Source organism: Triturus cristatus, chromosome 11 (assembly GCF_964204655.1).
Source record: "Triturus cristatus chromosome 11, aTriCri1.1, whole genome shotgun sequence".
Classification (NCBI taxonomy): Eukaryota; Metazoa; Chordata; class Amphibia; order Caudata; family Salamandridae; genus Triturus; species Triturus cristatus.
In genome coordinates this window covers 926,147,149-926,291,327 of record NC_140594.1, presented here as the reverse complement: position 1 = coordinate 926,291,327, position 144,179 = coordinate 926,147,149, and the positions used below count along the sequence as shown (strand labels likewise).

The following is a 144,179-nucleotide window of genomic DNA, read 5'->3' as shown; positions in this document are numbered from 1 at the left end:
TGCATTTGGGCATGGGACAGGGTACCCCACTGATGGCGAACAGAGAAAGAAGATTAGTGGTCTGTTCTGCACCATCGCCACACTAACAAGATAACTAACGAGGGATAAAGTAGAGCAGAGTGTTCTCACACACTTTCCATACATGTGGGGACCTTGAATTTCACCTGAGGTTGGTGCTTAAGTTTACAAATTCTGAGAATAGAAATACTTGTTTTTTTCAGTCTGTAAGCCAGATTTTGATGATGAGTTTGAACAGGAAAGAATGAAACCACTCTTTTCTCACATATGACAACTTGTTATTTCCTGCAGTCATGATAGGTTTTGTCTGCAGGTTTAAAAGAGGAGAAATTTGTCACACTCAAGGAAGTGCATAAAACAGTTTCTTCATAATGTTTGTATCATAGCATGAACATTTCCGCTTTTAAAGATATAACCTATATTGACTGCAGACATCAGTCTTCGCGTTTATAGTATGCTAATATGAAGCTTATCACATAAATATGCTGGTTTTCATATTTTTAAAATCTTAAAACACATGCTCTTGTTTGCAGCAACATTATATTTTTTATTGGATCACAATTTCCTCTACAGAATTGTTATCAAATGTTAACACCTACAAAAAGATAACGCAATTTCCCAAAACGTATTTAAAGAATGTTTGCGTAGATTCAATATCAATGGGCCTGCCTTTCACACAATAGCTCAGTGTGAATCTGGTAAAGCGACAATCCAAAAGCATATGATGTGACCTTTGCGTACAGTAAAAAATATTTTCTCACTTCTAGGAATCTGAAGTTATTTTTCCAGTACCACAAAAAGTGGCGAGTTGTGTCAGAAATTCTTATGCTGTCTGGAACCTGAAAGAAATCTTGAGCACGACGTACAAGGGGCAGTGTGCAAACCAGCTTGTGAACTGGGGCCATATGTATGAAGCCAATTTGCGATCGCAAATGCTGAAATTCGCAGAATTTAAGCGTTTGTGATCACAAATTAGCAGTTTGTAATGTATCACACAAAAACCCCCTCGCAAATTAAGGAATCTCAAATTTTGCGATTCCCTATTTTGTGGTTGCATTTAAGGAATCGCAAATTGCGATTCCTTAAATGCAATGTAGGAAGCTCAAAAGAAAGTGCGATTTGGCTTTAAGGAATCGCAAATTATCACCAACTCCAAGTTGGTGGTAAATTGCGATTTTACTTAAAATGCACTATTTTGCATTTTTTTAAATGCCATGTGGCGCACATACATGCCCTTAGGGCATGTATGTGTGCCACATGTGCACACATGCACATTTCAGGGGTGCAACAGGGTGTCATTTTGACACCCTGGCACCCTTGAAATTGCAATATCAATTTGTGATTCTCTAATTGGTAATCGCAAATTAAGAATGACTTCCCATTCATTCCTACGGGCCTCCTAGCCCATAAGAATTATTAGGAAGGTATTCCTTATTTGCGAATCTCAATTTACGATTCGCAAATAAGGAATATGTGGGATTCGCTAACTTATTAGGAAATCCCACATACACTGCATTTTGCGATTCTCAAATTGCGATTCGCTGAAAATCGCAATTTGAGAATCGTAAAACTCTATTTTGATAGATATGGCCCCTGGTCTTTATTTTCTGCTGTGGTTGATGTACAAATCTGTTACTTCACAAAAGCGGCATTTGAAGGAGGTTGTAAAACAGAATGCGACTTGCAATATCCACCCCTGCACCACACCCCCCCAAATGAATGGGAGCAAATGCAGAGATAGAAGCCTTTGAGAGACAGCGAACCTCTGTCCCCTGTATTCATATTCCCAAGATGTCAATTATTTACTCTTAAAAAAGAGGCAAAACATTAAAAAACAGTCCCTGTCACTAAAACGTAGAGGTACAGCTTTACAGTTTTAAATACATTTTATATCCAGTGAAGGCATCAGGGAAATACACAGTGGTCCCTTGGACTGTCAGCTTCCCTGAGGTCACCCGCAGTGGATCTCTAAAGAAAGCTGTCTAGCAGAGACTAACCTGTAACCCTCCAAACTCGATTAACATAAGTAACGCTGAATTATATCTATCTTACCTCAAAATTGCCCAAGTTCTTAAAAACTTTAACATATTTAGTGGGATATGCACAAGGAAGTGGCGTAGTGTGTCGTTAGCCTCCTTGGCTTAACGACACGCTCTGCCACTTCTGAAACGCAAGGCTGAACCATATTTATAAGAATGTGGTGCAGCCATGCGTTTCCCCCTGCGATGGCGCTAAGTTTAGCAACTTAGCGCCAATGCGGGCACCCTTGCACCAGAGTGCAAGGGTGTCTGTGTGCAGGGGAGGATTGGTTATGTGTAGGAAGGTGTCCCTTCCTGCACATAAACAATCCTAAAATGCCATTCTGTCACTTTCATGTGTGCTGCTTCATGCAGCACACATGAAAGTGACAAAATGGAATTTTTGTTAAAGGTTTGTTTATGTACAGGAAGGGACACCTTCCTGTACATAAACAAACCGTGGCATTTTTCTTTTTCCATGTGTATTGCACAAGGTAGCACACATGGAAAAAGTAACAAGCATTTGCAATGCAATAGGTCTCGCAACTGCGAGTTTTGGAGCTATTGGTATTGTAAATGGTATTGTAAATGAAATGCCTTTAATTTATGTTGTAAAAAACCAAAACATAAATAAAAGGTATTGTGATGTACAGTGCCAATAGTTTAAACTTGCGTAAATGCGAGACCTATTGCATTGCAAATGCTTGTTGTTTTACTTTCAACGATGCTGCACAGCAGCCACGCCACTGTATAACATACCTAAAAACATTGACAAAGCCAACAGAACTACCTTGGGCGAGACCGATTGGCTATGCCAATGCTTGTTTAAACATGTTGCACAGCAGCACAGGCTGCTGTGTGACATGCGTTAAAGCACGGGCGCTCACAAACATTTGCTCGGGGTAAAAAAGGACAATCTGGGGTATGATGAAGGGTCGCACTGATAGTCGGGTTGTGAGACGTGGGGTCATTCAGCAAAAGAGAGGAATATAATACAATAAACACACAAAGACTGACTTCATTGTATACAACTTTGGAGTTCTGAGGGCATGCCACCTCAAGAACCTTTTTTTAAAGGGACTACAAAATACAGAATTTTTCAAAAAAGAAAAATATGAATACACTTGAAGTACAATTATATGTGAGTGCGTTCGGGGTATCCTCGATAAAATTTCCTAATTAATTCATGGATTTTTTTGTGTTATGAAGTACAAATCACCCATCACATTGCTAGAAGGTCCAGGGAGCTAAGGCGGGTCGGATTTGTTAATTTTTTTAATGTGTTAAAGTGCAGTTGGAGTTTAAGAAATCAAGTGCGGCAAATAACTAAGGTGGTGAACTTAATGTTTGCTTGATGCGATTTGACAGCATGTATTTGAGGTATCTCTATACAGAACTGGTAGCTCAGATTCTGCAACTGTGCGTGTGCCTGTGTCAGCGGATGCTCCAGTTCAAGTTCACTGTTGCACTTGTAGTTATAGTCAGACCCATTCATTATGCAAACCTTTACATACCAGGAAGCAGCATAAATCCCAAGACTGGATACTTACTTGACAAGGGGCCCCAATAAAGAGCATCTTTCCCTCCCCTCAGCTCTTTCCTTCCCACATCTTACTTTTCACCGGACAATGAGGCTACTGTACAAGCCCACTGGCAAGTTCTTTATCGTTCCAAGACTGCTTTCGGTAAGTCAGTAAAGTAGTTTCATTATCTGTTACTATCCTCAGGTAGCGCAGATGGCAGAAGGTTTTGGACACTCTTTAAAGATAAGCGTTGAGATATAAGGAGGGGAAGTAAAAGGTAGCAAGACACCTGGCTAGTATTTTACTGGCATAACTGAAATGAAAATTGGGAATATCAGTGAAAGGCTAAAAGCTAGAATTTTTTTCCCTTTGAAAATATACATTTAAAACATCACGTACAGGAAGAAAAATCACTTTTAAGTTACTTTACAGTCTTCTAAGTTACTCTTAAATAATTGTTAAAGCAAACATAATCAAAATTGCCAAGTTAGAGAACAGTGGGTTTTACACCTGCTGATATTCAAGTACCAGTTACAGACCCTTCCATAGTCTCATAATATGAACAAATGGCTATTGTTTTTCGAATAAAGATGGCAAATGTAGTCATTCCAGTCTGCTTAGGGGTCACATTTCCATGTGTGACATTTGAAGTTCTTGTATGTGACATTTTATCACAAGCATAGTCACCCATCCAAGCAGAGAAATGTCATTCAACAACAGCAGTATTTCTTTCAGGTAATATAATCAATTAAATTAACGAGTGTAAATGCCCTAAAACCAATGGCCATCCCCAGCGGCACAAACTGCCTACACTGTTGCCTTTGATCTGATCACAATTCATCTGTTTGCAATAATTCCCATAAGGTCACCTAGCGCCACCGTCTGCCTAATTAAAACTTGTGCATTTTACCACCCATCCCCCAAACCCCAGAGACCCCTAGGCCCTGCATGCTTGGATGTCCCTGGCCGAATCATAGTACTTCAGTTGGAAACCCTATTTGTGAACCACCAAAGACTCCAATAACAAATAGGTCTGTATATTTATGTTTTGGGAGAGCTACCAATATGAAAAGAGAAATATACCCAATGGATGCATTGAAGAAGGATCCTGGGCCACTTAAGTGAACAATAAAATCATTCATTACACCTCTAGATTGACCTTGCATTGTTTGGTGAGGCTAGCTAATCATTAAGTGTTGCATTATGGGACTTGTAGTTGTGCATCTACAATAGGAAAAGCAAAACTACAAACACCGGATACAAACAGGACTCACATCTGTCATGGGACAACTAGAGGTTGCTGCTTTACAATCCAAAGGGGATAATTTATGGGCATACATATGCATGATCTGTGAACCATAACCAAATTCCTTTTTTTTTACTAAACTTCAGTGGTGGAAGAAAAAGAGGCATGCGTCCACATAATTATGCTAAACTGCTCGCTGGTACAGCTACTGCCACTAGTATTGATTGCCTTGAATACCTGGCACATATTTCTAGGGCTAAGAAAGTAAGAGCAGGAAAATGATTAAACCATGAAGACCTGTGCACCACGTGATCTCGCTGAGCATCTACAAAGCAGGCTAATTTGTGTGCCAATTGCCCAGATTCACCGGATGTTGAGCTGACGCCAGAATTCGCAGCAAAGCTGGTTCCCCGATTGCAAAGTTGGCAGTTCTGACCTTTAGGCCACATCTCCTCCCGAGCTCTTCTAACAAATATGACAACACTATCAAGGTTTGTGAGCAGATGAGGAGGACAGGAGAAGTCTGAAGTGAAGGGATGCCCAGACAACTCGTGCCAGGAGTCTTGTGTTTTGTTTTTTTCACTGCATGACGTGTTTTCTTATTGCTGCGCCTGTAACGTTTTCACTTTATTATATTTAAGCGACACCGCGTTTTAATAGAGAGGCGTTTTCTGCAGTCGTTGCAACTTGTTTTATGATCAGCAACAGCCTTGTTTCTCAAAGAAGCCGAACTGACTATAGAGGAAATCGTGAGAAAGAAAACTCTGCGGCTTGTACACTTCTGAAAAACAGTAACGTTACAGCAATACAAACATCCCTTTTAAAATTTTAAACAAACACTGGACCCTTCAAAAGAGGAGATTGGACACCCCTGCCTTCTCGCCTACAGACTTCTCTGATGCTATCTGTGAAAGTAAAGCTGCCTTGGAGGAAGCACGACAGTGGCCAGATGAGCTCAGAAGCTGCAGCGCTGTAGGAATTACGATGCACACAGCACACTTTCCTACCTTCTCACTGAAGAGAAGTCACTGTGAGAGTGGCCAGCAGCAGCGAGTGTGCACAACACTGACTACATTACGCATGAGCAGCTGGCACTCACCTATTGAGTGCAGCTCCGGTGCGCACGCGGCCCCGTGGCAAACATCAGTGCACGGTAATCATCGAGCCGAGTGGACACAAAGGAGCTGTACAAGGAGTCGCATTTACGATTAAGGTCTTAGGTTCGACACCTCCTCACTATGTGTGATATTTAGCATCTGTCAGTGAGAGAAAGACAACCTCCGTTTTTTTTAGTCCCATTCACTATTAGTGAGACTTGGTGCCTCTGACATTCGTAAGTGCAATGCATTGGAAATATATGGAATTAGGTTCTCATGACACAACATTGCTTATTAACTTGTAACGCAGGCAGATGTCCTCCGTGTTCCTGGTTAAGAATACAAATATATAGAAAGCAGAATGAGGAGCGAAAGGGAAACGAAGAGACAACAAGAAGGGCTGGGCGAGAAGGGAGGGGGGAATGCCAGCAACAGAGGAGCCCGCGAAAGTGAAAGTGATCGTGATTACGATCGCTACGGAGGAAAGACACATGGCGCTGCGCGCGTGCACTGTAGCTTTAGGCCATGGCAGCACTTTGAAAAGCCCAGATATAAAATGTCTCTTCGAGCCTTTGGCTCACGAGACCTAAAAACAAGAAGAAATAATGCATTTCTCCTCATTTTGCCAACTTAAGACCAGGGTTTTTCTGGTCTTAATGTTGGTGCTGCCTCCTATGTACGACACCCTTGTACATAGGGGGCAGCGACAAATACAATGGGTTTTGTGGTGGAACGCCCACCACAACACCCACTGCACGCCCCTTTCACGCTAACCATAGTGTGAAAGGGGGCCTTATGTACAAGGCAGCGTTCAGACATGTTAAGTGGCTTAACACTTCCTTGTTCATATAACGCAGCCCCTATCACCATCACAACTTCGTAAAAGTGACGTTTTGGTGGCGATAGGGGCTTGTACATATGCCCCCTAGGTTCACAATAGGTGTGTGAACGTTCGTATTTGTGAGGTCAAACTCTCATTAATAATTCACAGAATCAGGAATAATTGGATTATGCCATAACACAGTGAGGGTGCTGGTATGGAAATTTCACCAGTGTGGTGAAAAAGTTCTTGTGAGCAAATCTATGATTAGGGGTGGACGGTCTTCTGGGTGTGCCCAGCAGCAACAGTTTGTGAACCCTCACAAACTCACATATTTGTTGACATTCAGCAGCACTTTGTAGATAGTTTCCCTCCTCAAATACGTTTGAAGATTGTTACTGACAAGTGCGGTGGTGAATGTGTGTTAATGGTGAAAGTGGGAAGGTACCCATAAAATCACTGTGACTGTAAGGGAAGACGTTTCTCTAACAGGAAAACGTATTTTAGTCACGGAATTTTTCTTAACACATTAGACATGATTTTTTCTCAAAGTTCGTCATGCTTGAGTGATCCTCCCAGAAAGTAATTCAGATATTTGCATATTAGAAAAGCATGTTCTGCTTTCGGCTTGTATTTACAAAATCATCCAGGGCCATTAAAGCAAAGATTTGCAAAGTCACAATTCACCAGCACACATGCTTTGCAGCTCCAACAAAGCCATGTCACAATTACAAAAGTTACTTTGTGGGTTAGAAAAGTATTTCTTACTTGCAAGGTAACATTTATGATGCATAGAATATAGCAGTTATCAGAGAGCGTGTAAAGAGCACCCCCTTTGTTTTTGTGAAAAGCAATGCAATGTATGATTGTTTTGAGGCAGCAAGTCATAACTTGTGATAGTAACTGATTTTCAAAGGGGAAGCTGTCCCACAGGATGAGTGGCCTTGGGTCGAGATGCTAGTGGTCCAAAGGCCCACTCCTTGCTTCCCTTGATGTCATTTATTTCGGGACAAGTGTTTTGTTTCATCAGCCCTTATACATTTAGAGGACATTGGATGCTTTTGAAATTTATTTATTTATTTATTTATTTAATGCGTTTTTATATAGCGCGGACTTTACCCGAAGGTGTCAGAGCGCTTCACAATAGGAGCAGAAATGATACATAAGGAGAAAATTACAAGTGACATGTTACAAAATCAAACGTTACGGTTCATGAGGCAATAGTGACATTAGTGCAAGTATCAGGAGCAAACAACATACAAGAGGTAGCAAACGATACGTTACAAAAAAAAAAAAGTGACGTGTGCAGGTTACAAGAGCATACAAAGTACACAGAGGTCAATAAATGGCAGACACTCAAAACACTAAAACAAAAGTTACGTTACATGAGGCAGTGGTGGCCGTTGTGCAAGTATCAAAAGCAAACAAAATACAAGAGGTAGCAAACGATACGTTACAAAAGGAAAAGTGACGTCTGCATGTTATACAAGAGTGCAAAGTACAAGTAGAGGTATAATACTGCACTAAATGGCAGACACTCAACACATAAAAACACACTGGGAAGGCACTTCTATAGGCATGGAGAACAGAATTTCCGAAAGCGGAAGGACTTCCTTCAGAAGATAGAGGACGTAGATTAAATTTGGAAGTGTCTTTGAAGGAGGAGAGCTTTGAGGTCAGTTTTGAAGGCCTGGAAAGAGGTGGTGGTCCGGAGATGAGGCGGAAGCGAGTTCCAGATTCTCACCGCGTTGCCTGAAAAGGATTGGGCCATCGATCTTTCCTTCTTGAAAGTGGGAGGTTCATGCAATAAATTTTCTGCATTACGTGAAGGTCTGGAGCCTCCAGAGAGATTCAGTTTATTCGCCAGGTAGCGAGGGGAGGAGGAGTGCAAGGCTTTGTGAGTGATACAGGCAGTCTTGTAGATAGATCTTGCCTCTATGGGAAGCCAACGGAGGGTGGATAAAATGGGTGTGATGTGGTCGCTTCTTTTTGCCCCATAAATGAAACGAGCTGCTGAATGGAGAACAGACTTCAGAGGGGACAGGTGGGTTTTGGGGAGGCCAGTAAGAAGAGAATTGCAGTAGTCCAATCTGGAGAGAACCAGCGATTGGACCAGGATTTTAAGGTCGTGCTCCGGGAAGAAGCGACGAATCCCCCAAAGAAGGCGCAGTTGGTATCGAGCAGACTTTGCAATGGAATCGATGTGGGAGAGTAGATTGAGTTTTTTGTCAAATATGACACCAAGGGATTTTGCGCTCTCGACAATGATGGGTTTATTGTTCAGTAGATTAGTCTGATCCATCCATGATTACACTGGGGGAGGAGAAAGTGAGGAGGAGAGGAGGAGGAATTCAGTTTTGGAGGGATTCAGGATCAGTTGATGAGTTAACATCCAGTTTTGAATGGAGTCCAGAGTAGAGCTTAGGAAGGAGAGATCGTGAGTGGAGGCCACCTTAAGGTAGATTTGAGTGTCATCCGCATATAGATGATATTGGATCCCGGATTTACTCAGGAGATTTCCCAACGGCTCTAAATAGGGATTGATCAATTGGAAAACATGCAAATGCAATGAGGGAATTCTACTGTACCGCACAGGCCTCCATTCCTCTGCTTGCAAAACTCACATAGGGATACAAATGCCATCTGCCTTATTAATCTCAGTTTCTGGTCCCTGGGAAACAGGTTCCACAATGTGGTGGCATAGAAAGAACATGGCCATTCCAGATGATTTCCCCCAAATTAATCAATATGAGCAGATCTATAAGGACATGATGGTTGATGGGGTCAAACATTGGTGTCTCCAATAAAATCACTGAACTTGCACAACTGCTTTACACCACCCTTTATTGATCATCAATCACTGACCTTTTTGTAGAAGCAACCAGAGAGCATTATGTCAGTGGTTTGCTACTTTTGTTTTTAATTAGACAAGCAGATTAATCTATTAAAAAATTATTTACGTGTACTACTTAGTCTATTTTAAACTACCCTACGCACATTGCACATCAACACATCCATCTACACCTCATGGCCCTACACCCGCACTTCACATTACAGCTTTGGAATAAAAGATCTCAGAAAATGAGCCTCTCTTAGGGTGCCCGTTGGGCATTGCAGTGCCGGCCCGACGAGGAGCAAGCCCAATATTGAAGCATGACACCCAATCGGGTGTGTGGGGGGCCCCAGTTCCAAAAGGAGCAGACTTCTCTACCACCCTTTGGATACTAGACCGACCAGTCCTATATTCTCTTGAGTTCACTCTCTCTACAGGAAATGCAAACCTGGTTGATACTACATCAATAACTGAGACCAAAAACAAACGTTGTGCCCCTTGCAGAATGGTAGTCTTGTTAGGAATCAAGCATTTAGTGGCTCATGACAAGGCTAGAATTGCTCCACTCACTGCTGATGCTGGAAGTACATCAGTGAATAGTAAGCTAGTTAGATATTGGACAAATGCTTACCAAATCAGTTAGGACTGAAATGGGTGAATTTTGAGCAAAGACAGCATCACCCCATACATAATAAGATTTCCAGAACATAAAAGGCAAAAATATTTGAAAAGTAAATTAGGCGGTCATTGGTACTCAATGGATCAAAACACATCTGCTGGTATTTCCCATATCGTGAGCAGTGCGGTTCAAAACATTAGCCATTAGAGGCCATCAAAGAATAACATGACGGCTTTGAAGGCTGAATGGTCAATGATTCACTTGTCAAAAGACTCATTAAAATTGACATATGAATAACAGGGAGTTTGTTTTAGAAAACAAACCTTGCCATACTTACAGGGTTCCAAACTTTGAACAGTCGAGTGATATTTGACATTGGTCAAATTGTTGAATACTTGAAAATCCTCCACAGCAACGTTTTGGCGGCAGACATCTGAACCAAATAATATGATGCTTTAGCAAGCTACGGCTTGGATTAATCAATGGATGTCTTCTCAATTCTCAATTAATTTTCCTCACTATTAGGCAGGAAACACAATGCTGGGATTCTATAGATCCAGACTGCTTTGTTTTAGTTCTGTAAACACTAAGGTTCAAGTTTCACCTTGGGTGCAGGGTGCATTTCACAAGTCCTGCATATCTACTTTGTGAAATCTAATTGTTGAAGGTATTTGCTGCAGGCCTGGAAATTGTCTCTTTTTCTGCCTACACAAAGTGTTGCTTTATTTCCTTACATTGTTCATTAATGCACAATGCCCAGGATTGATAGCTGCTTTAATGCTACAGATGTGGGAGAAGAAATCCTTCTAACAGCAAGTCAAGATAGCCATTTGGAGATAAGCAACTTCAGGCCAGATGTACAAAAGTTTTATTGGCAGAAAACTCTCTGATTCACAAGCTAAAAATGTTGTGACAGCCAAAAAGTTATTTTGCATGAACTAAACACCTTTTAGAAGTAGGTAGAGTTTTATTAATTCCAATATTGGGATTAGAAATGGACACTGAATTGTAATTTGTGAGGAGTGCATTGTGGGCATCCCTTTGAAATTGCGGGTTGGTCCCCTATTATTAATGGTTTCTGGTCAAAAAATATTGCTCAGTTATTGACTTCCTAGTTGGGGTGGTAACTTATTCGCAATTAGGGTGCCAACACATTTGTAAATTTAGGTTGCAACTTCCAATGCCAACTCTCACTGACGTTTTTCAAAACTGAAACCTTTTTTATTTTAAAAGCCGCCTAGTGTCCTTTAAGAAAGTCGCTGCACTTTAAAAAAAAAAAGGGTTTCAGTTTACAAATGCAAAGACAGGCATGGTGGTCCGCTATCTCTTACAGGCCACCATCCCTGAGTTGGCAGCCAATCGGAGGGACTGCCAATTTGGGACCTGCCTACTGAATATTCATGAGGCAGTTCATTTTGCAACTGTCTCTGCCTTTTTATTCTACAATCTGACCTATTTGTACATAGGTTGGTTCACAAAATAATTTAGTGATTGCAAAAAGTTGGTCCGCAAATTGCGGACCCTTTTTGTGGCTACAGTATTAGAACATATGGCTCTGTGTATGGAAGAGGTGTGGCGCCGTGGCCAGGGCGACTGACTCCAGAATCTGGGGATCATGGTTCGATCGCCGGCGGCAGATAAGCCCAGCACCATGAGACTCTGGGCAATAGCTTGCTTAATCTTCTCGACGGCCCCCAGCGCCTAGAGACCCTTACGGGTGATTGTTTGCACTTTACAAATGTGGATATTATTATTTATTATTTTTTGTATCAGGTCACCAGCACAGGGATTTGAATGAATTTGTTTTAAGGTAACAGTGTTGCCCTCTGGCTGAGGTTGATAACGAGAAACTTGTATGAATTACATGTTTGTATAAACAAAACTAGTGTTTACCAAGTTCCAATTTTCTATATTTGAGAGGTCAATATTCTAAGTTAGGGACAGCACAGACAATGGAGGGATTTTTACAAATTAGGAGATTTGCAGGTGAAAAAACCCAAACAGTTTTGCCGGTGTATAGGGAAGGGAAAAGGATGCTTCTAAAATACCCAAATGCACTGCTTAATGGGCCATACCACGCTGTATGTTGAACCAACTTCAAATCTGTTTAGTTATCATGAAGGTCAGTTGGCAAGAAAGGGAAACCAACACTAGAGATCAAAGGGCTTATTTACAAGCCTCTTGCGACACTTTTGCGTCATTTTTAACATGGGAAAAGTGACGTACGAGTGGGGCATGGGGCTTGTAAATAAGCCCCCAAGTTTTTAGGTGCTGCTACCCAGGATTACACTAGGGGGAGGTCAGAAGCATTTAGCAGCTGTAGAAACTATGCAATCATTCAGTGGTATCACCCTGAGAGATATTTCTTTGAAATATGTGAGTTGAAGGATGACAAGCAAGAGGAAGACCATAAGAAAGCTCTCAAATGTCTGGCCACCACATGTATGTTTGGAAAGCAACCTCATGAGCGCATTAGGGATTGTAGGAGAGTGGAATCTGACTAATGGTTGCCCCCAACTTTTTGCCTGGTATTTAAGTGGTTTTTGACTAGTCTGGCTGGGATCCTGCTATCCAGGACCCCAGCCTATCTGCTTTCTCCCTAAAACTGATGTAAAGTACTCTAGGTACAAACCTAATTGGATGCTGGGCATGCCCTGCCAGTCCCTTGTAGATGGTACCCTAGGTACCCAGGGCATGGGTCCCCCAGTAGGCCTACCAGGGCTGCAGCACTTATTGTGCCACCCTGGGACAGCCACCCAAACTGACACCACCAGACCACTACTGTAGTCTGGGTAAGGTGGTGCTAGCACCCCTTACAGGGATGTAGGTACCCTATATCCCATACCATTACAACACATATACTCTCATAGGTCACCCCTATGGCAGGCCCTGGTAATCCTACAGGGCTGGGTGCTGAGGTATGTGTGAGGGGGGACCCCTACGTGAGTAGGACCTCTCTGCAACCTTCGTAAAACCGTTACTGGGTTGTTTGTAGTGTAGCCATACCATATACTCTTAACCGCATTATAAGTTATTGCGTCATCGCTGTAACTTGGGAATGGCTACACAGAACCATATCGTGTTTGGTGTCAAACATGAAGGAATCATACCCCCAGACCAGCCATGGGCATGAGGGTACGATTCCCCCTTGCTAGGAGGGTGATATGGGAAAAGCGGTAGAATTTAGACACCAATTTAAAAGTGCACATGTACCACAAAATGGCTACTGTCCGCCACCTACACGACTCTGGCTGGCTGTTGCTGGGGAAAACCCCTGCCTCGCCATCTGGACAATAGGGCTCCTGTGGCAGGGAGGTGCCAGCACCTCCCCAGACAGGATATGTGGATTGGAACAGGGTGGGTGCACCAAATGTAAGCGCGAACAGGATTTTACCTGTACAATTTATGATCACAATTAATTCGTATTTGTGTTTGTAGAGTGTTTATACCCCGTGTTTTTAAATTGCTTTCACTGCCCACACACTCGCACTTAAAATGGATAAACTCACCGCTCTTTTAGCGGGTAGAAACGATTGCTTTCATCCGTGAACTGACGCCACCTTGGGTTCCCTCGTGGCACCATCGCGCTGAGCGCACTAGTGCTCAGGCGGAGGGAGGGGAGATACTATTTAAGGCGAGCATTGACTAGCGTGGCCGAGGAAAAGCTGTACTGAATGACCGCGGCACTGTATTATTTAACCTGCGCTTAAGTAAGCGCGAACAGGATTTTACCTGTACAATTTATGATCGCAATTAATTCGTATTTGTGTTTGTAGAGTGTTTATACCCCGTGTTTTTAAATTGCTTTCACTGCCCACACACTCACACTTAAAATTGATAAACTCACCGCTCTTTTAGCGGGTAGAAACGATTGCTTTCATCCGTGAACTGACGCCATCTTGGGTTCCCTCGTGGCACCATCGCGCTGAGCGCACTAGTGCTCAGGCGGAGGGAGGGGAGATACTATTTAAGGCGAGCATTGACTAGCGTGGCCGAGGAAAAGCTGTACTGAATGACCGCGGCACTGTATTTTTTAACCTGCGCTTAAGTAAGCGCGAACAGGATTTTACCAGTACAATTTATGATCGCAATTAATTCGTATTTGTGTTTGTAGAGTGTTTATACCCCGTGTTTTTAAATTGCTTTCACTGCCCACACACTCGCACTTAAAATTGATAAACTCACCGCTCTTTTAGCGGGTAGAAACGATTGCTTTCATCCGTGAACTGACGCCATCTTGGGTTCCCTCGTGGCACCATCGCGCTGAGCGCACTAGTGCTCAGGCGGAGGGAGGGGAGATACTATTTAAAGCTCGCACGGCACCGCGCAGCGGTGACGCGCAGCGGTAGTGCCTGGCTCGTGCCTGAGTCGGGCCAGAGTCTTGCCCGTCTGCGCCCGTCAGCGCTAAGGAGGCGCGGAGGCGTGAGACTCACCCTTGGCTAGACCCAAACGACACCTTTGCATAAATGGCATCCACGATCGGCCATCCCGGTATGGTTCCTATTGTTGTCCGTCACAAAGCTGTAGACTCTGTCCATGCCCCACGTATACAAGATATTGCCCTGTCATTGCCTGTGTGTCCCGCGGAAATGTTACCTATCTCTCCCATCTTACGAGGCGGCCTTATCAATGCCCGTTCGTTGTGTAAAAATTCCCAAAATATATATGAACTCATTTCTGAAAAAGACCTCGACTGGCTTTTAATCACGGAGACATGGCTTAAACTTTGGTGTAATCCTGACTTGGCTATAGCTCTCCCGGAAAACTATACCATTCAGCGGCTAGATAGAAAGGAAAAACGGGGAGGAAGCCTTGCTATTATATACCGCAACTCGTTAAAATGCTCCTCACACGAACTGGTCGAAATAAAGGGAGCTGAAGCGTTAGCATTCTCCTTGGGAATACATGACTCATTCACCTTTTCTGGTGTACTGATTTATCGCCCCCCAGGCCCCCCTAAGGAATTCCTGGATACCGTAGGTGAAGCACTCGGCAATCTGGTACTCAGATTCTCGAACTTTACAATTTTGGGTGACCTAAACCTGCATCTTGACTCTCCTGATGCTCCTGGAGTCGATTGCTTTATGGATATTATCAACATTCTAGGTCTTACTCTTATGACCCATCAATATACACATTCGGGAGGTCATGTATTAGATTGTATCTGCTCCAATCTCAGCAGGCTGACAGTCCAACCTCCTTGCCCCCAGATTTGGTCTGACCATTTCTTTATCCCGTTCCATTTTCCTGTAACTCATAAAATTCTGGACAGAACTATAAACACTATTAGTGTTCCTAATTCGATGGGTAAACCCAACTGGAAACAACTATCCAGCAGACTGGATGTGTTGAACGGTCCTGGAATTGGTACCCCGGTACCAACAGGTAACACCTTTGTAGACAACCAAAAGCTACGAGATTGGATAGCTATGATAGGCCATCAACTTGGCTCTTCCAGTGCTAAAAACTCCATCAAAAAGAAAAAGAAGGCTCCTTGGTTTACACCATCTCTGAGAGTAGAACTGGGAAAACTAAGAATGTTAGAACGACGGTGGCGTAGGCGCTATGAGGTCACTGCCCGTGACACTTATAAATTGGCCAGAAGACAGTACCACGCAGATATAAAATCTGCAAAGAAAGCTCACTATCTTCAGGCCATTGAAAGGGCAGCCCAGGAGCAAAGGGAAATCTTTAACATAGTCAAAGATTTTAGGAATCCTTCCGCCCTGTCGCAAGAGATCCCTCCATCCCAAAGCCTATGCAACGATATTTCGGATTACTTCGAAAATAAAATTCTAAATATCGTGAGAACCTTTCCCCCAGCTCCTTCCATCCTAGGAGCAGACGAAAGAGTGGAGAGGGGACAATCCCCAATTAGTCTGGTTACTTTTGCCCCTGTCTCTCTTGAGGACTCCTTTAATGCCATTGCTGCGAGCAAATCTGGATCCCCCTTTGATCCCTGCCCTCCTTTTGTTCTACAAACATTGGCAGAAACCATTAATCCCATCATAAACAGTATCATAAACTCATCCATGGCGACGGCAGATGTCCCTTGTGATTGGAAACTTGCAGCGGTTAAACCACTTCAGAAAAAGACTCTCACTGACCCTACCATCCTTTCCAACCTTCGCCCAATCTCCCTGCTCCCGGTGATGTCCAAACTGACGGAAAAATTTGTGAACATTCAACTCACAAACTTTTTGGAAACAAATGATATCTTACATCCTAATCAGTCAGGTTTTCGGTCACAACATTCTACCGAGTCTGCCTTATTGTTCACAAATGAGACTCTCCGTATGGCCATTGACCAGGGAAAGAAGGCGGTCCTAATTCTACTCGACCTGTCGGCAGCCTTCGATACGGTCTCACATCACATCTTAGTGGACCGTCTAGCTGCCGCAGGGGTAGATGGGATAGCCCTGTCTTGGCTGAGAAACTTTCTTAGTGACAGACACCAAATTACAGTATTGGGCCAGTATCAATCTGAAGCAAAGACCCTCAGTTCTGGAGTTCCTCAGGGGTCAAGCTTAAGTCCCATACTCTTTAATCTGTACTTGGCTCCCCTGATAAAACTGATTGCTTCTTTCCAGATCAGTACCATCTCATATGCTGACGATACCCAGCTTATTTTGGTATTGGATGAGGACCAAGCTGATGCCGAAGAAAATCTCAGAGAGTGCCTAGCAGCAACATTTAAATGGATGACAGACAATCATCTTAAATGTAATGCCGATAAGACGGAAATTCTGCCGGTTGGAAAGGTAAATCTATTCTCTCCGAGAGTCTGCTGGCCTGACGGTGAGGCAACTCCTCCCAACATCATCACATCCGTCAGGAACCTAGGCATTAAATTTGACAATCAGCTGTCCTTCAAACAACAGGCTGTTGCAGTAGCTGGCACCTGTTTCCACCTATCCAAGACCTTGAGAAAGTTTTTCGATCTCCTGCCGTTGTCAGCAAGGAAGACTGTTGCGGTAGCCCTAATCACCTCTAGGCTGGACTACTGCAACAGCCTATACGCGGGCACCAGCAGATCAGTCCTTCACAGACTGCAAATGGTCCAAAATGCAGCAGCCCGCTTGGTTTTGGGCTGGCCCCGCAGATCCTCAGCCTCTGCAGCAATGGATATTTTAAACTGGCTGTCAATTGCAAAGAGAATTCTCTTTAAGGTTCTCTTGATTACCTTTAGGGCCTTCCATCATCGAGGCCCTAAATATCTAATCCAAGGCTTTAAACGATACTTCCCGGCACGCTGCCTAAGATCTGTGGCCCAGAATCTGCTGGTTATTCCTAAATTTAGGCTGACAACCAAAGGTGGCAAATCTCTCTTCGTGTTGGGCGCCAAGGCATGGAACAAGCTCCCTCTCCCCTTGCGTTCCATGTCGGATGAAACCCAATATAGGAAAGCATTAAAAACCTGGGTATACTCTATGACTGAGTCAGCTTGCATAGCTATGGTTTGAGATGTGGTGTTCTGTGCAAATGAAGTCTACTTTCTCCCCCTGTCTCGTACATCTGAGCTGGGTGAGCGCCAAGATACTCCTTGGAGTGATAGTTGCGCTATAAAAGTGGATTTTACATTTACATTTACATTTACATGTCCTTTCAGAGTTGCACGTAGGCAGCTGCAGAGCCCCAATTCTGCATACACCGCCTGGAACCGGTTCAGGGGCATCCTGCCCCTCGCCCAGGCGGGAAACACACAAAGGGGAGTGGGTGTAGCCACCCTTTCCCGCCTCTACTCTGATTGGTAGGCTCTATTTGGGACCATCCCCTAATCTTGGGGATATATGGGAATAACTTTGCCCTAGAGCCTTAGATTCGTACAGGACTTCACAGAACTGACCTTCGGCGAGCTGCTGCCCAGCTGACTGAAGAAATCTCCCTTGGGATAAAGGAGTTATCCCCCTGCTTGGCAGGCACCTAAAAGACTGCAAGATACCCGGTTGGAACTTCGCTGCTCTCACGAACTTTGACGCCTTCCATCAACCTTGAGGTGGGTCTCCAGTGCATCCCAGAGTCCTGTGAGCGTGCCCAGCAAGTCTGAGCACCGTGGACCACGTGGGTGCCGAGATCCCTGCATACCCCGAGACCCCAGCCACCTCTTGCATAGCACACGACCCCGACCAGTGGGGAAGTTGTGCTTTGGCCCATTTTTGAGCCAACCTTCAAGCAGCATCCGTGCCAAAGCTCAGCCCCCTAGTCCACTCCGGTGGCCCGTGGGAGCCCTTTTACGCACTCCATTTGCTGCCCTCCGCGGTCCCTTGTCTCTCGACTTGTGGGCCCTGGCGGAGGACAATCTACTTTTCCAGGAGTTCCCCTGGTTGCTCCAGGCCTGCTCTACGCTCCCTGCGAAGGAGAGAACCCTCAGACCTCGTGGGTCTGCACCAGCAGCTGCTTTGTACATCTCGCGTGGGTTGAGGTTGCCAATGCTTAGTGGATCCAATCGGGACACTAACACCGCAGCGACCCTCATCCAACGTGGGACAGTTGCCCTCCCGAAGCTGGCCTTCCTTGAAGCCTCCCGGAGCCCGTGACTGCAGAGCCCAGCTGTACCTTCCTCACCTGAAGCACCCGACATCCACGAGCTCCTTCCTGTGAGCTCCCTGGTCACTGTGCTGTGACCCAGACTCTGTCCCCTCTGCTTTCAGGTTCATCTTTATCTTCTCTTCAACTTTAATCTTCACGACTTCAACGACGCTTTCAGCTAGCAGCAGTTTGGACTACTTTTCCATAGAAAATCAGCCCGCGACCCGACACCAGAATCGACCTATGCACCCGGCTTCCCTGGGGCAGGTAACAGTGGTACTTCGGTACTCCCGTGGGGGTGGGCTCTCCAAAGCCTTAAGTCTCAAGCCTTAACTTTGTACTGTTGCTAGAAGTGTCCTTAACCTTTAATTATTCAACCGCGACATTCTCCATAGGCTAACATTGCGATCCCGATAGCAGCTTCTCGCACTGCACACGCCTCCCGTGGGTCCCCTTCCTCTTAACTGTGGGTAGATTCTGAAGGGGCAAGCGATCCTGAATGCCCTAGGCATTGCCTGTAGAATTGTCGTGGTTCTTATACCACTATTTTAGTATATGGTTTGGTCCCCCCCTGGGGCCCATTGATTTCTGTGCTATTTATTGTGTTTATAAATGCTTGTTTGAAATGTAACTTTGCCACTAGCCACATAAAGTGACTGTGGGATTCTGTCTAGAATAAATACATATATTTTATATATATACCTGTGTGGGCTACTCTTTCATTTGGATATTCAAGAGGTTATTATGGTTAAACAATAAGCTTAACACTCCTTCAAGACTTAGCCTGAAGGCTGCTCTCCACAGCTACCACTAGGATAGCTTTCTTTAAAGGTTGTCTTAAACCTATCATCAATAAGAGTCGAATTGGACCGGTGCAAGGTGTCCCTATAACTAGGAACAGCATATGCCAGGCCAACTTCTCACATTGGTGTGCAGCGGTGGGATTCAAGCTTGCCATTGTTTTACCAGATAACAAATTGAATTTCTAAAGTGAAAGCCACAAGGTACCAAAGGTACATATAAATTCAAGCTAGAATACAATAAGTTCTACTGAACTTAGAGTTGTGTGTAGAGGGTTTAGCACACCTTGACTACAACTCAAGAGAGGGTTCAGTAGGCCACACTTAGTGTAGGTAGATACACCACTATCACTACACTAAACATGTCTTCAGATAAAGGTGCCACTAAGGCTATGGAAGGACCCCAAAGGGTCCCAGTTGATAAGTATGATCATCTCTCCTTTGCAGAGCTCAGGGAGATGTGCACCCTTAGAAAACTGAAGACAAACAAAGGTGCCAACACCCAACGTCTCAGGGAAATCCTGCTCATAGCAGACTTTATGGAGTCCATAGGGTCCAGAGGGACAGACAGAGTGGGTGGGCATCCATCAGAAGAGGACACTCCCAGAGTGGACTCTGATGAGGACCAGGAAGAGGATGAAAGTCCTGACCTGGAAGAAACAAACCACTCACAAACTGGAGGTGATGGCCCAAGAGGCACTCCCTCCATCCTTAAAAGGAGAGTGGTGGATCCCAGAAGGAACAGATCCCCCTCAGTGGGATCCAACCATTCTGAGAGATCCAAAGGGTCCTCTGCCTCTTCTCAGAGAAGAGAATCCTCTCATGAGAGGAAATGCAGACTGATCAAATTTGAGCAGGCTAAGCTTCAGCTTAAAAGAGAACAGTTAGATTTGGACAGGGAAGCCCTGGAGCTTCAGAAAGCTTCAAAGAAGTGGGGTCTAGAGACCCCTGGTGGCAGTGATGAAACCCCTAGAGTTAGAGAGAAAGTCCCTGACAATAGGAACCTCCATAATATTGTGCCCCCCTATCAGAATGGGGATGATATCCACAAATGGATATCTGCTCTTGAAAGGGCCTGTAGAGTACAGAGGGTCCCAGTAGAGCAGTGGGCAGCAATCCTGTGGCTCTCCTTTTCAGATAAAGGTAGAGACAAGCTCCTCTCTGTAAGAGAAGAGGATGCTGATGATTATTATATCTTGAAAGCTGCTTTAATAGATGGGTTTGGCTTAACCACTGATCAATACAGACTTAAGTTCAGGGACACCCAGAAAGCACAGAATCAAGATTGGGTAGACTTTGTGGATTGTGCAACCAAGGCACTGGAAGGTTGGTTAAATGGCAGTAAAGTTAATGATTATCAAGGATTGTATAATCTCATAATGAGGGAGCAGATTCTTTAATAATTGTCAAAACCAACTTTTACACCAGCACCTGGTGGACTCTGATCTGACCTCTCCCCAAGAATTGGGAAAGAAGGCAGACAAATGGGTCAGAACCAGGATTAGGCCTAAGAACCAAGTTGGTGACCAGAAAAAGGATTCCACTAAGCCCAAAGAGAAAGGTGGGGATGATAAACAAGAAAAGTCCTCTGAAGGGCCCCAAAAATCCAGTGCTGGGGGTGGGTCCCAAAATACTTCCTCTAATAACAAGAAACCATATTGCCATGTGTGTAAGCAACCTGGCCACTGGAAAACTGACTCCAGCTGTCCAAAGAATGGCAATAAAGAAAATGTTCCTCCAAAAGCAGCTCCAACACCTCCTGTTGCTACTAGTAGTAATCCCCCAGGTGGTGGGAGTGCACCCAAAAATTTAGTTGGGATTTCTTGGGGAACTCAGGGGGACTCTGGCCTATCCAGGTCCCCTACTCAAGCAACTATGGTCTGTGATGGTGGCATGGGGTTTGCCAACTTTACCATGAGCCCCAATATTTTGGGCAGGTACAGACAAGAACCAATAATCAATGGTCAGAAGGCGGTGGCCTATAAGGACACAGGGGCCAGTGTCACCATGGTGACCAAGAGGCTAGTGCCCCTAGATCAGCTTTTACCTGGGTTTAGCTACCAGGTGACCAACATAGATGGAATCAGGACAGACCATCCCATGGCAGTAGTAAATCTCAGCTGGGGAGGGGTCACTGGCCCAAAGAGAGTGGCAGTGTCCCCAAACTTGCCTGTAGATTGTCTACTGGGGAATGATCTGGAAATCTCAGCCTGGGCTGAGGTTGACCACAAGGCCCATTTGAAAATGGTAGGAATCCCTGAGAGAGTGGATGAGACCCTGAGGGCCTCACCTCCACCCCAGAAAAAAATAGAAAGAGTGAAGCCTGAAACTATGGATCACTCTACCCAAACAGAGAGCATAGGGGAAGAGGAACAGTCCTCCCCCCACCAGACTACAGGTAAGGGTCAAGTTTCTCAGGGAACTGATCCTGCCCCTTGTGAAGTCACTGCCCCAGAAGTGGACAGGCCTGGCCTGCCCACCTCTCTGATGGCAGGGGACCCTTCCAAGGTGGTACCCAGTCTGGAGCAGGTATCCTGCCCCTCTCTACCCTGCCTCAGTCAGCCCAGGGCTGCAGAGGTCAGGGAGGTCAGTGGACCCTTACTGGGCCCCTGTCCAGAGGAATCCCCTCATCAACAGATTAGGGACACCCAGCAGAGTAGTTTCAGCCAGGTGAACATTCCTCTACAAACTGAGGGATCCCCCTTACCTTTAGGTATAGGCACCCCTCAAATGGATGTTGTTGGGAACAGGGAAACCTGGGGCCTAGTTGCCCCAAACCTTCCAGGACCCTCCACTATTCCAGCCAAAGGGATCCAACCCCCAGCTGTAGGCAGCCAGAGGTTGACCCTTAGGGCCAGATATGACACAGTCATGGGCAGAAAGGCTTCCATAGTGGCCAGTGATCTGAGGAGGTTGAGACCAACCCAAGTAGGGCCTCACTTCCAGACTCAGACACCCCACCAGCCCACCTCTGACCCAAAAACCAATACAGGTGATTTCCCTAGACTTTGGAGAAACTCTAGAACCCCTTGGGGTAGAATTTCCCAAGTGGACCATGACACAGGGAGCAACCATGTTAGTACAGGTTCTTCCTTATATGGCCACTCAGGAAATAAAGGCTTATCTGGACAAGGTTAGCCTTATCTCCTTTCGTTTGGGGGGGGGGGGGTTATGTAGGAGAGTGGAATCTGACTAATGGTTGCCCCCAACTTTTTGCCTGGTATTTAAGTGGTTTTTGACTAGTCTGGCTGGGATCCTGCTATCCTGGACCCCAGCCTATCTGCTTTCTCCCTAAAACTGATGTAAAGTACTCTAGGTACAAACCTAATTGGATGCTGGGCATGCCCTACCAGTCCCTTGTAGATGGTACCCTAGGTACCCAGGGCATGGGTCCCCCAGTAGGCCTACCAGGGCTGCAGCACTTATTGTGCCACCCTGGGACAGCCACCCAAACTGACACCACCAGACCACTACTGTAGTCTGGGTAAGGTGGTGCTAGCACCCCTTACAGGGATGTAGGTACCCTATATCCCATACCATTACAACACATATACTCTCATAGGTCACCCCTATGGCATGCCCTGGTAATCCTACAGGGCTGGGTGCTGAGGTATGTGTGAGGGGGGACCCCTACGTGAGTAGGACCTCTCTGCAACCTTCGTAAAACCGTTACTGGGTTGTTTGTAGTGTAGCCATACCATATACTCTTAACCGCATTATAAGTTATTGCGTCATCGCTGTAACTTGGGAATGGCTACACAGAACCATATCGTGTTTGGTGTCAAACATGAAGGAATCATACCCCCAGACCAGCCATGGGCATGAGGGTACGATTCCCCCTTGCTAGGAGGGTGATATGGGAAAAGCGGTAGAATTTAGACACCAATTTAAAAGTGCACATGTACCACAAAATGGCTACTGTCCGCCACCTACACGACTCTGGCTGGCTGTTGCTGGGGAAAACCCCGGCCTCGCCATCTGGACAATAGGGCTCCTGTGGCAGGGAGGTGCCAGCACCTCCCCAGACAGGATATGTGGATTGGAACAGGGTGGGTGCACCAAATGTCCTTTCAGAGTTGCACGTAGGCAGCTGCAGAGCCCCAATTCTGCATACACCGCCTGGAACCGGTTCAGGGGCATCCTGCCCCTCGCCCAGGCGGGAAACACACAAAGGGGAGTGGGTGTAGCCACCCTTTCCCGCCTCTACTCTGATTGGTAGGCTCTATTTGGGACCATCCCCTAATCTTGGGGATATATGGGAATAACTTTGCCCTAGAGCCTTAGATTCCGTACAGGACTTCACAGAACTGACCTTCGATGAGCTGCTGCCCAGCTGACTGAAGAAATCTCCCTTGGGATAAAGGAGTTATCCCCCTGCTTGGCAGGCACCTAAAAGACTGCAAGATACCCGGTTGGAACTTCGCTGCTCTCACGAACTTCGACGCCTTCCATCAACCTTGAGGTGGGTCTCCAGTGCATCCCAGAGTCCTGTGAGCGTGCCCAGCAAGTCTGAGCACCGTTGACCACGTGGGTGCCAAGATCCCTGCATACCCCAAGACCCCGGCCACCTCTTGCATAGCACACGACCCCGACCAGTGGGGAAGTTGTGCTTTGGCCCATTTCTGAGCCAACCTTCAAGCAGCATCTGTGCCAAAGCTCAGCCCCCTAGTCCACTCCGGTGGCCCATGGGAGCCCTTTACGCACTCCATTTGCTGCCCTCCGCGGTCCCTTGTCTCTCGACTTGTGGACCCTGGCGGAGGACAATCTACTTTTCCAGGAGTTCCCCTGGTTGCTCCAGGCCTGCTCTACGCTCCCTGCGAAGGAGAGAACCCTCAGACCTCGTGGGTCTGCACCAGCAGCTGCTTTGTACATCTCGCGTGGGTTGAGGTTGCCAATGCTTAGTGGATCCAATCGGGACACTAACACCGCAGCGACCCTCATCCAACGTGGGACAGTTGCCCTCCCGAAGCTGGCCTTCCTTGAAGCCTCCCGGAGCCCGTGACTGCAGAGCCCAGCTGTACCTTCCTCACCTGAAGCACCCGACATCCACGAGCTCCTTCCTGTGAGCTCCCTGGTCACTGTGCTGTGACCCAGACTCTGTCCCCTCTGCTTTCAGGTTCATCTTTATCTTCTCTTCAACTTTAATCTTCACGACTTCAACGACGCTTTCAGCTAGCAGCAGTTTGGACTACTTTTCCATAGAAAATCAGCCCGCGACCCGACACCAGAATCGACCTATGCACCCGGCTTCCCTGGGGCAGGTAACAGTGGTACTTCGGTACTCCCGTGGGGGTGGGCTCTCCAAAGCCTTAAGTCTCAAGCCTTAACTTTGTACTGTTGCTAGAAGTGTCCTTAACCTTTAATTATTCAACCGCGACATTCTCCATAGGCTAACATTGCGATCCCGATAGCAGCTTCTCGCACTGCACACGCCTCCCGTGGGTCCCCTTCCTCTTAACTGTGGGTAGATTCTGAAGGGGCAAGCGATCCTGAATGCCCTAGGCATTGCCTGTAGAATTGTCGTGGTTCTTATACCACTATTTTAGTATATGGTTTGGTCCCCCCCTGGGGCCCATTGATTTCTGTGCTATTTATTGTGTTTATAAATGCTTGTTTGAAATGTAACTTTGCCACTAGCCACATAAAGTGACTGTGGGATTCTGTCTAGAATAAATACATATATTTTATATATATACCTGTGTGGGCTACTCTTTCATTTGGATATTCAAGAGGTTATTATGGTAAAACAATAAGCTTAACACTCCTTCAAGACTTAGCCTGAAGGCTGCTCTCCACAGCTACCACTAGGATAGCTTTCTTTAAAGGTTGTCTTAAACCTATCATCAATAAGAGTCGAATTGGACCGGTGCAAGGTGTCCCTATAACTAGGAACAGCATATGCCAGGCCAACGTCTCACAGGGATGCTTAGATAAATGCTCAGTAGAATAATAGTGGAAGTGGGGCTCAAGGTCTGGTGACATGATGGTGTACACAAGGATAGAGTAAACCTTTGAGTGTGTGAAGGAGATTGGCAGACGACGATAGAAGGTGAAACAGAGCAGGATATAAAGCAGACAATAGCCATCAGTAAAGATTGGGGTGCAGGTGTATCAGTTTCTATTAGTTGTTTGTATTATAGCTCTATTGGCATTATCCCTGCTCGGTGCTTCGTCTGGTTTAGGCGTTTTGGAAATGTAAGATGTTAAACAATTTGGATGTTCAGCAGTTAATTAGCCCTGTGCTGAGATGAACCAATGTATGTACATGCAATAAAGCTGTTACACCTGCATCTTGGGTACATTGCATACTTCAAATTCTAATGAGGCTATAATACTGGTATGAATGGGTCCTCAATTCATTACTAACTTTAATACAAACAAACATCTACAGAAGCAGCTTACAGATCGTAATTTTAAGGAGGTGGGGGTGTGAGGCCACCCTGTAAATCCTCCTTTCCTTAGCTTTGCTTGTATGAACTCCAGGGCCCAGATTTACTAACATTTTGCACTGGGTTTGCATAACAAAAGTGAGGCAAACCTAGAGCAAAGTGTTGTGATGGGATTTACTTTCTAACACAAATCATAATTTGCGTTGGAAAGTTGCCTAAAGTAAGGCAACATAGTGCTTTTATTGTGCTTCACTTGATGCCTTAGTCTTTTCCTGTCCATTTCATATCAATGCAGATGCTTTGCCTTCCAAAGAAGCAAGTCAGAGGTTAGATGATACCCACAAACAACTTCAAAATATACAAAGTCACCTGTTTACCTTGTACAATCAGTAAAAACATCATGAATATGTTTATGTCTAGGGGTCTGATCTGGAGCTTGGCAGATGGGTTACTCTGTCATAAACATACAAGGTGTCCGGTTGGCCTTATTACAAGTGCCATAGGATGTAATGCACTTGTAATAAGGGAACAGGACATCGGTCCCATTTGTGGTGGAGTAACGCATCAGTCAAGCTCTAAATCAGGACCCAAGTGTGACTGGGAACCATGAACCTCTCTAAACTCAATTATTTATGTTAGAATGGAACACTGAAACCTGTAACTTAATTAAATTCTATCCATACTGGGAAATGAGATGGCGCATTTATTAGATTTAAATAAACTTTCCTTACAGATTCAAATGCATCAGTGTGTCTTTGAGACAAGCTTCAATAAAAGGTTTTATGTAAAGACCACTAGCTTCAAATAATACCTTTCTCATAGAAGAGTGTGAGGAAAATGTGTAGGGTCTATACCCTTCCCCATCCCAGCTTTCCAATCCTTTTCAGAGTCCACAGTCTTATATCCTTCATATTGAGCTCTCTAACTTTCCTTACAAGCCAGTTTGTTTCTAGCTGCTAAACGGGAAGGTCTATAATGTTTAATGTCATTGTCCTTAAGACACTTCTCCTTCTTTCATGAGTCTAAGCTGTGTGTCTGTGAAAATGAACAGTACAACTAAAAACCTAAAGCTGATCTGCAACCAGCCTCCTACTCGAGGCAATAATAGATGTGCAAATTCATCACTTTACCAAGGAACTACTCACAGTCCACTTTATAACGATTAAAGAGGAAATTAGTTTTAGACCTCATTGTGCACAGCAACGTGTGCTGTGGCGGAGTCCTGCAGGAGACAGAAGAGCTCTGTCCCCACATTCACAGAACTCTATCATTGCAACCTCTCTCCATAAAGAGTGCAAGCATCACAATGTAATACATAATAGCAATTGTGGAAGGAGCACTGGGAGAGCTTGATGGATCCTTGAAAACTACTGCCTGCCAGTTCCAGGAGCCGTGAGCTGTACGGTGGAAGCGGCGTCTAATGGACTGTTTCCTCATTGCGTTTGATTACCACCTACCCTTCCCTGTTGATGATCATTCAAGTGGAGTGAGGCTTCATGCTACTCTAGAGGGGGGTCAATGGGCAAGACTGGTGTGTTATTTATAGCTTGTCGCATGCTCTGTTCATCCTGTTCAAAGTGTATACATAGGTCTGAACTCTATATAGGGCACACAAGACATTGGCCAATTTTTGGAAGCTGTCCCACATCCACCAAACTGTAAATAATCCCGCTAGACCTGACCCTTTCAGCCCATGACATGAGACTTACCTTGTCCATGACAGGCCTCACAAATGCAACACATTGTTGTTAATATTGAACGCAGCAGTGGTGTTTTCCAAGTAAAATATTCTAACTTTTATTTTAAATGTCATGCTGCACTTCAAAGTGTCAGAAGTAACAGAGGACACTATTGCCTATTTAATGAAAATGCTAAACAATTTTAGGTAAAACACATATATAGAACAAATCTACTTTAATAAGGAGAACCTGCACAAAAGCTTGTAAATGAAGGGAATTTAGTTTATATTTGTTTCTTCTGAGTTGAGAAAAGTGCTACACTTAGATAACTATTAATGAATAGTTTGTAAACTGGTAACAATAGTTATGTATGGGGATAATGGTGAAGTAGGATTTTCATCTACATTATAGGTAGAGGGAATGTGAAAGTCAATAGCATGCATAGGGGGAAGGGCTGAACTTCTGAGTTCATGGAGAAGGGTCCTGAACCCAGTGAGGTATTCTTTGAACAGTGGAACAAAATGAGATTGAAATGGATGAATGACTATTAATGTGGTCTGGCACAGGGATGGTTTAGAGGTTGGACACTGAACAATTGCCATGTTTTTCCAGGAAAGCTGAAGATTGATTGATATTATGTCTACTTCTGTGGATAAAAGCTGCCAAATCAGTATCAGATGGAATTCTTCTTTTTTTACTGACTGTCTTTCTAGGGACGGATTTCATGCTTTTTCCGGATATCACTTTTTTACAGTTTTGAAAGGTTTACCTCCTTCCCTAACATCATAAAGTTTCAAGAGTAATAATTTTTATTTCCAATTAATTTGTCAACACTTACAGTCCTCCCAGTAATAGAGACACATTTTTTGCGGGTGAGTGAAAATTAAAGTTTAATCAGTAGGTATATTTAAGGAGGCCTTCCATTGGCTGTGGTATAATGCAGGTGCTGGTGTTCCCCTTCATTTATTTGTGCCACTGTCAAACCCATCTATCAGAGATCAACGCCCATTACAGACAGACTTTAAATCTATATTCATTTGCCAAGACAAGACAGTCATTCTCTGCTTACATGTCCTCTATGGAACTATAGACTACTAATTTCAGCGACACGTCATGTTCTTGAACAAGGGCTACCAAACCGAGGTCGTCAAGGAATATTTATCATATAAAAGTTGGAATGAAAGGTGCAGAGTGGAAACATTTTCAGTTTTCAGGATGGGTGAAAGGATGAGAAAAATGATGAGTTGCTGTTGGGATACCTGAGGGTACGATGCTGGTGTTGGCCGCTATCCTATTGGTGGTTTGAAGTTGCTCTCCATTCTTCAATCACTCACCAATCTATATGCATACTCCTCATTCTCTCACCCATGCACTCAGGCATATAACCATTCATCCACCCATGCACTCACTCAAACTCTCACTGTCTCATCTTCAGTTTCACCCCTCACCTATCCATACTCCCAAACACTCAAGCGTGATAACCCATGAAGAACCCATTTGTCATTCAAATATTAAACCTATTGCCTTTGTCAGTGACAATTTTCATTGTATTAAGTAAATGTAATAGTGCAAAGTCTTGCATTAAAGCGACAGTAGCCAGCTGTTGCATTATTTTATAAACGGTTATTCTGACTGAGAATGGACGCACAATAAGGGATTAAACTCTGCTCTCCGTTTCATTTTTATCTAGAAAGCCCATATATGTGTGGTACCAGTTCCCATATACCATGCCAGGTATTGTTTCAAATCGAACACACACATTGCTACTTCATTAACCTTTAACCAGGCATTTCAAAGCAGCTAATTTAGTTTAATTATGCTCTGTTGGCAACGTTTCCAAGGCAGCTCTATTGAGCTGTGCAATCTGTTTAGCTTTAATGAAGGAAGTTACTGCAAAGTAAACACAAAGTAATAATGTTATTTGCTCTACTTTAAGCAATATTTCTTTTTTAGGGCCTGTGCTTCACTTTGATTTACATAAATTATACTATAGAGACTATGTACAGAGAAAACTGACACATTTCTAAGTTACTCAGTATGACCTTTCCTTCCAATATAGGCCAAGTTTTACGTTGAAATAAATACCGTTGTTTATGTCATCAATCAAGGCTCTTTTGCAATCTTTACAAGGCATGTAATTGTTTATAATGGAGAATAATTAAAAACTGTAGTGGTTCGTTTAGGGCCACAAGTTCTTACTTTAATTACTTGGACTTGTTTTTACAGTTTTGACATTCTTTTGAAAGTCATTGGAACAATGCTAGGCTTTGATACCGATCCAAAATGGCACTCATCTTCAATCTCCCGGAAGTGTTTGTTGAACTTCTTAATCCAAGTACATAAAACTGGATAAAATCTGTGGTGAAGCGGAATGTGGGCGCCTATGAAGTAAATAAGGAATAAATGAACTGGACGAGTCGGTGTATCAGAAATAAAACAACTGTATATGAGGGGAAACATGAAACATTATTGCTTAATAATGACTGCCACAGTGGTGCTGTAAGTGGTCAGGGACAGTGAGAGTCACTCCCACCATACCTGCGCGCAGCCACTGCCTGAATTATGAATCAAAATGTGAAACTTGTGCAAAGGTTGGTCGCACACTGCTCGTCACACCAGCAAGTTGCCCCAAGGAACTGTGGTAGATGTAGTGGCGACGGCGAGTACGCCTATGCCACGATGTATAAAGAACAGTATGTGTTGCGTTAGCCATCCCTGGACACGTGTTTCGAGGTAGTTGCCTCTCGTCAGCAAGGAGCAGGTCAGTGTAAAGGGGTGCCGCGTGGACTGCCAAAATTTAATTAAAACAGGTCAAGTACCTCTCATGGCGCGCAGGTGCAGATCCAAGGCTCGTCAGCCCGTTGGCTCAAGGGAGCCGTAATAAATTGTGCAAAGGTTGGTCGCACACTGCTCGTCACACCAGCAAGTTGCCCCAAGGAACTTAGCATACCCAGCCCTTTTAAGAACCTTTGCTGGCTCGTTGCACAACTTTCAAGGGTATGAAGTTGTTTGGGTCTTTCTTTAGTGGCTACCCTATGATAGTGTGCTTGACAAGTTGGAGTTGCCATAGAATTGCCAATAAGTCTGCAGATACTTTAAGAAAGAGCTTGATGCCAATATATCTCTCCCCACAGACACACTGCAGCTCAAGAATATGGGTCAAATTTACAAAGAAATAACACAAGACAGTGCAGCAAACAAAGTTGTGGCACTGTGATGTTTGAAAGGGAAAGAGCAGAAAAACAACATATCTAGGTGGGAAATGGGAGTTTAATGTAGCGCGAACTCGACCCGAAGGTACCAAAGAGCTTTACATGAGTACCAGTTGCATTACAGATGGACACATTAATTTTGTTAGGCACTGGGAGGTTAAGTGATTCACCCAGAAGCACGGAATGCTGAGCGTCCCTACTGCTACTCGAAACTGGTTCCCCAGCATTGACGTCCACCGCTCTATCCGTTAGGGGACATCCCCATCTAGATATGGCACTGTTTTTCTCATTCTCTACGCTGGTGCTCTTTAGGCTGTCATGCATCCAAAACACGCACACCGTTACACTATAGTGCAAAGATGTGTGAGTGATGTTAAGCAAAGGTTTTTGTACTGCAAGGCGATCTGTCCTGTGCAAAATACTATGCTCACTTTGTGTGTGTGGTATACATTACAGCCCACATGCAAACATAGAACCGTTACGAGAGAAAAAAACTTTTCTTGAGGAGGAATAATGTTTTATGTGAATCCCTATCTAACTTTTTTAGTAACTAGGGATTTGTATAAAAAAAACTTGGGTGGTTAAATAGGAATACCCATGTACCTCAAATGGTACACCTCCAGGATCACAAGGAAGAACAAAACGCTAATGTGCATTACTTTTGGTCTACTACTTGTGACAGGTATCCTGCCAGTCTTCTGTGCTATGTGCTAATCTTGCTTCTTCACTGGAAGTGTGTGGTTTATCATTCCTTTTCTTAGATTTAGTGATTAGCAGCCAATTTTTCAAAACAGTTCTAAATCTAGAAGATAATCTATCAGCGGAATTTCCTTTCATACACTGCAAGAGGATTCCCCATCAAACCTTGCCCTTTCTCCAGAAATTGGAGAACTGTCCATTTATCAGGCAACTCTAAATCAGTACCCAATCCACATACTGCAGTAATACCTAATTGGGAGCAAAATAGGACTTTGGGCTCTAATCTTTAAGTACACGCACAGTGAAATTACTCTACTTTTTTCCATGCATGAATTTCAACAGATAAAATCTGGCAGAATATTTGAAGAGATAAAAATGCACTTCTCATACCCCTTGTATTGACTCAAAAAGATAATTACAGGGTTTGGGCACTTGAACTTTTGGGAAATGTGTAATCCCATTAATAAAACTTATTAGAAACGTAATTCCTGACACAACCATCTATCATTTAAATTACAACCAGAAAACCTTACTAACTATTCTACAGTGTCCTTGGCTGAATGCCTTGCACCTGTACCTAACATACAGGAATAACTACAGCTAAGCAAACAAGCACCCTCAACTATTATGTACAGCACAGGTAAAAACACAAAACTTGCAGACAGTAAGTGACACCAGTACATCATATGTTCTTGCTTATCCAGTTGAATCCCCTGCGTTTGGCTCAATCATTTCTTTCATAAACTGTCTGCCTTGCATATTTGACATCTTCAGGGGTTGGGTGAAGGCAAAGCTGCAACTATTCCCCCTCTCTAGTCCACAAGGACAATTGCTAGTAGGAAGTCATGTCTTTCTCCTTTTCATCATATGTGACTTGAAGTCATCAACGCACCGAGGTATCTATCATGGTTGTTGTGCTCATATAGGTTCAGTTCAGAAAATTGTGAATAACCCATTTGCCCACTGGAGTCTCATCAGTGCTTAGTTTCTAAATCACTAGAAGTGCTGGTGGCCTAAGTTTTTTTTACTGAGCCCACCACCATCTTGCACCACTCGTGCAACCCACTTCCACCAAGGGAATGGCCCACCTCTAAAGCTGGTGCCACACCGCCATGGCTAGGTAGTGAGAGAAGGGTTGTTCTTATTCATAGTTTTGTAGCTTAGGTTCAAATGCTAAGAACTGTCAGACATGATGGGTTGTGACCATGTAGGGGTATAGGAGGGTATGGCATCAGGAAAGATACACCTGGAAATGGCTTCTGGAGGGCCTTACCCTGCAGGTCTATCAGGAGGGGAATCCCTAAGTTGAGAAGTTGAGGCTACAGAAGGTGACATGCACATGAATGGGCATTAAGAAAAGAAACAAACATAGCAGGATAAGGCTCTTCATCCGATCAGAGCATCTCCTGGGAGAGGAACAAACCAAGATGGGAGTTATCTAAAGTAATGCATCCCAGGGACAACAAGAAAGAGCAATTTTGGGAAGAGAGACAACCATGTTACCGGTTCCAGAAGGGAGCATATACCAGAGAAGGCATTAGCAGGGCCAGGGACGAGTGCTCACATGCCATTTACTGCACATTTGTCAGAAGTGGGAGTCATGGCTGAGGGACAAGATTGAGTGACATGCCACTGTTGACCAGACATCACAGAATCTACTTTTTTTCTGTTTCTATTTAGTCACGTGAGGTCCAACGAGCTGTGCTGCAGATGTCTTCTTAGTCCAGACATCCATCTGTCGACTGTACGGGATCAGTCAAGTGTTTAAAGTCATCTTCCCAGGAGCAGTGTGGTGGTTAATCCTTGCCAACACATGGTTGGGTCTTTTGCCAGATCTGGCCTTTGCCATACTTCACACAGATGTAACAGTAACTCTTTGACCAAGCACTTTCCTTAAAGTAGTGGGTGCGGAGTACAGCACCGTGTCGGGGAACTGTGGGTAGCACAGTTAAACAAAGTCTTTGAACACAGTATAACAATATTAACAATTTCCAATAAAAAAATACAGTAAACGAAATATATTGCAACCCTGCAAACGGAGTCACAGGGGCTTGTTAAAATGATGAGGTGCATGTAGGTCTGTTACAACTCTAACGAGGACATCCCGAAATCAATGTGGCATCAACATTTTGCATTAATGGTAAATGTTCACTTTTTTTTCAATTCGCTGGCCTCTTGGAGTCTTTTTTTTTCATTTTTAACTAATACCACAGTTAGTTCAGAGTCTTCTTATCTGGGTCGTACGTTCCCATTTCTGATCCTGGCGCACTGACGCTCATACTGGTGATGTGATACATGCCTGTCGCTTGCTGTGCATATCTGCTGCCGCTGTGCATGCCACTATTCTTTCTCTAAGTGGAAACAGATTAAATCAGGGATGTTCTGTGAATGTCCGGAGCCTAGCCCTCCGGTACTGGCTCAAGCATTAAGTCATGTGGTCGGTGGGACTCTCTTGCGCTATGAGGGCAGTGTTGAGCCTATTGGACAGCAGCAGTCAGTAGGAAAGTAAGAAAGCTGCAGATTGGCAGCACAGCACACATAGGCCGTGGCAATCACAGCCAGATCCGATGAAGGTTGGTTGCAAGGTCACTGGTGCTATTTTTCGTTGGCTTTTTTATTCCTCTCACTGACATTCCCTCCTTTCTCTGAATACAAACTCACTCTCCACTTATTCTCACATTTGTACTCTACTCATGCTTCTCTCATATGCCCACTGTGAAAGGTAGCCTAGACAGCACATCTACTCCCAAAACAAGAGAACCATGGGTTCAGCACAGAAAGCAACAGTCTCACTACTCATGAGGGCAAAACTAAGAGAATAGCTCAGTAACTCCACTGTACAGTAGGAAGCACCACATCACATTCAAACCTGCCTCCCCATCACTGCCACCTCACTTGGGTAGCCTAGAATATCCCAGGAGGCAGGTACCTACGGCTTTGGGGCTGAGAGAGAGTCAGGAGTTGGGAATTGGCAAAGAGTAGGGATATCTGCTGAGTAATTCAGTTTGGAAAGAGAGAAAGAAATGCATCATACCTTGCTCATGGGCCAGTATGAGGCTTGTCTGCTTCTCAGGGTCATCATGATGCAAAACCCGCTACAAGCATGCCTGGACCTCTACGGACCATCCTGCAGGCCCAGGGCAACCAGTCACTCTTCTACTGATGGTGAATAGAACTGAGTCCAATGGGTGGGACTCAAGAATCCTTATCTCCACAGTTAAGCACCAGAGGTGCCCATGGGAACCACCGGCACTAATTAAGCACTGAGAAATACACTGAAAATACTATCTCAGAGTGAAACAGCGCACACACCACCCATCTGTACTAATTCAGTGTTTAGATATTTTAGTGTGCAACCAAGACATGCATTAAATTACTTCCATCTCATCGGTATGCATAGCCATAATACCTTTAACTTCTGTATTGGTAACTTAGGGCCAGATGTACGACCCTTTTTTGCAGCTGCAAACGGGAGATCCTCCCGTTTGCAGCCTCAAAAAAGGGTAATAGCATGCACAAATGCTATTTTGCGAGTCACTGTATCGCAAAATAGCATTTGCGACTCCCGCCATTATGAAGGGGCGTCCCTTCCTAATAGTGAGTCAACATGCTATGTACTATGTTTTGCGACCGCAAAACTCTCGCAATTTACCACCTACTTCACGTAGGTGGTAAACAACTCGCAAAGATAAATGGGTCCCGAGGGGCCCCTTCACCTTTGTGAGTATGTGGGAAAATATTTTTTAAGAGCAGCAGAGACTACTGGCTGCCCTTACAAAATGAAACTGAAAAGTTTCATTTTCCTTTTTTAAATACATTCCGTTTTCCTTTAAGGAAAACGGGCTGCATTTAAAAAAAAAAAGAACTACCTTATTAAAAAAGCAGTCCCAGACATGTTGGTCTGCTGAGCCCAGCAGGCCACCATACCTGGGAGGGCTGGCATTCCCAATGGGCTCGCAAATTGTGGGAGGCTCATTAATATTAATGAGCCTCGCAATTTGCGACCCCATTGGGAATCGCGAAACAGTGTAATAACACTGTTGTACATTTCATGTAGCGCCTCGCAATTAGCGACTCACAATGACTCGCAAATTGTGAGCCGCTAAATGAAAGGGTCGTACACCTAGCCCATAGTTTCTAAGCACAGTTTTGAGTGCCAGTCACCACTTTCCGGATTTAAATATATTGCTATTGGCTAAACATAGATTCCATCTTTATTTGTGTGCACAACTTAAAAACATGTACTGTACATTAGCCAGATGTGTTTTCAAATGAAAAAATGACAAGGTGTGGCATACCTTGAGAAGCTTTATGACTTTTTTCCAACTGAACAGTCAAATCTCCAAAGTTTCATTATCTGAAATGGAGTTTAGCATGTCTTCTTTAAGGAGACAACACTCATCACCTCCCCCCTTTCGCATCCTCTAAGCAGCAAGGCACATTTATGAAGTCTGTGCACTTTACAAAGAAAGCAAAGATATTTTTTCTGTCAGATTCTGTCAGGTCTGATATCCTTTGCATTGCATTCCCCCCACACTTTTGCCTTCATCTCTCTTGTTTTGCTGAATTTGTTTCTGTTGGATTTGAGACTCTGTACACTTTACCACTGCTAACCTGTGCTAAAATGTGTGGGCTCTCTCCCTAAAACATAGTAACATTAGCCTACACCTAACTGACACATTTAATGTACTTGTAAGTCCCTAGAAGATGGTACTCCTTGTACCTAGGGACTGTAAAGTAAATGCTAACAGTGGGCTTGCAGCACTCATTGTGCCATCCACTAAAGTATCCCTTTAAACAAGTCTCAGACCTGCCACTGCAGTCTGTAGAAACTGCCATTTCCACCTGGCAAAATAAATAAATATTTCGTCAGGCCTAAACCTTCCTTTTTAATATTTATAAGTCACCCCCTAAGGCAGACGCTAATTGCTCATAAGGGCAGGATGCATTGCATTTTAAAAGTAGGACATTTGTATTTACGTTTTACATGTTCTGACAGTGAAAAACTCCCAAAGTTTTTTTTACTGTTGCCCATCACTCTCATTGATTAACACTGGGTTACCCTATTACATTTAATTAGTGATAACCTTTGGGAACAGATGGAGCTATGCTGTTTACACTCAAATGAATTGTAATTTAAAAACCTCTTTAAAGGTAAAACATTTTAAGCTAGAATTCTGAAAATACCACTAAAAAGTTGGCATTTTCCTGTCCCAAACATATGTGCCTACTGTCAGTGTCCTGAGTCACATGACTGTGAATGGCTCTATTGGTGGGGTTTGTGTATTGCCTTCAGACAGTAACACAAAATAGACTTAGGAGTGGACAGGATTGGCCATCCTGGCAGGACTACTGGGGATGGGTTACGCCCCACTTACACTTCAAAGGGATTTGCCTCCTGCAGAAACAAAAGAACCTGACACCAGACCTTCCCTGCCGTTTGTCACCACCAGACAGTTAGTAGCCTTAACAGGGTAAGAACTTTCCAGAATCAGATGTGGGGGTAGGACAAGGAGTTCCCTTACACAATGGCTGGTGCACAGTAAAAATACTGGACCACTAGAGTCACTCATCAGAGCTCTCCTGAACCTGTTGAAGTTGCATAAGAAGAACTGCCCGGCTGCTTTAAGGAGTGCCTTTCTGTCTGAGAAGAAAGATTGGGCCTGCACTTGCCTTCATCCCAGGCCACCCAAAGTGGCGCCAAGGGCCAGTTAGCTGACATCTTGTGTGAGCTACAGGCGATACAACAAGCTTCAGTGGCCTGCCTAAAACTGCCCAGCCGACATCCTGCAACTGGACCTGCCTGAGCCCTACTGCTGGTCTCAGGTGGAGGGAGTCCTGATCCTCTAGAGGCAAGTCCCATGTCCTGGACTCTAGGCTGTGGTCAGAGTGTACTCCTCCTGGTGCAACTGAAGGTTTCCGCAGAACCAACGCAGCACCAAGAAACCGGATGCAGGACCTCTCATTGCAATACTGGGCAGCCTGATCGGAGGCTTCACCAGAACAAATGGAACGCAGCAAAGACAGACGCAGGACCTCTCATTGCAACACCAGGATACTGAGGTATAACTTTCAGTGGGCTAATACCCAGCTTGTGCTCCATTTCGGTTGACCTGAACTAGTGTCTTTGTCCTAGTCCAATGCAATCATTTAACCACAGTTGGCACTTTCTGCTTCTTGGTGCTACCTTCACTTCAATTTATTCAATCAATACCTCCATATCTACTGATTGGATTTTTGACATTCTGGTACCATAAGATTAGTCTATTTTTCTAAATTGGTTTGGGATTTTTCTTATACTGTGTTTTCACTTTATTGCTCATGTGCCCCATAAATACTTTACATATTGCCTCTAAATTAAGTCTGACTGCTTTGTGACAAGCTACCAGATGGAGGGCTAAGGACAGGCTAATCTAGTGACTTTTTGTGGTTCAGCCTGACAAGGATTGTGGTCATTGCCTGAGTGGGTCTTCCACACTCATACCAATAACCCAATTTCTTGCAGGTTCTTTTTAATCTCAGTTTTCCCTTTTCCACCTTACTTTTCCACAACACCTAAAGCTTTGTTGGCACTTTATAGCTCACAAGTCACTGAAATGTCTCACTTTTCAATTAAGTGATTTCAAGGGCCTGTTTTGAACAGATTTCATTACATTTAAAGCTTTCTAACAGCCCATACTTTTCAATGTCTGAGATTCATTTCTTAGCATGTCTAAATATTCTTAGATTCCCATAAATCCCCAGACCTGTCAAAAATATAAATTAATGTGCAGCAGCTAAAAGTGGCAACATAACAGCATATTCTTTAAAGGAAATCGATAGATTCATCATTTAATTTTCTAATGTATTTTTTCTTTTCCATCTTTTCCATTATCATTTATAATAATTCCTAATAGTAGGAAGTGTAACAATGCAAAAACATTGACATTGATCCTGGATGTGTTTGTTCCTTTCTTGGACCTTGTAACACTAATAAACACATTCAATCTACTGCAGTTTGATACCCTGTTACTTCTAGTTCACTTCCACTGGCTGGACTATAATGCAATATGTATGACCGATTTGATCGGTATATCTCTTTTTCTCTTTGTGTCATACTTATCTTGCTGTTTGAAAATGTGCCAGTAATCGTAGATCTAAAGGATTTAGAGAGGTGAAAATACAAGACAGGGTCAAAACACAGGTTTGATATTGATAACAACAAGGTAAATTCCTTAGCTTTGAAAAGAGATTTTTTGACATTGCAGTCTGCTACAATGGCATCACTCTGGCTTAGGGTGTATGGAATTCGGACAATATGGTAGGGAAGAAAACATATTATATACCCCACAGTAACAAGCAGAATATTGATGAGTTCTTTCTTTACGCTTTGGTAATCATCAGTGCCTTGGTGTTTGCAAAGTTGCTTAATGGCAAGGAAATTAGACATCATAATCATTACTGTGCAATTTATGAATATTGCAATACTTATGAAGTTAGATAGCACATGCCAGTTTCTTCCAACCTTCTGCTTTATTTCCATGCACCCCAAAGTAGGCTTTTCTTGGATAGTCTTAATTGGTATCAGCATGTTGGGCACCATGATGAGTAGAACCAACGCCCACACTACTGCAGATATCATTTTGGCAAATCCACGTTTCCGGATTTGATAGAATTTGAAGCTGTTGAGTATTTGAAGAGAGCGGTCCATACTTAAGAATCCTAGAAATATGATTGATATATACATGTTAATATAGATGATGCATGCTGTGACTTGACAGTGAAAAATTTTCAGTTTCCAAGGAGCAATTCCCAAGTCAATTGCAATCTTAAAAGGAAGTGCCAGAGTCAATAGAAAGTCAGCCGTCAGCAGGTTAATAAGGTACACACTGGTGCTCTTTTCATTGAATGCTTTTTGGGTGAATGCCCAAAGTGCAAAAGAACTGCCAATGAATCCAACCAAGAATATCAAGTAGTAGAAGTAGGTGAAAGGTTCCAGATCACTGTAGATTGAACAATATGAAGTCCTATTAGACCATATTTGAGCCATCTTCTTGTAAAGAAAGACGAGTCTCTGATGCAAACGTTCAGGACCTGAAAAAAGACACATTGAAGAAAAACAAATTAGCTAAACTAGATTATGGCAAAATACAGTAGCAATACAAAAACTATTAGGACATAGTTGATGAAAATGCAGGGTGATATTCACAAAAGTAAATTTACAATTGGAATGGTTTACTCTTACACTTTGTAGCAACTTTGCTACATTTGGCTTTTCACCACTTCCAAGTGCTAAGTTACTTGTAAGGGCCCGATTCCATCGGTTTGGAACTGGAACTGAACATCGGTTCCAGCCCAGGAAGTAGGATGCGACTGAACCCTGTTTGGTCGCAATCCTATACTTTACAATGGGAGCATGCATTCCTAATGGAATGCATGCTCTCATTGCAAAGAGCAGAGGTGCAGTTCATCCCTGCACCCGGTGGCAGGCAGCTCAAGATGCCTGCCACCGGGTGCAGGGATCAACATGGGAGCACCACATGTGCCCCCGAGGCCGCCATTAGGTGGCTTTACACCTATGCGGGCCCTGCTGGTTGCCCCCAAAGACACATTCCTAATGCCTTCCTGTGTTGGAAAGGCTGGCAGAGAAAGGCAGTGAGAATCTGCCATTGTAATCCTCGGCCGGAAAGAGCCGGCCGATGGATTACCGCAGGGTTTCTGAATTGCTGACGGGCTCTCCGAGCCATCGGAGGCCATTCGGAAAACTGATTCAGATTCACTTTCCACCAACCCCTTTGAAATGGGTCAGTCGGAAAAAAGGAATCCGACCAGCCGATTATGATGCAGGCTGGAGGGCTCCAAACGATGGTTGGAGCCATTCCAGTCTGCATTTTAATTGGGCCCTTGGTGTAGGTTTACATATCGCCATCTTCTGAAATCAGGCGTGGAGCCAAAATTGCAAGTATAACATTACTCCTAGTAACTTTTTATAGGGAGATGGGGGTCTCTAACGCCAATGTGGATATGTCATTATAGTAAAGTAAAGGGAAAAGTAAAAAAGATTATTAATCTTTACAAAAAATTAGCAAAAATATTTTAATGTTCAAAATTTAAGTAAAATAACTGTACATATGTTTTACACCGAGAAAAAATAAATTTTTCTTTTACATCAATATCATTTTTAAAGTGTTTTGAAACATTCATTCATTTAAATATAGTTAATTAATGTATAAATATATGTTTAAAATTTATAAAAAATCCCATCTACAGTAAAATGTTTATTTTTATGTGATATGTATTAAGACGTGTTTAAATGTGAATTTATACACATTTCTATAAAATAATAAAATGTAAATGTAGTTTACATCTTAAACAGTTTATTAAAATTATAATAACATTTTTTACTTTGTAATTATTTTTAACATTAAATAACATTGTTAGATTTTTCTTAAAAGTCAAAATAAGTGAATTTATTTTAACATTTTTTTCCCAGGAGGTTTTATTTTAAGTCCCTGCAACCATTAATTTCTATACAAGGCTGTTGCAGTTCTAATGGTAGGCCATGTGTGATGATGGACTTAATCAAGCTCTGAGCTGGAGTACATTTATGATTGTTTTGGGAGCTTTTTGGCTACAGAAAATTTGGGAGTGCAGTTTATGAATAGCAGTGGGCTTACTCTTTGTGGGTCCCTCCAAAATCCCGTCCTTAACATTCCTTTAACCCCTTTTTACCCCTAAAAAGACCTCTCTCATTTTGTTGTAAGCCCTCCCCATTTTCAGACGCTTTACTGCAGATGATCTGGCGTTGAGATCTCCGAAACTGGGGCTGAGATCTCTGCATGGAAAAGATACGAGAGGCAAAGGTATAGGTTTCCAGACATAGGTTAGTGAATAGCATTTTGTAGTACAGCAGTCATACTTTTGTAATATTACTAAATGTACTACAAAGTGCAGGTTGTGAATGGGACCTGCAGTGTCAGGTTTGTAATGGGCATATTGCTCCTTGAAAATGTGTGCGTTATTTTTTACTGCACCTGTATGTCTTTCGAAAAAATACTTGAGCGCAAATTAAAATGCAATGTGGCCATGAATGCAGCAAATATAGTAATCTGTAAATTCAGCATTATTTTCTGATTGTGAGCATTTTGATTATCCTTTTCTGAACTTCAGCGTTGCAATAAGGAATTAGAGTTCTTCCGACTGGACTAGTCGAGCCAATCAGTGATCAGTTTTGTAATTCTCGGTATACTGTATAGTGATGTATTCTCAATAGTAAAGTACCTTAAACCTGTCCACAACTCACCAGTCGATATTTTAACACATAGCACAAGAACTCAGTGAATAAAATTACCTTGGAGTTCTATGTAACTATTTTTGGATCACATTCACATCATTCCACTTCTACTCATGACACAGAAGCCCTCTCATAGCACCTACAGCTTCACTAAGGCAACCAGAGAAGAACTCCGACAAATATCCCCCTCATGGAACCCATTGGGCATCGCAGCGCCAGCCCAATAAGGAACTGTCCAATGATGAAGAATGACACCTCTCTGGGTGTGTGAGGGCTCTTGCTCCTTATTGAAGCTATCCCAGTTCTAGTACACACTCTCTTTCTAACGCCTGATGTACACACATTTCCCTCTTCCCATCTCTCTTCTCTCCCTTCTCCCATGGGAACAGCGTACTCCTTTGTTTTGCATAAACGTTTAGTAAGCAATGAAGGATCAGCTACAATAGCAGGAGGTTTAGTCAAATGTTATAGGGGACTACCAAATCTTCATTCCACCAATGGCTGGAGCAATACGTTTATGTTTTAACCCTGGACCATGAGCAAAGCTTTCAAATCTAAAAACAGTGAATTATAGTCAATAATCAAAAATAAATCAACCATTGTAGTGATCTATCATTCATGTCTTGATTATTGAAAAAAATCTCATCCTCTACAGTTGTCAACCAAAACATAAACGTTTGTGTGGCCACAATCCCTCTCAAAAGTAGTGTGGCCTCTGTAGGAAAATAACTATGTTCATATAGTACTTCATTGTAGTAATTAATGACATATTACAACAGTAAATAGAAAGGAGAAAGATATTTAAGTTCCAATTACATTTTGTGTGAAGTGTCATTCCCAAATGTGATACTGCTGTGCCTGGCCCAGTATTCATGCACCCATATTTTCCATGTGTGGGAACATCAGGCCTGATGTAATCAATGGGTAGATTCACAAGTGGATCAGGCAGGGGCTGCATGCCATCCCCTACAGACTCATAAATAGGGCATGGGGAGAGCATGGAACGTTACCCTTTGTCAGCCCATGACCTGCTGTAGTACCTGACACTTACCCCTTCACCCTCCTGCCCTGCAGAGACTAATTACTACCTGCTCAGAGCTGGTGGCAAAAGACAACATTAATTTCCAAGGAATTGTGAATTTTATGTGCAATTTGACCCCCAAAAAATTGGTCCATTTAGTTATTATCCATTCCAAAGGGATTAATGTATATTTTCACCATACTAGCATGGTGTTTCTGCATGAAACTGATGTTTACCAGTGGAAATTCTGCATCCTTCCAGCTCTTATTAAGGCCATAACAATTAGGGGGCGATGTACAAAGCATTTTATTGATCTCAAATGCTCCAGTTTGGTCTCTGCAGCCATTAAAATGTGTTTTTCTAAGCACTGATCCCATTGTAAGAGTCAGAAAATGTTTTCCAACTACTAAAATGGGATTCCGAAGGGATAATGAGTAGGAATCTGAAGAAGATTGTTGTAGGTATCCCTTCCAAATACTGAATTGTTACCGTATGTATCAATCTTTTGGTACCAAAATCCAGTTGCAAAATATTAACATTTTGCAAACTTTCTGCTTTGGGTAGTAATCATTCACAAAAGGTTAGTAGGACAAATTCCCCTTTGTAAAATAATAAGAAGTTTGGTGAGAAGTAGGCAGTTGTCTGGAAGTAATTTAAGGAAAATGGGGTGTATTTAAATCCAAAGCTTACTTTATTGAAAGACAATCACAGTTATGGTGGTCTGCTAGCCCAAGCAGGCACCATCCCTGTGATGGCCTCCAATAGGAGTGAGTTGGAATTTGCGACCTACCTCATAATTAAATAGTAAGGTTGTTCATATTGCACCCAATGTTTTATGAGCAGTAGCAGTAAATAGTGCATCTGGTCATAGAACCATAACAAATGCTATTAAACTAGTTGACACAGGTCATAGAAATTAAATCATACAAAGTATGTTATAAACTTTTAGCAAGCAATGAAGGACCAGTTACAATGGCAGGTTGGTTCGTCAAATATAAAAGGAACTAATAAATCTTCAACCTTTGAATTACCTATTGAATGATTTAGTACATTGAAGAGAAGGATATTGCTCCTCCTATCATGTCTCACAACTGAGTCCATGGAAGCTCATCCAAAATCTGTTTTAGATAACTTATTGCTATGCCCAGCTTCAAAAGGAATTATTAATAAAGGGTTTGGACCTATTTATTGTCAGGAAGGCTAGGCCATGCTAAGTAAAAATGAAATAAGAAAACGTCAATACTGACACCACTAAATGAAAACTTATTAGTTAACTGGTTACAACTAGCAATCAAATCAAATCTCATTTCTTCAATACCTTATTGGAATACATTTAAGACACTTAATTGAATCAATGTTTAAGTATCTGTCGACTACATCACAACACAAAACACATGGCATACATCTTTTTGGAACATTTTTTGCAAAAAACTATACGTAAATGACGCAGATTTCAATACAAACACCAACATTCACATCACAAACTAACAGTAAAACTAATCTCAGTTCTCATATATTTTTAACAAACCAAAAGGACCCCTAAAATTCCCTAAATTGGCATGGGCCAACAAATGCTGAAGTGAAGCACCAGGGGTATTGCTACATCACTCTGTTTTACTGAGCTATTCAAATGCAGGGGCTTACCACAGGCCACTGCTGTCCCTGCAGTGCGGGGGGGGGGGGGGGGGGTGAGCTGCTGGGGGCCCCCTCAGCAAGTACTCAGGCCTGAGAGCTCCGGATTAAATCCGATTAAATCCAGAGCGGAGCCCCCTGTGTACCTTGCAGGGAAGCCCCTTAAACTTTCGTTACACCACTTTTCAAAGGGACCTGAAGTCAAGAGTCAGTCAAGATGTCCATGAAACAAGGCTCCCTACAAAGCCAAGATGTCACTATTAGCCTAAAGACCTCTCTAGTAGTTCCAAAACTTGTTGGCACGTTTCAAACCCTACATTTGTTGGGGGTCGTCTTCAGGACTTCAAACTGGGGAATCGCTGAAAATAAAAAGGAGAAAAAAAACGCCTGCAATGCTTTTTACTTTTTAAGTGAAAAAACTAAACACTCTACCCAAATGGTTTCAAAAGATTAATTTCTCTGACTGGTTTTAGGCCATGATGAAATTGCGAAGGTCAGATTTCTCTTTTGTGGTTGGAAACCTACAAGAATCAAAAAGGTGCCGAGTAAAATTAAATGTTGGACACAGCAAAATTTGACAAAGTTTGCATGGTTCTAGTGAAAAGCACTTAAGTTGTTATTTGAGAAAATGCTGAAATTGTTTCACTTCCCTCATCAACTTTAGGCAACTTGGGGGAAGATTTACAACAAACTAACGCAGCACGGTGCAGCAAGTAATTTTGCTGCGCCGTGCTGCGTTAGTTTGGAAAGCACAGAGATGCGACATATTTACAAGAATATGTCGCATCTCTGTGCTTCCCCTGCGCTGGCGCACAAACTGCAGCCATGCGCCGGCGCAGGCACCCTTGCACCATGGTGCAAGGATGCCTGCGTCGTGGGGAGATTGTTTTTGTGCAGGAAGGGACACCTTCCTGCACAAAAACAATCACAAGAGGCTTTTTCCTCTTTCAATGCGTGCTGTAGAAAGAGGAAAAAACGTGGAGAAATGAAAACATTTCTCCTCGTTGCGCCTCGCTACGCCACCTCTAGGGTGGCGTAGCATACACACGCATCTCCAGATTTACGATTTCTCGTAAATCTGGAGATGTGTCTAGTTCCATGGGTGTTGCGTGGGAACACCCACAGCAACACCCATGGAACGCCCCTTTAACGCACAGTGCTGCATGTGAAGGGGCCATGTTTACGAGGAGAGGAAAAGTCACGCATGGTGGCTTTTCCTCTCCTTGTAAATGTGGAGGAGCACCCTGCGCCACCAGTACATCACAAAAAGTGATGTAGTGGTGGCGCAGGGGGCTTGTAAATCTGCCCCTTGATTTCTATAATCCGATATATGATTAATCTAGAAAAACGAGCATTTGTTTGAAAGAAGGAGAAGTTGTTTAAAAAGTGAGCAGTTGTTTGAAACAAACAGGTAAACGATCATTTGTTTTGAAAAAACCGAGTGGAATTCAAACGCAATACTTATTATGAGAATTTTTCAAAGCATTCAGAACGTTTTTCGAACAGGTGGAAAAAGAGCTGATGTATATTTTTTAACATAGAAGGCTAATGTTACGAGCTATGTTTATCTTTTCTTAATCAAAGGGTGCTTCGCTGGAAAAGCAGTGTAGTATTGACTTGTAATCCACATGCATTCGCTGATTTAGAGCATGCTGATACTCAAAGAATTCATTCTAAATGCTTAAATCCCAGTACAGTGTGTGTGTGTAGGCTTCTAAAACCCAAACACTCATAAGCTCTAGAAATCCTTTAGCCACAACTTACCATATCGTCTGCTCAATGTACATGCAATTATTCCATTCTGCTTCAAGGCAACACCATCTGTAAGCCGGAGGTTTCAACTCTGTAGGTATTCAAGTTTTTATTTAAAAAAAACAAGATACATTAAAGCTTCCCTTATTGGTCTAAATTCTTTCCAACGGACTCATGTGGAATTCCAAAGAGTCAATTGAATGCATCCTTTTGGACCTCTCCGCCGCCTTCGACACCGTCTGCCACCGCACTGCCACAGCACACTACGCACACGACTCCACGATGCAGGGATCCGAGACAAGGCCATGGACTGGACCTCCTCCTTCCTCTCCAGCAGAACCCAGAGAGTCCACCTCCCCTGTTCCGATCCGAAGCCTCCAAGATCATCTGCGGCGTCCCGCAGGGATCCTCCCTCAGCCCGACGCTGTTCAACGTCTACATGGCGTCTCTCGCACGCATCGCCCAACATCACGACCTCAACATAATCTCCTAAGCAGACGACACGCAACTGATCCTCTCCCTCACCAAGGACCCCCTCACTGCCAAATCCAACCTCCACCAGGGAATGAAGGCCGTCGCAGGCTGGATGGAGGATAGCCGCCTTAAGCTGAACACAGACAAGACAGAGATCCTCATCCTCTGGCCCAACCCCTCAGCATAGGACGACTCCTGGTGGCCCGTGTCGCTGGGGACACCCCCCGCACCCACCAACCACGCACGCAAACTGGGAGTCATCCTCGACTCGAAACTCACCATGACCAAACAAGTCAACGCTGTCTCCTCCACCTGCTTCAACACCCTACATATGCTCTGCAAGATCTACAGATAGATCCCGACAGGCACAAGGAAAACTGTCACCCAGGCCCAAGTCAGCAGCAGACTCGACTACGGAAACACCCTCTACGCCGGAGTGTAAAGAATCCAGAATGCCTCTGCACGCCTGATCCTCGATGTCCCGCGCCGCGACCACACCGCCCCCAACCTGAAGAACCTGCACTGGCTCCCTATCGAGAAAAGAATTTCCTTCAAGCTCCTGATCCATGCACACAAGGCACTCCACAAGACCGGCCCAGCCTATCTCAACAGTCGACTTTCCTTCTATGTACCCAACAGGAAACTCCGCTCTGCAGACCTCTCCCTGGCTACTGTCCCATGCATCCGTAGAACCACAGCCGGAGGCAAATCCTTCTCCCACCACGCCGCTAAGACCTGGAACACCCTCCCCCTCATCCTACAACAACAAACCGAAGACCTTCTAGCCTTCAGGAGACAGCTCAAGACCTGGCTGTTCAACCAGTAGCAACAGCACCCCCCCCTCTCCCCACCCTCAGCGCCTTGAAACCCTTGCGGGTATGTATTGCGCTTTACAAATTTTTTGATTAATTGATTGATTGATTGCATTGTGGGACTTGTGGTTCCAAAGTTGGATTTATCAGCAACTAATCCCTGAGTGCAGCATGATAGGTCTCAGCATGAAGCAATTAATTACAGGTTTTGAAGTTCATTCATTTAGTTTTGACCAAATCCTCACTGTGTCAAAACAAAGTATTAGATAAGCTACTCTCCGGACTAATCTACTTTCTAAGTCGCATCCTCGGATTTTGTAGATCCCAAAACCATCCACTTAAAGTCCTCTTTGGAGTGTTTTTTTTATGAAATAGCTCACAGGAAGTGCTGAAAGAACTTTTTTTGCAGAAGCGTGATTTATACTTTATGATTCCGTTGCGAATTTCCTGGTTAGTCTTTCCTATATATAATTTTTGTTTTGTAAATTGCAACTGCGATGTGTTGCCACTTTACATTGTTGTGTTCAAAAAACGTTCCCTCAATAGCTTGAGCACATGCCACACAAGTGCCGTATTTGTAATGGACCTTCAGTGGCAGAAGTTTCCAGATGTGTCTCAGGTCAGTTTTCTGTGTAGGTTGAGGAGTTGAGGCTCACACTGTCTGCCTCCCAATGCTTTGATCTTTTTTAAGAGCAAATAGAGGAATCCATGTTAGAAAGTAGATGCCAATTCTGAAGAATTGTATTTTTGAACTACTTTGTGCGTGAACAGTAAGTTGAACCACAGACTAGACCTTCCAAACCTGTTTTTGCTTCTTTTTCCAAAAGAGTTTAATGAGGAGTAAACTATGCATGTTTCACAGAAAGTTTTAACAGTTTCTAGGGATATCCTCAGCACACTTAATTTATGAAATAAGTTATTGGCATGAAAGAAGTAATCCTCCTTACTTGATCAGCTACGCCCATCCTTAGAAATAGCCCATAGGGCAAACTGTCTCTCACGCCTCTCAAATTAAAGCTGGAATGGTGGACAGCCTTGCTTCGGTCCGTGAGCTTCTGATATAATGTTGTTAGAAGATTTTCGCCTTCAGTGAACACTTCCACATCTAAGAAATTAATTCGCTTCTTGTTTTGAGTCATGCAAAACTTGCTGTCTGGGGTCTAGAGTTTAGCCACATGAAGAAACTATCCAAGTCTTCTTCTTCTCCAATCCAGATGCAAAAGATGGCATCGATAAAGCTGAGCCAACTTTTTATAGCAATTCCGAAATGATTGTTGTGATAAATAAATATTTCCTCAAATTGTCCCATGAACAAAACCGCAAGCTCTGGGGTGAAGGGGCAACCCATTGTGGTCCCCTGATTTGATAAAAGAATTCCTCACCAAATTTGAAGCAGTTCCTCTGTAACGCAATACTTGCTAATTTAATCAAAAAATCAGTGGGCACACGGTGTGGTTTTGGTCTCTGTTCCAAGTATGCTTCAATTGCTTGTAAACCTTCCTCTTGGGGGATCTCGGTATACAAAAAGGAAGCACATGTTGCACACATAGATTAAGAGTGGAGTATGTTGATAATAAGAAAGCAATCTGTTCAAAGTGTGAACCCTATTTTTAATGATATTATGACCAAATTATAGATTGTTTTCATTTTTTCTGAGTATTATTTGAGACTGTCATTAAGGTGCTAGTGAAACTGAGTAGGCATCTGTCATTCTTACAGATCATTAGATCCAAAACGTTTTTTAAATCTTGAAGAAAAACACTTTATCATAGTCTTAGTTTATAGGTTGGTTCACAAGAGTCTATTCATACACATTGGTGGACATCTGGGGGATAAATTAAGATATGTTATACATCACTCACTTGTCTCTAATGTCGGGTGCAGACATATTAGTATGTTTTATAGAGCTCAATACTGCATTTCTTGCTTTTGTAATCACTATAAAATATTTGTGTTATTGAAACCCAATTTAATGGTGCTCTGTATGACATTCAAATGTGAGGCTAAGGGTGGCAAAAATCTAAGCTTTGCTTATGAACTGAGGAAAGTTAGACCTGTGCACATTTGTACAAAGTTTCCGAGCTTCAATCAGGGAAAAGCTCAACCTTGACGGTCCCCCAGCGGTAACAGTCTCCTGCTGCAGGATGTACACCATTGAAGTACACTGACGTAAATGATGTTGGGATGAGAAGATGAGGTATGCAAATAAAGAACAGGCAGTCCATCCAGTGTCCATGCACGCACAGGCATCCACATAAATGGGCGGCCTTCATGGAATGTGTTTGTTATACTTTAACCAAATTCAAAGGCAACTAAAGTCAGTACTATAAACTTTGCCAGTTATGTAGTGACTTGCATCAAGCAAGGAATAACAAAGTCCCAGAGAAGCCAGCAATTCTGAATAGGGGAACCTCTCCTAATTTCAATTTCTATAGACCTTGAGGGGTTCAGAAGGTCTTGTGTAGTAGCATACATTTGGTCTGTGCTAGGGATGGGAGAGTTTACATTTAAATAGTGAACTTCATACCATCATCCAGATGATCTGGAAGTCTACTGATGAGCAGTCTACTTCCCATTTGAGCTGTAGTTGATGTAAAAGATTTGTGGTTTTTGGACATATGAAAGAGCAGATTTTGGAGATGCTGTCCACGTTTATATAGTTTAGGAACAAGTGGAAAGATAGAAGGATATTTGTTTAAAGCTGGCATTTTGTTCAAGGAGGCTTTTATTTAAAAACAACATGTATAGAACTCAGTGTTATTAAGGTTGAATGTATGTAGGAAGTTGCAAAAATTACAGAATCTTTACAGGACCCAAGGTGTGTAAACCATAGATTGCCTTGGAAGCCCATTTGCGACAGTCAAGAGTGTTATCCTCCGGTATGATTTTTTTTTTGTTATGCCAAATTGAACCTAGGTTGGAGCTACTTAGATTGGCTTAAATGTTTTAGTCTATTCTCAGAATAGCTTTTCTATCTCAGGAATGATGTATTTTGATTGAGCTGGAAGCATTTTGTTGGATGTAGGATATGAGATTAAGTTGAAATTTGTATAATTGAGTTGTCTTCTGCTAAACGTGGTGGGTAATGAGTCAAGAGGGATAATTCTTCTAGTACTGTGTTTAAAAAGAAATCATGATCGATAGTCCTTAAAGTTTGCCACATTAATACCCTTTTTCTTCATAGTGAGCTTTAGTGGTTTGAAAGATATTTTAGGATGTTTATGTTTCCATAGGAATAGATGTACACCTTAATGTATACTTGACCTGCCATTACACTTTTTCGCACATTATGCACTCATTATATCTTTCCGTTTCCACATGAGCGCACCACACCTCACCAAACATTCTTGGCTACTCCAGCTTCACTCATCCCACTCCATATCACCAGTGTGTGTATCACAGCACACCGTTTGGTGTGGTGTGATACACACACTTCACAGGCAGATCATTTAAGCAGAAGAGCAAGCCTCCCTCAAACTTACTACTGATACAGCTTCGGCAGCAGTTGTTAACAGGTCTTGCACACACTCAACAGGCAACTTACAGGCAGAAGGTGGAAAAGCTTCTCTTGCCCAAAGCATATACATTGTGAATGCTTATCTCACAAAGAACAAGAATGACACACCCTGCAGCTGTTAAAACTTTACTTACCCATGTAACAGATACAGCAAATGCAGGAGTATTGAACACCCCTCACACATTAAGCAGCTACAAGATGAGCTGCAGCTGTGCATGATTCCCTCACACATGCAAAAGGAACAGCTTGTGAAGCAGCAGTGGAAATGTTCTTGACACAAAACCGTTGGCTAGTTTGGTCAGACAACATGGCTTCATGCTGGTGTCCTATGCGGATGATTCACAGTTAGTAATATCAACTGTGGATCACCCTGACAAATAGCGGCCAAGTTTCACGCCTGTCTTGTTGACGTGATGAATTGGATGCGCCTGAGCTTTTTAAAAATTAATACTGAAAAGACTGAAGTGATGGAGTTTGGGAAAGGCCCCTCAATCTGGAATTCTCTCTGGTGGCCTTCGGAGGCTGGGCAATGCCCTCTCCCGGTCACTAAGGTAAGGAACCTGGGGATGATTTTTGATGATAAACTAGATATGTCTGCCCAGGTCAACAGCCTAACTTCATCATGCTTCTTTCTCTTAAAAACCCTGCGGAAAATTCTCCTGTACATTCCTCTGGCGCTCCAGAAGACTGTAATGGCCGCTTTTTTCATGCCCAGATTGGACTACTGCAATGCCATGTTTTTAGGGATGGACAAGTTTCAGGTGGGAAAAATCCAGTTCTTGCAGAATGCTGCGGTTTGGGTTATTCTGAACCTGCCCAAACGCTGTCCCACCTCTGAAGGTAGGAAATCCTTGCACTGGCTTCCGGTCCAACAAAGGATCGAGTTTAAGGCTCTCTGTTTGGTTCACCGGGCCCATTTTGGGGGTGGCGCAAATGATGGAAGTGATAGATTTAGACCCTATCTTCCGCCTCGCGCTTTGCGGTCTGCCAACCTAGGCTTTATCTGTACTTCCAGATTTAAATTTGCGAGATGGGGTGGTCGCTCTTTTGGCACGTGTGCAGCAAGACTATGGAATCAACTGCCTGTGGAGATGCGACTGCAACCCAATTATGCCCTTTTCAGAAAAATGTTGAAACATCGCCTATTTCAGGTTCAGTAATAATCTCACTCTCCCGCCGATCCTACACACCATAGCGCCAAGACACCTTTCGGTATTCGAGCGCTCTACAAGCTTCTTTTATACTTATACTTGTACTTATACTTATACAAAACAGATACAGATAGGGGTGCAGACAAGAACAGGGCAAGTGTCCTAACAACACACAACAGGTAAAGCATGTAAGCTAGTAATGCTAGCCTCCTCATAAAGAGAACAGTTAGAGCAAGGCAGAAACCCTGCTAGGTTCAGACACATATTTGGCCACACACACTCACAATATGTGATGTTTGGCCCATTAGCCATGAAGATTTGCCTTACATACATTGAACAGTGACAACTCTGGCAGTAGAAGTGCAAACTTCCCTCACACAGTTATTGCAGCATGACCAGCAGAACTGATAGCTTCTCAATAAACGTGGTAAGAGGCCTTTACAGGAAGCAAACAAATTAATGACTGGATGACGAAAATGTCAGAATTCTAAGACAAGTTAGTTACTTAGAGAAAAGTTTCACCTGTTTAAATCACACTGGGGTGTGGTAGTGAAGTGACTTGGTCAAAGGGCCCTGTTTGGAGAAATATTGTATTACTCAACAGTTGCCATTCAACAGTGCAGATAGCGCAAGGTCAAATAAAGTGCTCTGTGTATGACTGTATTTACATATGTACACAATTACACGAAAACAACAAGGTATCACAAAGCAGCACAACAATCAGTACAATGTCCACAAAGAATCATCATTTGAGGTTGGTGTAGAAGACAAACCTGTTAGTGTGTCGACATTTCAACTCAGACCTAATAATCCAACAGGTCTGGTTAGGGTCAGCTTCAGCGTTGGAGGCGACCGGTGCTACAATTCTTTTTGGTTCCCCCCATGACCCCCTTCTCGTATTCTCTCACTACCACCCTGCAAAAGAATGTTTACGTTTTTATTTTTTTATTTGATATATTTAGTGAATATTTGCTAAAATCGTTGGACTCCAGAGGGGTAAAATTTGCTATTCCCTATCCAGTCTGTGCAACATTAGGGAAAGTTGATACGCCCTGAACTCTAAGCTTAAATAGCCTTAGCAATCAGAACACTACCCCTAAGCCCTAAGACCAATAGGAGAACATGCGCTTACGTTTAATCACAGCCCTAGTCCTAGCAGCCTATTCTGTACCAAACCCTAAGTCCAATAGAAGCCCTAGCCCCAGGAACCAATCAGAACATCAGACCTAGCAGCTAATCAGAAGCCTAAGCCCAATAAAAATACCAGATACATGAACCAATCAGAGCACACAGCACAGATGTAAGATCCAATGGCTAACTCATAAAAGGAGCGTGTGACCTCAAGCACAAGCACAAGCACCTCAAGCACAGGGAGCAGTGAGTTTCTCCTGAAGAACAGAATCTCCTTGGAGACGGACAGATATAATCCACCCTTTGCTGGTCCTGGTTCACCATGCAGATAGGCCCAAAAATAAACCACTTATGTACAGCTTTTCGCGCACAAGTCCCTTTTTTAGCCAAAAACAAGGGAAAATGCACTTTCCAAATGCAGTTTAAACCTTAAGGCAGATTCAGAAGTCTCTTAAACACACTCTGATTAGCCTCTGAGGGTGAAGTTTACCTTTTTAACTATCACATAACCCGAAAAGGAGGTGGGGCCCTAGACAGTTGACCCTGCAGCCTAAGTGCAGTACAGAGGAAACTAGGACAACATTTTAGACAGTCAGAGGCAGACAAACAGTACCATTTGCACAGAAATCAAGAGTTCAATTCAAATGGTCACAAGCAAAATCAGCACTTTTAACAGTACCAATTCCACAGAGGATATGAGAATAAATGTAAACAGTCATGGGTAGAAAATAAACAGCCATTTTAATGTTTCAAAAACACAGGACAAGTCTGTGTTCTTACCGCATTCTCGTATGTTACAGATATGTATATATAAACATATACACACATATATTTTTTGTGTGTATGTTTACATAAGTAATTATTTATTATTATTATTAAAGTTTACTTAATTGTATTATATTATAGTTATGCATTAAAATGCAACACCAGGATAACTACCTCTTACTATTCTAAAAGATCCACTCCCACATTCCCCCACTTTCGGATGCTAAAAAGGAAACGTGCCTCCACTCCACTGCAATGGTCAGTATACTTTATTTCTTCATCAAACAATGGCAGACATAAGCCCAATGCGTTTCAGAGTCCGCACCGGGCTAATGTCTGTGATTGTTTGAGGAAGAATTTCAGCATGTTGACAATTGATTGAATATATGTCTTTACTACGCATGCTTTAGATCGCATGCCATTACAACGCGGTCATTACAATGACCGCGTTGTTACAACGCAAACCATTACATTGCAAGTCGTTACAACGACTTGCTGTAGGGGGCGTGCTGGACTTAGGAATAGTATAATTTACTACTCCTACTCCAGTTTGTGCAACAGCAGGGAAAGTGTTGGATTGTAAATCCAACACCTTCTGCCCCCTACAGCAAGTCATTATAACGACTTGCGAAGTAATGGTTTGCGTGGTTACAACGCAGTCGTTGCAATGACCGCGCTGTCATGGCATGCGATCTAAAGCCTGGGTTGTAAACGCTGTTTCCCCAATTGAATTGGAATGGCAGCCCATTTCCTTTTACCCTGCAAAAGTGGTGGTTTGTAGGGTGGATGGTTTGGAATTATGTATTAAAATGGTTAGGTGTTACCATTTTAAGTTGTGTATGTATGCAAAAAAAAAAAATGTTGTCATATCTTAAGCAATATTTGTGTAAACGATATTTTTTATTTGATGTTTTTCTACTTACCTATATAGGTTAAGAAAAACAATATTTATGCCAACTATATTTTGGACACAATATCAGTGTGTCATAATATTTGTGTTCTCGATATCCTGTCCCTGATCCTTCTCTGTAGCAGGAACATTAATCACAAGAGTTATTTTTATGGCTGTCTGAAAACAGGATGCACAAGGAACACTACAGCAGGTGCTTTTCAATCATAAGTTATTGCTAAAGCGCACCCCCTGAGGTAATTCACACCCCTCCAGGTCAGTGCCACGTGCGGCCGCACCTCTGGCACCACTCTAAAGACAGCCCTGGGTCTTCTCAAGGTTGCACCAACTGTCTTATCCATAGACACTTTGGGGCAGATTTACAAGAAACTGATGCATCTGTACAGATGCGCCAGTTTCCCTGCGCCTCCATACGAAACCCTTGCACCACCATGGATGCGCCGTATTTACTATACAGCTCACCCTGGTGCATGGATTGAAAGATGTGTCAGAAATTCTGACGCATCTGTTGGCCCAAAAGTGACCATTTCTAGAGTTGCCTAAGAAAGTGACGCAACTCCAGCAATGCGCCACAACAGATGGGTGAGTACCACTTAAAAAGCCTTGAGTCATTCCTTACTTCTGGTCTGAGCAGGCATAGGGATTTTGACGCAGTGAAGGCGTTGAGTGACGCAGTAAAATGTGTCAGTTCTACAAGGCTTTTTGCGTGGGAACACCGATCCTGCATACATTAAACCTGACGCATGTATAATGTGACGCAGGGCTTTACAATAAGATGCATCTCCCTAGATGCGTCAGGTTTTAAATGGGCCGAATGTGGCATATTGTTTACATCACTGCTGCGTCACAAAAAGTGACGCAATGGCGGCGCAAAAGTGTCGCAAGGGGCTTGTAAATCTGCCCCTTTGTATTGGAGGTAATCTTCCCTATAATTCTTAATCTTCTGGCAGTATGCACAAAACCTGTGGGTTCTCACGGGCCAGTGTGGAATTGTCTGTAGTGGGTCTCCAGAGCTCCTGCAATGGGATGCACGGAAAAATAACAATAAAAGCTGATAGATGGGTGGAAAATTAACAATAAAACAGATAGATGAGGGAAGGTGTGTCTGTGCCAATAGGGCATGGTGAAACACACTTGTAACAAATTTTCTGAAGCAAGGGCTGATATAATTCCATCTTAAGAAATAGTTCCATGAACTTCATGCCTTAGGAATTCCATGACAGAAATTGCTTTTTTTGACAGTTTACTTTAGACATGTCTGAAGTGGAAACACCTCAAGGCTCAAGACCTCTATGAGGTTTATCATATTTTCATGTGTGAAAATGAAATAAAGGATTTACATTACTGACATTAATATCTATGTGCTAAATCCATAATTCACACTTTATTAAATTGATGAAGATTTGAAATAAAATTTATTTTTCTAATACACATGTAACTGAGTACAACGAGTTTCGTATTGGATATAAAAGAGCGTACTTAGTTGAGAATTTGGTGTAATTTAAAATTAGCCTGATATAATGATAATTGAAATCTATGATTGCGCATTTGGAAGGCATGTCAGATTTTCTTCTTTGATTTCATTATGTGCAGTTTGATCCTTGCAGAGTGAAAGAATTAGGTGAAATATATGTTCGTATAAAATATAGTTTTTAATCTGAGAAGCAATAACATCTAGCTGAGGAATATATCAAAGAGTATTTAGATTAGCCACGTCATTTGCAGATAGATGTACTAAAGTATTTTGCAATCACAAACCTAGTGATTTGCAAGATCACCAGGTTTGTGACTGCAAATGACATTTTAGTATTTACTTAGCCCTTTTTGTGATTCAGAACAGATTTTCACAATAGGGGTTTTGAGACTTCCGTGAATCATAATTATAAAGGGGCATCCCCGCCTAATTGTTATTTGCAATAATTTGTATCAATGGTTTGGAATCACAATTGCAATCTCAAGCCATAGACATGTTATTGACTCATCAAAGGAGGTGACAATAGATTAAAAAAGAGAAGCTGTTTTGGTTGTTCAGCTTCTTCCAATTGCCTACTACCCCTGTACTCTTCCCCAACTCACCAGATAATTTAAGGAACATAGGGCCACATGTACGACGGAAACATCTTGCAAGTTCCTAATTGCAACTTTTTGCAACTCGTAATTAGGAACTCAGACATTGTTTGTGATATCCCAATGGGGTCGCAATTGACATACCTCATCAATATTCATGAGGCAGGTCACCATTTGCGATCCATTGGGAATGGCCTGTAATCACAGGGATGGTGGCCTGCTTGGGTCAGCAGACCACCTTGTCTGTGATTGCTTTTGAAATAAACTAGTTTATTTTATTGAAATGCAGCCCATTTTCCCTAAAGGAAAACAGCATGCATTCCAAAACTAAAAATGAAAAGCTACCTTTTCATTGTTTAAGAGTAGGCAGTGGTCTGTGGGACAAGTACCTGCTCTTAAAAAATGTTGGTGCCCACAGTCACAAAGGGGAAGAAGTCCTTTGGGAATCCCTTCCCATTTGCGAATGGGTTACCACCTCCTTCATGGAGTCGGTAAAATATAAATGTTTTGTGACCGCATTTCGGCCACAAAACATTCCTACATGCCCCTGCGACTCACTATTTGGAAGGTATGCCCTTTAAATGCCCCTTCCTAATGCCGACTCGCAAACCCTATTTTGCGAGTCAGTAATAGGTTACTGACTTGCAAAATAGGGTTAGTACATGCCAAACATCTCTTTAACAGTCACAAATGGCCCGATTTTCCTTGTACAACCACTAAAACATGTCTTACATGTGGCCCGTAGCAGTTTTAAAAAAGTTTCCATTTGGGAATGCAAACACCCTGTGTGCTGTTCCTTGTATGCCACCATCCCTGTATTTGTAGCCAATCCAATGGATCACATATAGTGACCTTCCTACTTAATATTCATTAGGCAGGTCATTTTGCTACATCCTTCAGCCAGCAACTGGAGATTTTGTTACATAGGTTGTATTGCAAAATCAGACACAGGTCGTAAATAGTAGGGGCACAATTTGTGACCTGCCGCTTTGTACATCTGGTACAAAAGGGGGTGGTGATGGACGGAGCATCAGAACCAATCAAACACTCACACTCAGTCAACAGATCTGGGTTTGATCCATCACCGTTCTTTAGCCCACTCTGCCACCCCAGGTCAGACATGGCCATATGCAAATCAGGCTGACCCTGTGCCTCATGGGAACAGTCCAGCCCAAACTGCCAAGCCATGCCTTTCCTGGACCGGAAACAAGCTTCCTAGGACCGGTTTCTGGCATTTCAGCCGTCTTCAGCCAGGTTTGCTTGAATCCAGTGGCAAAGTGAGCAAGGGACTCACGTCTGAGCATACCCTGCCAACTTATGGCGAACAAAGCGCTACAAAAGGGGGTGGTGATGGACGGGATGCTCAGACGTGAGTCCCGTGCTCTCCATGCCACTGGAATCAAGATATCCTGGCTGAAGAGGGGTGAAACCCCGAAACCGGTCCTAGGATGCTTGTTTCCAGTCCAGGGAGGACCTGGCTTGGCAGTTCAGGCTGGACTGTTCCTATGAGGCACAGGGTCAAGACTGATTTGCATATGGCTGGGTTCAAACTGGAATGGCATGGTGAGCAAAAAAACGATGGATTTAGGCCCAGATCTCTGTACTGGTGTGAATGCATGACATTGTTCTGCATTCTGTCCATCAATTGTTGTTTTTGCATTTGTCACCCCGAGTGGGACGGGATGCTCAGACGTGAGTCCCGTGCTCTCCATGCCACTGGAATCAAGCTATCCAGATCACTGTACTGGTGTGAATGCATGATATTGTTCTGCATTCTGTCCATCAATTGTTGTTTTTGCTTTGTACATCTGGCCCCTGGTTACTAACCCTAAACAATTTCACCATCTCAGACAGTCGAAGAACATTAAACTTCACTTGAGGTCGATTGCTATTCCTTTGGAACTTCAAAACTAATTGAATAGCTCAACTTTTTCCCATATGTTAGGTTCCACTGAACTTAATGCATTCAATTTTAATGTAATATTACATCATGAACTAATTTGGTTGAATAATTGCATATTTTTATTTACAGACAATACAGATGCCCTAATAAGAAATTAGTTAGGTGACACCCAGAGGTTGGAGCAAAAGGTAGTCATACATTTTAAAAAGGATGGTTTTATGAGAAAGGACTTGCCTCACATATGCCATACAAGTTTATCATGATTTAAGAGAAGTGCATATACTAGGAATTACTTTCATTTCCCTATTCCATGTAATACAGAGGCAGCCAAAACTAGGTCATGGCTGAAGCTAGAAAACAGCAACTATTTTTTTTCATTTGATATAAATAGCAAAACATGTCTCCTCTTGCTCCTGTTGGGGGCTCTACAAACAGGAGATCTCCTCTACATCATTGGGCCAGGGCAGAGGTGGTACATGAATTCTGAAGTCAGTGCTGAAAAGTGGCAAAAGATTTATACGGTCATTTAGAGTTTTGCAGTGTAGCAGCAGCACCACATAAATTGGTAGGGCTCAAGCTATGCAAGCATAAGAGACCCGCTATAGTTAGAGTCAGCTGAAGAAGCACTGTGTTTACACCTTTGGATCTACCAGTATAAACATTTGACCTGATCGTTCGTCTGCCACAGGGCCATCAAGCCAAAATGTTGATCACCCCATCTTATTTAGGCCACCTTCATTTGTTTTCCATACCTGGGACTGTAGTGTCCTCCACAACCCGGATGCATGCAAATGAAACATGCCACACATGGAGCTCTGCAACTGACATCTTTATTCTTCATCATACGAACACACGCACTGCATGCATTGAGTCATGACGGGACAATGATGATTGCAGGGCCTATTTAGATGAGATCGCCATGGTGTGGTTCGAGGATTATATGCAGAAGTTCCTGGCGGAGCCATTTTCTAAGGAAGAAATTGTTAGCGCCATAGACACCTTAAAAGGCACTACAGCGCCCAGTATAGATGGCTTTACAGGCGTTTTTTACAAACATTATAAAAATATACTTGCTCCTTATCTTCTCGAGGTTTACAATGAAGTCTTGGAAAATAAATCATTGCCTCCAACCCTTCGCGAAGCAGTAATTGTTTTACTTCCCAAACCCGGCAAAGATCCAATGAGTTGCTGCTCTTATAGGCCGCTATCACCTTTAAATTTGGACTATTTAAAATCCTTGCCAAAATGATTGCTTTGAGGCTCGCGTTGCTCTTGGGTCGTATAGTATCTCCAGTACAGTCCGGCTTTATCACCCACAAGTCCACTGCGCTGAAGTTGCATACCTTATTTGCGATGCTCCACAGATTTGCTCCAGAGGTTCCGGCTGCAGCAGTCCTGTTGGACTCCAAAAAGGCATTCGATTCGCTGGAATGGGCTTTTATATGGGCTGTGATGAGAAAGCTGGGCATCCCCAGGGATTTTATAGACCTCACAGCATTGCTTTATACTTCTCCCTCCGTCAGAATGTGCTTGAATGGTACAATATCCGCTCCATTTCATCTTACACGTGGCACTGGCCAATGCTGCCCGTTATCCCCCCTACTTTTTATATTGGCCTTGGACCCCTCTTGATCCGCCATTTTCAGGAAAAACACCTCCATAGAGGTATTCAGTTTAATACAGGCCCCCCTCCTTATCTCGTTCTATGCGGACAACATAGATTTGATGTCCGATGTCCGCAAACAAATTTGGATCTACTGATTAGGGAGATTCTCTGTTTTGGTAGATTCTCTGGCTTGGGTATTAACTGGAGCAAGTCTGAAATGTTCCCTCTGACTACGGGCACCATTGAATGGGAATGGAAATTCTCACTGACATGGTGTCATGACTCGGTCAGGTACCTGGTTATACAGATACATAGAGAAGGGGAACAGATGCTGCAATTAAATTATGTCACAGCCATGCACAAGCTTGAAGAGCAGATAGACCGCTGACCACGCCTCCCACTCTCCATGGCCGGCAGAATTGCACTCATGAAGATGATTGTTCTTCCAAAGTTTTTGTACATGTTGTATAATATTTCCATCAGCTCCCAGACAGCTTTTTCAAGACTCTTCGGCCCCACCTTGTCCGGCTAGCATGGGGGGTAAAAGACCTGGGATACGTTGAGACACCATGACCTTGCAGTTTGAAAAGGGGGGTTCTGGGGGCTCTGGATTTCCTACTATATTATGTGGTGGCACAAGCCAGTTTTGCATACTCATGGTATCATACAGATGCACGCATTCCCTATGGGAGGCCTGAGTCTGACTTGGTGCTCCCAATTCGGCTCTCTGACATTCTGCCCCAGGGCTTTCCTCAGGACCCTAGAGACATTCAGCCTGTTTCCACTACCAGTTGGGCATGACGCAAGCTTTCAGAGCGCTCGGGGATTTGCTTCCTGTACTCCTCTGACATTCCAATTGCACACAACCCATGGCTTCCTTTCACGAAAGAGAAATTTGTTATGCGAGTGCTTCATTCGGCGATGTATTCCCGGGGGGCGGGGGGGGGGGGAGGGGCATGTATTTGATAATGCAGATAGAGATCGGGTGACAAGTTTGACCTTTATGGACCAGTTCATTTTTGCTAGGATGCGTAGGGCTCTGTGCCATAAATTCCGTAATACCCCCTTGAACCGCAGTCCTTCGGACCCCTATCCCTAGTAATAGCTAACACTGATGGGAAGCAATTGATATCTAAACTGTATAAGGCTAGCATGTCTCTTATCCCGTGCCATGACACCAAGATTCGAGCGGCCTGGGAATCAGACTTAGGTCACCCCGTCCTGGACGACCAATGGGCATTTTGCTGTGCGCAAACTAAGCAGATCTCCCTCAATAGAAGGCATAAATTGATACATTTTAAATACCTATGGAGGGCATACATGACACCTGCCAAGCTTCACGAAGTTGACCCTTCCCGCCCTCACACTTGCAGGAAATGTAACAGCCCTTACGCCGACTTCCCCCACTTAACGTGGACTTGCCCTAAGATTGCTGAGTTCTGGCTTGACGTTTTTGGAAAACTGTGGCAAATGACGCTGCTAGACATATCCCTTCCCCAGAGGTTGCGCTTTTGGGATATGTCCATAACATGCCCAAGGAATTGCCGAAATTGATTGATCTTGCACTACTCTTGGCTAAACGGTAGATTGAGCTTAGATGGCGCAGTAAATGAACCCCCGCAACGAGTGCATGGCTCGCTAGTCTTACAATTTGCAACACTAACTGCGATTTATATGCTATATTACTTCCACCCAGGTCCCAACCAAAAGATATCTGGAGCCCACTCAAGACTTATTTACAGAATTTAGATCCTGGTGCCTCATCCCACACCCCTGATGACATAGAACCGATGGGTGTAGGTTGAATAGTTTGAATGGGCCTTGTGCTGCTTTCACAACATTATGTACACTTGGTAGTGGGAGTTGTGCTAGAATTGTAAAGTTTGGAATTAGAGCAAAGACAATAATTTTATGATCATACAATGGGCTTTTATGTTCTTTTGTTATCTTATCTCTGTATACAACTTTATATGATGGCATCAAGTGCATGGAACTGTTAATATGTTGCTGTGGGAACAACTGTTAGGACAACATTGGCTGTATATGTGTATGTTGGAAATTATGCTAACTAAAGTTAAAAACAAAAATGTGCTTTCTAAACGAATAGGAAAGGCAGCCAGTGATTATTCTGAGATGTATGGCTACTTGATTGGTGAAATCACAGAACTTGCAATGTTTAATGAGCGAATCAAGTCTTTCAACAAACCCATCCATTGTTTCAACAAACTGTTGTCATGCTTAGTTGAAAATGTATCTTTCTTAGTTGATGTCCGGCTTTCGATTGACCTTGGCTTCTAATGCTTCTTTTATCTTTTGGTACGATTTGGCTTCAGTTTGGCGAGACCTTCTTTATCACTTCTTTCACTCCATCAACAGCAAGGTTCTTTAGGTATTTAATGATCTTCTTATCATCTTCTTCTTGTTTCTAGCCATGCAGCCCACCTGGTTTCAATGTTCTGCTTCTTCACCGTGTCGAATGGCAGTGATGGTTTTGGGAGTGCGGCTGCTGCATATTTCACGTTCCCCTCTGCCTACATTGTTTAGGCATGTGCCATCTGGGTGATCGTGATGAGGTTGGCCCCTAGCACTTGCAACTTTTGCAAACACAACCCATGTGTTTGTGCTTGGGTCTCTACGCCCGATGAAAGCCTATAAAGCATTTTACTTGCTTATGTCGCGAAGTACGTTTCTGCTTTTGTACCTGGTTATCACTGCCTTTAGAGTTTGCCCTGCATGGATGATGGCTCTGTGTTATGGAGCACCACATTACCTCATCTTTTGCCCTTACCAGCGGATTCTGGCAAGCTTCTTGAATGCGCTCCTCTGTCGGGCCTTCAACTTCTTCTAGGACTTAGTATGAGCTAGAGCGGGTCTTTGACTCGATATACGCCGACATCAGACCGCTCCGCATTGATTGGGGTGAACATGGCACACACAAGTAGTTTGGTATACCATTGAAAACTGGTGCATAATTTGCAACCACTTTTTGTTAATACAATCTTAGTAAATCAGTCCCTATGTATCAACCATTAAACCAAATTGTCTAGCAACCTCCGTGGGGCCAGAACAAAATGGAATTGACACATTTCTAGAATGCCCAAACATCAGCTCCAGCAGCACTTGTCCTGAGCCTAAATGTCTTTTAGGTTACTTGCAGGTCCCTGCACTGCTCCTGGCAGCCTACAGGGAACGCCTCTACATTCTGTAGTATGTAAAGTAGTACAACAGTAGTACAACAATATCTATTACTAAATGGAGGGGTTAGGGAGGAGTAAGGAGGAATTTATGGAGGGCTAAGGAATGATTTAGAGAGGGTCATATACTCACCCATAAAGGAGTAAGCTCATTGCTATTCCCAAACTGCACTTCTAAAGTTACTACAGCCAAAAAGGACCCAAATCAGCAGTACATGTACTCTAGCTTAGTCTTGGAGTAAGTCCAGCACCACACATAGCCAAACACTGGTACTGCTACACCCTCCCACAGAAAACAACAGAGGCAGGGACTTAGAATAAAAACCTGCAGAAATTCAGTAATGTATTTAATTTTAGAAATTAATTTATTTTGCGATTTAAAAAATATATATAAATGTATTTGAATTGAAAATGTATATACAAATGCAAAATATATATTATTTTAAGATAAATTGTTTAAAAAAACTTTTTTATTTAAAAAAATGTAACTTTATTTTTTTGAAAAAATTGTTACAATAATTTTAATCCATTGGATACATAATATTTTGTAACTTTTTAATGCATAACAAATAAATATACTTTATAGTATAATTACATTTCAGATGGATTTTTACATAAAACATTAAAAATATTTTATTTAAATACGGAAATGAATTCATGATTTAATTCAAATTTAAGTTAATAGTGTTCTCGCATTACTTCTTGTGTTCTACATTTAAAATAAATATATAAAATTAATGTACTTCAATATTTAACATACATATGACATAATACCATTCCCTGATTTTTACTTAAAGAAAAAGGTTTAACACACTTTTGACTTGTCACCATAGAGATCTCCACCAACATGTAAAAAGTTACTAGTAGTAAGTTTACACTCATTTATTTGGCACCACCCCCGTTTCTATGGAAAGAAACATTTAAGTCTACACTTTGTAGAAAATTTACACTGAGAAATATTGAATAGCCAAATGTAGAAAAATGTGCTTGAGTTGCTATTTCTGTTTCAGCTTTTACCTGTTTATGTTCTAAATTCCTTTTTTTATTAATTTAAATCAAAAATAGATGCCTGAATTTGGGCCTTGAAACTCAAGAAGAAAACTAAGCAGAAGCTCACAACAGGTGGGTTTGAGTTTACCGGATTGTCATGTGTATTAATATGCATTGTGGTTGCCTCTAATTCAATTTCCTTTGAACCCTGGATGATGTCCATAAATTAATGAAACCTTTGTGGAGACTTGAATCTCTCCAGTACCCCCACAGAGGCTATTTAAAGTTTAAGCACCCGAAATGTTTCAAAAAAATAAAGTTAAAGCTAATTTGCGACACTGCATGCATCTGACGGGAAATTCACTGCTATTTGATTTTTTTCCCAACTTCATTCTTTAGCTCAAATTTGGTCTAATCCCCATATTTCGTCTATGCACATAAATAAGAAATTTATAATGAAAGGCGATTTAGATATGGCCTGCAATATAAAATCCTTTAAGGAGTTAGACAAGAATTTAAGAAAACAGATGATATTCTTACTATATGAGCAAATCAAAACTGCCCTTCACCAAATGGAAATTATATATCTCTTAATGAAGCCATGTCATCCCTTCCGCGCTTTGTATCATTCAGGTAATAAGTCAACGTGATATTCAGTCACTCTCATATGACACCTTCAAAAATTAAATAATTATTGCACCACAACACTAGTAAATGTCGTTGAGTAAAGAATGCGAATCATGTATATATGTTTACTTGCTATCCAGTGTTACATAAAGGCTGGGCAGAAATTATGCAAATAATTACTGAGAAATGTGATAGAAGTTTATCTTTAGTGGACAACGTACTGTATGTGGGTCAAATAAATACTGTCAAGCTTATTTACACATTTATTGCATGTTTACAATGCAGGAAAATTAAAATAACTATTTCTAGATGATGGGAAATGGCTGCCCCACCTAGTAGTGGTCTTTGTTTGAATGAGACAAATTGGTAGTGCAGAGAGAATGGTATTAGCCACGTTGCATAATAATCTGAAGAAATGGTGGACTATTAGTGGACTAATTGACTGATTTAGATATTGGCAGACAGGTTACTCCATTACAAAGTGGACGGATATCCCATCGATGAAATCTAAATCCTATAGGACATTATGGGATTTATATATCGGCAGACCATATATCCTTCCTCGTTGTAATGGAGTAATCCGTCCGCCGATCAAAATCAGACCTATAGACCACTGTACTACAATAGTCTAATGGAAGGCAATTAAGTAATCTGACGATAAGCAAAATTCAAATTGAAGGGCGCCAAGTGAGACAGGTTTATTTTTTTCCTACTTTGGAATCCAAAGATTAGAAATTGGTATTAAGGCTGCGGGCCTTACGCATCCTTTGCTGCTGAATGGTGGGTATTGCCCTAATTTCTATGAGAATTTCCCCAAAAAAAGAGCATTGCCAAAGCTGCTTTTGGTATCGAAACCATGTCTGGTAGTAGGGCGACTCTAAATGTTTGTAGGAAGCAATTGTTGCTTAATGAACAGTAGCCTTCTGCATAAATCAACAATATTTAGTAGGAGACAGCAGTAGTGGCTAGGCAAGAACATAAAGGTTCTAACTTTAAACAGCCTCAGAATAGAGGAGTGTTGGACCTGGCCCTTTTTGCAGGGTTATCCCCAAACATGTTGCCTTCTTCCTGTAGTTTTCTGACCCTCTTTTTGTTGGCTTTAGTACTCTGGGCACTTTACCACTGCTAATCAGTGCTAAAAGTGCATGTGCCCTCTCCTTTAAAACATATTATGATTGGTTTACACCTGTTTGGTATGTTTAATTTATCTATAAGTCTCTTCTACAGTGGTATCCTCTATATCCAGGGCCTGTACATTAGAATTCTACTAGTGGGCCTGTGGTGCTGCTTGCTCCACCCAAAGAAGTAGCCTTTCAAACCTGTCTCAGGTCTTCCACTGCTGGGCCTGCATGCACACTTTACTGTCAATTTGACTTGGTATTTAAAGTTACTTACCAAGCCTGAAACTCCTCTTTTACTACATATAGGTCACCCCTAAGGTACGCTCTAGGTAGCCCTATGGGCAGGGTGCTGTGTAGGTAAAAGGTAGGACATGTGCCTTTACTATGTGGCTTGTCCTGGTAGTGATAAACAGCCTACTTGGTTTGTCACTGCTGTGAGGCCTACCCCTTTCATAAGCTGGTTCTGGAAATTCACTTATAGGTACTTAAGTGGTAATTCCAGATCTGAAAGGAGTAGCATTGTCATGTCTGGTATGTTTGAAATACTGGTGATAAATCCTGCTTATTGGTGTAGGTGGCCTTTTCATTATTATTGTAGAAATGCCTCTTTTAGAAACTGGGCATTTCTCTGTGCTTATGACTCTATGTGCTTTGCAGCCTGGCTCCAATCCACATCTAGGCCTGGTTGACAGCTGCACATTGTGCATACTTTCCAGACAGCCATCACACAAGTAGGGTTTGGTGTAACAGGGTTGCATCTGCCTTCAACTGCATACTGAATGGTCTTCCTAGGCTGGGAGAGAGGGAGACAGGGCACACCACATTTGTATAGGCTGTGTCCTGCCCTCACACAAAGGGCTTGTTTACCCCCTACTGTACGTCTAAAGATAGGGTTGAGTTGAAAGGGGGTGTTGTACACTGCTAAGGTTTCTTTTGAAGTTCCCCCAGATCAAAAACATTTTGAGTATAAGTACAGGAGTCTGACCCCATGTTATAAGACACTGCGTAGGACTTGTAACCAGATGCTACTGGCTCTACATATTGCAACAGAGGATTGCTGTGCTGCCAGGAAAACCACCACTTGGACTTTGCTTTGTTGTGCTTTCCTTATTGCCTGCTTGGCTGCTAGAGTGACTGACATGTTGCTGAAGAAACCAGTGTGTGCTGCCTTCTGCCTGCCTCTCTGCTCTCATGCCCCCAGTTGTTCTCCTGGGACCAGTGATGGCCCAGAATTGGCCGTGGGACTCTGATTCCGGCCTCATCAGTCACCTGCAGTTACCATGAGGAGAGCACTTAATTTGGGATTTGTGTTTGCCTTAAAGAGAAGCGTGTGGTGAGTGCCTTATTCCTTTGCTTTCTTACCCCACATAGCTTGTGGTGAGTGCTTACTTTTAAGTAACGTCCCAGCGCGTTCCGAGCACTTCCCTGCTATCCGGATTGGCAAGCTGCCTATGAAAGGAAGAAAGTACAAGACCACTGCCCCCAATATTGGAGTTGTTCCTTTTAGATAAAAATAAAATCATACAAATAATAACAGTAAAGGAATTAAAGTTGTATGTTCCTGCCTCAGCTCTAGAATTATTTTGTATATGGGTTGCTGTATTGAAGGAAAGCTGTGGTAAACTCTGACAACTTGTTGAGCACTCAAGTTGGCCACCAATGGGGTAAACTGGATGCATAGGGAGTGGTATACTATCTTAATATCGAATCTAGAACATTGTCCTGGCATTGGGTGGACAGCTGTCATTCAGCTACCTATTTGTGTATGTACATGTGACACAAATAGCACATACATACATATACACACTAATAAATATAGTTGAGACAACGTGCCTGTCCTAGGACTCATGCTATGCCAAAAGGTCTTCAGTGGGAGCTTTAAATGGTTGATAATGACTGCAGGCGTTACTATCACTCAACTCAACAACATGGTGACTCTGGGCTTTCCCATGAGGAGATTCTGGGTTATTCTAACAGGAAGAGTTGACCTTATATAAAATTAACAGATGGATTCCCAGAATCTCCGCATGGGAAAGTTTCAACTGATTTATAAATAGAAATCTTCCTCAGGAACTGGCAGGTAAAGTAATATTTTGGAAGGCTCTTTGTGGAAACACAAAACAGTCATGTAGAACGCACTGCGAATCAGGTGGCATGGCAATGAAACATTGTCACGAGTGAAGAGGAACTGTATAGTTCATGTCATGTTTCTTGTCAATTACATGTGCCGCAAGACACTGCTTGCAGAAACAATCATACCCCAATACTAATACATGGTTATGACCAAGCTGCCCTGTCCTTTGTTTCGCTTAGAAAAAAGTTCTATGGCTTCTAATATCAAACGTGTCAGTGACGCCCTTAAGCTGAAGTATTTTAGGGTGCCTTAGCAGAGTTACAAATAGTTGGTCCCAGTAATAGGAAAACACCTCTTGTAATCAATCTTGCCTTTCTCCTTCCCATACTCAATTCTAATCTTCCCTAAGAATGCACCCTGTAAATGTGTGACATGAATGTGGTTTTCTCAGCTCTAGAGGACCATGTATACCTTTCAGGGTCTTAGTGGCCCACCTGCTCGTTGAGTCACAATATGCTCTGTCACAGCTGGACCAATGGTATGGCCCCCTCTTTGCCAAGAATACTTAAGCAGGTAGAGATTCCCAGTAATTTTCTACTCTTCTATCTGAGTTCCTCAGATGTGCTATCTCCAAAGAATGGAAGCATAGACACTAAGGGTCTCATTTAAAATATTCTGCCGCTGGGCAGCACTGCAAGCCTTCCTGCTGCGTGGCCGTATGACAAATAAAAGGGTAGGAATGTGCTGTGTCTATTATATATGGTGCATTTCTGTCCTCTTTCCTTGCACTAGCGGTCAATTGACTGCCATGCTCCAATGCAGGCATGCTTACACCATGATGCAAGGGTGTCTGCATTGTGGGTGTGATTGTTTTGGTGCAGGAAGGGACACCTTCCTTCACAAAAGCAATAATGGAGGTGATTTACTCCTTCTGTGTGTGCTGCTGAATGCAGCACACATAGAAAGAGGTAAAAACAAGGGGAAATAAAGTTAGTTCACCTTGTGGAGCCTTCCCTACGCCGCCCCTATGCCTCCCCGGGAAAGGCATAGGCTTTTGAAGCATTCCCATGTTTACAGAACGTTGTAAATCTGGGAATGTGTTAAACGTCATGGATGATACATGGGAGCACCCACTGTAACATCCATGGCACGCCTCCCCATCGCAGTCTGAGGCAAAGCAGCGACTTCCACTGCGTTACCTCACACCATATCTACAAGGCCATGAAAAGCCACGCAGGGTGGCTTACGTAGCCTTGTAGATATGGTACTGCACTGTGCGCTGCCCGAGTGTCATGAAAAGTGACGTTCCGGTGCCACAAGGGTTTGCAAATTAGGCCTTAAGTGGGTAGGGGACTGGTGAAGCAATGGTGCCATCGCCCCTACTGCAAGAAAAGAAAATGCCCCTCCCCTTTCCTCCATGTTGAATAATAAAGTACCACCATAATGGGGGTGCAGAAGGCCTCTCACTTCCTTGGGACCCGGTGCCAATGCACATGCTGCATTATTGCTAGTGCGCTGCTGGGAGCTCTTGTCTTTGTAAACTAGAATGAGGACAATGTATGTTAGCACCTTTGTTAGAAGGATAAGTGTCACCTAGCTCTCACTAACTGACTCCTCTCTGTGAACACAAATAAGACCGAAATGTGTAAGCCGAAATGTGCAAAATACACAGCCCCTGAGCACAGGGTAGGCATGCAACTTTACAAGTCTAGGGCAAGGATTCAAAAATATCACCAACGTGGCTTTCTGGTTTTTGTTCCATCAAAAGCCCAACAATTTTCAGTTTTTCTGCAGATCTTCAGTAACATTGTGCACAGTAGTTCAATTCACAGAAAGTTCACTTTTACAACATTTATAATTAATAGGCATACCTTTGTTTTGTAATTTGGTTTCTTGCCTGCTTCTTGGGAAACCATCTGGCTCACTAAATGAAACTAGCACATGGCATTAAGAACTTGTTTTCTCTTTCTACAGAGGAGTATCTGTGGGTTTGGTGGTTTTCCAATCTACTTGTTGACGTTTTCGAAACCAGGAAGTGCACATCTAGAAACCTTCAAATGCAAAAGAGGAGTCTTCTTTATTGTATACGCTAGTGGTCTAAACAGTAGTTTAAACACTGATTAGAAAAGCAAATTAAAAGATAAGGATAACAAAATCAAAAAAAATAAATATTGCAACTTGTTTTGCCAGAAAGAAAACAATGATCTTGCAGCTGAGCAGCCAGTTGGCTGTACGGAATGGCTCTGGGCCATCTGGGACATATCATAACAACAGGCTTTTACAGTAACCAACTTTGAGCTTTATGATAAAAATCAAACAATCTGGCAGGAGCCTAACTACACGTGAAGTGGGTTCTATATATTAGGATCAAGCACTAACTGCTACTCATATTTAAAGACACAGACAAGGTATGTGGAAAATTACTACAACATTGCTTACTACAATATATATATATTTTTTTGCATACAAGGTCAATAAACAGTCTGAACCGTAAAGAGATTGAAGAAGCATGAGCCTTGCATACCAGTTGGATTCCCTGGCTCTCTGCTACCTGCCCCCAGTTCCTAGATTTATGTATTATAAAGCACATATATGCAAGGAGGAACTGGATGAGTGGGGAGGGTGGCAGGAGTTCTGAGCTGGTCTGGGAATCCAAAGCAGCCCTGGCAAATTTTGTCCGACCAGCCTCTGCATGGTGTGTAGCGAGCAAGCGCTGCCAGTGAGCCTGGCTCCTACTGGGGTTATTTTGGGGGCGGGGTCTGCCCCAAGAACATCTGGGAAAAATGGCAAAAGGGTGCATTCTACAACACATTTTTCATTATATACATTCAATTGGATTAGCTTTTAAAGTCGAGTTAACGAACACCTTAACCCCTTCCCTGCTCATGACGGAACCGTTCCGTCATGAGCCACGGTTGGCGTGTGCTCATGACGGATCGGTTCCGTCATGACAATCCTGTTGGCGGCCGCTCCGCCTGCGCGGCGCTGTTTCCCCGCCTGTGCGAGGGGACAACGCAAATGGGCGGAGTCATGACGGAACCGTTCCGTCATGAGCACAGCTCAACTGTGGCTCATGACGGAGCGGCTCCGTCATGAGCACAGGCCCGCCGCGCTGCCCCCCTGCCTCCCCCAGCGCTGCAGCGGAATGTCCGCAGCAGCGAAGGGGTTAAAATGCACCACAATACAAGGTCACACCCACAGACATTCTTACAGAGAACAAAAAAATAAGATGTCAAGCATTGAACATGATTTGAAATAAAACATAAGTGCACACATCCATTGTTATGCACAGCCAAGAAACTGAGAACACAATGAAAGACCACTTTGATTGCTTTTACATCCTCCGCCCCGATAAGCGGCAAAGCAGGTCCAGCTTTAGCAGTGGTGAGGCCCGGTGTGACAATATCTTTGGGCGCCGCTCCCCATGCTCCCCTTCTCCACAGATTCCTTCACTATCACTCTCCAACAGTGCCCCTCATCTCTCCATAGCCCCTTTCGCACATGTATTCCATTTCTTTTATAGTGCCTCTCCCACCAGTGTAGGGTATCAAACCACTTTACATCACATACAGAGATAATAAATTATACTTGTGTAAATCAGTGTATAGAAAATGTTGATTAAGACAAAGGTGACTACAAGGTGTAGAATTCAAATCACATTGATACTGGTAGGCATTTTTTAAGAGTGCTTGGCCTTGAGAAGCACAAACCGAGGATTCAAAACGTAAAACTGTTTTATTTCTACCCAAACAAATATTTTTGGGCAACATTAGGATAATGAAAGACTGGGAAAAAGCATAACTTTCTAACGTGTACAATGCAGTTTGCATGCAGCTCTTGGATGGCATTTCATAGTCACTGTGCTATAGTACAATTGTAACTTATGGACTGCAAGCAACAAAAGGATCTTTAGGACTAAAGCAGTAACCCTCTGGGCTAGTCACATAAAATACAGTTCTGCGATCTGCATGGTACATGTTCTTTGTAGCAGGTGTGTTAACCCACTGCTCTGCTTTAGAGAAGTCCAGACTACCACTAGACAAAACTCTAATTCCTCTCCAGAAGGAACATTTATCCCCAGAGTTATATTGACATTTTTACTGTTGCCTGAAAATTGCTGAATGTAAAAGGAACTCTGCAGCGGGTGCTTTTAAACCCATATCAATTATTAAATTACAGTGCCCCGGCTCAGCTATAGGCCAGCCCCCAGTACCAAAACTGGCCCTCACCTGGGAGACAGATAGTCCGGCCTTGGGGGAGTTGGTAGGAGTGCCTAATAGGCCCAGGTGGACAGGGATAATTGAGGGGTGAGTGGAGGATGAGACAAGCACTTTTGCATGAGCAGCAGTGGAGGGCTTCTGAAGGCTTAATTTGTTGCTTGCATAAGTTTGCAACTCCTTCTGGAACTGGAGAGGGGTATAGCCTGTCAGATTTGAACTGGGATGGTGTTTCCTATTCGGGGGCACTTAACAGTAGAGTGTTTGGATAATATTGTTTAGTTCTTGCAGTTCCTCCTTGATAGTCTGGAGATACTACTGTTTCATGTTTGTGCTCTGCCAAAGGTTTTGATCTTGATTGCTAGGCATGTTTTTGTATTGGTGTTGATGGCCTTGTGTATGTTTCAGTATGTTTTGAATGTGATGAGTGCTGCCTTCAGATGTTGTCAGTGTAGTTGTCTGTGAGTTGGAATAGTTCTGTTATATCCTTGAAAGCCTCTAATTAAACAGGCTGCTTGTGATGCATCATGTTTAGCATTGTCTGGGAGATCTCTAGGATACCTGCAGTTGGGCCTTTCCAACATTGCGATGTGGTAAGAAAGTTACCTACATTGCTGTCCTTAGGTTACCTCCAAAACTAAGTGAATTTCTACAAGTTAAATATTATATAGTGACTGCTAAGCTGAGTGTGCTGCCTGAACTGGTGCTGTGGCATGCTTTGACTGGTAAATGGTTTGGGAAAAATAATAGCTCGATATAACACTGAAAGGCTGATGGAGCGGGGTAGAGCATGGACTTCATTTAGGATTCGCAGGTACGACCCCTGGCTAGCCCCTTGTGACCCCTGGCACTGCCTTTGGGACCCCTCGCCTCAGATCAGAGGTGGCAAAATCAGTGCCAGGAACACAGCACAGGGGCAACTCATCCTTATGGAAGTTGGTTGGAGCTCCACTTTCACTGTCAATTTTCTTATTGCACCAATAGTGAATAAATATATATATATATATATATATATATATATTATTTACTATTAGTGTAATAAAAAATGGAGTACAATTAGCTGTAATATGACCCTCCCTGGATGCTGAGGTAAGTAACAAATGCTTTAAAGTATATGTTGTGGATGTGCTTGTGGATGAGAGTCTGTTGTACAAGTTTGAGTGAAAGTAAGTTTAAATGGCCTGTTATGTCACTTCCGCAACTCATGCATTTTGGTGAATTTATGCCCATGTGGTAGAGTGGAAAAAATAAGAGGATTAACCTTGCCTTAATGAACTAACAGTTGGAGGACATCTGGAATCAGTAATGGAGGATGAGTGTTTAGAAATGAGCAGTGACCAAAGTTACCTAAATTGACATGGGATATGATGTCTAAATGAGTGGGATGTGCCAGGCACCCAGGGCCTGCAAAATGGGATGGATAAAAGAAAGGAAGACTAGAGAATCTTTAAACAAATTATTTTCAGCAATGAAATCGGTGTCTGTTTCCACTTTGATTTCAGATTTCTAGAGCTATTTGCAGCTACTGTGTTTTTCCATCCTTCCCATTATATTGAGACTTAGTGGATCATTGATATTGAATTGTTTTTGAATGAACAAATGCCCCAAAAGGGTGAAAACATTGGATGGGCAACGCTTTGTCTCATATTAAGGTGGGCACATTCAGTAGACACATAGATGCAGAGCCAGGCAGCAGAGACTCTTGGTAAGTGTGGTGTGTGAATTGAAATTATTGGTGTGCAAAGTTATAACATTTCCCTCAACAAAAGCTTTCTTCAAGACTTTACAAACTTCAAATGTGTTACATACTGTTAGAAGGTTGTGGGAAAATATGGTATAGACAGGTTTTTATAAAAAATAGTCTTAACAAGAACCCACAGTTAAAGATAAAATGACAACAACAAAAAACAAATAAATCCCAAAAAACTGTTTACAGTAAGGTTTTACTGGAAAACCCTGTTTGAAAACATTTTCACTCATAGGTTTACAAAAATGTGTAACCTTAGTTAGTTGCAGAGCTTGAGAAACAAATTTGTGTTACCGCCATATCTGAGAGTTATGGTGATTGTAATGGCTTTAAGGATACTTCACCATTGGAAGACAGATGATGTAATGGTTGCAATAATATAACTGCCTGGCAGGAAGGTCAGGAAACCTTTCTGGGTCTGTCTGAGGATGGCTGTAGTAATTTGTTTTGTGTACAAGTAAGTAGAGCATGAAGGGTTGCTCAAGCTGTTTGGTATTTGGATGGTGTTGTACCATTCCTACTAATCAAGTATGGACAACATAGACGTCAAAATATGGGGAATGAGTCCATCCATATCATCAGCGTATGTTGGCCCAGTTCCTGGCTAGCTCACAGTGAGGCATCTGGACCTCTAAACCTGATAGAGTACGAGATGGTGCCTGCAACCTTAGAACATGACCAGTCTGACTCCCCCGAGGAAATCGTGGCAACAGAGCCACCCTATCCTAGTTAACTTAGGCAAGCACAAATGGAGACACTAGACACAAATTGGCATTTAAACATTTATTGAAGCAATTGGATTCTTGTGTAAAATGCAAGAGCTGCTGTTTCTATCAGTAGAAGGAAACAAAACAGTATCACCAGCATTACAAGAATGGTGAAGAAGATGAATAATTTGGCCAAAATAACACTGTGATGATTCTATGAATATATACAAAAATATATCATAAGAATAATCCTACCTATCACTAACTATACTATAGAGAGCATAGTAAGAAGTGTATTCTGCCAGATCTCTTGGAGCAGCTTATCTCCCCATTTCCCTGTATGAGTGATATATCAGGAAGCCAGTCTGGTGTAGAACAGGCCGCCGTCCTTTTCCGGATAATGATGGAAGTCAGCAAGGCTGGCAATCAGTCACAGGGGAACGCCCAAGATAATTCATGTAAGTGCTCCTCTGAGGAGCCAAAGCTCAGAAGCAGCTTATATAATCAAAGCCAGTTCTGTTCTCACTTTATCTGAGGTCCTTTGTCAATGTTCTTATTTGTCTTACCGATACAGAGCTGTTTCCAAACAGACAACACAATACAAAGGCAGTGTGCTCAGTGTACTTTATTCTTGAACAGAATGTACAGTGTGGTGATACAATGCTTACGAAGAAATGTGCTTTGCAAGCAGAACACTTTCTGAGTACCTGAGCACGTATGTGCAAAGTATGTTAAATGTAACTGTCTAAAAAGATGTCAAGTTTAAACGTGAACTTGTAAAATGGAAGCTCTTGTGCATGAGCCCTCTTGAAATCCACCACAATGGGTGCAGGAAAAGGAGGTTGGTCCTGCACATAAGTTCTGGCACTTTGTTGGCAGTCCTGACAGAGAGAGTAGGCACCTTTTTGCAGGTGTGCTTGAGTTGTTTTATAGAAAAATGTTTGCATCACATATCCATTTCGACATCTGTTTTCTGGCTATGCGAGTCTTCAGCTGAATATATTTAAGAAGAACTGGGAAGTGAACGGAAAGGTAAAAACAAACAATTGTTGCATGTAGGAATCAAAGATGGTAGTTAACAGAAACATTTTAATAGAGGGAACAAATAGGGAAGGGCTTTTGCAGTGAGTGTTGAGATAAATGTTAATAGGATGATTCATCCAGTGTAGGGAGTCAGAATTTGCTTGCAAAGTAAGTTTAAGAGTGACATTAAGGTTTTAGATGCAGAAGAAACCACCCAAATTAAACGTTTGTGCTGAAAAATGCAGTCTGAACATGATGCATTGCTTTCATATAGTAGTGACGTTAGAAGCCATGACAGGTGGGGAGTCAGAGAGTGCACCAGAAGGCAGATTGTCAGAACTCAAAGTGTTTTAAACAATACGTTGTCACAACCCTATATACACCATAGGGCTTTTCAACACTAGCACCCACATGGGGCGTGACAACTATCGAATGGACCCTTTGAGAGTAGAGGTAACATGGGACATAATCCAAGCAATTTTTTGTTATATTTTTTTTTTCCATATCAAAGACCATGACCATCACATAGGCTGATAAAGCTCGAGGCTGGAGCTGTTAGTCACCAGGAGTGAAATTCCTGCGTGGAACTGTGCTCTGTCTGATCACGACTGTCCCAGTGTTCCCGCACCAAGTTTTACCAGATGCAGGGAACATCAGACCTGAATTTACTACCTAGAAATTCCAGCTAGTAAAATCACATGAGGTTTTAGCTTCAACAGCAGTCAAGCTTCATTCCCCAGTCTCTGGCAAACTTTTTCTTTGCAAGGGAGGAACATGCAAGTGTCCACTTTGTCAAAACTATTCTTCCCTTCCCCCCTACCCTGCCTGCCCCGCTCCCGCCATCTGTTCCATGTGGAGAAGGCACTGCTCCAATTTACCACCTACTAAGAGCAGATGGAAATAATGGGAGTGTTAAAATCCTCAGAATACGGAATACCAGGAAGAATTTCACTTGGTAATTCCATGTGCTAACTAATCTGCCATTCAGATGTGTCTAACTGGTATTATAACTTTGGAATGTTAAGAGTTCCATCGAAAGCAATGGAGTAGCTCCAGGCTTATAATGGCTGGTATACAACTGGAGCTACAGCATACCAAAGTTTGTTTTTATGTTTCTCCCTTTTAATTTAGAACATTCTACCCTTAGTTGGTAGAGTTTTCTTAAACCATCATAGCCCTTCTGCTGTGGACTATACTGATTGATAAAGGCCCTCTGCCTTGTTATATACCCTTGCCTGTGGCTCAAGCTTGTAACTCGGGTTCAGGGCCTTTAACAACTGATTAAGGCTATAATAGGTGAATTCCCATGCTGAGATTTTGCCTGGTAATGGTAATTCCAGACGTAGGGTATCCCTGAACAGAATTCCACCTAGCTCATAATTAGTTCCTAAGTTCTTGACCAAAGAACGTAACAAGTGAAGGTTTCTCTGCCAAGGGAGATTTTATGCTGTAAGTAGACAAAAATAATAGGAATACGAAGAGTTTTTGTAATTCTGATGCAATGGTGTAGAGAAAAAGTCAAATTGTGAAGCTAGGTCTGCAGTGGTGAAACCTAGATTTAAACTTGAGATATATTCATTAATTGGTGCCAACCAGCCAGAGGAGAGTTAGATCTGCAGAGGGTGGGATGCAGGGGTTACACACTAGTCATTACTTTAGCTGATGGGAGGAGTGCCAGAGGTCCAATAAGCCCCCATTACCGTCACTATGGTGGTCTCTTGAAGTGACTTGACTGACTATTCAACAAAAGGAATGGCTTCAAAACTTTTAGTAAAACAAATATAAGGTCGCCTGTTGACTGTTTCAGATTCAATATCTTGTTTTATCTTTTTTTGGCATCTTTGAGCATTATTTCTTGGGAAAGGTTCTTGTGCAACCACAATGTATGTTACTTCAGGAAGAGAGGGATTGACTACAGTTCTCTCTCTCTCCGTCCATCCTGTCCCAATTCATTAGGATGAAAAAAGTCAGATGGACTTTAGCACATTGTGAATTAATCTGAGGTGATTCGTTTTAACTGTGATGAAATCTAAATTCTTTTTTCATGAAGGCGAGATGCCAAAAATTATATACGAGGCACATTAGAATATATTCCGTGCAGGACTTAGTATAAATTTCTGAATTTAATCACAAATGAAGATATAGTTAGGCTTGCAAAAGATTTAGCTGAAATATTTACCAGCCGGAGGTTTTAAACAATTCAAAATGCAGTTTTACAACAGGACTCAACACCGGAAAACAGCTTTTTTTGCTGCGACAGACTCTGAGCTTATTGTGGTTGTCTGGAGCTGATGAAAACCCACATCAGCTTGAAACAGAAACTTGACAAAAAAAACAATTGCTAAAGATGATCAGTCTATGCATTGTTAAAATGTAGAACAAGAGAGCTGACCCATACACATTTCTTCATTGGTTTATACAAAGAAACACAAAACACATAACATTTATAAATAATAAAAACATCCCCTTGCTTCACTTGAGTATTAAAATATCGCATCATACAAACTATATGGATTTTATTTTCGCACAGGATGTTGTAGAAAAAGAAAACAAATATATTACATTTCCACTATACTATAAGCCTGCTTCATGTATACTTTCATACAGTATACTTACAGAACAAATGAAGATTAGCCCAGAACCACACTTTGCCTGAACAGTGGCGTGTAGAGTGCCCTGCTGATGGATGTCGCTTTGGTATAGTAAGAGTTTTTTACTGGGCACTGTTACAAACTTTAGGTTTCTGGGGATTGCTCTAATCATGTTCATTGGATTATTCAATGGAATAAAGTTGGTTAAATAAAAACAAATGAATAAATAAATACAAGGTATAAATAGTCCATCCTCGGACCAACTCTTCAGCACACTCCTGGACCTCCGGATCACATCAGAAGAACTGCCTTGTATCCTCAGAGGACTGTCCTACTCCTTGAGGCATGTCTTGTACCTCAGAGACTGCCCTGCTGCTTCTGGAGGGATGACCGGCTGCTTGAGGCTTGCCTTGTACCACTAGAGGACTGCCATGTGGCTTGAGGCCTGCCTTGCTGCTTGAACCTAGGACTGCTAGAGTGACTCCATGGGCTAATTTGCTTGGCTCGTGCGTGAGCTATAGGTACTTACCAAACACCTAAGACCTTGAACCCTGTGCCTGGCCTCTGCTCCCAAGTGAGGCCCTTCTAGTCCTGGACCCTTGGTAGTGGCGATGAAGGTGCTGCTCCGGACTAACTGATTAACCCTAAAAGTTGGGACTTGTTTGTTTCACTAGAAAGTGGCTTGAGAGCTGACACAAGACTGGCATCTACCTGCACACCAATCACCCCCAGATGAATCACTGGGCGGCCTGACACCATGGTGGTGCATGCTATTCTAATCCGCAGCAGTAAATCCAGCACAGCTGGACTGCTACCACATGTATCCGCCCTCTTGGAGCCATTGTTGGCTACAGCCTGCAGCTTTGTCCTGCTGGAGATTTTCGACTTTAAAAAAGTGACAAGGTCTGAAGGCAGAAATCTTCAGCAAACTACTTCCCGGGGCTCTCTGGTGACAATCTCTTTTCCATGGACCCCGCCCGCTGCCCTGTCCCGCTAACGTTTTCCTTCTCAGTAACTTTTCTTTGAAATTTCTTCTTAAGTCCAAAGGTGAGCCGACACTGGGCCAAATTCACCACATGCAGCCTAACTGTGCTTCACCACGATTGGCCTGAACTCTTGACTTTGCGACAGTCTTCCACACTTTCATCATTTAAGCGCTATTTTTTCACTAAAAATCTAGAAATTCATTACTCCAGTTCTACTGATTGGACTTTTATTTGTTTTGGTGTAATTTTATTTATTACATTATACCTTACTTCCTAAATTGGTGTTCTATTTTTCTTGTGTTGTGTTTTCACTTTATTAATGTTGCTGCATAACTACTGACTGCTTTTCTGCCAAGCTATCCGATGGTTCAGCACAGGTTAATTTTGTCACTTTTGTGGTTTACCCTAAAAAGGATTGTGGTTGTTGCCTGAGTGGGGCTTCCAACCCCCTCAACCAATAACCCAATTTCTTATAGTAAGACATCATCTTTATCAGAAGTGGCTTTGAACGATTTGAGTATGTCAGCGATAAATAGGAGAGATAAGGCTTTGAAGGCTCACCATTGTGGGATTTTACAGGAAGGAGTGGGATGAGCAGGTTTGGAGCCGTTGATGTGCTGTTGGATACTCTGTATTTCTTCACTGAAGAAGAGGCTGATGACATTGCTCTTTTCTGTGGAGTCAGGACAGGGCCGTTTCTAGGTGTTTTGCTGTCCTAGGCAAGAATTGAAAAATGCTGCCCCCTCCCTTTTACAACCATCACTCTCTCCCCCTGTCATCCAGGCTAGAAGAATTAATGCATTAGATCACAAAATGTGCCTCGTTATGTCGCATAGTTTGCCTTTTTTTGACCCATAATTTAGCCAACTCTCTGCATAATTTGGTACCCCCTGCGGCTTAATTTCAAGTGGCCCTGAGTATAAATAACACCAACAATCAAAGAGCACATGGCAAAATGGCTGAGTAGGTTAACCGCTTGCTGCAGAGATCTGCAGTGTTAGCTGGTCACAAATTTAAATATTTGCACAGTCTATTCAGCCTTTTATTTTTCCAAGTTAAAAAGGAGTGCCTTTGTGTTGAGTAATATTGACCTATTATCTAAGCCCAAGGCACAATTTAATTAGCGATGTATGTTTTGTAAGTGGGCGTATAGAGCGCACATGTAGCCGCAGAATATCACAGTGCGGTACAATAGTTGCCTGGGTACATTTGAGTGGTAAATCATATAAAGTTGCCAAATAGACTCTAGAACCAGGTTGATTGGAAAATCTTGCTATCTGATTTTATTCACGCAGGTCAAGCATCACACGCTTCATATCTAGCCGCCGCTATGTCTCGCCACATAAATCGTGACAAACAACCCTAAAAGATAAAGTGCAAGAGGCAGAATACAATGTGAACTTGTTTTTATTGCAGGTTAGTAAATAAATAATGGCTATTCGTTTTTTTTTCACTATTTCCAGACCATAATAAGACCAGATCCTAAATTTTGGGGTGAAAACACAAAAAAGAATTTCAGATTGACGTGATGATAAAAATAAGCCTCTTGGCACCATAAATTATTTTATGTGTGGTGTGCTATTAGCCACCTGTTTGCACTGATTAAAAACAAATGAAATTCATGAATTATAAATCAATTACCTGACACGGTTATTTTATTTCCTAGGCACCAGAGCAGCCGACACAAACAGTCCATCTCCCGCGCGCCGAGAGAGAGGGTGGTGCGACGTGTGAGACTTAGTCACTTTCACTGGCTGCTGCATAAAGCACTGCTCGGGGACTGGCCAAAAATGATGCCCAGGGCCGTCATTGTTAGCGCTTTCCCGCGCTACAAGATTGACGGCCCTGGGGACCCACACACTGGTACCGCCGGCCCGCTCCACACACCACTATGCTAGGGTGCACTGTGTAGCATGTACAAGCAGGTGCCCTTGCACTCACATACAGGTGCTGCTGCCGGACCATGAGGACAATAGTTGCATAGTACAGTACAACTTTTTATGGTGCAGCCCATCTCTGAATGACTTTTTGTGAATCTAGGCCCTGATTCCTTACTGCTCATACAGATTGAGTCTCCCAATAAGTTGCAGTGATCTACAGCATGGATTCTGGGAAGAAATTCTGTTTGACACTTTAAGAAAGAGCTTATTGTGCTGTATGTTGTGCTCCTTTCCGCTGTGTTATCTCTGAAGACCCCCTCTATCTCCACTTCTCCACGTTTTTCTTTCTATTTTACTTTCACATTTGTCACTTGGAGCACTGCAAAGTGTTCCTTGCAAACTTAGTGATGTTATTTAAAACACAATATATTTGTAGCTTACTTTTTTAATATTCACTTACATGTGTACTCTTTTCCATGTGTCTACACGAGAATGGTGACATTATTTAAACTGCTTTTAAAGGGTATGAAATGGGTTCCCTATGGTTTCTTTACAATACTGAAATTATGAAAAGAACTTAACTTGCTACTTCTGTGAAATGAATGCAGACTGTTCCAGTGGGCATTTTATGCATTCACAATTTTTTTTTTAAATGCCCCTTTTGCCGCCCTAGGCAAATGGTAGAAACGGCCCTGAGTCAGGAGTAGGTGGGTCCAGCAGCAGGTTGTGTCCCCAAGTGCTGAAGGCTTTGGCTTGCATTTGGGTGTTGTATGTGGGGTGTGAATGTTCACACAGCTTTCCAAAAAATTGTTGAATTTGTTTAGACGGGTGTTGGCAGAGGACATGAAGATAACAGGGTAAGAGATTATGTTGCCTATGGAAATATATTTGAAGGATCTGAATGTTTGGTCTTCTTTTTTGTGTTGACCTTGATTTATTGGTATGATGCTGAGCAGAGAGATAGGGGTTTGCAAAGTGACAGTCCAGTCCAGGGATATGGGTGGTTTGCATTGGATGGTTGGTGATGTTGAGAGGACAAAGTTGAAGATATGGCATTCCATGTGCTGTTTGTGTGAAATGCTGTACCATGTAAAGTATCTCAATGAGGAGGAAGAGGGTGCATCTTGGATGTTTTTTAGCTTGCCTTGTCTAGGAGGTTGAAGTCAACCATGAGGGTTATGTGGGCATGTTGGATGGATGAGGCATTAAGAAGATCTGAGAATTGTTCAACAATGTCCTTGTTCTGTCCATGAGGCCTTCAGATGAGGTGGAAGGGAGCAGTATGAGTTGCAGAGAGTGGGAAATGGCATTTGAGCAGCTCCATGGAGTTGAGTGTTACTTGCTTGTCTAGGGTAAAGGACAAGGAAGAAATTTGGAGTGATGCCTCCTCCCTTGATCAATATTATGGCCTGTTGGAAAAAGGCCATCGAGAATGTGCAAGGATGTGAGCAAGAATCGAATTCCTGTCATCAAGAGGGTGTCAAACTTGGAGGTGATGAGGTCTGTGGGGTCTGGTGCAGGGGATACTTCAGTGTGAGTTAATTAGCATGAGTTCTGCATTTTTGGGGTGTGTGGTAAAGATTCAGATGTGTATGAGGTTGTGTCTATGTTTTGTGTGAATGCAATGTGAGCGTCTACATCATGAACATCTGGGTACGATTGTGAGATTGGCAGTATGGGTTGCTGGGTGATGCACATGATTTTATCTTACCTTCTATGTTTCAATAGAACAGGAGTTCTGGCACAAGACTTTTTGTGGCCGTAAAAGGCCTGAACAGGCAATAATTTGCTATGCCCACCCTTAATTGGGGCAAGTGGGTGAAGGGATGCCCTGAAGAGTTTAGTAAAGTAGGGAGAAGACAAGATCTGGCGTTGCTTCATATGCAAATGGTTGATGGGAAATAAAGTGCTATTGCTTGGTTTCTTCTTTTAAAGATGGTTTTGGTGAGAAACGAGTGATGTCACTTCCTGTGCAGATGGATGATGTGAATTCCAGTGATGTCTCTGCACATAGTTGGCTTACTTTTTTCCACATCTCACACTCATTATTTACTGTAGAAGAGTCAGTTTAAAAGTGCAGAATTTTTTTCCAAAGGAGTCGGTGAATTTCCACACACAATGCTACTCAAATAAAAACAGCTTTATTTGATGACAGCATTTTTTTTCACATGCGAAAACCTGCACTTAAGCATGTAAAAAACATTGTGAAACTGGCCCTTTGAGAGCTGTGTGAAATTCTAGCTTCCTCCTTCAACAAATCGTGGGAATTTGAGCAAGTTTCTTATTCTTCCTATGCCTTACTTTTTGTAATTGATATGTTTCGACTGTTTTAAGGCAATTCCGTTTGCAATATACCAGGAACAAGAAAAAGGTATTTGTTTCTTTAGCCTACAACCTTGCTTGTCATTCTGCACTTAGGATCCCTGGTGCCAGATTTGTTCAAGCCTATGTCATAGGGGCAAATTGAGGGCATAAAATGTTCAGGCACACATGACATTTTTTATCAAGTAGAATTTCAGAATCGTTAGGGTCATCTTTAACACGTATTCATATTTTCACATGGTATTCCACCAAAGATCGCCAACACTTAATAGACCCTTTGCCACACATATTTCATTGAGGCTGTTTAATATTATGCAGGCAGCATTTATTGCTGCTATTCTGTTTACTACTGTAACTTGTGTGTTGTACCTTGCCTCTTCTTTGTAGGGCTAGTTGCTTATTGCTGACATGTATCAGGTTATTGTGTAGGTATGCGCATCTTTATTGATTGTTATTTTTTGTTTTAAGCGCATTCTCTGAAAAACCATTAATACCCATCAGTTTTTTGCTGAACAAAATTTCTTTGAAAAGTAATGAATATCCATCTTTAGGAATAGAAACTGATGGATTTATGCAGAATGTACATAGAAATATGAATTCTTATCACAAACATAAAATATTCACACTGTAAAACTGATGGTTACATTGGTCCTTCACATTGCTGACCATCTATAACAGGTATAAGGGAAGTAAAACATTACAAAGTAAAATATTTACTACACATCTTTTTGTGAACATTGTACACCAACACGTCTTACTCAGAACCCCATCATGACTATCAGATGCGGAAACCTAGTAGCCGATTTTACTAGGCGAGAATCCACATTTAGTAAAACTGCTAGTAAAACTCATCCCTTCTCCCAACCAACATCACAGGGAGCATTCAATATGCACACAATGGCCTTCCCTGCCCAGAAAAAAACCCTACTGACCTTGCACCCTTCAACCCCTACTGCTCCTTGGTCACCGGTTTAGATTAACCAACTACTCAGAGCAGGTAGTAAATGTGACTATATTTGCCATGTGGATAAGGACTTTGTTTTCCTGAGTCTGCATGGTTATTTACCATTTTCCGGAACAAACTTGTGATGACTGGATTGCGTTCGGAAAATACCAGCCGTATTCAGTAATCCTGGCCCTGATATCTCTGTGACCTGAAACCAGCCATTGTGTAAATGGACCCTTGTAAGAATTTGGGGCTGTTGGCTGACAGGGTCTGAGCCCTGGTTCAGCAGCAACAATGATCCTTGTCAAGGTATGGCACAAGTCGACCCTAAATTAACCTGTGCTCAACCCTCTAGTAGCTTGGCACAGAGCAGTCAGGATTAACCTAGAGGTAATGCGTAAAGTATTTTGGAACACTTCAAACAGTAATAAAGCGAAACCCACCATACAAAAAGTATCTCACACCAAGTTAGAAGAGTAGAGTTATTTTTAATAAATGAAAAAAGACCAAAACAGCAAATCTCCAATCAGTGGAACTGGTGATCTGCAGTTTTAAAGATTTTAGTGACAATAGCGCCAAAATGCACAAATCGCCAAATGTGGATATCTGGTCACGGCGAAAAGGGACAAAGTCACAAGTTTAGGCAAATTGAGATAGAGCACAGGCTGTTTGCTGTGACCCAGTTAGGCCCGCTGGACAGTACCTTAGACCTTGGATTGTGGAGTGTTGCTTGGATCCGTGTCGAAGATGTGTCACACAGAAGAAGTAATGCAACGATTCCAAGGTGCTGCGAGGCTGCAATGCGAGGGCCTGGGTTGTCGTCGATGACTCTGTAAATGAGAGCTTGCAATGTAAAGTCCCCCATTGAGGAAGTGTTATGCAGTTGGGGCGATGTGTCGGTTCCGAGGAGATGGGATGCTGTGATGCGGAGTCCATCATCATCGTCGAGGCTGCCATCAATGAGGGATGTGAGGGCCGGTACCGAGGATGCATCATACAGCAGTGGTTCTGAAAAGGCTAGGGGCTGCGGAGGCAATGTGGGTCTTTGTGAGAGGGCCAATCCACAGAGCAGCGGTAATGCGTCAGTTCTGCTGGGGTTTGCGCAATGAAGCAGAGGATATGCATCAGTTCCGCTGGATTCACAGAGCTTGGCAAAGCACTTTGGGCTCAGTTCCAAGGGTCCAGGACTGGGGTGGCACCATGTGGCAGGGAGGACTCGCAGAATCCAGGTGCTGGGGTTGAGGTTGTTGGAGCCGTCTGTCCATGAGGCTCATATAAAGAGGCCAGCCAACTAGCTCTTGGAGCCACACTAGTGGTCCTGGGTTCAACAGATGCAGGTCTAGTCCTTCTCACACAGTCAAGAGGACAACAGGCAGCTTGCCAGCACAGCATGGCAGCAGTTCAACAGAGTGACAGTCCTGTCAGCAGCACATCAGCCCTTCTTCCTGGCAGAGTATCCACAGCTCCGGAATATTACTGAGGAGTTGGTGTCTGAGCTCCAGTATCTATACCCAGTTGCGCTATTTAATTTGAGAGAAGCTCCTAAAGGCTTGCCGTTGAAGTACACAGGCACCCTCTCTTCCTTGCCCTTGGCTCCAGACTAGTTTTAGTGGTATGCAGTAGTTTGTGTGGAGGCAAGCCACAGCCTATTCAAGTGTAAGTGGAGCTGAGTCTAGCTCCTCCCTCCTACCCTGCCAATGATGACCCATCCAGGCATATCCTTGCTCCCAAGTTTGTTTGGCTGTCTAGGAGGAATACACAAAGCCCAACTGTCAACTATACCGAGTCGTGACCCAGAAAAAGGCTCTAGGAAGAAAAGACTAAGGCAGGGAAATGCCAACTAAAAGCGGCATTTTCAAAATTGCAATTTAAAAACCAACTGCCCCATAGGTTAGGGTTTTTCATTACAAATCCAAAAACACCAAACATCGAGTCACCTGTTCCCGTTTGGAAGTTAGAGCTTATTAAATGTAATAAGGGAACTCCAATGTTAACCTATGGGAGAAGTAGTCCTTGCAAAAGTGAAAAATTAATGAATGGGTTTTTGACTATCAGGACATGTAAAACTAAAAGGCACATGTCCAACTTTTTTGATACGCTGCACCCTGCCCTCTGGGCTTTCCACGGCCTACTCTAGGGGTGACTTACATGTATTAAAAAGGAAGGATTATGTCTGGCATAAAGGTGCATTTTAGCAAGGTTGAAATGGCAATTTAAAACTGCAGACATAGGCTACAATGGCAGGCCTGAGACATCTTTTAAGTGCTACTTAAGTGGGTGGCACAATCAGTGCTGCAGGCCCATTAGTAGCATGTAATTTACAGGCCCTGGGTACAGGTAATGCCTCTTTACTATGGACATGCAGGTAAATTAAATATGCCAATTGAATATAAACCAATTCTACCATGTTTTACGAAGAGAGCACAAGCAATTAACACTGGTCAGCAATGGTAACATGCGCAGAGTCCTAAAGCCAGAAAAAACAGCAAACAATATGTATGAAGGTGAATGATAAGGGGGAAAACCACGCCAAGGATGGTAGGTCTAATAGCCCTTAACCACTTTATTTTTCTATGAAACTGGCTCCTAGTCTTATACTGGTACATCTTATGCGTGTGGTAATTTAAGTCAACTTATTGTAACAATATAAGCAATCAATGAATATTACTGTTGAGTTTAAGGGCACTCTATTTACCAGGTAGTATGACCAGGAATCTTATTCTCATTACAGCAGACAAACCTACTTAGTGAATAATAGGTATCAATACAAGCATACTGCACTGGTGCTATGTATTTGTGTATAGCTCCAGGCACTGTTGGATCTCTAAGGGGCAATTTGGAGCAACATTTGCACCAACAATGAGTGAAAAAGTGACTGACCAATGCCAACACAACATCCTGTACCAGATGGTAGGTGTAAATGCCTGTTCAATACTAGAGAGGAATTGAGTGACACATTATAAAATTGATGACCACTGGATCAATTTATATGATTTGGTTTCAGATTTGGTGATACCTCTGGAATTCACACATGGGAGTAAACAGGCATTCTCCAAAGGATCAGGAGTGAGACTGGATCGAACAACTAAGGCTTATCAAATCTTTCCTTAATTTAAAGTGGCTTTTTGTTCAATGATTAGTTCCTTGCAATGAGAATTAGCCTAATTTGTGATTAAAATAAGTGAATTCCACTTATCTGCATTTTGGGTGGGCCTAGAACAAATTATCGCACCTGGCTATTCCAGTCAGGACCAAAACTATATAATCACTTGTTTTACATATAGCGCGTCATAATGCACTTCTCCTTTTTCTGCGACAAGTAAATGCCTGGTGTTACTATTAACAATTTTAAAGTCATTGAGCTTACTGACCTTCGAAAAGATAAAAGTCTGAATCACACAATTCAAATTAGTGAGCTACCGAAAATCAAATGTTCCAGGGACAATACTTCAGCTCACCAAGCCATCTTGTCAGCGGTTTGCACTTGTGTTTTTGGTGATAAATTACAACAGGGCATGCACCCTCAGCACTAGTGCCCGCATGGCTAAGTAGCAAGCGATTTGGTAGCAGAAAGGTAACAAAAGTTTCCCTTTAATCTCCATATGAAGATGGAGAGCTCTTCAAAGAAGACTTTGAATTTTATTACATCAAACAATGGTCAGAGCACCATTATCCAAAAAGTGAAAGTTTGTTTGACACTAAGGGTCTGATTTGGTACTTGAGTATTTGGAAGGTGGAACCTGCTACATCTCCACCACCTACATACACCTCCGATGGACCACAGTGCTTAATTTGAGCAGGTGCTTTCCAGTGCTCAGCACCGGCACCTAATCCTCAGCACCGGTGCTTATAGCACCAGTTAAGGACACACTCTTTTGGAAGGCAGGTGATTTTCCACAGAATCACAGGATGCTGAGCCACACCGAGACTCGAATCCTGTTCCCCAGCTCCGAAATCAGCAGCTGTAGCCATTAGGCCAAATCCTCTCCAGAATAATCAGTGCCAGGGCTCTCGTCAGGAGGCAGTTTGCCCCAGCACATTTCTCCTGCTAGCGCTGCCTCCTGAGGAGAGCCCCGGCAATTTTTATTTGACAAATTAACCACTGATGGACCAGTGGAACAAGGGCCTTTGGAGGTTTGGCCATTTGGTCGCCTGCCCTAATTAGATTGGGTGAACACATGGCCAGTTTTCAGTGTCCGTCACAGTAGGGCAGTGAAAACTGCAACATGAACCCTACGCCATGGAAGACATTTCCATGGTAGGGGGGGTCATTGTTGGGTTTTTTTTCAATTCAAATTTGGGATTTTCTATATGAAAATAAAAAAAACTTTGACGTACCGCTGTCATTCTGATGGAGCCGTCCATCAAACGTTTAAAGCATTTATAGCAAACTTTGTGATGGTGGTTCCAGTATATAAATGCAAGTGATGTGTGCTGGGCTGGCAGACATATCAGAATTTGTCAGGGGGGTACTCGCTCAGACCAACGGGGAACTTTACTCTGTCGCTCTGATGGAATAAATTCCTATCTGTCAAACTCTAAATCAAGGCCTAAGTCAGCAGCTCGCAGAGAAGTAAGGAACCCTGCAAAAACAACCGAAAATAAAGGCTACAAAAACATGTGCAGGCTGTAGCTGAACAAGTCTGCAGAGACGCGGGCTAATTTTACGACTGGGCAGGGCTGGGTTGGTAAATAATGAAGCAGATTAAAATAAGTGATAGTAATAAATGGAAGAAAGGATCCTAGTTACGGTTTTTATGACATTTTACCGGTCTATCAGGTCATCCCTCTTTGAAGGCCAACAGATTGAAAACATGAACCAAAAGCTTCTTTATCTTATTCCTCTCTTTAACTCTGCAGTGAGATGGGCTGAAAGACCCATTAAGTATCTTAAATAAAACACATGTGGCTATTAAACCCTTTCAACAGAATTTAAATGCACTTCCATCAATCCTTTAACCTACAAAAGAAAGGTGACCCTGGGCCTGCACACACTGGTCTTGGGTCAAGCACAGAGCCTGGTCTGTTATCAGCTGGGCTCTAGAAAGCTTTGCTAGGTCACTCATCTTTTAAATAAATACCTGCAGCTTTAGTTTTCTTCTGCTTTGGGCATGAGCTGACTCAGCTGCCACTGCATGGATAAGGGATGGTAAGCTCAGCTGCCTCACTGAGCGTCGAGTGTCGCAGTTATCTTCTATTCAGCATCTGTTGGGAGAGAGCGACACACCGCTCTAAGTGCCGGAAGCTGAGTACTGGAACCGGCACAGCGTGCCATCAAAATTGTGACTATTAACTGTGTCACGGCTCATGTCATCAGCTTGCTGACCGCAGCCTCTAAACCAGGGGCATAACACAGGCCCCCGCAGCCCCCGCAGAGCAGAGCCCCCCAAGCTCCAGGGGGTCCCCTCAGCACAGCACTTCAGCAGGAGGGCTCCTGATAGAGTTCAGAGGGGGGCCCTCCACGTACCTTGCAGGGGGGCCCCCTCAAGTTTCGTTACGCCTACGCTCTAAACCTATCCGTTCACAACTCATCACAGGGTGAGGTGGGGTCAATGAGGCTTTCTGACCCCACACCAGGACTGGCACCAGGGCGGGGCGACTGGTGCCACCATACCGGGCACTGAATTCCAGTTGTGGAGCCCTATATTATGGTTTTTAAAAGCACCTGCTGCTGTGTTCTTTGCCTCCAGCAATTTTCAGGCAACAATAACAACGTCAAGATAACTGTGGTGATCAATGTTCTTCCTGAAAAGAGAGAGAGATCAGAGTTTTGTCTAGTGGAAGAGTTTTGACTCATGATAAGGTAGCGCGGAGGGTTAATATGCCTGCTGCAAAGAATGTGTACTATGTAAATCACAAAGTGCATATAGTGTAAGAGGTCAGTAGGTTACTGCTTTTGTCAGAGAGATTCTATTGTTACTTAGTTTATAAGTTAAAATCCTAATGTAGAACAGTGAGCAATTAACTATCATCAAAGAGCTGCATGAAAACTTCAAGGTATAGTTTAGTGCATTATGATTTTTACCCCAGTCTGTCATTATCCTTGTGTTGCAAAATGGATTAATTTGGGTAGAAATCAATTCTTATTATTAAAGTGAACCCCCAGCCATGGTGTTCCATTTTAAAGTGTAAGTTTGTGCTTCTCCAGATTAAGCACTCTCAAACTATAGGGGAAACCAATATGGATGACATGTGACTCCTACACCATGTAATCCTCTATCGTATGTAACGTTTCTTATATACTGATATATACACGTATGATTGATTATCTCTGTATAATATGTGTGTGATGTAAGTTAAGTTAATTAAGTTTGTAGATTTATATAGCGTGGCTTATCACCCATGAGAGTATCCAGGTGCTGTCCATGGGCACGGGGAGATTAAGTGATTTGCCCCGAATCACAGGGTGTTGCACCAACACCGAGACTTGAACCCCGATCCCCAGCTCCCGATTTGGGAGCTCTGGCTGGTGTGCCACATCTTCTCCTGTAAAGTGCTCTCACACCCTACCCTGGTTTGAGTGGCACTATAAAACAAATTAAATGCATCTGAGAGAGAGAGATTGATTATGGAGACTTTAGAGCACTGTTAAAGGGTGGCAGTGAGGGAATCCGTGGCAGAAGTGGTCATTGGGAGGGGCACCATGTCGCCACATCCTCTCCTGTAAAGTGCTCTGACAACCTACACTTCTATGAGTGGTGCAATAAGGCAATTTAAATGCATCTGAGAGAGAGAGTGGTTATGGAGAATTTAGGGGCACTGTTAAAGGGTGGTAGTGAGGGAATCCAGTGCAGAGGTGGTCATTGGGAGGGGCACCATATGGCATGTCGTACCCGGTGCCACCAGCTTTAAAGCCGGCCCTACCCCACACACCTGTGACAAGTTGTGACGTGGCTCCAGTCTCTGAATGATTTGAAGCCCTTGACGCTGCAGGGTTTCAACCTGAAGCGCCCAGATCTTACTCTGCTCCCACCTCACCAGAAGGTAGGACTTTGCTGAACCAATGGCCTCACAGGCCTCTGGGCTCTGAGTTCTTCAGCCTGGCAAATAATGGTCCATACAAGCCTCTTTGAGATTCCCACGCTTGCTTATCAGCAAAAGACCTACGTAAGGAAGAGGGTTTTTCAGTGTTCCATCAGCATGGCCTTAGTTTTCTATAGGGATTTTTTTTAATTATTCAGAAAACATCTGTAGATATTGGGAAATAATCATAGTTCATGTGTATACAATAGAAGGTTCAGCCATCCTTGAGGAAATGTCATGCCCCAACACCAGGTGGTCTTTTCATGTTAACTGTATATTAAAACATAGATTTTTGTTTAAAAAACAGAGTTTATATATCTTCATTTTAGGCATGAATTACTAAAGTAAGCACAGGTGCCATGAGGGAGGCGCGGAGGAGGGCAGAGATGCATGTATTATAATTTAAACTGTCCCAAAATACAGTCAAATTTGACAGATTCTTTAGACAAATCAAAGTCACATAAAGAAAACGGTGTTGAATTATTTTAAATAGTATGTGTTTCAATCGCTACTAGAATAGCATGTTCAGCTTCTAGGGGAGTAGCGATAGTGATCAGCTCTGTGTTCGATAATCTACCCAGGCCTGAGGACTCTGTGATGTGGGAGCACCGGTATTGTTAAACCTCTCAGCTTTGACTAAGACACATTGGGGCATATTATCAAGGACAGCGTTAAAATTATCGCCGCTTTAGCGGCAGACAACTGCCGCTAAAGCGGCGATAATGGACCTGATAATATGCCGCAGAGAATTCCAAAAGAAGCTGCTAAACCAGCGATAATTTTTAACGCCGTTCTTGATAATATGCCCCTTTGTTGATAAGAATGAAGCATCTTCATAGTCAAGAATTTGCTCTACTGTGGGCAGCTTAAAAGCCAACCCTTCAAAGTGTGACACTTTTCTCACTAAAAATAGCCACAAATATTGGGATCCTCTTCCTCGGGTTCCATATGTGGTCCTGTGTCCTACGCCTGAGGATGAAGGGTAAACTCATGGAGTGGAATTGGTTTTCAAATTGTCTCTGAATGAACAAATATAATGGGTTCAGAAGGTCCTGTTTCTGCCATCTTCATTTGCTTGGTGGAACTCTATGTTTTCTGTTGTTTTCACATACAGTTTAGACACATGTGGACTTTTGTATTTCTATCTTGCCTTGCCAACTAAGACAGTAAATAAACTTGAGAGTGTAAAATTACATGGCTCATATTATTTGTGGTCTGAAAAAAATCTCAGCACCATACAGGATCACATTCGCTCCCAAAACATACAAGACTTTTATTGAGATTGGCATGTTTGATGGCATGTTTTTCAGCACAGTACTTGCTCGCTCCTAAAGAACATTGTCTTCATCCTTATCCCACATGAATTCTGCTTTCTTCATTTACTTTTCTGTAGCCCCTGCCAACATTTTTGGAAAAGAAATGGGAGCTTCACATTATGGAACCCACTGCCTTTATTTTTGGGAGCTGAAACTTTTTTATGTTTCAGCAAAGGTCTGAAAACCTTTCATTTTGACAAGGAGATGAAACGTTTAGTTCCTGAGTCTCACAGACTGCTTAAGAGTTCCCTCCCAAAATGATACATTGGCTAAATATCTTCTTTGGACAGTCAGACAGACAGGAAGACAGGTGGAAGGAAGGACAGACAGAGAGATAGAGAGATAGAGAGATAGAGAGATAGAGAGATAGATAGATAGGTAGATAGGTAGATAGGTAGATAGATAGGTAGCTAGGTAGATAGATAGGTAGATAGGTAGATAGGTAGATAGGTAGATAGATAGGTGGGTGGGTGGGTTGGTGGTAATGGATGGATGGATGAATGGATGGATGGATTTTTTTGGGGGTGCAGAAGGAGCAATGGCATCTGAGCAAGGAAGACAGGACATCCGTTCTCATTTTGGGGTGCTTTTTTTTTACACGAGTGTCAGTGTGTGGCACCAGGAAGTTCGCAGATTGTGTGATGCCGTCAGGCATCATTTATCATTGTCTATTTGGATAAAATATATGAGCGAGTATGGTGGAGGGATACTCATGCACTTGCCATGTTTCACTGTGGATGATGACCCACCCACCACTCTTTATGAGATGGTCTGCTCCCTTCTCCTTCACCTTTCACTGTTCTGCACACAGCATTGGTCTGACCTCAGGAAAGGCAGGGCGGTTTTATGTCCTTGTGCACCTTGATGTACTCTAAATCTGTTTCTTTGCGTATGGTGCCATGAACTCATTGACGTATTTCCCGTACTTCCTGTGTCCGTTTGTCTCTTTGTTAAGGCAGGGCACTCAGTTACTGCTCCATTCCGAGTTTTTCTCCTCACAATGAGGCAAGATTACATATTGAGTTTCTTCACCCGATTTTCACCTGTTTGCCACTTTACTAGTACTTATTTTTCCCTTTGTCTTTGCCCCCAGGTCTTTCCTGGGTCAATGCGGAAGGGAAACATTTCAGACATGCAGTACTTATCGCAAAATATCGATAAAAGCGCAAAAAGGTAGTTCAATTTGCGGTCTATTTGTAAGGCTACATTAATTGGGCTGTAGTTTCAGAAGATGGTGGATGGTTCTTATTTTACATTGTTACAGCTTCAGACACAACATGACAGAACCACTACTTGGAACTTAAAATTATGTATAAATAACTAGATATGCAATGGAGTGCATTAACAGATTACACACAAAAGGGCTTGTTTACAAGCCCATTGCGCCGCCATTGAGTCACGTTTTCCCATTATGAAAGTGACGCATTGGCGTCGCAAGGGGCTTGTAAATAAGCCCCAAAGGACGCACAAATAAACACCACAGGTTGGTTCAAGGTCATGACATTGCCATAGAGATGCCACAGAGATACCACAGAAAGATAATTCATGGCTGCTCATTCACACATCCACAGAGAGTGGTGCAGACAGGCATTTGACTTATTTTGCACACATTTTCAATATACATCTGCTTCTTCTATCATATGTTTTTTTAATCTGATTTATAGCACAGTAGAGAAAGTAAAATCTATGTTAATTTATATTTCAGAGTTATGCAGTTAAGCTGAAACGTTTTAAGAAAAAGTCCTACTAATAACAATTTGCTTTTATCGCAATATGAGGTTGAAGCAAAGTTGTCTGCCGATGAGACCTGCTGGAACAGTACCTTCACTTCCTGTGTTGAGACATGCTTACGGCGCGGCGTGGGTCCCTCAGTCTGCTGAATACTGGAAACGACGCAGCGCTAGGTGTGCTGAAGACTGGGAAGTTACCAAGAAAGATTCTCGAATTACCTCACTCTTGGTTTGCGGGTGGGAGTTTAAAGAAAACGATTCTGAAAGGGGAACAAGAGGCGCCTGTCTGTGACGCAGCATGCAAAGAAGAAAGGAAATGGAACGCAAACACCCTTCCCTTTTGAGAGCGATCGTAAAGCCAGACCGCATGTGGGCTTTTTTTCACCAAAATCAAGCAGCACCCGTCATTTTGGTCACACTAGGGCAAACACGTATTAAATACTTGAACGTTTTTAACTCCTCCCTCCGACAAATCTGGTTTTTATGACGAAAATTATGCTTTAGAAATTCAGATCTTGGAAGGTGTGTGTAATTAAAAACTGATGGACTGCACATACATTAAATGCATAGCGCTGTTTCATCTCTCAAGGCAACTTTGTGCATTGGAGGCCTTATTATGCACCATGGACATGCCTAGTTCGGGAAACAGCCTTTACCACGAAGCATTTTCTACGCGTTACGTTTACAACGGTACACTTACCTCGTAAACGTCTTCACAACGCATATTGCTTCTACGACCGTCTTAACCACGCAAGCAACGTCATCACGGAACAACGTCTACCTCATCCGAAAAAATGCGTCAGTCCTTTTTTAGTGTCGACGAAGACATAAGAAAAAGGCAAAAAAAGAAGAAAGGGGCTTGGGGGGGTCTCCCCCCCCCAAAAAAGAAAAAGCAGGGTAAAGGAAAAATCGAGGAAAAGGCAATGCGTAGAAAAAACATTCCGTTGTAACGCATGCGTGGTAAAGGTATGCGTTGCAACGGAATGCGTAGTAACGACATATATTCGCCTAGTTCACGCTTTTAATCGATGCCCCCCCCACCTCCCGTGGTGGCTATAGGCACAGACTGCACCTACCTTCTTTGGACCCTCAAGGCCTCCTCTCTGCAATGTCGCTGTCTTTGGATGTAGGCTCCCAGCCTACCTTTGGAGGGGGGCAGAGATCCCTGTAACAAAGAATTCTACCCACCTCCCAAAAGGCCCTCAAAGAGTACCAAGAGGGCGGCCTGACTATATCCTCCACATCCTGGGCTGTCCACAGTTAGTGCACACTTTGAAGGCTTCAGTGCACTTGTACCAGCTTCTGTAATATGAGAAAAACTGACACTCAAGTTAAGTGGACATGTCTCTGTGCAAACCCAGAAACAACAATCTTGTATTACCTAGATGTTAACCTCGTGCCTGCACAATGTATTGTGCAAAAAGTATTGCATAACGGGATGTGGCCCTTTGTCTAATACCAAGGGAGCACAGTGCTCTAAAAACAGTCACACACAACTGTGAGCTCCCAGGCCCATGGATTGTCGTCAGATTGCAATCTTTTTTTAGGATTTGAGAGGGAGCCCTAGGAGTTGGTTGGTTTATCTTTGGTACAGGGCTTGGAAACTTGGCATGGTGAATGTTTCATGTTATACATTGAATTTTCAAGAACTACGATAGATGAAAGTGTTGAAGGGTATTTTCAGTTACGATTCTTTCATCTTAATATCTATATTAATTGCACCTATCGACAAGAAGTTCCCTTCTCACATTCATCTGTGGTGCAATCCTTAGGGAGACCACCCACCATGCACTCCTTTTTTCATTATGTTAAAGTATATTTGTCCTCTGCATTTCTAATTTACACAGCATGCTCAGCAGCATCTCTTACTCTGCAATACCAGTAGTTTGCTTCTCAATACCTCTCAGGGTTCCTTTATCTCAGATTATTCTACATGCATGTTGGCAATATTTCTAGTTTTGATTTAGCTCTGTTATGGTTCTGTCTGTGACTGGGTACAAAGATGCATAGGATTCTAATATATTCCATAGCTTCTCATCTTGTTTGCTTAAGTTTAGATTCTCTAGTCAAAGTTGATATGTCAAAGGATGATGCACATGTGTGTTTTGAGGTTTTTGCTTGTTCCTTTTGGGAGGAAATTGAATAGGATGCTTGTTACCCCTCACATCTTTACTTCACTTCGCTTTGTTTGTTTTGCCTGGTCTTTATTTTTTTTAGATGGACCTGGCACTGATAGAATCTTTAATTTCTACTCTGAGTTCTCATTTGTCTCATATTCACAGATAGAAACCACAAATAGAAAATAAGAGGTCACTTTGAATTTATTTGTTTTCATCTACTGACTCCTGCACTTCTTTGGGCCTGGTCTCAACAACTTTAGGATGCCTAATATTTCCTTTCTACAGCCACTTGACTTCATTGTCTGCCTTTCTATTTAGTGGGTTTTCAGGGGTGCCTGTTGTTTTATTCTCTTAGGGTGCCCTTTGTTTCTCTTAGTTGGAATTGATGAAGCAATCATTTCTTTACCTTTTTCATACTTTCCTATAACCCAACTCTATTATGTGGCCAGAAGTAGGACGTTTAAATCTTAGAAAACTATTGAGCTATTTGAATACCCTAGAGATGGATATTATATATGTAGTAGAAACCCACTTATTCACCCACCAATCTCAGGCAATCTTAAAACCAGTTTAATCTATCTACTCATAGAAGTCACATTAGAGACATCAACATACTATTAAGTAGACGTGTTCATGAATGTTAAGATTATTCATTCTTAACCAGATTCAATTGGGCGCTGATTAATCTTAGAACTGCTGATTCAGAGTGTTATAATCAATCTCGTAGTGGTATATCGGCTCAACTTAAATGATCCTGCAAACTTGCATGTCATGGTCAATTAACTGATCCCGCTTTCAGGACTGTCTGTTTCCATAGATAATGGTAACCTCTCTTTGAACCTTAGTCAGGGAAAACTTTCTTAGTTTCAGTTGATCACCTTCCTAAATTAAGAAAGACTGGAGAGAGGAGTTGGCCTAACGGCTAGGGCGCTCGACCTCGGACCTGGGGAACTGGGTTCCAGTCTCAGTAATGACGCTGAACATCCTGTGATTCTGGGTAAATCACTTAATCTCCCCATGCCTAACAAAAATGAGTGTGTCCTAATGTAAAGTAACTGGTACTTTGTAAAGCGCTCTGATACCTGATTGGAGTCGGGTCAAGTTCGCGCTATATAAAACACAGAAAAAATAAATGATATAAGGGCTGATGAGTGGTCTTCAGTTAATAGATATCTGGAGAGAAATGCGTGAGGGGGAAGATAATTCACTTTTTGCGCTCATAAGTAACAATAACATTTATAAATAGATTTTTTTTATTTCAAAAGAGTTAGACAGCACCATCTTTGTGCAAATGGCCCATCTTCATCTGTCAGACCACTAATTAATATAAGGATTTGAGAAGCAAGAGCTAACAGTGGAACCTTCACTTGACCAGCACCTAACCTTCTATGACTCTATCTGTAATGACCCTATATATGAGGGAGAAACGTGTGCACACTCAGTGGTACCCACTGTTGAAATGCCTATTCCCTTAGGAATCCAAGTGTATTACAAAAAACAAGAGGTGCACCACAGACAATTGGAAGACAAAGGAGTCCTTTGTCATTGATGAATTTTCTTCAAAGGTCATACCTTATAAACATTTTATTTTTCAATTATATAATAATTTCAAAAGACATGAGCAAACAGTTTATATGACTTTACAAAACAGACCAGCCGACGCGTTTCGTCCTGAAACAGGACTTCTTCAGGGCTGTCAAACAATAAACAGAGAAATATATACATATAAATAACATACATGTATAAAAACATATACATGTTATAAGAATACTTATACACAGATATAAACACCATAAAAGCAATGACAAGACAAGACGACATTGTTTCCTAGTGGTTAGATACACTGATTTCAATTATGAGGTATATTTAAACCTGGTAGTCATTTTGTTTCCACCTAGAGAGTTAACTTTAGGCATTCCAAACAATGTATCACATTTCAGTCTGATAAAAGTACTACCACATTTGCAGGGCCAGACCAGAGAAATATGCCTTTGTTTTTGAACTAACAAACTCAAAACAGATAAGACAAACAGAAGTAAGTAACGAGGATACCAATAGACAGAAACCAAAAGAAGGAACAAAGTGAGAGAAACCTAACCTACCACTAGAATCGTATCGTAGGTTATAGAAGGACGAGTCCTCATGAATTTCTTTCAGTCCTTGAGTTGAATATAGTTGGGAGCAAATTGTCATTTAATTAGCTCTAAAATAGAAAAATGAGGAAAAAGAAAGTGGGACACCTAGGGTCAGTCATGATCCTTAGGAAATTGGAAAAAATCAAGACAGCAAATAACTAAATCACCGGTATGTGCCAGAAAAACCAAATATAACTCACAAGTGAGCGCCAAAACAACCAGATCAAATCCTCGTTGATTTTTCCAATTTTTTATTTTTTCTTTTTTCAATCCTTAAGTGGAATATATTAAAAGGCAATGTAGCATTCAGTTGACTCTAAAGGAGAGAGAGACAGAGAAGTAGGGCACCTAAAATCAGTCATGAACCTTGAAAAATAGCAATAATGAAAAAAAGAGCTAAAACAATGGTAAGTGTATTCTCAACAAAATATGAGATGACTTACAATTGGGCGCAAGGACAACGTCAACAATGTACCCGCCAAAATTCAGTGACTAGTAGTCCACAATCAATGGAACCATATGATCTCTAGATGACGGGGATGTTTGTATGTAACATCGTCCCAGAAGTCTAAGAAGGAAGTGAAAAGAATACAAAATATAAATATAAAAAATACGAAGCTTTGGAATAAATTACTATAGGGGGAGCATTATGCACTTCACATAATTAAAGCTACTCCACACATGCCTTGTAATGCGTGGATATAGGAAATCATATACCGAACAAAGTACGTGTGTGCAGCAGAACCAGAAGAGCAAACGGACCTGATAGCAGCGCAAAAAGAAGTTCAAGCAGGCGGAGCGTAATAACGCTTCCGAATCTTACCGCAATATAATATTTGCAGAATAACAGAGCACCGAGGAGTCTCCAACGGGCAGAGCGAGATCCGAAGTACAGGTGAGTAAGCTGGCCCAATAGCCCGCAGTTTTTAAATAGTGTGTCAGGATGCGGAAAAACGGACCACGTAGGCAATTGTCATGGTAACAAAAGACGCCAAGTAATAGGCGTAAACTACGGCGGCCATATTGAACTGGCCTATGCTCTCATTAGAGAACGTCAAATGACCAATTAGCCTATTATCTCGAAAGCTCAAGCTGGACAAACACACATAAAATTGATGTGTTAATATTCAATTATTATGGGAAGACGCGAGAAATCGCGAGAATGGATATTCTAGCGATCCCAAGTGATGAATCTGATTTAGTACGTTACGGCGGCCATATTGGCGCAGTGCGTGATCCAATTGAAGAGTGTCCAATACACCTTTAATATAACCATATAAAAGACAGAAAGGAGAAACAAGTATCATACTAGTGATATATTGCTATCGAATTGTTTAGAAGAGTAAAAAGAAGGGCGATCAAAATATATTTCAGCCCCAGTGCCCACGATCGTATGATGGTGCAAATGACGATAGGGACCACGTAGTTGGTTACCATACCAATATATATAAATAAGACCTGACGTACCCAGCGGCAGCTATGATGAAATGTCTAAATATCTATAGATGAAAGTCCCCTTTAGTATTATAATATATAATTTTAATTAAACAGCAAATGAATTGGAATATGTCTGCATAGTGGGTTGGTTCGTAACTTGTGCAAGTGTGAAATAAATTGGAAACAATTTCAGAAAAACAAAAACAAAAAAACTGTATAGTCAACAGAAATTATTGTATCCCACAATGGGGAGTATATTACAATTTGTCAAAAGTCAACTTCCCATCTAGAGGTGCAGGGAAAATTAAAAGTGGCAACGCCAGCAACACAGTAAAGAAGCAAAGAACTATTTTTCCAAAACGTTATTATTATGTACCCCCAATTGAGGATATATTGCAGTTTATCCAAGTTCAACTTCCATCTATGAAGTGTAATGATAGCCAAGCAAGTAGCACTAATCAAAAATAAAAGAACTATTTTTCACAAAAGTTATTTCAATGGGAGTTGTTAAGGAGTCCCTGTCATAGGGAACTTACCACTCTTAAGATCTATCTTGATTCCAACGACATATAGCCCCTCTGAGGAGCCCTAAAAAGATCAGTAGTAATAAGGTAAACTTAGCAACTGGAGAGAGCACTTTGGGAGTTAAGATCAAGGTTGGCGAAGTGCATCGTAGATATAGTTGTGCAGATAGCAGGAAGAATGACAGGAAGAAACATATATTCTAATTACAAGCATACAGTGTATTTGTACATATGTTTCAGATAAGCCAAGTAGTTTGTTTAACTTGGGTTATACATAATAATTTCCTGTTTTCCACCTGCAATAATAACCACAGAGCTACAGGACAATGTTATCAAAGAAAATAATGCATTTCATCATCAGTATTGAATCCAAATTCCACACTTCTTAGTTTACAGATCCATCCTGCCTCATTTCTTCTCAGCGACAATTCCCGATTACCACCCCTCACATTATTGGGTATATGATCTATTCCCATAAACCACAGTTCCTCTTCATTTGTGTGGTTTTCCTGCATGTGATATGTGAGTGGGTATCTCAAATCACCATTTCGGCGGGCCCTGACATGTTCCTGCATTCTTATTTTCAAAACCCTTTTGGTGCTGCCCACATAGATCTTATTACAGGGGCAGCTTAGCACATACGTTACGTATTTTGAGTTGCAGTTGATTAGGTGGCTTATTGTGTAATTGCGTTTAGAATTGAAGCTAAAACTTTTAGTTTTGTTTTTCCCCAGTTTGCACATATTGCATTGGTTACACGTGTAAAAACCAAGCGTCTTGGACTGGAGCCAGGTTTGTGATTTCAAAGTGGTGACATAGCTGGGGCACAGTATGTTACGTAAATTTTGCCCTCTTCTATATGTGACCTTCGGTTTAGGTGGTATAATATCTTTAAGACCTGGTATCTCAGTCAACAAATGCCAGTGTTTTCTTAAGATATTATATATCTTATTGCTACGGTCATCAAATTGAGTCGCAAATGCAATGGGGGCTTTTTGAAGTTTCCTCATTGGTTTAGGTGTTAAAGTGTCTCGTCTCGGGATCTTCAAAATTTTTGTTTGTGCTTTCTTTAATACTGTTTCCGGATAGCCACGATCCCGGAATCGTTGTTTAGTTTCCTCTAGATTCTGAGAGAAGGTTTCGTCTGTACTACAATTACGACGCATGCGGATCATTTCCCCATAGGGAATATTTGAAATGACATTTTTTCGGGATGTGAGCTTTGATAGTGCAGTGTACTATTGCATGCCGTGATCTTCCTGTGGGTACGACTATGTATTTGATCATCCTGGATGAAGAAGGTAATATCCAGGAAATCTGTTTCCCACTGACTATAACTAATGGTGAGTGCTACATTGAAGGGATTATCATTCAGATAGTCATGATATTCCATGAGAGAGGCGGTAGGTCCATCCCACAACATAATTACATCGTCAATGTACCTACCCCAAAAGATTACATGCTCCATCCACTTGGCCGCATGTCTGCCCCAGGCATGCTCCCGCTCAAACCAGCCCATAAAGAGCCCGGCATAAGCAGGAGCAAACCTTGATCCCATGGCCGTGCCCTGGATTTGGTGGAACCATGTGGAGTCATGCAAGAAGAAGTTTTTGGAAAGAATGATGTCAGTCATTTCCAATAATACTTCATTGTGGGCATAGTGATCAGCTGTTCTTTGTCCCAGAAAGGATTGTAGTGCTTTTATCCCAAACTCTTTTTTGATGCAGGTATATAGACTGGCGACGTCCATTGTCACAAAGAGAAGGGACTCCGACCACCTAAAACCTTCAAATTTGCCCAGAATGTCTTTTGAGTCCTTAATGTACGCGGGTAGATTCTGTACTAGTGGCTGAATGAAGAGGTCCACATATTCGGAAAGTTTTTCCGTGGGGGAGTTTACTCCGGAGATGATAGGGCGGCCTGGTGGAAACTGGCCGCCCTTGTGTATTTTCGGGAGAATGTAAATGCAGGGGAAAGTAGGTTCTGAGACTATTAAGTATCTAAGTTCTTCCTCACTCAGCAAACCAACTTCACCCCACTCATTGAGTCTCATGTTTATATATGAGTTAAGAGTGTTAATAGGGCTTGTCAATAGTTTGGTATAGCAGGATGTGTCGGCCAATTGTCGATCTATTTCCTTCATATAGTCTTGTTTTTCCATAATAACTACGTTTCCCCCTTTATCAGCCTCACGAATAACAATACTTGGGTCTGATTTAAGGTTTTTTAGCGCCGCATTTTCCATGGAGGTAAGATTGAAATTTCTCTGATGAAATGGTATGGGATGCTCCAAAAGATTATAAAAACCTTGGGTAACTCTTTGTCTAAAGATATCTATGTTAGAGTGGGTGCCAACGGGGATAAATTTGGACTTTGGTTTTAGGCCGCTGTCCACAGACATATCCTCTGCAATTTCAAGTTCATTTCTAACAAGTTCGATATTTACGGACGTTTCAAGTTCAACAGACATCATGCTTTGAATCGTATTTATTTCATGAACAGTGTGTATTGAATGCACAGTTTCTACATCAGGAATATCACAAGTAGATGGATTTCGTACAAAATGATCCTTGAGTTTTAACATACGAATGAATTTGAATAAGTCAACAAATATATCAACCTCCCCGCTCACTTGATTGGTGCAGAAGCCAAGTCCCTTACTCAATACAGAAATTTCATCATTAGATAAAATCCTGGTTGACAAATTAACAATCATAAGTTCCTTATCTGCACTACCCACCTTATTTTCTGGATTCATTAATTCTCTGGTTTCCTTGATCTGGTCACTCTGCTTACTGTTTCTGATCTTGTCTTTTTGTTGATGTTTCTGTTTGAATTCCTGCCATCTCCTCCCACCCCTTCTGACTTTTGATCTTTTGTTCCAGTTCTTGCACCTAATCTCAGTCTCTCCATTTCCAATAAAAAATTGTTATTGGGCCTGTTTTCAATTTCTGTTGCTTCCACTAGGTCCTCAGTTGCCACAGAACTGGCCACTGATGATAGTGTGTTTATACTGCTAGAGGAAGTCAATTCTGAGGTATCCTCCCTTGGTCTTTTACCCTCTCCTGAGATTTTAACATTATCATATTTATGGGAGAAAGTGTATACTCTCCCATCCCTATAATCCTTGTCATCTCTTCTGATCTTCTTCACCTTCTTGTCCCTCAGATATGTTTGATATCCCTCCAAAATTCCATCTAATATCGCATAGTTTTTCTTTACTGTTTCCTTTAGGTCAGAGTCTGCTATTTCCTTCTATAGTTCTTCAATTTCCTTTTGTAATTTTAGCCCCTTTTTCTCTGCATTTTTGATCAAAATGCGCATCATGTTAATAGAGGCATTACGGAGGTTTCCCTCCCAGTCTTCCAGTTGTTCCTTGTCTAAGTCCTCGAACGTTGGTAAAATTAGAATTCGCAGGCCCTGTGGTATTTTGTCATTCTCAATGTATTTTTCCAGGGTGGTTCCGTCCCACCACCTGGACATTTCGTGTTTTTTCAACTTTTCTAATCTTTGAAACTTTAGTTTCAAGCCCTCTGCTTTTGGGGCATTGGCCTCTGAACCTCTCGGTCTTGAGCTTGTTGCAAAGAGGTCCTGGGCCAATTCCTGTCGTCTGTCTTTAAAGCCAGGCATTGCTCAACTCTAACCGTGATATCGGTGAATGAGCTAAATGATAGTCAAGTTGTAAGTGTTGATTAGTGCTATGGAAGGGTAAATAGATTTGAGAAGCAAGAGCTAACAGTGGAACCTTCACTTGACCAGCACCTAACCTTCTATGACTCTATCTGTAATGACCCTATATATGAGGGAGAAACGTGTGCACACTCAGTGGTACCCACTGTTGAAATGCCTATTCCCTTAGGAATCCAAGTGTATTACAAAAAACAAGAGGTGCACCACAGACAATTGGAAGACAAAGGAGTCCTTTGTCATTGATGAATTTTCTTCAAAGGTCATACCTTATAAACATTTTATTTTTCAATTATATAATAATTTCAAAAGACATGAGCAAACAGTTTATATGACCTTACAAAACAGACCAGCCGACGCGTTTAGTCCTGAAACAGGACTTCTTCAGGGCTGTCAAACAATAAACAGAGAAATATATACATATAAATAACATACATGTATAAAAACATATACATGTTATAAGAATACTTATACACAGATATAAACACCATAAAAGCAATGACAAGACAAGACGACATTGTTTCCTAGTGGTTAGATACACTGATTTTAATTATGAGGTATATTTAAACCTGGTAGTCATTTTGTTTCCACCTAGAGAGTTAACTTTAGGCATTCCAAACAATGTATCACATTTCAGTCTGATAAAAGTACTACCACATTTGCAGGGCCAGACCAGAGAAATATGCCTTTGTTTTTGAACTAACAAACTCAAAACAGATAAGACAAACAGAAGTAAGTAACAAGGATACCAATAGACAGAAACCAAAAGAAGGAACAAAGTGAGAGAAACCTAACCTACCACTAGAATCGTATCGTAGGTTATAGAAGGACGAGTCCTCATGAATTTCTTTCAGTCCTTGAGTTGAATATAGTTGGGAGCAAATTGTCATTTAATTAGCTCTAAAATAGAAAAATGAGGAAAAAGAAAGTGGGACACCTAGGGTCAGTCATGATCCTTAGGAAATTGGAAAAAATCAAGACAGCAAATAACTAAATCACCGGTATGTGCCAGAAAAACCAAATATAACTCACAAGTAAGCGCCAAAACAACCAGATCAAATCCTCGTTGATTTTTCCAATTTTTTTTTTTATTTTTTCAATCCTTAAGTGGAATATATTAAAAGGCAATGTAGCATTCAGTTGACTCTAAAGGAGAGAGAGACAGAGAAGTAGGGCACCTAAAATCAGTCATGAACCTTGAAAAATAGCAATAATGAAAAAAAGAGCTAAAACAATGGTAAGTGTATTCTCAACAAAATATGAGATGACTTACAATTGGGCGCAAGGACAACGTCAACAATGTAACCGCCAAAATTCAGTGACTAGTAGTCCACAATCAATGGAACCATATGATCTCTAGATGACGGGGATGTTTGTATGTAACATCGTCCCAGAATATAACTAAAACTTTGATGTGAAGGGGCGTACTTACAGCAAAAACCCATGTAGATGAGTCTTTGTTGAGATCCTGGCATCAGGCAGCTTCATCCCAGCTTTCAGAGAACTGTTTTGAGTCGGGACGATCACAAAACACCTTATTAGCTTCAATAAACAGCCAAGAATGTGTTGAGATGATAAGAGGATGGACTAAAGGAGATGTTTTCTACTAAAACAGTAGGAAAGAGAGAGACCCACCAATGGCAGTCGGCACACTTTGTCAGGGATATTGCTGATGCATGCAATGTCACTGCTGAAATACTAGAGCAAGAGTGGAGTGGAGGGGCAACCCCTGGGCATGCAATTATTGGGTAACCATCCCTGTTAAACTGATTTCACTCTGCATTGTGAAAATGACATAGCTATTTCTCTTGTTAATATAGGTTAGAAAATGTTTTCAAAGGCACTAGCCTCACTGCTAGAACCCTTTCTTCTTAACCTTGTGGGAAAGGAACAATCGGGTTTTGTTAAAGAAAGGTACATATCGGACAACACTTGTTTGCTCTTTGACATTCTCTCATAAGCCACAGGTATGACCGAACCCCCAGGGGCTATTTTCTTGAATGACGAAAAGGCTTTTGATCACGTGAATTGGTCATTCTTATTTCACACCCTCACTTGTTTTGATCCTAAAATCACTACCTTAATCGCCCTTCTATATACCTGTCCTAAAGCGTCCATTTGCGTAAATGGGCTGCCTTCCTCATATTTTACATTAGGCAAAGGAGTTTGTCAGGGTTGCCCCCTCCCCTTTTCTTTTTAATGTAGCCTTAGAGCCATTTTTAACTCGGCTCGTGCAACAGAAAGACATTCAAGGCTTTACACATAATGCACACATAATCTTCAAACCCTGCTTTTTCATCTGAAATAACATCTTATGCCTTAGTATCTGGTTATAAATTAAATAATGAGAAATGTGAAATACTACCGCTAAAATCTTTTACTTTTAAACATGATTTCTTAGCCTCTAACTTCAATTGGAAATCTCAACAAATAAAAGATCTTAGGGCCACATTCATCAATAATTTGTGTGCATGCAAACGGGCTGATTCTCAGAATCGGCCCGTTTGAGATCACAAAAAATGCTTGATACATGTATCAAACCCTATTATGTGATTCGGTAACCTGTTACCAAATCGCAAAATGGATTTGCGATTCGCTAATTGCAAGGGGCGTGTTTAGGTCGTCCCTTCCAAATAGAGAATCCTAATGGTGTGTATGAATGTTTTGTGACCATGAATGCGGTTGCAAAACATTCACGTTACCACCTACTTCAAGTAGGTGGAAACCCATTCGCAAATGGGAAGGCCCTTTTCCTTTGTGAATGTTTGTAAAAGCATTTTTAAGAGCAGGCAATTGTCCCACGGACCACTGCCTGCTCTTAAAAAATAAAAGTAAAACTTTTCATTTTTCTTTTTGTAAAGCAGCCTGTTTTCCTTTAAGGAAAACGGGCTGCTTTACAAAAAAAAGGTTGCTTTATTTAAAAGCAATCACAAACATGGTGGTCTGCTGACACCAACAGGTCACCATCCCTATGATTTTTGTGATTCCTAGGGGGTTGCAAATTGCGATCTACCTCATTAATATTAATGAGGTTGGTCGGTTTGCGACCCACTACGAATCGGTTTATGAAACTCATGGAGTTTCATACATTGGAAATTCCGATTACCTAATTGCGATTCACAGAAAATCGCAATTAGGTCAGCCCAATTCCAATTTTGATACATGTGGCTCTTGCTCTCCAATTCACTCAGTTTCTTAAAACATCCATCTCCATAACTATAGACAACCTCATTAACTAGTCAATGGCACCATATATACCTCTCTTGGTGGGGTCGTCTCAACAGTATTAAAATTCTGTTGGTACTCATTATTCTTTAAACCATCTCAAACATTCCATCAAATATTCCCCTTAAGTTTTATACAAAAATGTTCTCCATACTCTTCTCTTTTCTGTGGGAGAATAAACAACCTTGTATGTCCTTGCTAAAACTAAACCATCCCAAAGCTGATGGTGGAGTGAAATTTCCTGATTTTTCAAAATATCATAAAGCATTTTTATTGAGACAATCTACACATCGTATCTCATTCTTTATAGAATATTGTGCTTTGTGGGTTGATTTGGAACCCAACTTCATGTCACTCTTCTCATTTCAAGAATTCATGACATTCACACGCAGACCTTAAAAGCATTCATCTTCAATTTTTAAAGCACCAGCAAGTTACTTGAAAACCGTAACATCACACACTTTTCTCTATTCCACTATTTGGCCAATACATATATACAACTAAACAATAGACCTATTTATTGGGAAACCTGTAGGAAAAGGGGGTTAATATAGATTATTCAACTGTTAAACCAATTCTTTCTAATTTCCTTTTCGCAAGTCCAGACATTTTCACATTATACATTTACAATGTGTCTCTATTAATAGACCTAAAACAAATACAGAATTATCATGGGAATGTTGCCTAACCATAACTTGGCCCATCTCAATGTGGAAACAGATTTGGATAAAAATCAGAAAATCCTCCCGAGCAGCAAACACAACACATACATAATAGACTCCTTTTCACCCCGGTATGCTTACAAAAAATTAATCTGGATGTTCTAGACACTTGCTGGACATGTTCAGCACAACATGCTGATTTAAGCCATTTACTTTTCACGTGCCCTTCTGTCTCTACTTTTTGGTCACAAATTTGGAAACATATTAATGCCATATTTAATTGAAATGTGCCTCACTCTATTTCCAATATTTTTTGGGGAAGTGTACACATGATTTGGGAAGATGTTACATTGAATGTGAAAATATTAGACTTGTCACTAGCAATCGCTTTTCAGCAAATAGCATGGAATTGGAAAGTCTCTGCTCAACTATTTAAATCATGGTGGTAAGCAGTTTGCCATAAATACAGACTGAATACGGCCTATAAGCACACTATATCACTAGTCTTAAAGCGAAAAGATTAATGAACCCCAGTTACCAACTTTCTTGACAAACATGAAAAACCATTGTTTGCTCCTCCACCTAGAGCACAAGAAATTCATCAACCTCCATGACACTTTCCATTCCTGGGAATATAATTTTTTCTATGTTATTTTTATGTATTTTTATCAGACTGCAGTTTGCATGACCCATGTGTACATCCTTCCTTCTTTTTCCCCTTCTCGATTATACAACTGGACTGATTTTCATACTGTAATGTATTTTTTCACTCAAAGTTGAATATGCTTTGACTGTATCTTATTCATTATAATAAATCGATACTTTTAAAACTTAAGAGAATTCATACTGGCCTGGAGTCGGCCTTACAATGTGAATAGCATTCATAGTGTAGGCCTGTAGTGCTTAGTGACTTTCTCTGGTTTAGAGAAGATTGCGGAGGCCTACAGGGGTCACCAAGGTCCCAACCTAGGGGTAAGCATACAACCCAGGTGTAGATTCACACTCCCTTACATCCTACATAAACTCCTTATATCATTTTAAGAATTGTCATATTTTCCTGGCACCAGAAACCACAGCTCCTAGTAAAAACACCTTTTGAAGACCAAGATTCTTTACGAAAATGCTCCTGGTGGCTAGGGAATGGCTTACCAGTGATAATACACAATTTTGTGGGGGGCTGCACAGAGCGCTGCAGCACTCCCAAATTGCTTTTTTGAAACTCACCCTTCGTCTCAAGTGGATTGAATTCTTAACCAGGGGAAATGTAGCTTTGACCTTTAAAGCACTCACTGAGCCTGTGCGTTTGCACATTGGCTTGGGTGTAAAGGGGCCCCTGTTGTTTTGTTGAAAGACACCAGAACAACTTATTTTGAACCACATGCTTTATTGGTTATGGTTGATATTGCAAGGTTTCACAGTATAATATTTATTGTTATTAACTGATGATACTACCCCCTTTGACTTCAGCAGTGGGCCATAACATGTATTTTATATTGGTACTGTCCCCATTACCTTCAATGGCATTATGTTGGTGAAATATATTCTCCCTATTTACTGCAATTGTGTTGCACCACTGAATTATAAATGTGGCTGCTTTTACTGATGTGGTGATACCCTGACAAAGGTAGTACCCCTGCCTTATTGTTAATGATGCTGCATCAAGTAAAGATGGAGCGTATTGCGGTTATAGAGTTAAAGACTCACTAGCGGGGTATCATGATATGAGTGTGTCACCAAAGATATTTTCATCCACCTGATTGTACATATTTGTAATTTAATGCATATTTTTTTTAATTGTCTATGTGTAATTAAAGTACTTATCGTTTTAAAAGAAAGCACTGACTGAACAATAATGTATTGTTTGTTGTTGTTGCATACCAGTGAGCTGAGGATACTAGTCCCACCCACTCCCACTGAGTAGGGCTTGGACTGCTGTGCTTTGCTGCCCTGAGAGCCAAGAACTACAATAGGGTACTTGTTATATAGTAAAAAGATAATTGAGGACTTAACCGTGACATTCTGCAACAAGGCAGTATAAACAAACAAAGTCACTACATTTTTGTCTCCCATGACCCTGATAATGAGAAGCCCTGATTACACCAGTATTATCTGACAGTACTATTCAGACATAGATGGAGTGGTGGGGATGGCAACAAGACTCGTTATTTGAAGGAGGTATCCTCCTGGGCAAATCAACTGCGAGGAAAGAAGTATGGTGTACAGAGAAAACAAGATTTGTAGACATGTGTGAGCATGGAGAATTATCACATGCTATAGCAAGACTATACAGAGACATAGGAAGTGGTCTAAAAAATTGGTACAAGAAATCCATGAGATTTCATGGATACTAATATGGTGATGGGCAGCCAAATCCTCATCCTCTATATGTATTAAACATATTGAAAGTTTCTACAAGGCAATGCTTAGACAGTACTTGACACTCATGTCTATGGGTGCCTAGAGCTTTGTTGGAGAACTTGTTCGGAACAAGGATCATACATTCAAATGTGGTGGATATGTGGTCACCTCAGGGACTTCTTGAAACAAGAATTGTATCACATCAAGGCTATAACCAGCATGCAGTTAATCAATGGATCCACTGGTGATTCTAATGGGAGAAGCAAACAACAAAACATTATGCCCACTGTTGTCTCCAATTGGCAAACATAACTCTTATTTATTATTTGTGGGCTGACGGTCACCCAAATATGGAAGGCTCCTGATCCATAAACATTTACTCTTTGGTGGTCCAAAATATGGAACTTACACAAAATGGGAAAAAACAGACTGGTTTAATGACCGAAAAATGCTTTGTTTTGAGAGAATTTGGACTACTTTCCAAACATATTTTCAGAGACAGGAGCATAACCACATCCTCCTACCATACTGATTTCTACTGCAGGGATTGATTCCCCAATACATATGCCAACTGAATGAAAATGTTACTAACACGACAACACAATGAAGTTAAGAATGTTTGTGTAAAATCTATTGATTAGCACTTACAAAATGTTTGATGTTTGTCACATGATGTAACAATTCTCTCATATAAATCTATCTATCTATCTATCTATCTGTCTGTCTGTCTGTCTGTCTGTCTGTCTGTCTGTCTGTCTGTCTGTCTGTCTGTCTGTCTGTCTGTCTGTCTGTCTGTCTGTCTGTCTATCTATCTATCTATCTATCTATCTATCTATCTATCTATCTATCTATCTATCTATCTATCTATCTATCTATCTATCTATCTATCTATCTACTGTAAAAACCAAATGTTACAGGAATGCTGTAGTTAGGCCCATATTTTACTGTATAAAACCATTGAAATTCAGCAGTTATAGTTACCTGAACTAACTATAACTTATGCACCGGCAAATGACTGCTTATGATCTCTCATTTTACATCACTCATGATATGGTCAGTGGCAACACTGATGACATCTCAAATTACATCACTGATGACATCATCCATTGGGTTTAAGTGTTTTGAAAATGTTTTTGAGACTTAATGAGGTATACTAAGGAACTGCATAACTTAAATTACTATTGTACTACTATTGGGTGATTCTATTTCTAACATATGTCATCTGAATGGGTGTGTGAGTGTCTGAATCTGTGTGTGAGTGGCTCTAGGGGTGTGTGAGGGGGTATGTGAGCATATATATGGACATAAAAGTATGAAAAAGTAGGTATGTGAGTGGCTGTGAGAGTGGATGCATGGGTGGGTGAGTGTGTGTGTGTGTGTGTGTGCGTGGCAGCATCAGTGAATGAGTAGCTGTGTAAGTGGCTCTATGAATGGGTGAGTGGGTGTGTGAGTGGCTGAATGGGTAGGTGAGTAAGCGTATGAATGTCTGTGTGAGTGAGTGGCAGTTTGAGTGGGTGTTTGTTTAAGTGAGTTGGTGTGTGATTGGCTCTTTTGGAGAGTGATTGGCTGTATGGGTGGTTGTATGGATGTGTGAATCAGTATATAAAGTGGTTGTGTTGGTAGTATGAGTAGTTGTATTTGGTGAGTGAATGGCTATGTTGAGAGGCAGTTTGTGTGAGTGACTGGCTGTGTGAGTGCCTGTATGGTTAAATAAGTGGGTGTGTGAGTAGCTGTATGGGTGTGTGTGTGACTGTGTGAGTTGTATGGGTGAGTGAGTGGTTATGAGAGTAGCTGTGTAAATTAGTGGCTGTGTGAGTGCCTGTATGGGTTGGTGAGTGGGTGTGTGAGTGGCTCTATCGATGAGTGAATGGGTGTGTTAGTGGTTGCATGGGTCTGTGAATGGGTAATTCAGTGGTTGTGTGGATGTGTGAGTGGGTATGTGAGTGGGTCGGTGGATGATATCATCAGTGATGTCATTTGACATGTCATCAGTGCTGTCACTGACCATGTAATGAGTAATGTAATATGTGAGGTCATAAGCAGTGCCTTGCGGGGCAAAAGTTAGAGTTAGCTCAAATGGTTTTGTACAAGTAAAATCTGAGCCTAACTATAATGTCCCTGTAACCTTTGGTTTTCACAGTGAATTTCTAAGGTTTTTTTTATTCTAATTTCTAACTATAATCTCCCTGTAGACTTTTTTTCAGTGAATTTCTAAGGTTTTTCTAATTCCATTTCCAAAGTGTTATGTCCCTGTAATGTTTAGTCTTTTTAGTCAATTTGTTGTGTTATGTTTAATACTAAGTGTACTGCAATTAATTTAGATTTTTTTTTTTTAATTGCAGACATTCTTTGTTTTATAAATATACTTTACATATGTTTAAAAACATAGAAATCAGATATGTACTTAATGCAAACATATAAAGTTTTATTATTATAATTAAACACATTTTTTTTTTTTTTGTAAATTCATTTTGGGGTATGGCGGTACGAAAACATAGACGGGACTACTCCTCTATGGTTTTTAATCCCTATCATATGATCGGAATTAATCTGTCATTCTGAATCCACGGATTCACAGAAAGTTTTAAAAATTATTTCAAATATGTACACCCCTCCATTTTCATTAATGACATCAGTGTGAAGATATTTACAAATATATATAAATCACCTTATATCTGTTTTTCATCAAAGTTCTCCATTTTACTAGTTTTGCGAATCTGCTAATCTACACACCAAAATCGTGAATTTGCTTGAAATCACACCCAACCCTTGTCTTTTGATTAGATATCTGAGAACCCACCCATGTACATGGAAAACCACAACGAAAAACAGATATTTTTCCAGTGAAGTCTCTAGAAGGAGCACTGAGTCCTAGTGGTGCTCTGCTTTCACAGAATGGCTGACACTACATCTTCTGTGCAGGGTAAGTATCCATTACCGGATGAGGAGGAAGAAACGCCACCTCAAAGAAAAGAAAGCGATGTCAGGAAGTACTTAACAATATCATCTGGGGTAAAGAAGGTAGCAGAAAAATATGTACCAAGCAATATTTGTGGCAAGTCGGTATCCAGAGGCACTGCAAAAAAGTATTCACATGGCACAAGTTCCATGTGGAAGAACATAAAAAACTATTTATTAAAAGCTCTACAACCAGATGATGCAGGAGAAAACAGGTGCAGCAGGACAGTCCACCTCTACAGCACCCATGGGAGAACCATCATCAGCGGCAGTCATTACAATACCAGCTGCCAGCGAAGAATTGCGTGAGATGGTTACTCACTGTGTGAAGTGCCACATGCTTGTTGCTGCAAAAATATTCTCTGTGGCTACATACTTGAATACAGGAAAGAAGGCTTGCTGTTAGTTTTTTTGTGTGCTTTCCAGTTACCAGGTAATGTTTTTTGAGGTGCTTCTTTTCATTTCCCCATCCTTACCCTTTTACTACCCTGTTCAGTTTTTGTTAAAAAAACAAAAAACTTACAAAAAATAACCCTGCTAGAAAAAAAACGGTTCTCCTTAGAACTACCATCTGGTCAAACAAAGAGCTAACTCTGTGTTTCTTAATGTGTCAGTGACTGTGCTGGTGTGAGAGTGGGAGTGTTAGTGTGTGCGTCAGTGTATGCCTGTGTGTGTTATTAGATGTGTTAGTGTTTGGCTGAGTGTGTCAGTGTCTGCTTGGGTGTATGCCTTGCTGTGTCAGTGTCTGCATTGCTGTGTGTAAATGTATGCGTCAGTGCGTGCCTGGGCGTGTTATTAGATGCATTTGAGTTTGATTAGGTGTGTCAGTATCTCCATTGCTGTATGGCTGGGTATGTCAATGTCTGCTTCGTGTATGCCAGTGTTTGCCAGTGTATGCCTCGGTGTATGTCTGGGTGTGTCAGTGTATGTGTCAGTGTACACCTGGGTGTGTTATTGGATGCACTAGTGTTTGGCTGGGTGTGTCAGTGTCTGCTCTGGTGTATGCCTGGTTGTGTAAGTGTCTGAATTGGTGTATGCCTGGTTGTGTAAGTGTCTGAATTGGTATATGCCTAGGTGTGTCAGTCTATAAATCGGTGCATGCCTGGGTATGTCAGTGTGTGCAGTAGTGTGTGCATGGGTGTGTTACTGGATACATTAGAGTTTGGTTAGGTATGTCAATTTCAGCATTGCTATATGCCTGAGTATGCCAATGTCTGCTTCAGTAAATGCCTGGGTTTGTAAGTGCATGGATCAGTGTATGCCTGGGTGTGTCAGTGTATACCTGGGTGTGTTATTGGCTGCAATAGTGTTTGGCTGGGTGTGTCAGTGTGTGCTTTGGTGTATGCTTGGGTGTGTCAGTTTCTGCATTAGTGTATTTCTGGGTGTGTTAGTCTATGCATCAGTGCATGCCTGGATTTGTCAGTGTAGGCGTGGGTGTCTTATTGGATTCATTCATATTTGACTGAGTATGTTAGTGTCTGTATTAGTGTGTGTTTAGGTGTGTCACTGGCTATATCAGTACGTGTATGGGTGTTTGGCTGAATCTATATGTGGCTGTATCGATATGTGACTGGGTGTGTCAGTTTCTGTATCGGGGTGTGGCTGGATTTATCAGTAGTTGTATCAGTGTGTACTTGTGTATGTCAGTAGCTGTGTCGGTGTGTCCCTGGGTCTGTCAGAGGTTGTAGCAGTGTCAGCCTGGGTCTCGCAGTGGCTGTATTGGTGAGTGCCTGGGTGTGTAGATGGCGGCATTGATCTGTGCATGGATGTGTCAGTCTGTGTATGGTTTTATCAGTGTATGACTGGGTATGTGAGTAGCTGTATTGGTATATGTGTTTGGACGCTTGAGTGGGTGTATCAGTGTATAACTAGGTGCATGATTCCCTGTATTGGTGTGTGACTTGGTGTGTGAGTGACTGTATGAGTGTGGGAGTGGGTTTGTGAATGGCTGTATGTGTGTATGAATTTATCTAAGTAGCAGTTTGCATGTGTAAATGGGTGTGTGACTGACTGTATGGGATTTTGAGTGACTGTATAAGTGTAGGTGGGGGTGTGTCGGTACCTGTGCAAATCATTCTATAGGTGTGTGAGTTCTAGAATGAGTACCTGTATGGGTGTGTTTGTGACCCATGAGTTAAATCCCTAATATATATTTTTATAGCTTTACAAATACATGTTATTAACACATAAGAAAACGATTCAAACCAAACAATTAACAAATAAACATAACATAACTTATTAAACTATTTACAAATTCACTTTTGTGCACAAGTACTTCATAAAGCACGAAACGTGATGTTTTGAAGAATCTTACAACACCATCAGGGGGTACAAAAAGTTACAGATAAATATCTGTATTGCAATTCTTGCAGCAAGCAGTTATCCAGGGACACAACAAAAAATTATTCATATGGCGCTACTTCCATGTGGAACACTTAAAAACAATTCCAGAAAGGGGCCACAACTGAATGATGCTGCACAAACTAGGTGCAGCAGGACAGTGCACCTGTATAGCACCCTTTGGAGAACCACAATCAGCTGTAGTCATTGTAATCCCACCTAATTTCAAAATTTTAAGTGAGCTGCTTACTCATTGCTTACTCATTGTGTTAAATGCCACATGCTTGTCACCATAACAATATCCTCTGTGGTTGCATTTGTCCTTTGTGTTTACTGTTCTAAGGTTCTATACTTATACATCAAAAGTGATGTGCTGTTGAAAGAATCACCAATGAGAAGTGGGGAATAAACAATCATAAAGATTGTACAGAAAGACCACAAAAACTTGATTTCAAACTCTGAGCTGTGCAGAACATATATGGGATGGCTTACATGACATTTTCACACAAACAAACTATAACATTAACCCCTTCGCTGCTAGGCCTTTTCCCCTCCTGTGCTAAGCCCTTTTTGGGCTATTTGAGGTAGTGCGCGCTTAGGCCCCTGTAACTTTTTGACCACATTAGGTATCCACGCCAAATTTGCGTCCTTTTCTTCCAACATCTTGGGGATTCTAAAGGTACCCAGGGTTTGTGGATTCTCCTAGAGGGTTCCCAGAAATTAGTCAAAATACAGCAATTTTTTTTTTTTGTGAAAAATGTGAAAAACGGGCTGCAAATGAAAGCTTCTGGGTTTTTCTCTGCAAATGGTATCAAAAAAGGGTTTGTGGGGCTGAAATCACAATTTCTCCAGCTTTTAGGGAATGACAGAATTTTGTTAGAAAACCAACATTTTTTACACAGTTTTGGCATTTTTCTGGGACATACCCTATTTTTGCTATTTTTTGTGCTTTCAACCTCCTTCCAGTTAACGGTAGAAAAGGGTACAAAAACAATAATGGATCCTGGAAAGATATACATTTTTGAAAAGTAGACAAAATTCTGAATTCAGCAAGGGGTCATTTGTGTAGATCCATCAAGGTTTCTTTATAGAAATTTACAGGCAAATATAGGAAAAATTAAAAATTTGTTGAAAAAAGCAGCCTTTTGAGTCAACGTTTTTACCTGTAACTTCTTCGAATTATGACATCTCTTTGAAAGCAATGTACCGTTACATCCGGTAGACCTTCCTGGTTGTGGGGACATATAGGACTTGTAGGTTCACCAAGAGCCCAACGAACCCAGAGTAGAAAAATGAGCAGCATTTTGTAATGTTTTTTTTTTTTGGTCCGGGTATATAGCAATTATTGTGGGAAAATGTATACATGGAAAAATCGGTATGAAAGTCACCTATGTATTTCTGAAATGGGAACAAATTACAGAGTTCAGAAACAGTGCATATTTGCACATTTTCGAAATTGGGAATACTCATATTTGCATGACAATTATTGGTCATTTTTCAAAATGACTTTTTTTTTACACAATGTCTTTCATTTGGAAGGGAGAAATGCATCAAAAATCAATAGGTAATAACAGTTGCTTTACAAATTTGAACTACCCTAAGTCTCCCGAGAAAAATGGTACCTCACTTGTGTGGGTAGGCATAGTGCCCACGACAGGAAGTGGCTCAAAACCTAAGGTGAACACACCACATTTTCACACTGAAAATTTACACTTTTTTTGCAAAGAGTCTAGCTGTAGTTTTTGAACCCTAGCCCTGCCGGCACCTAGGGAAACCTAGCAAACCTATACATTTTTGAAAACTAGACACCCAGGGGAATCCAGGATGGGGTGACTTGACTGCCTCCCACCATGGTCTGTTACCCAGAATCCCTTGCAAACGTAAAAAACTTGACAAAAAAAACACATTTTCCCCACATTTCTGTGATGGAAAGTTCTGGAATCTGCGTGGATCCACAAATTTTCACCCACCCCGCGTTCCCCAAAGTCCTACGAGAAAAATGGTACCTCACTTGTGCGGGTCGGCCTAGTGCCCGCGACAGGAAACGGCGCAAAACGCAACGTGGTTTTGCAGTGAAAAATGACCCTTTTTTTGGCAAAGTGACTAGCTGTAGATTTTGTACCCTAGCCCTGCCGGCACCTAGGGAAACCTAGCAAACCTATACATTTTTGAAAACTAGACACGCAGGGGAATCCAGGATGGGGTGACTTGACTGCCTCCCACCATGGTCTGTTACCCAGAATCCCTTGCAAACGTAAAAAATTGACAAAAAAAACACATTTTCCCCACATTTCTGTGATGGAAAGTTCTGGAATCTGCGTGGATCCACAAATTTCCACCCACCCCGCGTTCCCCAAAGTCCTACGAGAAAAATGGTGCCTCACTTGTGCGGGTTGGCCTAGTGCCCGCGACAGGAAACGGCGCAAAACGCAACGTGGTTTTGCAGTGAAAAATGACCCTTTTTTTGGCAAAGTGACTAGCTGTAGATTTTGTACCCTAGCCCTGCCGGCACCTAGGGAAACCTAGCAAACCTATACATTTCTGAAAACTAGACACCCAGGGGAATCCAGGATGGGGTGACTTGACTGCCTCCCACCATGGTCTGTTACCCAGAATCCCTTGCAAACGTAAAAAATTGACAAAAAAAACACATTTTCCCCACATTTCTGTGATGGAAAGTTCTGGAATCTGCGTGGATCCACAAATTTCCACCCACCCCGCGTTCCCCAAAGTCCTACGAGAAAAATGGTACCTCACTTGTGCGGGTCGGCCTAGTGCCCGCGACAGGAAACGGCGCAAAACGCAACGTGGTTTTGCAGTGAAAAATGACCCTTTTTTTGGCAAAGTGACTAGCTGTAGATTTTGTACCCTAGCCCTGCCGGCACCTAGGGAAACCTAGCAAACCTATACATTTCTGAAAACTAGACACCCAGGGGAATCCAGGATTAGGTGACTTGACTGCCTCCCACCATGGTCTGTTACCCAGAATCCCTTGCAAACGTAAAAAATTGACAAAAAAAACACATTTTCCCCACATTTCTGTGATGGAAAGTTCTGGAATCTGCGTGGATCCACAAATTTCCACTCACCCCGCGTTCCCCAAAGTCCTACGAGAAAAATGGTACCTCACTTGTGCGGGTCGGCCTAGTGCCCGCGACAGGAAACAGCGCAAAACGCAACGTGGTTTTGGAGTGAAAAATGACCCTTTTTTTGGCAAAGTGACTAGCTGTAGATTTTGTACCCTAGCCCTGCCGGCACCTAGGGAAACCTAGCAAACCTATACATTTTTGAAAACTAGACACCCAGGGGAATCCAGGATGGGGTGACTTGACTGCCTCCCACCATGGTCTGTTACCCAGAATCCGTTGCAAACGTAAAAAATTGACAAAAAAAACACATTTTCCCCACATTTCTGTGATGGAAAGTTCTGGAATCTGCGTGGATCCACAAATTTCCACCCACCCCGCGTTCCCCAAAGTCCTACGAGAAAAATGGTACCTCACTTGTGCGGGTCGGCCTAGTGCCCGCGACAGGAAACGGCGCAAAACGCAACGTGGTTTTGCAGTGAAAAATGACCCTTTTTTTGGCAAAGTGACTAGCTGTAGATTTTGTACCCTAGCCCTGCCGGCACCTAGGGAAACCTAGCAAACCTATACATTTCTGAAAACTAGACACCCAGGGGAATCCAGGATGGGGTGACTTGACTGCCTCCCACCATGGTCTGTTACCCAGAATCCCTTGCAAACGTAAAAAATTGACAAAAAAAACACATTTTCCCCACATTTCTGTGATGGAAAGTTCTGGAATCTGCGTGGATCCACAAATTTCCACCCACCCCGCGTTCCCCAAAGTCCTACGAGAAAAATGGTACCTCACTTGTGCGGGTCGGCCTAGTGCCCGCGACAGGAAACGGCGCAAAACGCAACGTGGTTTTGGAGTGAAAAATGACCCTTTTTTTGGCAAAGTGACTAGCTGTAGATTTTGTACCCTAGCCCTGCCGGCACCTAGGGAAACCTAGCAAACCTATACATTTTTGAAAACTAGACACCCAGGGGAATCCAGGATGGGGTGACTTGACTGCCTCCCACCATGGTCTGTTACCCAGAATCCCTTGCAAACGTAAAAAATTGACAAAAAAAACACATTTTCCCCACATTTCTGTGATGGAAAGTTCTGGAATCTGCGTGGATCCACAAATTTCCACCCACCCCGCGTTCCCCAAAGTCCTACGAGAAAAATGGTACCTCACTTGTGCGGGTCGGCCTAGTGCCCGCGACAGGAAACGGCGCAAAACGCAACGTGGTTTTGGAGTGAAAAATGACCCTTTTTTTGGCAAAGTGACTAGCTGTAGATTTTGTACCCTAGCCCTGCCGGCACCTAGGGAAACCTAGCAAACCTATACATTTTTGAAAACTAGACACCCAGGGGAATCCAGGATGGGGTGACTTGACTGCCTCCCACCATGGTCTGTTACCCAGAATCCCTTGCAAACGTAAAAAATTGACAAAAAAAACACATTTTCCCCACATTTCTGTGATGGAAAGTTCTGGAACCTGCGTGGATCCACAAATTTCCACCCACCCCGCGTTCCCCAAAGTCCTACGAGAAAAATGGTACCTCACTTGTGCGGGTCGGCCTAGTGCCCGCGACAGGAAACGGCGCAAAACGCAACGTGGTTTTGCAGTGAAAAATGACCCTTTTTTTGGCAAAGTGACTAGCTGTAGATTTTGTACCCTAGCCCTGCCGGCACCTAGGGAAACCTAGCAAACCTATACATTTTTGAAAACTAGACACCCAGGGGAATCCAGGATGGGGTGACTTGACTGCCTCCCACCATGGTCTGTTACCCAGAATCCCTTGCAAACGTAAAAAATTGACAAAAAAAACACATTTTCCCCACATTTCTGTGATGGAAAGTTCTGGAATCTGCGTGGATCCACAAATTTCCACCCACCCCGCGTTCCCCAAAGTCCTACGAGAAAAATGGTACCTCACTTGTGCGGGTCGGCCTAGTGCCCGCGACAGAAAACGGCGCAAAACGCAACGGGGTTTTGCAGTGAAAAATGACCCTTTTTTTGGCAAAGTGACTAGCTGTAGATTTTGTACCCTAGCCCTGCCAGCACCTAGGGAAACCTAGCAAACCTATACATTTCTGAAAACTAGACACCCAGGGGAATCCAGGATGGGGTGACTTGACTGCCTCCCACCATGGTCTGTTACCCAGAATCCCTTGCAAACGTAAAAAATTGACAAAAAAAACACATTTTCCCCACATTTCTGTGATGGAAAGTTCTGGAATCTGCGTGGATCCACAAATTTCCACCCACCCCGCGTTCCCCAAAGTCCTACGAGAAAAATGGTACCTCACTTGTGCGGGTCGGCCTAGTGCCCGCGACAGGAAACGGCGCAAAACGCAACGTGGTTTTGCAGCGAAAAATGACCCTTTTTTTGGCAAAGTGACTAGCTGTAGATTTTGTACCCTAGCCCTGCCGGCACCTAGGGAAACCTAGCAAACCTATACATTTTTGAAAACTAGACACCCAGGGGAATCCAGGATGGGGTGACTTGACTGCCTCCCACCATGGTCTGTTACCCAGAATCCCTTGCAAACGTAAAAAATTGACAAAAAAAACACATTTTCCCCACATTTCTGTGATGGAAAGTTCTGGAACCTGCGTGGATCCACAAATTTCCACCCACCCCGCGTTCCCCAAAGTCCTACGAGAAAAATGGTACCTCACTTGTGCGGGTGGGCCTAGTGCCCGCGACAGGAAACGGCGCAAAACGCAACGTGGTTTTGTAGTGAAAAATGACCCTTTTTTTGGCAAAGTGACTAGCTGTAGATTTTGTACCCTAGCCCTGCCGGCACCTAGGGAAACCTAGCAAACCTATACATTTTTGAAAACTAGACACCCAGGGGAATCCAGGATGGGGTGACTTGACTGCCTCCCACCATGGTCTGTTACCCAGAATCCCTTGCAAACGTAAAAAATTGACAAAAAAACCACATTTTCCCCACATTTCTGTGATGGAAAGTTCTGGAATCTGCGTGGATCCACAAATTTCCACCCACCCCGCGTTCCCCAAAGTCCTACGAGAAAAATGGTACCTCACTTGTGTGGGTCGGCCTAGTGCCCGCGACAGGAAACGGCGCAAAACGCAACGTGGTTTTGCAGTGAAAAATGACCCTTTTTTTGGCAAAGTGACTAGCTGTAGATTTTGTACCCTAGCCCTGCCGGCACCTAGGGAAACCTAGCAAACCTATACATTTTTGAAAACTAGACACCCAGGGGAATCCAGGATGGGGTGACTTGACTGCCTCCCACCATGGTCTGTTACCCAGAATCCCTTGCAAACGTAAAAAATTGACAAAAAAAACCACATTTTCCCCACATTTCTGTGATGGAAAGTTCTGGAATCTGCGTGGATCCACAAATTTCCACCCACCCCGCGTTCCCCAAAGTCCTACGAGAGAAATGGTACCTCACTTGTGCGGGTCGGCCTAGTGCCCGCGACAGGAAACGGCGCAAAACGCAACGTGGTTTTGCAGCGAAAAATGACCCTTTTTTTGGCAAAGCGACTAGCTGTAGATTTTGTACCCTAGCCCTGCCGGCACCTAGGGAAACCTAGCAAACCCACGCATTTCTGAAAACTAGACACCCGGCGGCTTCCAGGGAGGTATGGCTTGCGTGGATCCCCCAACGTTTCCTTACCCAGAATCCCCTGCAAACCTCATTTTTTGCTCAAAAAATCACTATTTTCACACATTTTGGGGTGGGAAAGTAGTGGCATCACCGGGCTCACACAAATTTACCACCACCCAGCGTTCCCCCAGGTCTCCCGGTAAAAATGGTGCCTCACTTGTGTGGGAGGCCCAAGTACCCGCGGCAGGCAAGGGCCCCAAACGTAGTGAGGCGACATCAAAATGGCCTATCGCCAAACCACCTGGTTTTGCAAGGGGGGTCACTTTGGTTTTTGGCCCGGTGCACGGCGGCCATCTAGGGAAACCTACCAAACCCAGGCATTTTTGAAAACTAGACACCCGGCGGCTTCCAGGGAGGTATAGCTTGCGTGGATCCCCCAACGTTTCCTTACCCAGAATCCCCTGCAAACCTCTTTTTTTGCTCAAAAAATCACTTTTTTCACACATTTTGGCCTGGGAAAGTAGTGGCATCACCGGGCTCACACAAATTTACCACCACCCAGCATTCCCCCAGGTCTCCCGGTAAAAATGGTGCCTCACTTGTGTGGGAGGGCCAAGTACCCGCGGCAGGCAAGGGCCCCAAACGTAGTGAGGCGACATCAAAATGGCCTATCGCCAAACCACCTGGTTTTGCAAGGGGGGTCACTTTGGTTTTTGGCCCGGTGCGCAGCGGCCATCTAGGGAAACCTACCAAACCCAGGCATTTTTGAAAACTAGACACCCGGCGGCTTCCAGGGAGGTATGGCTTGTGTGGATCCCCCAACGTTTCCTTACCCAGAATCCCCTGCAAACCTCAATTTTTGCTCAAAAAATCACTTTTTTCACACATTTTGGGGTGGGAAAGTAGTGGCATCACCGGGCTCACACAAATTTACCACCACCCAGCGTTCCCCCAGGTCTCCCGGTAAAAATGGTGCCTCACTTGTGTGGGAGGGCCAAGTACCCACGGCAGGCAAGGGCCCCAAACGTAGTGAGGCGACATCAAAATGGCCTATCGCCAAACCACCTGGTTTTGCAAGGGGGGTCACTTTGGTTTTTGGCCCGGTGCGCGGCGGCCATCTAGGGAAACCTACCAAACCCAGGCATTTTTGAAAACTAGACACCCGGCGGCTTCCAGGGAGGTATGGCTTGCGTGGATCCCCCAACGTTTCCTTACCCAGAATCCCCTGCAAACCTCATTTTTTGCTCAAAAAATCACTTTTTTCACACATTTTGGGGTGGGAAAGTAGTGGCATCACCGGGCTCACACAAATTTACCACCACCCAGCGTTCCCCCAGGTCTCCCGGTAAAAATGGTGCCTCACTTGTGTGGGAGGCCCAAGTACCCGCGGCAGGCAAGGGCCCCAAACGTAGTGAGGCGACATCAAGATGGCCTATCGCCAAACCACCTGGTTTTGCAAGGGGGGTCACTTTGGTTTTTGGCCCGGTGCGCGGCGGCCATCTAGGGAAACCTACCAAACCCAGGCATTTTTGAAAACTAGACACCCGGCGGCTTCCAGGGAGGTATGGCTTGCGTGGATCCCCCAACGTTTCCTTACCCAGAATCCCCTGCAAACCTCATTTTTTGCTCAAAAAATCACTTTTTTCACACATTTTGGGGTGGGAAAGTAGTGGCATCACCGGGCTCACACAAATTTACCACCACCCAGCGTTCCCCCAGGTCTCCCGGTAAAAATGGTGCCTCACTTGTGTGGGAGGCCCAAGTACCCGCGGCAGGCAAGGGCCCCAAACGTAGTGAGGCGACATCAAGATGGCCTATCGCCAAACCACCTGGTTTTGCAAGGGGGGTCACTTTGGTTTTTGGCCCGGTGCGCGGCGGCCATCTAGGGAAACCTACCAAACCCAGGCATTTTTGAAAACTAGACACCCGGCGGCTTCCAGGGAGGTATGGCTTGCGTGGATCCCCCAACGTTTCCTTACCCAGAATCCCCTGCAAACCTCATTTTTGCTCAAAAAATCACTTTTTTCACACATTTTGGGGTGGGAAAGTAGTGGCATCACCGGGCTCACACAAATTTACCACCACCCAGCGTTCCCCCAGGTCTCCCGGTAAAAATGGTGCCTCACTTGTGTGGGAGGCACAAGTACCCGCGGCAGGCAAGGGCCCCAAACGTAGTGAGGCGACATCAAAATGGCCTATCGCCAAACCACCTGGTTTTGCAAGGGGGGTCACTTTGGTTTTTGGCCCGGTGCGCGGCGGCCATCTAGGGAAACCTACCAAACCCAGGCATTTTTGAAAACTAGACACCCGGCGGCTTCCAGGGAGGTATGGCTTGCGTGGATCCCCCAACGTTTCCTTACCCAGAATCCCCTGCAAACCTCATTTTTTGCTCAAAAAATCACTTTTTTCACACATTTTGGGGTGGGAAAGTAGTGGCATCACCGGGCTCACACAAATTTACCACCACCCAGCGTTCCCCCAGGTCTCCCGGTAAAAATGGTGCCTCACTTGTGTGGGAGGCCCAAGTACCCGCGGCAGGCAAGGGCCCCAAACGTAGTGAGGCGACATCAAGATGGCCTATCGCCAAACCACCTGGTTTTGCAAGGGGGGTCACTTTGGTTTTTGGCCCGGTGCGCGGCGGCCATCTAGGGAAACCTACCAAACCCAGGCATTTTTGAAAACTAGACACCCGGCGGCTTCTAGGGAGGTATGGCTTGCGTGGATCCCCCAACGTTTCCTTACCCAGAATCCCCTGCAAACCTCATTTTTTGCTCAAAAAAATCACTTTTTTCACACATTTTGGGGTGGGAAAGTAGTGGCATCACCGGGCTCACACAAATTTACCACCACCCAGCGTTCCCCCAGGTCTCCCGGTAAAAATGGTGCCTCACTTGTGTGGGAGGCCCAAGTACCCGCGGCAGGCAAGGGCCCCAAACGTAGTGAGGCGACATCAAGATGACCTATCGCCAAACCACCTGGTTTTGCAAGGGGGGTCACTTTGGTTTTTGGCCCGGTGCGCGGCGGCCATCTAGGGAAACCTACCAAACCCAGGCATTTTTGAAAACTAGACACCCGGCGGCATCCAGGGAGGTATGGCTTGCGTGGATCCCCCAACGTTTCCTTACCCAGAATCCCCTGCAAACCTCAATTTTTGCTCAAAAAATCACTTTTTTCACACATTTTGGGGTGGGAAAGTAGTGGCATCACCGGGCTCACATAAATTTACCACCACCCAGCGTTCCCCCAGGTCTCCCGGTAAAAATGGTGCCTCACTTGTGTGGGAGGCCCAAGTACCAGCGGCAGGCAAGGGCCCCAAATGTAGTGAGGCGACATCAAAATGGCCTATCGCCAAACCACCTGGTTTTGCAAGGGGGGTCACTTTGGTTTTTGGCCCGGTGCGCGGCGGCCATCTAGGGAAACCTACCAAACCCAGGCATTTTTGAAAACTAGACACCCGGCGGCTTCCAGGGAGGTATGGCTTGCGTGGATCCCCCAACGTTTCCTTACCCAGAATCCCCTGCAAACCTCATTTTTTGCTCAAAAAATCACTTTTTTCACACATTTTGGGGTGGGAAAGTAGTGGCATCACCGGGCTCACACAAATTTACCACCACCCAGCGTTCCCCCAGGTCTCCCGGTAAAAATGGTGCCTCACTTGTGTGGGAGGCCCAAGTACCCGCGGCAGGCAAGGGCCCCAAACGCAGTGAGGCGACATCAAGATGGCCTATCGCCAAACCACCTGGTTTTGCAAGGGGGGTCACTTTGGTTTTTGGCCCGGTGCGCGGCGGCTATCTAGGGAAACCTACCAAACCCAGGCATTTTTGAAAACTAGTCACCCGGCGGCTTCCAGGGAGGTATGGCTTGCGTGGATCCCCCAACGTTTCCTTACCCAGAATCCCCTGCAAACCTCATTTTTTGCTCAAAAAATCACTTTTTTCACACATTTTGGGGTGGGAAAGTAGTGGCATCACCGGGCTCACACAAATTTACCACCACCCAGCGTTCCCCCAGGTCTCCCGGTAAAAATGGTGCCTCACTTGTGTGGGAGGCCCAAGTACCCGCGGCAGGCAAGGGCCCCAAACGTAGTGAGGCGACATCAAAATGGCCTATCGCCAAACCACCTGGTTTTGCAAGGGGGGTCACTTTGGTTTTTGGCCCGGTGCGCGGCGGCCATCTAGGGAAACCTACCAAACCCAGGCATTTTTGAAAACTAGACACCCGGCGGCTTCCAGGGAGGTATGGCTTGCGTGGATCCCCCAACGTTTCCTTACCCAGAATCCCCTGCAAACCTCAATTTTTGTTGAAAAAATCACTTTTTTCACACATTTTGGGGTGGGAAAGTAGTGGCATCACCGGGCTCACACAAATTTACCACCACCCAGCGTTCCCCCAGGTCTCCCGGTAAAAATGGTGCCTCACTTGTGTGGGAGGGCCAAGTACCCGCGGCAGGCAAGGGCCCCAAACGTAGTGAGGCGACATCAAAATGGCCTATCGCCAAACCACCTGGTTTTGCAAGGGGGGTCACTTTGGTTTTTGGCCCGGTGCGCGGCGGCCATCTAGGGAAACCTACCAAACCCAGGCATTTTTGAAAACTAGACACCCGGCGGCTTCCAGGGAGGTATGGCTTGCGTGGATCCCCCAACGTTTCCTTACCCAGAATCCCCTGCAAACCTCATTTTTTGCTCAAAAAATCACTTTTTTCACACTTTTTGGGGTGGGAAAGTAGTGGCATCCCCGGGCTCACACAAATTTACCACCACCCAGCGTTCCCCCAGGTCTCCCGGTAAAAATGGTGCCTCACTTGTGTGGGAGGCCCAAGTACCCGCGGCAGGCAAGGACAACAAACGTAGTGAGGCGACATTTGGGATAGGCAATGTTGATGTCGCCTCACTACGTTTGGGGCCCTTGCCTGCCGCGGGTACTTGGGCCTCCCACACAAGTGAGGCACCATTTTTACCGGGAGACCTGGGGGAACGCTGGGTGGTGGTAAATTTGTGTGAGCCCGGTGATGCCACTACTTTCCCACCCCAAAATGTGTGAAAAAGTGATTTTTTGAGCAAAAAATGAGGTTTGCAGGGGATTCTGGGTAAGGAAACGTTGGGGGATCCACGCAAGCCATACCTCCCTGGAAGCCGCCGGGTGTCTAGTTTTCAAAAATGCCTGGGTTTGGTAGGTTTCCCTAGATGGCCGCCGCGCACCGGGCCAAAAACCAAAGTGACCCCCTTGCAAAACCAGGTGGTTTGGCGATAGGCCATCTTGATGTCGCCTCACTACGTTTGGGGCCCTTGCCTGCCGCGGGTACTTGGGCCTCCCACACAAGTGAGGCACCATTTTTACCGGGAGACCTGGGGGAACGCTGGGTGGTGGTAAATTTGTGTGAGCCCGGTGATGCCACTACTTTCCCACCCCAAAATGTGTGAAAAAAATGATTTTTTGAGCAAAAAATGAGGTTTGCAGGGGATTCTGGGTAAGGAAACGTTGGGGGATCCACGCAAGCCATACCTCCCTGGAAGCCGCCGGGTGTCTAGTTTTCAAAAATGCCTGGGTTTGGTAGGTTTCCCTAGATGGCCGCCGCGCACCGGGCCAAAAACCAAAGTGACCCCCCTTGCAAAACCAGGTGGTTTGGCGATAGGCCATTTTGATGTCGCCTCACTACGTTTGGGGCCCTTGCCTGCCGCGGGTACTTGGCCCTCCCACACAAGTGAGGCACCATTTTTACCGGGAGACCTGGGGGAACACTGGGTGGTGGTAAATTTGTGTGAGCCCGGTGATGCCACTACTTTCCCACCCCAAAATGTGTGAAAAAAGTGATTTTTTGAGCAAAAAATGAGGTTTGCAGGGGATTCTGGGTAAGGAAACGTTGGGGGATCCACGCAAGCCATACCTCCCTGGAAGCCGCCGGGTGTCTAGTTTTCAAAAAGGCCTGGGTTTGGTAGGTTTCCCTAGATGGCCGCCGCGCACCGGGCCAAAAACCAAAGTGACCCCCCTTGAAAAACCAGATGGTTTGGCGATAGGCCATCTTGATGTCGCCTCACTACGTTTGGGGCCCTTGCCTGCCGCGGGTCCTTGGGCCTCCCACACAAGTGAGGCACCATTTTTACCGGGAGACCTGGGGGAACGCTGGGTGGTGGTAAATTTGTGTGAGCCCGGTGATGCCACTACTTTCCCACCCCAAAATGTGTGAAAAAAGTGATTTTTTGGGCAAAAATTTAGGTTTGCAGGGGATTCTGGGTAAGGAAACGTTGGGGGATCCACGCAAGCCATACCTCCCTGGAAGCTGCCTGGTGTCTAGTTTTCAGAAATGCATGGGTTTGAAAGGTTTCCCTAGATGGCCGCCGAGCCCTGGGCAAAAAACCAATGTAACCCCCCTTGCAAAACCAGATTAACTATTGTTACTACAGCGTGAGAATTTAGGAATAATACTGCAAAGAAAATGTGGCAGACAATTTGAGGTTTACAGGACAATGGGGATAAAAAATATTTTTCAAATCACTAGAGAGACATCACCATGAACTCCCAAGGGTTTTCGACAATATCTACAGTTGGTGGGTTATTCTTACATGGAAAGTGTACCTTGGCAGAGAAACAAAAGACAAAGATTCCTGCACAACCATCTATTCCTCAAACACACACACATACTGGTTGGATTTGGCACGAGGGCAAGTCATGGTTCAGTGTATTAAATTTTATTAACAAGAGATTTCACAAAAATGAAATGCACTGTCAATAATTAAATTCACAAAAAACCAAACCAATGACTTGCAGCTCGTGAGCTGTAAAGCCACGTCAAGGCACCAACCACTTTACAGGCCATTCACACACCTTTCATACGTGATACAAACAAGACCATTCGCACCACCAGGTACAAAAGCAACACAGTACAAAAATCACCAAAAAGGGACAAGGTACACCCTGCTTCAGAAAGACAAATATTACTGCACAGTCATCTAACCCGCAAGCACACACACATACTGGTTGGATTTGGCACGAGGGTGAGTGATGGTTCAGTAGATAAAATTGTATTACCAAGTGATTTCACAAAACATGAAATGCACTGGTAATAATTGAAAGGGCAAGAAACTGAACCATTGACTCACAGCTCGTGAGCTGTAAAGCCACGACAAGGCACCAACCTCTTTACAGGCCATTCATACACCTTTCATACGTGTGAGACATACAAAACCATTCACACCGCCAGCCGCGGGCCCATCACATAACAAAACTCACACCAGCACACAGCGCCATTCAAGGGCCCATCACTTTCACACGCCCACAATCCAGACACAGCAACTACACAGGCTGAAGGATTGCGTGGAGTGGCACTCAGCTAGCAGTGTGTGTAGTGACCAGCAGAAAGTCACTACTCACACACAGCCAGCCAAGCACCAGTCGACACACACCGCTAGCCAAACGCCAGTCCACGCACACCGCTAGCCAAGCGCCAGTCCAGGCACACCGCCATCCAATCAATCAATCAATCAATCAGTGACACTTGTAAAGCGCGCTACATACCCGTAGGGTCTCAAGGCGCTGGGGGGGGGGGGGGGGTGCCGCTACTGCTCGAACAGCCAGGTCTTCAGCTTCTTCCTGAAGGAGAGGTGGTCTTGGGTCAGGCGCAGGTCGGACGGGAGGGAGTTCCAGGTCTTGGCGGCCAGGTAGGAGAAGGACCTTCCTCCTGTAGTTGCTCTGCGGATGCGGGGGACGGCGGCGAGGGCGTGGTTGGCTGATCGGAGGTGGCGTTTGGGAGCGTAGAAGTTGACTCGGTTGTTGAGGTAGCTCGGGCCTTGGTCGTGTAGGGCTTTGTGTGCGTGGGTGAGGAGGCGGAAGGTGATTCTCTTGTTGATGGGGAGCCAGTGAAGGTCTCTCAGATGTCCGGAGATGTGGCTGGATCGTGGGATGTCGAGGATGAGTCTGGCTGAGGCGTTTTGGATCCGCTGGAGTCTCTTCTGGAGCTTGGCGGTGGTCCCGGCGTAGAGGGCGTTGCCGTAGTCCAGTCGGCTGGTGACGAGGGCCTGGGTGACGGTCTTCCTGGTCTCTGTGGGGATCCACCAGAAGATCTTCCGTAGCATGCGTAGGATGTTGAAGCACGCCGAGGAGACGCTGTTGACTTGCCTGGTCATGGAGAGGGAGGAGTCCAGGATGAAGCCCAGGTTACGTGCATGGTCTGTCGGTTTGGGTGCGGTGCCCAGGGCGGGAGGCCACCAGGAGTCGTCCCAGGCGGAGGGAGAGGAGCCCAGGATGAGGACCTCCGTCTTGTCCGAGTTCAGTTTCAGGCGGCTGGTCGTCATCCATTCGGCTACCTCTTTCATCCCTTCGTGTAGGTTGGCTCTGGCGGCGGCGGGGTTGTTGGTCAGGGAGAGGATCAGCTGGGTGTCGTCGGCGTAGGAGATGATGCTGAGGTGGTGTTTGCGTACGATGGCCGCGAGGGGGCTCATGTAGACGTTGAAGAGGGTGGGGCTCAGGGATGATCCTTGGGGGACGCCGCAGATGACTTCGGAGGCCTCTGACTTGTAAGGTGGTAGGCGGACTCGCTGTGTTCTTCCGTCGAGGAAGGAGATGATCCATTCCAGCGCCTTGTCCTGGATTCCGATGTTGCTGAGGCGCCGTATTAGGGTGCGGTGGCAGACCGTGTCGAATGCCGCGGAGAGGTCTAGGAGGATGAGGGCCGCTGTTTCTCCATTGTCCATCAGGGCTCGGATGTCATCGGTGGCGGCGATGAGGGCGGTCTCGGTGCTGTGTTTGGCTCGGAAGCCGGACTGTGAGGGGTCGAGGGATCCGTTTGTCTCGAGGAAGGCGGCCATCTGCTTGTTGACGGTCTTCTCGATGACTTTGGCTGGAAACGGGAGAAGCGAGATGGGGCGGTAGTTCTTGAGGTCGGTGGGGTCCGCTGTTGGTTTCTTGAGTAGAGCGCTGAGTTCGGCGTGTTTCCAGCTCTCGGGGAAGATGGCGGTGTCGAAGGATGTGTTGATGATGTCTCGTAGGTGGGGTGCGATGACAGCGTCGGCCTTGTTGAAGATGTGGTGGGGGCAGGGGTCGGTTGGTGATCCGGAGTGGATGGAGTTCATCGTGCGGATGGTGTCTTCTGTGCTGATCGGGGTCCAGGCGTGGAGGGTGGTGGTGGGGGGGGCTGGCTGGTCGGTCGTGGTGTGCGTTGGTTGGGTGTTGAAACTGCTGTGTATGTCCGCGATCTTGTTGTGGAAGTATGAAGCCAGGGAGTTGCAGAGGTCTTGCGAAGGGGTGATGTCGTTGTTTCCCGCGTTGGGGTTGGAAAGCTCTTTCACGATGTTGAAGAGTTCCTTGCTGTTGTGTGCGTTGTTGTCCAACCGGTCCTTGAATGCTGTTCTCTTGGCGGCGCGGATCAGCTGGTGGTGTTTCCGGGTGGCAAGTTTGTAGGAGGTCCTGTTGTCCGGTGTCGGATCCCTTTTCCAGACTTTCTCGAGGGCTCGGCAGTTCTTCTTGGAGCTCTTGAGTTCGTCGGTGAACCATGGGGCCTTCTTGCTGCCGGGTCTGCTAGGCGGGGTCCTCAGCGGGGCGAGTTCGTCCGCGCAGTTGCTGATCCACTTCGTGATGTTATCGGCGGCCTGGCTGGGGTTCGCTGAGCTGGCAGGAGGGTGTTGGCTCAGGGAGGTGGCGAGCTGGTCTGCTGTGATCTTGTTCCAGCTTCTGTGGGCGGTGTGTTGCTGGTGTTGGTGGGTCGTTGTTCTCTTGAAGGTGAAGTGGACGCAGCTGTGGTCCGTCCATTGAAGCTCTGTGGCGTGGCTGAAGTCGATGTCTGTGCTGGATGAGAAGACGGCGTCGAGTGTGTGTCCGGCGAGGTGGGTGGGGGTGGACACCAGTTGCTTGAGTCCCAGGTTGGCGAGGTTGTCGAGCAGGGTGCTGGTGTTGTGGTCGTTGTTGTTCTCCAGATGGAAGTTGAGGTCTCCCAGGAGGATGTAGTCAGCGGAGGGGAGGGCGTGCGGGCTGACGAAGTCGGCGATGTCGTCGCTGAATTGCGTGCGTGGTCCAGGGGGTCGGTAGATCAGGGTGCCTCTGAGGGTGGTGTTCGGGTTGGTGTGGATCTGGAAATGCAGGTGTTCGGCGCTGGTCAGGGTGTTGTCGGTGCTGGTCGTGAGGCGGATGGTGTTCCTGTGGATGATGGCAATGCCTCCTCCCATCTGGTTGGCGTTTCGGTCCCTCCGGATGACCTTGTAGCCCTCTGGGATAGCGATGGCGATGTCGGGAGCTGAAGAGGCGTTCATCCAGGTCTCCGTGAGGAAGGCAACGTCTGGGGCTGTGGTGTCGAGGAGGTTCCAGAGTTCGATGGCGTGTCTGTGGACGGAGCGGGTGTTGAGGAGGATGCACTTGAGGTGGGTGCTGCTGGAGTTCGACTTGGCGGGTGCTGGTGCGGGGCTGGTCCGGCTGCAGGAGAACTTGCAGGCGTGGCAGCTGAATGGTCCGTGGGTGCGTCTTGGAGTGGCTTGGTGGCATTCTGGGTGTCGGCCGGTGTTGAGAGCGGTGAGGGTGGCGGCTGAGTACGTCAGGCGGGTCGGTCGGGCTCTACGGGGGCCAGCGGTCCTGGCACTGGGCGCGGTCCAGGCGCGGACGGGCGCAGACGGGCTTACCTTTGGCGCGCCTTCGGCGCACAATCGGCGCGCCCGCTGCGCGTGACCGCTGCGCGTTCGCACGGTCGCCATTTAAGGCCAAGTGCGCGGGTGGGCGGGGCAGCTGGGAGGCGGGAGCGGGGAGGGTTACAGAAGAAAAAGGGGCGGGGACAAGCGGCGGTGGCGGGAAGGGAGGGCGGGGGGCGGAGCGGTAGGCGGACAACCAGGAAGGAGGGTACACACGATACAATACTGAACAGGCACAAAATAGCGACAAAAACGGGGAAAAGCAGAGAAAACAACAGATCAGTGAGACAAGCACAAATACCTGACAAAACAACCAAAACAAGGGGAAAAAGTGCTCGCAGCGGCGGCAGCCGGCGAACGAGGCAAAAACGAGGCAGCAGCGAGGCAAGGGGCACACGCAGCAGCTGGTGGCCGTGCGGCGCGGGGGTGTCCCACAAGTGGGTCACACTCACCTGCGTCGCACGGTCGTCATTTAAGGCCAAGTGCGCGGGTGGGCGGGGCAGCTGGGAGGCGGGAGCGGGGAGGGTTACAGAAGAAAAAGGGGCGGGGACAAGCGGCGGTGGCGGGAAGGGAGGGCGGGGGGCGGAGCGGTAGGCGGACAACCAGGAAGGAGGGTACACACGATACAATACTGAACAGGCACAAAATAGCGACAAAAACGGGGAAAAGCAGAGAAAACAACAGATCAGTGAGACAAGCACAAATACCTGACAAAACAACCAAAACAAGGGGAAAAAGTGCTCGCAGCGGCGGCAGCCGGCGAACGAGGCAAAAACGAGGCAGCAGCGAGGCAAGGGGCACACGCAGCAGCTGGTGGCCGTGCGGCGCGGGGGTGTCCCACAAGTGGGTCACACTCACCTGCGTCGCACGGTCGTCATTTAAGGCCAAGTGCGCGGGTGGGCGGGGCAGCTGGGAGGCGGGAGCGGGGAGGGTTACAGAAGAAAAAGGGGCGGGGACAAGCGGCGGTGGCGGGAAGGGAGGGCGGGGGGCGGAGCGGTAGGCGGACAACCAGGAAGGAGGGTACACACGATACAATACTGAACAGGCACAAAATAGCGACAAAAACGGGGAAAAGCAGAGAAAACAACAGATCAGTGAGACAAGCACAAATACCTGACAAAACAACCAAAACAAGGGGAAAAAGTGCTCGCAGCGGCGGCAGCCGGCGAACGAGGCAAAAACGAGGCAGCAGCGAGGCAAGGGGCACACGCAGCAGCTGGTGGCCGTGCGGCGCGGGGGTGTCCCACAAGTGGGTCACACTCACCTGCGTCGCACGGTCGTCATTTAAGGCCAAGTGCGCGGGTGGGCGGGGCAGCTGGGAGGCGGGAGCGGGGAGGGTTACAGAAGAAAAAGGGGCGGGGACAAGCGGCGGTGGCGGGAAGGGAGGGCGGGGGGCGGAGCGGTAGGCGGACAACCAGGAAGGAGGGTACACACGATACAATACTGAACAGGCACAAAATAGCGACAAAAACGGGGAAAAGCAGAGAAAACAACAGATCAGTGAGACAAGCACAAATACCTGACAAAACAACCAAAACAAGGGGAAAAAGTGCTCGCAGCGGCGGCAGCCGGCGAACGAGGCAAAAACGAGGCAGCAGCGAGGCAAGGGGCACACGCAGCAGCTGGTGGCCGTGCGGCGCGGGGGTGTCCCACAAGTGGGTCACCCCCACCAGGCACACCGGCAGCCAATCGCCAATCCACCTACACCGCCAGCCAAGCTCCAGTCCACGGACACCACCAGACAAGCACCATTCCACGCACACCGCCAGCCAAGCTCCAGTCCACACACAGCACCAGACAAGCTCCAGTCCACGGACACCACCAGCCAAGCTCCAGTCCACGGACACCACCAGCCAAACACCAGTCCGCACACACCACCAGTCCACACACACCGCCAGCCAAGTACCAGTCCACGCACACCGCCAGCCAAGCACCATTCCACGCACACCACCAGCCAAGCACCATTCCACGCACACCGCCAGCCAAGCACCATTCCACGCACACCACCAGCCACGCACCAGTCCACGCACACCGCCAGTCCATGCACACCGCCAGTCCATGCACACCGTCAGCCAAGCACCATTCCACGCACACCACCAACCAAGTGCCAGTCCACACACACCAACAGCCAAGCGCAAGCCTACACACACCGCCATCACATTTTGGATTTTTTTAGAAAAAAATAAAAACACAAACAAATTGCAAATAGATACAAATCTTCTAACAGAAAATCAGCAACTAAATACATTGCACTAACACCAACCTTGAAACAGAATCATATTTTCCAAAGAATACAGACCAGGCAGTTCACTTTACCACTCATGAATCTTCCCAGAAATTTTTACGCGTGTGGTACGCTCGGAAACAAGCAGAGAGACACAGTGCAGGATGAGAGGGACAATCGGGGCAGTACATACGACTCTCCTTCCGCAAACCTCTTCGCCAACAGACTCTACATCTCCTACTGGGAAAATCTTTTGCGGGTGTGGGAGGAATGTGATCTGGAAAGTGGCGTTCTTTCAATCTAGCAACATCCTCCACCAGTCCAACACTAGGAACACTTGCCTGTTCCACTACAACAAGGCTGCCTATTACAGACTCCTGAAACTTAGCAAAAGTCATCTTTCACTCAGGGCAAGAATCCTGGAACACAACAAAAGCATTAAACATTGCCAAGTGGAAAAGATGGATAGCCAACTTCTTGTACCAAATGTAAGCCTTACGAAGAGCAGTGTAAGGTTCCAACCTCTGATCTACTCTGTCAACACCACCCATGTGCCTATTATAGTCTAAAACGCATACAGGTTTGCGCGCTTCAGCGACCTGACCCCAAACAGTCACAGGTGCAGTGCTTTCATCATGGATGGAAGTCAGCATGTAGACATCTCTCCTGTCTGTAAACTTCACAGCAAGAAGCTCCTGGCAACGCAACGCACTGCACTGTCCCCGCACAAGCTTTTGACAAACAAGTTCTTTCGGAAAACCTTTACGGTTACAGCGGACTGTGCCACAAGCAAAAGTGTCCACTTTGGCCAATTCCCTGAACAACCGCACACCAGTGTAGAAGTTATCTACATATAAATGGTGGCCTTTGTTAAAAAATCCTCTACCAAGTTCCCAAACAATTTTCTCAGTCACTCCAAAAGTGGACGGACAACCAGGGAGGTTAAACATAGATTCCTTACCGGTGTACACCCTGAAATTAGAGACATATCCAGTCCTACTGTCACACAGCATATACAGCTTTATTCCATAGCGTGCCCTCTTACTAGGAATGTATTGCCTAAAAACCAAGCGGCCCTTGAACAACACCAAAGACTCATCCACTGCAATTTCTCTACCAGGGGCATAAATCTCAGAAAATCGATCAACAAAGTGATCAAGGACAGGCCTAATCTTAAAAAGACGGTCACAATCAGGGTGATCTCGTGGCAACGCTAAACCATTATCAACAAAGTGCATCATCCGAAGCAGAAGCAAATACCTGTCACGACTCATGACTGCCGGAAAAATAGACGTTGCCATCAAGGGACTGCTAGACCAATATGAAGCCAATGATGGCTTCCTTAGCAAGCCCATCAAAAAAGTTAAACCCAAGAACTTCTTCAACTCTTCAACATTTGTGGGAGTCCACCGGGTAGCTCTAGAGTGTGGCTTAAGACTGGCACTGTTGTCCCTCAAAAACTGTTCGGCATACAAATTAGTCTGCTCAACAATCTCTGCCAAAAACACATCGTCCATAAACAACTGAAAAAAATTTACAGGCAAAAAGTTCTCAGTATTCACTCTAGACCCTGGAACACCAGTAAACTCTGGAAATTCCGGCTGCACCATGCCAGGGGCAACCCAGAGGTCATCACTTTCAACGGGAAGACTTGCAGCCCCAGCCTGCAGCCCAGATGTCTCTTGCCGCACTACACCAACGGAAAGGCTTGCAGCCCCAGCCTGCAGCCCAGATGCCTCTTGCCGCACTACACCAACGGGAAGCCTTGCAGTCCCAGCCTGCAGCCCAGATGTCTCTTGCCGCACTACACCAACGGGAAGCCTTGCAGCCGCAGGCTGCAGCCCAGATGCCTCTTGCCGCACTATCGGCACATCAGTCTCCTCCTCTAACACAGGCACTTCATCCGCACTAAGAGTATCTTCATCATCCGATGACCCCATACGGAGAGAAAACTCACTGCCAGAATCGTCCCCTGCCCCCTCTCCCTCAGAAGCAGAGTCAGTCTCTGACCCAATATCAGAGGAAGACTCAAACAGCAAACCAACAACCTGCTGAGCAGTCATCCTGCGGCTAGCCATTATACCTACTAAGATAGAAGACTGCACAAACAAGTCAACAACAACCAACAATGTGCAAACCAAGTAAGTAAAGAAATGTGTACCTTATATCAATAAGATCAATGTACTCAAAAACTATACAATCCAAAATCAAAAGAGACAGCTGCACTCACCAGAAACAAACTCTGCAGTGACACAGCAAAGACCAACGATATCAAACTAGAAAGAAGAAAAAAAACCAAATTACTCACAAGACAACAAAATACACATCGAGCACCAATGCAAAAAGTTTTTGACACTCAAAAACCAAACATACTGCTATTATTACACCATTTGCAAAAAAAAACAGGCAGAGAAATCAAACACATTTGCATTGTACAAAAAAACAGTCTCTTACCAAACTACACAAACAGCAAAACCACCAGAACCAAAACGTCAACGTGAACAGAAGAAAAGCCTTCACCTAGAACAAAAAAGTAAACAAAAAAAACATTACAATTGGAAATCACAAAAAATATAACAATAAACATTATAACATGCCATGTCACTACCCAAATGGTCAATCGGTTTGTGTGCCAGGTCAGGCAGAAAACAGCAGGAAAAAAAAGGCTATTCAGTCCCGGGGCGGGTGAGCCAAATACATATAACAAATTGCACCCTGGAAGCGAGGGGTCACTTCTATTTCTAATTGAACTAATTCCCTGGTGTCTAGTGGGCTTTTCTGCCCCCAATGGGAGCAGAAACGGCAAAAAAATAAAACCGATCTGCCCCCAGAGGGGGCAGAAAAGTCTTCAAAACATTTAGGGGCCCAAGGAAGCGACCCTTGCCCAAGGGGTCGCTTCCTACAATAATATTTATATCCCTGGTGTCTAGTGGGCTTTTCTGCCCCCCCCCTAGGAGCAGAAACGGACAGAAAGACGACCAATCTGCCCCCAGGGGGGGCAGAAAAGTATTCTAAATAATTAGGCCGCAAAGGAAGCGACCCTTGCCCAAGGGGTCGCTTCCTACATAAAGAAAAAGACATCCCTGGTGTCTAGTGGGCTTTTCTGCCCCCCCTGGGGGCAGAAACGGGCAGAAAGACGACCGATCTGCCCCCAGGGGGGGCAGAAAAGTCTTCTAATCACTTTACCACCCTAGGAAGTGACCCTTGCCCAAGGGGTCGCTTCCTACATAACGAAATAGACATCCCTGGTGTCTAGTGGGCTTTTCTGCCCCCCCTGGGGGCAGAAACGGGCAGAAAGAAGACCGATCTGCCCCCAGGGGGGGCAGAAAAGTCTTCAAATTATTGGGCCCCCCAAGGAAGCGACCCTTGCCTAAGGGGTCGCTTCCTACATAGCATAAACGACATCCCTGGTGTCTAGTGGGCTTTTCTGCCCCCCCTGGTGTGGAAATGTGGATTTTCCTGATCAGTTATGTCCCCTATCTTGGACCCCAACGGCTCTATATGCATGTTACAAATGCATGTGTGTTCCCTCCAGTTCCAGTTTCCAAGACGCAAACATATGTGTGTCTACCGTCGACATGTTCTCTGTCAGATCCGCCATCAATGGGCTGGATATTCAATTCCTAAGTATGAAAAGCCACCGACTTTATATGGCTAAGTTACTCCATTTTTACAGTTCAGGCAAGTAGGCCCGATTCTTTCCTCAAAGCCTTTCCCTGCTCTCTGTCTCTGACAGTTTCAGCTTGAGCTCGCATCTGTATCCATGAACTTTGTCCTACTCCCTGTGCAGCTAACGGTGCCTGCCTCGGCCAGTTTTCGCCTGCCTGCCAAGAAGCTGTATTTCACCTTCGAATTATCTATTTTGCTCTTCAGCCGATGCATTCCTGTCTAGTGATTTAGGTAAACATTTCTTTTAGCTCACAAAGCAAAGGACTCAGCCTTTCCGTCCTCCTGCAAGTGATTCATAGCCCTGTTGCCATGGAAAGTTTTCTGCCCCTCGCTTCTCATATAGGCACTTAGACGCTTGTACACGCACATACAGTTAGTATAGAATAGATTCTGTCCGAGAGTCCTTCCTTGTGGATAACATAGTTCTCTAAACATAGGATGTTAGATATGATTTGGGATTAGGTTGACATGACCCCCAGACTTCTCGTCTCCACATGTAGAGCTAAATGTCAAGTCCCCTTCACCCCCTAGTTGCACGTCAATCACACGTCATGCTGCTGCGCACGCATCTATGTTAAGTATTACCTATGTAAGATAATCGGAGCCAATCATGTTTCTTTTTGCTCCTTATTACGCCTAGTTTCAATTACGTATCACTATGTTAATTTATCTTATCAATTGTTACGCCTTTTTGCACTTGTTTCATTGTAAGTGTATGACCTATAAAAGTTACTTCTTGTCAATAAAGTATTGTACTTCACTTCCTGAACCCTCGTGGTGACGGAACCTGAAGGCCGCGACTCGAGTCGGCCATTTTGGATGGAATAAAGCCCATTTAGAAAACCTCTTATACCACGGATTCTGCCTCTTGTTATTCTGAGCTATTTTACTTTATTTTAAAGATTCCGTATGAAATTCAGTATAGGTAAAAAGAATATTTACCACATAATGGCGCCCGAACAGGGACACTTTCTCATCTCACGCGCCGGCGGTGCGTTGCAGGCCCGGTCTCCTGCCACAGCTGGACGGACCATAAACGCGTACCAGCAGGATTTCCTGTAAGCTCCCTCCGGTCAAGCGGGGGCGACTGAGGCTGCGATCAACCCAGACGAGGCGGTGAGAAGTGCGAAGTATCCCGACCAGAGCCTAGCTGAGAGAGCAAGATCCGAGGTATACAGAAGCCCACCAGGTTTTTCGAAATCCCGATGTCCAGAGGGTCCGCTGTCCGCAGTCATCGAGTCCTGTCCATTCTCTGAGGCCTTCCGTTTCAAGGAGCTACTCGGTGAGTACCATCGCCGAGGAGGCGTGTTGACGCGCACATAGATTGTGCCGGTCAAGACGGATTTGGGTACACAAATCCGGTCTGCACTGTTTAGCAGTGTATATGTACTGTTTAGCAGTATATCAAGTATTCCGAAGTATTCAGTTATTGTCAAGAATTCAGCGTGGTGATTAGTTAGGCAGACTGTCATCATTGTCGGTTATTGTTGAAATGTTTAATGTTCAATGTTTAAAGTGTTCAAATGTCTTGCATATTGTGGTATGAATGATTGTTCTTTGTTCACTGTTCATTATTGTGTTTTTCGTATTAAGTGAATTCAAGAGTAAGTATCAGATCAGTTGTCAATATGCCGCTCTTCTCGAAGTTAAGACAGATTACTACCAGAAAAGGGGTGCTTGAAGAAGCAGTTCCTATTCCTCCTAGGGACACTCCAGGGCATTTTATGTACCACAAGCATGGCTTAGATGCCATATTGTTTCTTGATCTATGGGTAGATTATACCAAGGGATTACCGGAAAGTCAAAGGTGGCCCGCAGCGGGAACCTGGGATGCAGAGTGCATCATGAAAGTGGAGGAAGAGTTATGGAAAAGAAAGGTCAGACAGTCACAGAAAGACGCTGTTGAGTTATGGCGTAAAGAATCTCATAGACGTACAGAAAAAGCACGTAGACAAGAAGAGAGGAGTAAAGAAAGTTCAAATAAAGTTCAAGAAAATCTATTAATTGAGGAAGGTATCCGAGTGAAGTCAGAACAAGTAAATAGACAAAGAAATGCTCTTATGAATGGTATGTATCCCCTTCTAGCCGAAGGACTACCTACGGCTGTTCCAGGAATGCCAAAAGACTTGCCACCCCCATTATTTCCAATTAAGGTACATCAAAAAGGGCATCCCAGAACCGCAGAAGATGTTTTTCTTTCCTCATATCTAGACGACACAGCTCCCGAGTATGCTAACGCCACACCACATAGACCGTCTGGCGGAGGGGTTCAACGTCAGGATCAGGTATCCGACCCCGTGCAACAGCAAGTCCCGATACAAGCTTCGGCAAGCACATCTGTCCCCGCAGTCGATTCTACAGTGGTATCGACACCCATAGTTGCTGTGTCACGTTCAACGAACCCATTCACACCCGACGCCCCAGATGGGGCCACGGGAGGTGCTAGCAATACCTTTACACCACCCAGAATAAATAAACTTGTCTTTCAAGAATCAGCGCATTCACGTACACCTAAATTCGTAAGTGAACGTACGCTTAAGGAACTCCTTGTAAATTGTAGATATGACCCGGTGGTTGGTAAAGAGGACGAAATGGTCCTGGCATCATTACGCATCAGGCGAGCCGCAGAGTATTTAGCAAGGTTACCAGGAATGACTACGCATCTAGATAACATATATCATTTTGTTCAAACAGGACGAGATCCAGGATGTATTAACAGAGCTATGGAATTCCAGAAAGTAGAGATACAGGGGGAACTGTTACGTTTCCTCATAAACTGTGTGATCAGAAATCAAGACCGTCCGGGGGTAGACCCGAATGCAATGCTTATTCTTACAAGATGGAGCCAGAATATATCAGAAGGGAGACACGATAAGCAAAATTGTATAATAGCCATGTGCCGAAAAATCCGTAGAGAAATAGAGCGTATTCATGAAGAAAGATTGGGAACAGACGAGTTCGAGCAAGATGAAGTGTCCGAATCAGGGAATTCCGCAAGACAGTCAGAGACCATAGCCTATGTAGGCAGAGGAAGATCCTGTGATAATGCTAGATGTTTTTCTGATCCCATACACTCTGTATGCCCAAGTAATAGCAGAACGTATCCGACGCCTGTAATAAATCTGAAGTCTCCTGAACATTTGTTTCAAGCCGCAGATAAAATACTACGAGAACGAAGGGGTTACCACCTCCTCGATTCCATGGATGAGCAAGAATTAGCCAGATCAGCTGTTCACTGGATTGACAGTCCTGAAAAATACGGTGATGAGACCGTAGCACACACGTTTTTTAATCTCAGTGCAGATGAACAACGTTTAGCTGGAATCTATATGATTCAGCAACTCCTTATATTATATAAGAGCCAACATGCTGACCCTGGTCCTTTACCTGATATATTAACGGAACTACTCACGAACAGATGGAGAGGTTCTAGTAACAAGCTAATTAAAGAGATATTAGTGTCACGTAAACAGTATGTCCTTTTTGTAAATCCGGATTCTCTCTCGCTGCCCCACAGAGAAAGAACGCCGTACTATATGGATAGACAAAATCCTTTACGAGAAGTGCACCCAATAAAAGGCGAAGACAATGAGTTTCACCGTGTATTTGTTTACACACCCATATCAAAAATGGAATTATTAGAAATGAAGAAAGTAGTACCTAGTCATGACAAAGACCCAGCGGGTTTCCACCGAGAAATTAAAGACATGTTACTAATGGGAGAGTACACCTTTCTTGATATTATGACGATATTAAAGGTGCTTTTGCCTGCTGGCATCTATGAAAAACTGAAAGAAAAAGAGTGGGAAGTGGGAGACCAAAAGATAGACTGGACAGCATTAGCAGAGGAAGAAAGGGCCCGAACTGCAGGTTCAGGGCTCGGGGATAAAGTTAAACTGTTACCAGGTTTACTAGTACAGGTACTGCCACGTCTATTAACTACAAAAAAGGAAGATTGGGGTGCAATCACAGCCTGCAAACAAAAGCAAGATGAAGACACAAGCGATTATTATGCTCGATTTGAAAAATGTTTTGGTATAAACAGTGGTATAAAAGCAAGTAGTGACTCATATCCACATTTATTTGTGACAAAATTAGTGGAAAATGCATTGCCTCCAGTGAAGAATAGAATATTGAAATTCGAGAGTACCTGGCAAAGTAACACTCCGTCACAAATGCTACAAATGTTACAGTATCATCACAATAGAATTAGGGATGAACAAGAACACGAGCATAGACGCATGAAGGATACAAAAATGAAAATGCTAGTTTCTCAGACAGTACCAGCAGAGGGTCACAAAAAGGGTGTGACACATTCTGGTGATTCTGCAGCTCCTGTAAAAGGAACCTGCAATTACTGTAAACAACTAGGCCATTATGTACACGATTGTCCAGTCCTGAAACGTAATATAGCTACAGGTATTGCAAAAGAGAGACCACGATTAGTTAGACAAGATCAGAATGAACAAGGAGCTATGCAGCATGGACAGTCCATGCCAGTTCAGCAACAGTCCATGCCAGTTCAGCAACAGTCCATGCCAGCCTCACAGCAGCCCATACAGTTTGTGCCAGCTGCACCACCGTTGCCTGCTACTGCCA

General features: G+C 43.7%; 1 protein-coding gene across 9 annotated transcripts; it reads right to left on the bottom strand.

Annotated features, from left to right (window-relative positions):
* Positions 1 to 30,587: 30,587 nt before the first annotated feature.
* GPR171 (G protein-coupled receptor 171) lies at positions 30,588 to 95,319 on the bottom strand. 9 transcript variants are annotated; one of them, XM_085634898.1, is made up of 4 exons: positions 95,083 to 95,208; positions 52,888 to 53,029; positions 52,637 to 52,687; positions 35,679 to 39,555 (listed from the first exon to the last, which is right to left on the bottom strand). In XM_085634898.1, exon 4 carries the CDS (start codon positions 39,509 to 39,511, stop codon positions 38,465 to 38,467), a length of 1,047 nt encoding a protein of 348 aa, XP_085491024.1. In that variant the 5' UTR covers positions 39,512 to 39,555; positions 52,637 to 52,687; positions 52,888 to 53,029; positions 95,083 to 95,208; the 3' UTR covers positions 35,679 to 38,464. The 9 variants fall into 9 exon arrangements, 6 of the variants coding, with proteins under 6 accessions (XP_085491022.1, XP_085491024.1, XP_085491023.1 ...); XR_014970707.1 differs by lacking the exon at positions 52,888 to 53,029 and adding an exon at positions 70,374 to 70,553 and having other exon boundaries at positions 38,287 to 39,555; positions 95,083 to 95,305; XR_014970708.1 differs by lacking the exons at positions 52,637 to 52,687; positions 52,888 to 53,029 and adding an exon at positions 70,374 to 70,553 and having other exon boundaries at positions 95,083 to 95,303.
* Between the last annotated feature and the right edge of the window lie 48,860 nt (positions 95,320 to 144,179).

Coding starts and splice junctions, on each gene's coding strand:
- GPR171 (XM_085634896.1), bottom strand. CDS start 39,511: ATGGCTCAAATATGGTCTAATAGGACTTCATATTGTTCAATCTACAGT.